A 144,179-nucleotide genomic window follows, 5' to 3' on the forward strand; every position below is an offset into this window, starting at 1 on the left:
TCTACAAAGTCCTTTATTATTTTATTAAGGAAATCTTTCAAGCTCAATTTACCGGTCACCTTACCTGCAAGTATTATTCAGCCTGTGAAAACAGTTCTGTTATGTGTCCTTTGGTGGGAAGAAATTGGTCTAATGAGAGATTCTGTCGAGATGCATCAAAAAATGTAGTGTTTGTGGAGAGTGACCCATGCTACAGAGTAAAAGTCTGTGCTGCTTCACAGTGTCAGAGCGGCTCTTTAAAATCTGCAGTAGCAATTAATATGTGGAATTAACTTTGAATTAAGTAGCTTTCAGCCAAATAGGGATAAAATTAAAATGATTGGAAATCAGAAGCAAAAAGAAAAGCTGGAGCAGGGAGGTAAGTCTGCTCTTGGAAAAGGGAATAAATGGATTCCAGTATCATATTGACACGACAAATTCAGACAACAAAGATGCAGAGAGAGAGATTGCAAACAAAACTGATGTCAAGCTTTAGTCTTAGAATTTGCGCGCCTGAGAAATGCCTCCCAAATCCCACATTCTCATTGAGCTATAATACTAATCTTCTAAGCCATCGAGTCCCAAAAGACTGACAGATGAAGTCCTAACAGCTGCTGAGCCTGCATGTCAACAGATCCATCTCCATGACAACAGCATATGAAGAACATGAGATATAGCAGAAATATCCAGGAAAAGCTAATACACTAAGAAACCTGTGAATTTAGATCGTTTTTCCAACTTTTATTTCTAAGGGTTGTAACTTTATTTTTACTATTAACCAATCATAAATATTTTTTTCCTTCAGCAGAGTAAAAGTAAAGTATTTTTTAGTACAAAATTTCACTTTTAGGTATTTGATAAATTTGGCCTGTAATGAAAACATTAAGAGGAATATGGTGTTAGTTTCAGCTCCACAGTCCTCCAGAATGATTTACCATCAATGCTGTGTCTACTTCACGGCAGGAAAAACAGAAAGTGTAACCTGCCGTACATTTAACAGATCATTTAAGTTAATTAAATCACACAGAGAGTTCCTTATGAAACATAATGATGTAATAATCACCTGATAATTCAATACTTTCTGGCATTATTGTGTGTATCACTCAAGATAACATTAATTAGTTTTATTAGATTCTCAGTCCATGCAGATTGAAACTGTAGCTTATGAGTAATTACACCATACGGCAGTTAATGCACAATTAGCGTAGTTGTTCTCCAGACTTAAAGATGGATGAGGTGTAGTTTGGAAAGTGATTGACCGAGCTGTCGCAGCATTGCAGGGGGATCAGAGGAATTTAACACATGTCCCTCATGTATCAGCTGTCAGCACACGATGTACTGGTGTGCACCACGGTAAAGTGCTCATAGACATGACCTGGACTCCCGACTTCAGAGGAGACACACGAACTGAACGACAGACCAGGTTAAAGATGAACTCCTTTCGTCTTCCTTGAATGCAGTCCTGCATTGGTGTATGGTTGCCACGGTAACAAGCCTATAGGGGACGGCTCCTTGAGCGTGTAATTAACCAGTGTGTGGCTCAATACACCGTTCATTAGACAGGTGTGTTAAACAGCCAGCAGAAAGCCACGTCTTGTGCTGTCATGCTTCATTTGCCATTACAGAGAAACGTGGGACGTACACGGGCCGGCGCTGGTCCGGCGAGCTTTTCTCCAGCTATGACTGTGAACTATGACTGTGCTCATTAGTAGTGATCCAAGCAAATCTGGCAGGAAGGAGCAACACTTCCCACTGACTTAATGAAGCTTCGCACAGCGGCGCTAACAAAGTCAGACCTGGGTGAGACCTGCTACGCCTGACACCCCGCGTTTCACATCAGTCAGACTCTTTTATAGAAGGATCAGCTCAGGCAGTGGGTGTCATTATATTTCAAATGGAGACATCACATGTACTTTGAGGAGAGTGTGTGTGGGGTTTTGGAACAGTTACAAATGCAGTGATGGAAAATACTCATTATCTAATTTTTATGACCAAATAAATCTAAAAATATATTGAATAAAATATCATTATTTCTTTTTTCACTGTTCCCAGTTTTTGTATTAATCTAACCTAACTAGTTTTCAGCTGTAGTCTTGTAGTTATCGGACTATTACAGAGTGGGATCCAGTCTCTTGTCTAACACTTGATAAGAAAGCAAATAAGGATATTTGATAAGAATATTTCCCAAAATGTCAAACTATTCCCATAAGAAGAAGCAGCAGAAGAGGTAGTTTATCAAAGATTTATCTGAGCTTTTGTTGATTAAAAGTGAGAGGGAACCAAAATAATAAAGTTGTGGGTGAGAAAACCAAAACAATGAGCTGAAAAAGGCTAAAATTCTCCATTGCAATGATGTAGAGTTGAGTGATAATTCTCTGTGGGTTTTCCACTACAAGCAACATTTTTCATATTAGACACTGACATTTGTTCCATTGTTAATATAAAAATGTTGATTAAAGCAGCCGTAATTAAAAATTTGGACTTTCTTGCAGTAGGAGGAGCTTATTGATCGAAATCTACAGTTAAAGGCTTTATTTCCACTTCAAATTATAATCAGCGTAAGGATGAAATGAGCCACGAGTCCTTCTGCAGCCTCATTTACTTTATCTAAGCAACTGATTTTTGTTTTCACTGTATTCAGTATTTTGAAGACTCCCCTCTTTCTTGACCTGCAGCGGTGATCCCTCCAGTCCAGCAGCGCAGATGTAAATTAGCCTTTATCTTACGTTTCTATAGTAACAATCATTAGCAAAAGGTTGACTCTTCACTGCTGTTTGTGCACAGGAAAGCAAGACGCTCTGAAAGAAGCCTGATTGCTTTGTCTTTTGTTGGTGTTGACAGATGTGTGAGTGCATTTCTGGATAAGGGGCCTTTCACAAGAAGAGCACGAGGTTCAGCACACAGCCCAATAATCACTGTGCTCTGGGCTCCAAGGGAAAAGCTGAACACCTCTCGCTTTAAGCCAGAATCTCATTAATTTGTCAAGGTTAAGTGTCTGAGCAAATTGTGTGAGAACTTCATTGTGATCTGCCGCTCTCTGAGATTAGGCTCTGATGGTCTCTGACGTGAAGAGGGCCAGAGCTCTTATGCAAACTCCAGAGAAAGTGGCCATTCTTATAATAAGCTCATCAGCTGTATCTTTGAGTATGTTTCCATCACTGTGGTGCTTCTGCTTCAAAAGGCCACGTTATTACTTTGCAAAGAGGCCGGAAGCTACTGGATGCTCGACATCCCAATCAGGTGAGAAAGGAAGGTGAGTCAAAAATGCAAGACCCTTTTTGAGCATGAAGAGAAGGCAGTGACAGATTAGTTTTCCAAAAATAGCAAAATGAGATAATTAAAATGATTTAAGGCCTTAAAATATGAATTTAAGGCATATTATCCCACTCAAACATAATTATAGCATCATTAAGCTATCGGTAATCTTGAGTCTGTCAGGCAGGCTGGCTGTGGCCTGAACAAATGAAGTTATTCCTTACACAGATTTTCAGATTGTTCCCTAATAATAACTGTGAGCCCTGGGAAGAGTCTGAGTGACGCAGGCCTGCTGCATCGCTGTAATTGCTGTGACTTTGTGTCATTATTTGCTCAACCAGCATGACCCAGAAAAGGTCTGGTAATGCAGGCTCTGGTATCAGCTGAAAATCACCTGCCTTTTATCAGGTGGACTGATTCTGACAACCAGCTCCACACTGGTAAAGGATGGTGGAGAATATTTAGCAACATTTTTTTTTTTTAGGTTGATCTTGATACCAGAAGCTGCAGGTATTTAAAGCGATAGTCCAACATTTTGCTTTAAGTACATCAAGACTGCTTCACCACTAAAGAGTTTTAAGTGGGAAGAAAGAAAAGATCAAAAAATGAGCTGGTTTTAAAGCTGCATTAATAGATTTTGTGGCCATGAGGGGGCAGCAGGTTTTTATGGTGAATGTTTTCACACATCCAGCAGACACAGCACCGTGGAGATGTGCACCGGACACCTGATGAGCCTCAGTCCGTTTTTGGTCTCTACCAACTCCTGATTCTTTGACTGATCATTGTTCCACTTTCATCACTTACAAGTTGCCAACTTTGTCTATGTGCAATGATGTGCTAATATGCTAAGAGGCCGGGGTCAGGTGCTGATTTTCTGTGGGTGTAACAGATAGTCGTTTGATTATTTGGTGCAGCTTTAAAGCTGCATTGTTTCTTTTTGGCCACCTGGGGGCAGAGCTCCACAACAAGCTGTTAAGGCCTTGTAAAGTTGACACAGAGGAACATTAGCATTATTCAGAGTTACGTCTCTGGAGGCCGGACAAAGTTAAGTGTTATATTCACTCCATCTTTATCTGCTCTTTACCTTTTATCTGGTCGTCACCGTGCTAGTTGCTAACTGGTTGGTTCTGGGCAGGTTGTGCACAGTGGGTTTGTTAGATCAGAGAGTTGCATGCCAGAAAACCACACTGAGCTAAAGCAGCCTCTGCAGAGCTGAGGAGAGCTGCAGAGTTGGATAATGATTTTCTGTGCATTCATCACTGTGTGACCCCTTTCACACTCCCCCCAAATATTTATTAACGGCAATGTGAAAAGGTTTCTTCAAATACCTGATGGAAAAAGATTCCCATTGAAAACCAGTGCAGTGTATATAGATCAATTAGATACACTCACATTACCACCGCCCCCTCCCTTTCTGATGAAATCTTCACTTAATGAAAAGAAGTTTAATGAGGAGACAGCACTGAGGAAGAAAGGAGGGGGTAAGAATGGAAGCAGGGAGAGAGATGGTGGGTTTTGAAATGACTCATTTCCAGACTCATTAATGATGTGTGCATGTGTGTGTGTGTGTGTGTGTGCGAGGCCTGAGGCAGGACACAGGCCCCACTATTGACTCCCACAGGAGGACACTAATGACAAACATCCTGCTTCACGGTGCAGTAGACGCTCCATGCATCACATCTGCTTCTTATTCTCACCCTGCTTACTCGCTCTTTCTCCTGAGAAAAACTCACTTTGCTTTCTGTCCCACCATCACACACACACACACACACACACACACAAATATACACACACACATATCTGCTGTTGCACCAAAACTGAGGACAAGGCAGCTTTCCGCATTTTTCCTGCTCATTGCTGGAGACACAGCAGTGCATGCCCCTCAACTTCCTGGTTGATAATAAATGAACGGTTCACTGTGCCGCTCTGTGTGTTTGTTGTACATAAATTATTCAGTCGGGTGTTTATGTTATGTAGGAAATAAGAATTACAATGCTTCAGCATGTCTGTATCTGTGTCAAGATGTCAGAGGACAGGAAGACGGATACAGAAATCCTTCTGTCTCTCTCTTTTATCTTTTCACAGCAATTTCCACTAATTTGATCCTTAGGTACAGGAATACTGCAGATTCTCTCCCTCCACTTACAGTAGTGGATTTCATCAGAAAAAAGATCCTTTAAAGACAAACTATTATGCTTTTCAGAGTTTTTCCTTTACCATAATGTGATATATATGTGTACATATATATATATATATATATATATATATATATATATATATATGATTTTTGTGCATGTAAAGGGTCAAAAGGATCTGTCCACTGACCATAGTCCAGACCACAAGGACCATATGGATTCACTGGTTCATATTTATCAACAGTTAAATAAAACTGCAATATACAGTGCATAAGAATAGTTAGCAATAAAAGAAGAAGATAATACAGTATATTTAATAAACAAAGCATTATGATCACTGACATATCCAGAGAAGGGAGGGGATGGATGGGGGATGGATCTGGGTCACTGTCTCCAGCGCCCCTAGTGGTAGTAACCAGTGGTCTGTTTTAGTGACCATGGTCAGTGGGCAGACCGCTGATCTGGCTACAACCAGGGTCTACGTACAAGGTCTACGAAGTCGCAAGGCTTGAAGTACATAGGGTACATCTGTCAGCGCAAAATCGACTTTTCTCATTTGCATGAAGCATCTTGTTGGAAGTCCAGGCCTAACTTCCTAGACCTGTTGGTGTCTATATGTCTCTCAGTGCCAGCCTGCAAGCTGGACACTCCCTGCAAGTTTGGTACGCAACACAGCATACAACTACTTATAATGAACGCCAGGAAAAGTTTGGTTTTTTTTTTTTGTTTTGAGGCCATGCTGAAAACACACTGTTCTCAATCACCTGGTGAAATCTGCTTTTTCACAGTTCCCTCCTCTTTAAAAACCGCATCAGTTCCCTGCTAGATTTTCTCAACGTTATTCCTAAAGGACGGGGCAGTTCCCATTGTATGAGCTCAGCCTCACAACCTGTAAGTCTGCATTATTTTTTTGAATTTGTAATGTTTAACAGGATCGTTAATGACCTGATTGCATAAGTGCAAAGCAGAGTAGCAACATGTACAAAGATATAAATGCTTAAACGGTTGTCCACATTGGCATGCTAAACCTCGTTAGCTTGGATAAATCATCCACATTTTAAACATTTGGTTATTTTTCAATAGCTATGAGCAGAAAAGCATAATTCAATCCGATTTACCAGCATCATAAACCAGCAAGACAGCAAAGCAGTGGTGACCCTACCTTTGAAGCGGTAGTGAAGTCCGACTGTCTGTCCATTCCTCGATTATTAATATCCCTTTAATCCGTAACTGTCCACAGATTAAAAAATAAAAATAAAAAAAGGCAAGGGTTTTTAATAAAAGTATTCCAGTCCAGTTCTTGAAGGTGGATCGGGTCTGTGATCTTCTTGTTCAGGATTGGACTCTGGCTCAAACCGGTAAAACAGAACCGATGCCATTGTTGCTGCCACAACCGTTTGTTTACAGCCGCGCAAAAAAAAGCTAGACAGGAATTCGTAATTTCCGGCAGTGAGTCCAGTGTGCTCTGATTGGTCAGCTTCAGAGTGGGGTGGGGCCTTAAAGAGACCAGGGCTCTATTAAAGTCTTTCAGACAGAGGTTGAATAGAGTAAGGTATAAGGTGCACAGTATAAAAAAAAAAATCATGTTTTTTTTTGGAACATTGAAGCATGTTAATCTATTTTAGTAGACATCAAGAATAGAATGATAAACATTAAAAATGGCCACAAGATGTTCTCTGTAATTTCAAAGTGAAAACAAATCTCTACAAATTGATGCTAAAAAAACTAAGTGACATTGCAGGAAGACTAAGGAGACCTTGGTTAGCTTAGCTCCTGAGGCTTGAGTTTGGAAAAACTGTGTTGGGTACTTCACCAACCACAAAAGACAATTCCAGTTAAAATAAAAACTAAACAAAAAAAAATAACCCATGACATCTCAAGAGACTCTCTGATGGAAGAAGATTCTATTCTGACGAGACCATCAGACTAAACACCATGTTTAGACCCCGAAAAAGCTCCACAGGAATAGCTTCGAATCAACAATTTCAATGATCCGGAGAGGCCAAGTCAGAGTCCAGATCTACTGAGAATTTGTGGCTGGACTCTTCACTCACAATCCCTATGAATTTGTAGAAATTCTTTTCTTTTTATGTTGATCATTGTAAAAAAAAAAAAAAAAGCTACTTTAATTCCTTTTAAGACAATAAAACATGAGAGCCTTTAAGTATGGTGAAAACTGGATATTAAGCTTCCTCAACAGGAGCTAAATGTCTCTTGAATTCACCTTTAAAACGTGATATTCTGTTGGAAAGTGGGTTCACACTGAGATAAGCCAATTAAGGAAAAAGTCTTCTGAGGTACAACAATATATTTAGTGACCATGTAGCTGATTTCCTGCTACCTGTTCGAGTCCTTTCAATGCACAAAGATTTGTTTACAAAGCTGCAAAGTGAGAATGAAATCCCTTCACACACACAAGCAACCTCGACCCCTGCCGACACCTTTGAGCCAATCAGAGCCGTTACTCTGTTGATACATGTGCGTCATAAAATCTATGTGTGTATTTCCTCTTGCTTATGCTGGTGTGGCGAGCTGTCACTGCAGTGGCTCGTGGACCTGAGAGCCTGCGGCTGCTGATGTTTGTGTGTGAATGTGTGTGTGTGTGTGTGTGTGTGTGTGTGTGTGTGTGTGTGGTAGAGGCAGGGTTAAGTCACACAGCAGAGAGAAAACACATCGGAGCTTTGTCTTAGAGGAACAGAAAACCTGAAGCTGCCAGGTGTTTTTCCTTTTCTTTTTGTTTTTGATTTTTTCTTTTTAATCTTAAAGAGAAGAGAAAAGCCTCAGTGGCTCTTTGCTGTCTGCTGGTCTTCTATCAACATGTGATAATCAAGTCTAATATCACCGGTGACTGAAAAATATTACCTGCTTTAGGCTTTTTAATCACCACAAAAAGTTTAGGCATTGTCAGTTTGAAACATGGGGACATAATTGGGATAACTGGGACATAGCCTGCTCCAAAAAGAGACAGGTTTAGCTGAAGATATGCATAAGAAAGCAGAGCTATGTTGGACTGGTGGTACTCTTTAGTTATTATCTGCTATATTCTGCATTATTCTAATAATCTAATGTAGGATATCTCTAAACATAACAATAATAATAATAATAAATAATAACAATAGACTTACCCTTTCCCTCATTTCATCTTTCTTTCATCTTCCATATTAGTAGCAACCACCCAGTAACCACTACAAGACTGCCCCCCACTGGTGGTTTATCATAGTGCAACACAAAAAAAGAGGAAATCAAAGCTGGTCTCAGGTCAGAAATATTCATTTTTTTATACAAAGATTCCATCTTAAATTAAGCCTTACAGGGTGACAAATACAAACCATATGTACAGTGCATAGCTTTCTTCAAGTAAACCTACTACATCATCATCGTCATCATCATCATCATCATCATCATCATCTGTGTCTGAACACAGTGTCCATTATCAAGCTACAACAAATACATTTTAGTTTCTTTCAAGTGGGTTCCAGGTACATTTCAATACTCAAGACCGTGTTGGCAAGAGCGAGTCAAGTTCAGTCCAAACAGCCAAACAGCCAGTCCCTCACTCAGTCCACTGCAGGGTGAGTCATCAGCCCAAACCAGAGAGAGGTGGTCCTCAGTGTGGCAGGGAGGGGTCACCACCAAAATGAGCCAAAGTCATAGTTGTACAATAAAATACTGAAGTACTATAGTTATAATATGTTTCATTTTACTGGGTAGCACAGAGCCTTTTATTGTTTTCGCTATAGTGTGTGTGTGTTGACCTGGTTGGTGAGCTGCAGCATACAGTTGTCCCTGCAGGGATAAATAAAGTTGTACTGAATTGAGCTGAACTATTACATTCACTACGTATGGATTGATATATAAGTTATAAGTTATAAATTATCCCAACATATAACATATAAAAAAGCCCAGTGTGGTCAGAAGCTTCAGTCTCACCACTGTTATTTTATCATTTAATCTGAAGACTGTAAAGTAACTAAAAAGTTCCAAAAGGCCACATGTGGTCAAGACTAAGATCGAAAACATTTCGCCTTGACCACAAAGTCCTGTGACTGTGTCCAGGAGATCATATCATGATATTCTTGATTTCGGAGGGGGGGTTGTGGTAAATAGAGGATTGATGGTTGGGCAGTTTGGGCCTCAGTGACCTCCTGGTCTTCTCTCCAGGTGATGTGACACCGTCTCTCCGGGCGGAGCTCAGCCTGAGTCGTCTCCGCTGTTCTCGGACCCGGCCTTCGTGCTCTCCTCCGGCCCCTCCGCCGTGCCGCTGTCCGACTCCTCCTCTATGGCCAAGCGTGTGTCCGCGGAGGAGCACAGGGAGCTGATGCTGCTCAGCTCCGTGCACAGCGCGCACGCCAGCGGGGAGGGGAGGTGTCCCGGGTGGGTGCCGTGGTTCCCGCAGAAAGGCAGGGACACCTCCACCGAGCGCAGGCCGGTGACGGCGGCGGGGAAGGTGAGGCTGTGCTTCTTGGGCAGCGCGCCCCACTCCCGCTGCTCCTCCTCATGCACCAGGCGTGTGAAGACGTTGATCCTCCTCTTCTCCCTCCTCTTGGAGCGGAAGTAGCCGAGCATTATACCGCAGAGGAAGACTCCGTAGAAAGACATGACTATCAGGATGTACAGGTACGCGTTCCCGTCGCTTTTGTCCGCCTGGGAGTTCACGCTGCTCGGTGTGTGTTTGTGTGATGCTGTGGAGTTTTCCAGATGCTCCATGTTTTCTTGACGGGGCGCTGAAAATGAAGCAGAAGTACATCCAGAGTTATGGGGTTTCTTTCACTTTTACGCACGCTTTACGCACAGGGATGGGAGTTGTTGTACAAGTTAACACAGAGTGATGAAACACTATGAAAACACATGTAGACTCATTTTACACCCTCAGCTGTGAGGTTACTGACAAAATAATGTTTCCAGCCTCTCCATGTGTAACTGATGATGAGGTTTCATCACCATAAGCAAAACTTTAAAAAGCTATAAAACATGGCCATCGCAAAGGAAAGCGAATATAATACAAGCTGGTGTTAATCAGTGCTACTAGAATATTCTGAAAATGACAGCTAATGCAAACAGTGAATGGCTTGTTGCACATTTTTAAAATGCAGCTTTAAATGACAGTTTATTCTGAAATTTCCATGTTTACTTAAATGTTGTTTTACACATTTAAGAAGATTTTATTGAGTTTATTTTGAAGTTTTATCTTATCTCTTAATTTGGTATTTTGTACTTTTTTGTTGAAGAAAAACACTTTCAGTAGTTTAGAAAAATTAAAAAAGTTTATACAAAAGGAACTAGTTCATATAAACCAGTGATAACAGTCTGTAAACAGTGTGCTGATCTGTCAACTTACCAAACTGAAGAGTTAAGTCTCATGTGAACCTTTTTGGCTTGTATCTTCTTGCAGCTCTTGTGGAGTTTGGCCGCACTAAGACGTGGATGAAGATATTTATACAGGGACCCTGGATGGTCATCATGAGTCATGTGATGGGGACTGATTGTAAGATGAGTCCTGTGGCTATGGAAGCCCTGAAGGGACCTTATGTTAGTAAAATAAATAAATAAAATAACTAATTTAGAAAAAAAACTACTACTATCTGTTAAGATTATTGAAACCTCTTGGGGGTTCTTAGGAAAGCATCAAATACCCAGGAGTATATTAGACTTACTGATTTTCTGAAGAATTACATCATCTCTAGAGTCCAACACAGAGTCCTGAGGGGTTGTGATGGAAAAATACATTTAAGAAGAAGCTGGTGAGTGTATTGGTCCTAAAGTCAATTTCTATGCATGTGAACCTAACGCCCATGAATAAAGTCATACAAAGGAAGGATGGAAATGACACACTACCATCAAAAAGTAATTAGATCTTACAGTAAACTCACCACTGCACATACCACCCGCGTAGGACCGACGCAGAGAGACACACAATGATTCCACGAGGGAAACTGTGTCTGTACCAAGAAATATTCTGATTACAAGTCTGAAGGGAAATGTATTTTAGTTTCCAGCAGAAGTAGAGTCAGATCTTTTACTTATGTCAAAATAAAAGTCCTGCATCCAAAATGATAATTAAAGAAAAGTTAATTAGGCAAATTGAAACTGCTCATTCCTCTGTAACTGAAATATTAATATCCATTAAATAATTAGACTGTTTATACTTGTGTAGGCAGAATTTTAGCTGCTACCACTGAGCAAACAGGTGTTTACACATCCAGCAGCTGTAAAGAAACATTGTCATTCAGCTGGAGTTGTGTTTGTGGCACCTGGCAAATGTACTTTAAATATTCATTGTCTGTTTTTGTTCTGTGTCAGCTCCTCAGGCAAATATTCATATTACGATCAATTTGGCAGAATTTCACTGAGAATGATCATTTTTCTACATTAAATTTTCACTGGGAAAAAATAAATAAATATATATATATATATATATATATATATATATATATATATATATATATATATATATATATATATATATTTTTTTTTTTTCCCAGTGAAAATAAAAAAAAAAAAAAAAATATATATATATATATATATATTTTTTTTCAGAACAGAAATCACATTATCATCATTTATATATATATATATATATAAATGATGATATATATATATATATATATATATATATATATAAATATATAAATGATGATAATGTGATTTCTGTTCGAAAAAAAAAATAAAAATAAATATATATATATATATATATATATATATATATATATATATATATATAAATGATGATAATGTGATTTCTGTTGGGTCTCTACCAAATAAGCATGTTTTTTTTAATATATCTGGATGAATTGTTTTTAGCTTTCAGCACAGCAGAATCCTGTTCGTTAAAGCTAGGATTTTGGAAGCAGCATAGGTTTATTATCCAGCCAATTAGCACAAGCAGCACTAACTGTGTGTTGTCTTTTCTTCTTGGTACTACAGAAAACAAAGCTATTAAAGAAGTAAAGATGGTTTACAGTCATTTAAGTTAGCATTTGATTCATGTTCATGAGTTTTTGCGATGATATGGGAGGCACTTTCTCTTCCTTATAAAAATATTATTTCCAAATGACTGATTTAATTCAATAGTCTGACTGAACTGCACCCTGGAGAGGCCTGACAGCACTGAGAATTCACACCTCCACACTAATGACTGGTGAGCATCAGTGGTTAAATTGGATTAGGTTCCTGTCAGTCGTTACCATTATCGAATCAGTGAAGGCTGATTTCACTCTTTAACTGGTGAGCAGACGTAAATAAACGTCATCATCTGTCTGCTTTCTCGTCACATCAGGTTCACATCTCGTGAAGCTGATATGCCGAAGACAAAAGAATTAATGTGCTCAGTTTGATTCATTTGACTTGGTAATTGAGGCACAAATATTAAACAATGAAACACTCCTGCATGTAGACCAAACACAATCTTTATTTACTTCATTTGAGTATCTTCAAAAGGCAAATCACAAATAAATAGCTGGATGCACTTATGTTACAAGGCAGGCTCTCGGTGCAGAGAGGGAGTGGAGCTCCTAGGCTGGTCTACGATGATACAGTTTAAGTTAAAATAGAGAAGCTAGACATGTGCTTCCTCTGCTGATCACAGCTCCACCTGCAGAGATTATATACACTTCAGGAGAAACATGGAATTAAAAATCAGTCAGGAATTAGAAAGGCGTGACTCAGAATCACAAGAAAAGGCAACAAGTGCCGCACAGTGAGGGGATGCCGGGTCCGTGCTTGTGCCGTGTATGGACATAATCAGTCACACACTCTGTCACACTCGTGCAGATGACTAAAAGATATGCCACAAAGCTGCAGCAAACTGGTAAAGAAAGTCCTGCAAAATAAATGTTGGCTACACACACAGAAGTTGCACTTGTAGGAATGTGCTCATTTTTCCAACTGGTGGTTTTATTTAAATCCTATCTGTAATCAACTGCCTTACTTGGACTGAAATGATATATTTTCAGATTGCACTATGATTCATCAAACACGACAATGATTACACAGTAATTTCATCTGTAATACAAGCAAGTCAATGTGCATTCTTGTGCGCACTGCGGTCTGTACAGCACGTAGAAAAGTATAATCTATCTTTGTAGGAAAATTCAATAGACTAAACAACAGTGCATCTTTGTTTCTTTTCTTGTTAGGAGCATTTTTTCTTCCTAAAAAAGGAGCAACAGTGTCATTGTTAATAATGAAAAAATAAAAATCATTAGACCAGATATGGTCTCAGTATTTTTCACCAACCTGCTCTCATTTGCCCTCAAATGACTTTGTGCTTTTTGCTCAAGATGTGCTGATGAGAGAGACGTCCCGCGAGCGGGGGCGTCAAAGTCTGACTGTGGGTGGCAGAAAAAATAAACCTTTGACAGAACTCAAAACATGTTATATTAAAAAATGAAAAAATAAAAGAAACAAAAGAATTAACCATCTCCTGACCTGCAGGAGAGGCCATGTTTTAAAAGAGGCGTTGTTGAGACTGGGAGAAGAGACATGACAACTTGAAGTAAAAGGAAAAAAAAAATGGAAAGGGAAGTGTTAGAGACCATCACAACCAAATCGACTCATTGGTGAGCACAAAGCAACAAGGCCGACCTGAGCTTCTGCTGTGGGAGTCAAGAGTTCAACAGACGACATCAGCTAACACACACATCTGTTTCATAACTCACATCTGGAACTATAAGATCTCCACAGAGAGGTCACACACCTGGATGAAAAAAAGGGGAGAAGGCAGCAGTGGACAGGGATTTTTTTTTTTTCAGCCTGACTTTAGTTACAAATTCAAGCAAAAGCATCTTCCACAGTGGAACAGGTTCAAATGTGCACAGTAAAGGGGAAAACTGCAGCATCTTTGTTTAAGATCTTATGAACATTAATATTTGACCACAGATTCGTGTCACTGTGGCTTTTTCAACGATGGAGTAGAAAAGAGAGGGAGGGGGTGAGAGAGGATGTTTCTGAGTCAAGTGTTGGTCTGTGCTTTGAGAATGAACAATGAGGTGCTGGTCCTCGCTGTTATTTTCCACCGTACATTCTCTCAATGTCATCCTGGTAATGTGTTTTCAGCTCCTTGCGCTTGAGCTTGAATGCATCAGTCACTAATCCTGTCTCAGGGGTCCAGGGGTCTGGGCTCAGGCGGATTTTGCGAGGAATCTCAAAGCGCTCTAGCTGGGCTGCAACAGAGGTGAAATGATGGAGGGATGTTCAGAGCCTCAAGCTGTTTCTGTCCGACATGTCACTCAACCACTGATCATTTCTGTGAGCCCGTCTTACCTGAGAGTGCAGCTTCAGTGATGACCTTGAGGACCAGCTCCTCAATGGCCTTGCTGTTGCACAGCTCCTCCCATGAGCCTCGGATGCTGTACTGGTCGGCCAGAGCCTGCAGCTGCTTCTGATTGGGCACCACAAAGCCAATCACATATGTCTCATCACTGCAGAGAGAGCAGGGGAGGGGAGGCGGGATGTCGAAGTGAATTAAAAAGTAGTTAGAGGTACCCTGGTTGGCACAAACATGAGCAACTATCAATTCTTCACCGAGTGAGATATTTAGTCTTATAAGGAAATGCAGAACGTCTGAACAGAGAGCGAACAGATCGCAACAGTATCTGCTGCACTATGACACAGAACCAAACAAATATCTGAGGCAGATAAGTCAGTGAAGCCAAACAAGTTGCTTTCCAATGCTTTCAAATGGAGCAGGAGGCACCAGCACCTTCAGAACCAGTACCTTTAGCATTCAGCTGAAGCTGTGTTTCCTGCCAGCAGTCAGCATTGCTGCCACCTGTTGATCAGTAAAAGGCTGTAGTGTGAAACCACAGGAGGAAAAGAACCTTTACTCTATTTAGTTCTTGTCACACAAAAGGCTGGTGTTATTCATCAAGTTGCCTGATAAAAGTATTTCCTTTTATTTTACTGTTTCCGGGGTGTACTCCAAACCTCTGTTCCCTAATCTCACATCTGTCAAATGTTTTAACTTGCTGACAACAGAAAACATTTCAAGGCTGCTTCATTGCTTCTGCAGTGTATCCTCTTTCACTGACACTTCTCTAGAAGCACCGCAGTTATGTAATAGTTATTGTCAAGCAGCAGCTTGACACTAAGCTTTTCCCTGAAGATGTCACAGAGGATAAAAGACCTTGCTGTGGAAGGTCGGTTCCATGGTTTCCGCTGTAAATGGCCACAGGCTGTTGATACACACAGGGTTGTGGTTTGATGAGCAGTGAGACTGAATAATTAAGTACATTTAGCAATTTGCTAAAAGAGGCTAAAAAGCTTGGCAATTTGGTGTGAGAAGAAGCTACTTCAGCTGGTTTTCTCGCATCCAAGTGAAGACATAAACAAGCGTCAGCAGCATCGCAGCTGGATTTCATGATGCAGATGTTGACACATGCAGTGAAATACACACCTGTTGGCATAGGCACAGATGTTGTCGACCAGCGAGCAGTTCTTCAACATGGCCTCCACCTTTCCTAGGGAGACGTACTCTCCCGCCTGCAGCTTCACCAAGTCTTTTTTACGATCTGGAAACACACCAGAGACAGCTGCTTGAAACAACATGTGTGTCCATCTTTAAGTGTGGATGTGTGTGTGTATATATCTTTAAGGGAGGAAGCTGGGGGAAGAACCCATTTTCCAGTGGACTGCTTAGATCTGTCTGGTTCCATCTAGATAAGACAGAGAAGTTGGGGGTTCTGGTTGACTGAAGTAAACAGGAATGTGGAGTGTTTTCGAGAAATGAGGTAAAATGTGATTTGTGAAATAGTTTCCTGCCAGACTGATGGATGGAAGTGGAGCAGAGAGGTTGTCTGGATAAAATCCAGGAATTTGGGGCAGTGTTTATTATTTTTACTTTTCTGATGCATCTGAAGCAGGATTATTATCTGCACCCACCAAACCATATACGTTCACTCTAACTCAAACACCCACTTATTTAATTTATCCATCCAACTTTCCTCACCGATTATCTTGAGGCAGCCATCTTCGTGAAACTCTCCGATGTCTCCTGTGCAGAACCACCGCTGGCCGTTCTCACCCACGAAGAAGTCCTCTTGGTTTTTGGCCTCGTTCTTGTAGTATCCCATGGTTACGTTCGGTCCACCAATCAGAATCTCTCCTCTGGGATGTGGCTTGTCTGTGCTCCGATAACCACCTGAAAGCAGGGTTCAACATCAGCGGATGCGAAGTCAAATGAAAAGCGCAATAAAACGAACATTCAACTCTCCTGATACTGCATCATAATATTTTTTATTTTTGCAGATAAAAACCTGACAGCATGTTTACTCTAGACTCTATTTCTGCTCTACAAGCCAAGCAGGCAATAAAGTCAACTTGATAAGGATCAAGATTAAACAGAGCGCAATAAAAATGAGTTATGATGCCTTTCGTAAAAAGATGGAAGTTGTACAGGAGAGAAAAGTGGCGTGTTTTCCTTACAAGGTTATGGAGCAGCTACAGTGATCTCTCTTCATCTATCTGGCCTGGAAAATGTGGGAATGAATGGTGGACGGATGAATAAACTCAGGAAAGTGTTTATGTGTGTGTGCACTTAAATAGCACTTTTCTAGTCTTATCGACCACTCAAAGTGCTTTAGACCACATGCCATATTCACCCATTCACACATGCATTAATATATTGATCTCGGAAATCAATCCACCGCTTGCAGTTCCAGCTGAACGGATCCTGACTCAGTCTAAAAAAATGTGTTCACATCACCCCGGTCTTAGCATCTCCACACTGGCAGCCCGTTTATTTTAGGATTGGTTTTTAAATTCTTTGAATTACTTGTAAGGATGTAAAGTTGAAAACCAGAGGAGACGGGGCCTTTGCTGTCAGGGCCCCTGAACTCTGGGACAACCTGCAAAGAGGAGACCAGACTCTCAGGGTCTTTTATTTCACTTCTTAAGACACATTTTCAAGTTTTATGTTTGACTCATGTGAAGCACTTTATTACTTGTATTGAAAGGTGCTATATAAATAAAGTATTGTTATTATTATTATTATGATTATTATTTTACACCTATATACATTCATACACTGATAGAAGACAGGAGGACCCGGGGATCGAACCACCGACCTTCTGATTACTGCCCCAGAATGAGATGACTCACAAGATAGAAAAGCAAAGGACAGATGCATGTCCCTGTGAATCCATCGGACATTGTGTATTTCATCATGAATTTTCCGTGTGTGTGTGTGTGTGTGTGTGTGTGTGTGTGTGTGTGTGTGTGTGTGTGTGTGTGTGTGTGTGTGTGTGTGTGTGTGTGTGTGTGTGTGTGTCACTCACCCTCCACCCAGTCTTTGAGCTTTATCTCACAGCAGACCAGCGGCCCTCCCACTCTCCCAGTGCTGTAATCCCACACTAGAACAGACAACACATGCACACACAAACACATGATCAGGAAGCACGCTAGCATCAAGGCATGACATTTATTACCATAGCAACATGACCTCACTTGTTCCCTCGCCATGGAAACCCCATCCCAAAGGAATATCCACAAAACAGCATTTTCCTGGCTCAAATGGCCACAGCGGAGAGCCGGGCAGTGGGCCACTCCGTTGGTTTTTGTCTGCCTGGGAAAGGCCGCAAGGATTTCCATTGTTTGACAAATGTGTTGGCAATGAAACGCAACTGATCAGCTGCACAGTTCAAAACAGATGATCGGGACAGAAACCACCACCAGAGATATGAGCATCACTCTTCTATCCACATTCTTAAGAGATACAGAAATGATTTCCCAGTTTACCACAAGCTGTGAGGAATGTCTGCATTTGTATTTATTTATTTATTGTATTCCTTCATTTTGGGAGTTTCACAACAGGCTGAAAACCTGATGCTAACTGGGTTCTCAGAGAACAATGACTTATTGCCAGTGTTGATTTTTCCACTGCATCCTCTTTATCAAAACAGATAACCGACTCCCCTCTTTGTTGACTACAACCCACGCACAATATATCTCCTTATTATTTCTCTCCCATCAAATTTCCCATCCCTGCCGTAAATACCCGCCCTCCCCTCTTCAAGTCCTCCCCCTGTTTTTATCTCTGCTCACAGGTTGTGGAAACTCCATCGTTTTCTTACAGGTTGTGGAAACTTCCCACAATTACTCAACATTTTGCATCTTTTCCAGTTAATTAATCTTTATTGTGGGAAATGTACAATTTTAATTCAACCGTATCAGTTGTTACTATTGATATATTACTGTCCCACTGAGTTATTGCACAGAAACATGACTCCAGCCATGCTGGCAGCTGTGACATTGGCAAACCAGTGCTAAAGCTAAATGCTAATATCAGCATGCTAACATGCTCCAAATATAAATGATAACATGATGATGTTTAGCAGATATAATGTTTATCATGGTCACATCATCTTTGTTTAGCATGTTAGCATGCTAACACTTTCTAATATGCACTAAACACAAAGAACAGCTGAAGATGGTGGTGATGTCAAATATAATTTTCAGATATTTGGTTAAAGCCCAGAGCTGTTAAAGTTCATCCTGAGGGGAACATGAACGGTTGGAACAGATTTCATGACCATCTGTTCAATAGTTGTCGAGACATTTCACTAAAAGTCACAAATGTCACAAATGTGGTCGAAAGGAAAAGTCAGAGAATCCCTTTGTTTGGATTCATCCTCTGGGGATCATGAATATCAACAAAGTTTAATCAAAGTCCATGTTTCAGTCTGGACCAAAGTTGTCTGACCAACATTGAGCCCGTCGCCTGCATGACTTATCTTCAGTCTTTAATTCTAACATTATTTGGTTTATTTTATGCTTTTTTTGAACAACAAAACAGTATATGTACACTCACTCTCTCACTTCCTAGTCCCATTTTTTTTTTTTTTTTGCCTTTTTCCAGGGAGAATCAAATCATTCTGTTCATATCTGGGCAAAACCAGTGACACTGTCTCATAGTCCAGTGATCTTTAATGTCCCGCTCTGTCTGCATACAAAAACAAAAGTCAAGCCTTAAAGATGCAGAGAGCTCTGTGTTGTTCTTACTATCAGAGATGGTGGAGATTCAGGTATTTCATATTGTCTCTAACCGTCATCTAGAATTCACACAACCATTGTTATAAACTGGAAGCTGCAGCATTTGAAGCTCAGAGTCAGTTTTGAATGTCATTATATGTATTATTTTATTTCTACATATATACAGTATGTTTCCAGTCACTCCTGCTTACGTTCGCTGATGGTTCCAGCTCCACAAGTCTCCGTCAGGCCGTATCCCTGACCCACTGGGCAGCAGAAACACACATTCATGAAACGCTGTGTGGCCGCGGAGAGCGGCGCTCCTCCAGACAACAAGACTCGCGTCCGACCTCCCAGCAGAGATCGAACTTTCCTGAACACCAGCCTGGATGGACGGATGGAGGATGGAGGATATATGAGAATGGATTTGAAAAGAAACATGCTTTTCTACTGGTTTAGGAAATTCTCTAACTTTAAAAAACTCTTGAAGACTCTCTCTGATAAAAATGCACCTGTATCAACTCTACATACCTGTCACATAGAGGTGTGCTGTATCCTTTGGTGAACTGCTCCAGCTTGTAGTTGTAAGCCAGAATGAAGAGAGTACGCTGGACGTAACTCATCTCCTCAACTTTGGTCATCACGTTCTTATAGATGCGATCCATGATCTCCTGGAGTCGGGAAGGGGGACAGGGACGGATGTGAGACAGAGAGAAGGAGAGAAATGAATAAATAAGAGAAAACTGTAAAAACAGCAGAGGCAAAAGTTAAGATGCAGGGGAAGACAAAGAGTGAGAGATAAGATAAAGAAGAGGGATGACTCAGAGATAAACTGCCAGACTCGGGTGAGATACGGTGAGAAATTTGGTCTGTAAATGTGAAAAGATACAAGTTTAAAAGATGTGAGGTATTGCCACTACAGCTCCCAACATGTGGCCCAACCAGAGCTCTGACACCTTGAAGTGTCTGAACCTAAGTCATTTGGTTCTTTTATATTCAGGGATTTTTTGTTGTTTGCATATTTTTTATGGGGATGGTAAAAAAATTTGAAAGGGAAACTACAAGAAACTGAAATTAGATCTGTCGTCACAGTTCTGGCACTATTAATTATGATCCCATCTCACTGCACTTAAAGATTTTTTAAATTCACTGTTGTATATGCCTGTTATTATATTATTATAATTCAAATTTCAGTGAGCCAGGGCTCAGAAAAAAACAGAACATTTACACAACAGCTGTCTCCTGATACAACAAGTCCACACAACAAGTCCAGCACAATGTGGAACACATATGTGTTCTTAAGTTTTGGTTGCATAACAGCAAGGCTTCCCCAATGGATTACACAGAATGAGTGACCTACAAAACCAGAGGGAAACGAGTGTGTTCCACAAGAGTTAAAGAAAAAAGTGAAAAACAGAACGGAGGTCAGCTTCTTCGACCTGTAGGAGTAAAAACAATAGAGTCAGGAAAAGGACAATTAATGGAAAAAGACTGTAAAAGAATAAGCGAGTGGGAAAATTCAGTGAGAAAAACAAGAAGCTCCGTTAAGTACAGAAAAATGACTGGATCATTAAAGTTGCGTTAATCAATCATTAATCAGAAAGAAGACACAGAGCCACTGTTCAGTCATAAGTTTAACACCCTGCCTCACCTGAAATCACCTGGCATCCTATTAACCACACCCAGGAAGTTAGATAACCCCACCCTTTTGGCCTCCAAAGCCCTTTCCCTCCAAACCACCAAGGACAGAGAGAACCACTGTGAGCTGAAGAACTTTTATTTTATTTAGTTAATATTATAACAGTTATTTTGTCAGCATTTTATTCTTGAATAGCTTTCGAAAGTTTTTTTTTTTTGTATAACATTACGTTAGACTCTGTTTAATATAATGAAGACGAAGGAAATACAGAGATGGTGGAGGCATAAATGAAGTAAGTAGAAGTAATGTCAGCTTGATTTATTTCATTATTGTTAGTGCTAACATTTTAAGTTGAAATATAATTGTACTTATTTTGTCTTTATGTATTTTGATATCTCTCATGTACAGAGAAAATCATCCATCCATCCATCAGAGCATCTTTAATTGTGACATAAATTGTTGGAAAAGCTTTTGGATCCTGTGTCTAAATGTGCTCTCAGTATCAGATGTTCAGTGAGCCAACACCTCCACCTTCACTGTAGTTTTACAGCCACTGTATATCGTTAGATTCTGGTTGTAATGAAACTACAGCCTACTCCTTATCAAGATCAAGCAGACACACAGTAACATCAGCATTCGTTGAAGTTCAACATTCACTCTCATTTAAACTCTGTTCTGGTTTCTCTTTTGTAGCTGGATGCTTGAAATTTGTCACAAGACACTTAATAACTCTGGTTAATGCTGGGGGTGTAAAACAGGGGGTTTAACTGAGCTTTTATTTGCTTGAAATGGCTGTTGAATGTGAATGACGGTGAGTTGCAGAGTAATTGACAATATATATACAGCAGTTATGAAGGTTTGAGTGGATTTTTTTTTTTTTTTGGCTCAGTTTTCTTAGTCTGGAATAAAGTGGAAGAAATGAACTGGTGCTGGGAACAGGAACATAAATCAAAGCGGTTCGTATTATTTTGAGCCCTGGCTACATCCCAGTTGCATTCATGACAGTGAAGATGACCGAAACGCACATATCAAGAACTCTTCATCATCCAAAGCAGAGTGTCGTCAAAAGTTGGACTCATAGTTAAGTGGGGAAAAGGGCACAAAGAACAAAAAACAATAAAAACCAGCTGCTCCCTGTGGGTGTACATGTGTGTGTGTGTGTGTGTGTGTGTGTGTGTGTGTGTGAAGCTAATGCAGTGAGAGAGGAAGTGGACACAGGATTCATGCAGCAGCCAGTTGTCATATCACAGCAAACAATTTGTATGCGTGTTAGTGTGCGTGTGTGCGTGTGTGCGTGTGTCGTGGGGAGAACCACATGGGGCTTTCTCACGTTCTGTTTACAGCTGTGAATGGTTCCAGACACTGGGGCCCTCTGACCTTTACACTACGACCACTGGGAGATGAGGGGGGTGGAGGGAGGGGGTGGGGTGGGGTGGGGTGGGGTGGGGCTCTGCTCATGGTGTGAGAGACGGAGAGAATACAGCAGTCGAGGCGTATTGTCTGGCTAACATGAGCAATGGTCATATAATGTCCTCTTGTCAGGGGCTTAGTCATTTCAAATTTCCTCATGGAAATGATTCACTTTTTTTTCTTTACAATGCAATTTAACATATTTCTAATGCAAAACACGACAGTGATGTGTTGCACAGAGAGTTTATAGCTGTTGCTAATTTTCAACTCTTGTGCCTAGTTTAGGGCTTTACATGCACAGTGTAATTAGTCAGTTTTCATCAACATAAAACCACAATATAGACTAGAATAGGATAGAATAGAATAAATAGTCCTTTAATAGTCCCACACTCAGGAAATATGCAGTGACACTACAAGAAAGAAAAACTGCAAGACATCAGTAAGAATACTTAAATAGATGTTAATTTAATATGTACAATTTGATATTTACAAAACTTTATAAAACAGCAGAATATGAGGTATATTGCGCAGATGGTGTGTGTTGCTTATTGCACATTATTGCACATAGTGAGTCTGTGAGCTCCCGGTGTGTGTGTGTGTGATCTACTGAGTGCAGTGATTGTTGTACAGCAGCAGGAAGGAAAGAGCTGCGGTATCTCTCCTTCGTACACTGTGGGTGCAGCAGCCTGTCACTGAAGGAGCTGCTCAGTGCTCTCAGAGTGTCCCGCGTGGGGTGGGAGATGTTTTCCAACAGGGATGATAGCTTAGCCACCAATCGCCTGTCGCCCACTACCTCCAGCAGAACAGAGCTGACCTCTGGCCGATCACTATCACTTCATTACAGCGTCATCACAGGAGCAGTTTGTACGAGCTTCGACTTTGAGCTAATAAAAAGTGGAAAAGTGACTTTACCTGAACTTTAACTCATGTGTCACAAAGTGTAGAAAACCAGCTAGCTAAATGGGGCTAACAGACTAGCTAGAATAGATCACAATAATCACTCTCCTTTTACCCCTGTTTTGGTCTCTTTGCTTTAAACTGCTCCACTATGTTCACAAGCTAGTTGCTAACTTTGTCCATTTACTGTTTGGTGCTGGGCGTTTTGGTGTTCATTCGGTCTTTAGAGCTTTTTTTTGCAGAAAGCAGTTGCATGATGCTGGAAATGATCCGAGCATTAAGACTGAGTCAAATGCTGTGTGGTGTAAATCTAAAACAATGAGCTGAAAGATGCTAACATGCACTGTAGAGTTCAAAGAAACTGCAGTTGTGTGGTCACTCTGTTGGTTTGTGACTACAAGCACAACCTTTCACACACACATAGTTTATTTTATGGATTATTCATATTAATTCTAGTAATTTTTATCCTTATATGTTTGAGAGCAATGATCCAGGCTGTGCAGAGACCCTATTAGATTAAATTCTTGGTAACACCCCGACTGCAAACGATCACTTGTCAGCTCACACTGTGTGCCCTACTTTTTGTTTCCTCAAACTGTAAACTCCCTCTAAAACTAATAAAGCATTTAAGCAGGGTGGAACGCCCGCTCAGCTCTTTCATTGACTAAATAAACACTGCCATGCTAGGTTAAGCCCATTCTGGCGTCATCGCTGCTGAGATGGATTAATATTTAAAATATACCTCAAAAACAAGAAGGACCAGCCAACCTCAAATATCCCATTTTAATTCCAGAGAGTCTAATAAAGAGCACCATCAGCCAGCAGCAGGAGGTAGAGGGTATTTACATCACAGTCAGTCCAGAGTCAGCAGATCCGGCAGATCCAGGCCTGCTGGACTCTGTCACTGCCACTCCACGGCTGGACTATGAACAAAGACAGAGTGGCCAGAGATGGAGGCCAAACCCAAGCCAACAGCAATGCTTGAAACACATACTTAAGAAACGATGACTCAATGAGAGATGCTGCAAACGTTAAGGCTTCTCAGACATGATACTGTATAGTGCATAGTGGTGTGTTGAGTGTACTGTCGTGACGTACCGGAACGGCCGCCATCAGGGTGGGCTGCAGGATGCTGGTATCTCCCTTACTTCCTTTCTTGATCTTGGTTGACTGTGGGTGGGAAAAAGAGCCAACATCAGAGCAATGATTATTTGAATGTGAAATCTACTGATTCTTTCTCAATCTTTTGAATCATGTGCAATAAAAACAATGTACGTATTTATCATTTAATTTGCTGGTGTTCACCATAAGGACAGACACCAGTTTCATACTGTGTAGGATTTGACATGGTGCAGTGCAACAGTGGTATTAGGTGTATAACACATGAATGGAGGCTGTGTCTTCAATGCTCTCTATAAATAATATTTCATCCACAGTATTTTACTTTGCAACCACTGCTCACATTTTGATGAAGCCTGACCTCAGTGAGAATCACATGGCTGGTGCTGACTGTTGTCATGTTCATTTCGAGCTACAGTTCACATAAGCAGCTGAGTATCATCTGAGATTTTTCAATATTGGTGCCAATGCAATACCTCACTTTTGTTACCAGTCCCAAAATGTTTCTGTAGTTCTATAAAACTCCTTATTTTATTCATACATGTAACAAACACACCTCTAAAACACATCGGTATTAAAGGAATAGTTTGACATCTTAGGAAATACACTTACTTCCTAGTTAGCTAGTTGCATAATACTTAGGTTAGCTTAGCATAGAGACTGCAAACAGGGGTAACAGCTAGCCTTACTCTAGCCTGATTTATGCAATGAAAAGCAACCAGAAACAGTCTGGCACATAAAGCAAACGAGTTGTAACCTGCTAATTACTGAGCTTTAGAGCCACTGGCAGGTGGAATTTATACCTTTTGGACAGAAACCCCGGTTTTAAGCTTTATGCTAAGCTAAGCTAACCGATAGCTGACTTCAGCTACATATGTAGTGTACAGACATGAGAGTGAATAATTGTATTTCCCAAAATTTCAAGCTATTCCTTTAAAACAAGCAACCACAAGAACAAAATGAGCAAAGTCACGGTTTGATACAACTTTGCGTCCTCCACGGTTTTCCATACTCAGCTCTAGCTATACAACATATGTTAAGCACGATGTAATTTGCCAAATCAGAAAGAAGAAAAGAAGAAGAAGAAAGTTAAAGTTTGACATGAGATGATCAGTGCTGTTTGAGTGTTACTTTACCTGGTCAGCGAGGGTCTGAGGTGAGGAGTAGCCGATTCTACAGCCATGGGAAATACATACGAGCTCTGCACTGAGCTCCAGTACGTGGGCGAGAGGCAGGTAGCCGATGTAGGTGTCCTCCTCACTGCGAACACAAAGACACTCTTAAAAACACTCTGTGCATACAGGCTGAGATTTACACAGTTGTATTAAGTAGGAAAGTCATAAGCCTTAGGAAAGCTTTAGGGAGCCCTCTGACCTCCATCCTTCACTCTGCCTCCCTTCCTTGAAGTTTTTCTCCTCCGCTCTTACTCAGCAAACTCCCTCTCTTCTGCATTTCCTCTCATTCCCCAGAGAGACGAGTCTCTTTTTAATGTAAATACTTGTGTTGTATGATGGCGCTGGCTGACTATGACTTGTGCACGTGCTCAGCTGACATGGAAGCCCCGACCAAGACGTTAGCACAAATGTGCATTAGGCATTTTTTTATTTAAACCCAGTCCTATCGCACAATCTTAAAGCCGACAACATAAAACCAGTGACGGCGGAGATTAGTCTAGGAGGAGAGTTGGAAACAGCAGATATGAGGAAATTAATGTCCTCACTGTGCTGATATAATGCAATTTAAACAGCTTGTCTCCTCTTGAGATACACTGGGGAGCCATAAACAGATTTAGGTGCATACGGCATCCTGCTCTGTCTTTATAGAAATAAATGTCAGTGGAGTATGACCGTTGGATGGGAGGTTGGTTTAGACTAGCAGTTCAACATTTTGGGAAACACTTATTCGCTGTCTCTCTGAGAGCTGAATGAAAAGATACCGCTGTCACATCTGTATGCTACTGAGAAGCTACAGCCAGCAGCTGGTTAGTTTAGCTCTGCCTTTCTCAAAGCTCTTGTGGGCTGAGAGTAGATTTGTTAAAATATCACGTTTTAAATTTTGTGTTTTGCAAACTGTCTGCAAGTGACCAAAAATCCTAGAGGTAGCAAGTAGCATTTATGTGTTGTTTTCAATATTAAGTCCCTTTGCATGTAAATTTAAGGTTGTTTTGCAGTGTATTTGGACTTATGGCAATGCTTAAGTACAAACATTTCGCAACACTACCTACTCAATTATGTTTTTTGTTTATGTCAAAAATGACGAGCTAACTGTTAGCTTGCCCTGGGATCCAGTTCTCAGCAGCCCATTAACTATCAAACATGCAGGCTTAAGACCAGGTCAATTAAAAGGAAATCAAATGAAACCTCCAACATAACGGACGCAACAGGCAAAGTGCAACGTCTTGATGCGGGTCGGTGATATTTAAAAGTCTGTAAGTGAACTAGATCACAAACACAAGACATTGCTGGAAATGTGCTGCATGTTTTCAGCCTTCCTATACAAACAGGAAAAAGTACTCAAATGTTCCTCATTACACATTTCCCAGGTTGGAATATACAGAATGGTTCATCTGTTTCCTCGTGGGCTTGTGGTACGTACCACAGGTTAGGTATCCGCTCAGCCATCCCTGTGATGCCGGCGATGATGTTGCTATGGGAGATCATGACTCCCTTTGGTATGCCCGTGGATCCGCTGGTGTACATGATGACTGCAATGTCTGAAGGCAGCGGCTGCTTGCGCTCACGTGCGGCTGTAACGTGAACAGAGGAAACACACATACATGCACAATCACACATGTGAGCTGAACATGACAGGACTGTATAAGAGTAATTGGCTTTTAACACGACTCTGTGATTTGTGTAAGTTGCATTTATATACTAACTGACCACACACACACACACACACACACACACACACACTAAATTGTAACAGCCGTGCCTAAAATTGCCTCCATGTTTACACGCTGCTCACACAGACTCATTCTTGGAATAAAAGCCTCTGCTGCATTCGCTCCATGTGAGCAGGACAAACGTGCCCAGTGCTGTGGGAGTCAGAGGCCATGGAAATATTTAAAAGTATCTATAATTTTTGTTATAAGTTTGTAAAAGTTCAAACACACGGATAAAAAATAGTCAACTGTCATATTAAACAATCAGGCCCCTCTTTGCACAATGAAGCGTTTGTATAAAAACATTATCTCTACTCCTTTACTCCTCTCATCTGTCTCTCACAATTTTTCTTTCTTCTTCTTTATCTCTTGCTCTTCTCAGTCTTTCCTCTTTAATCTTGGTCTTTATTTTCTCTTATCAGGACTTCAGTGGTGGCGCTGTTAATCCAGACCCGGCTGTCATCTCAGTGTGCGTGCATCAGTCACGGTGCTGAATTGGCCAATTACATATATGAAAGTGTAGTTACTTTATCTACCAGTTTATTTCTACTGTTTACCTCATGATCATTGTGACAAAAGATCCAATAATAACTGCTGTGATAACTTTCCAGAGTCTTAAAATCTATTGAGTGTTTATAAACTGTGCAGTGTGTAGTGATTTAACATTTTTTTATTGCATTCATCTATTTAATTCTGTTCTTCTTTGTCTTGTGTTTGTTGTTTGTTTTTTCTGTTTTCTTTTGTCTCACCTACAATTTTGTCACATTGAATTTATCTGTATGAATATTCAGTCAGTTAGGAAATCGACTGATTACAAACATGGAACAGTAACACTATCAGAAGGATGGGGCTCTGCTGGTGCAGAATAAAGGGGAGGGGATTCGTTGTCTTTGTTCAACTGTATCTGTGATTTATTACATCCTGTATGATTTTAAATGCCAATAAAAAGACCTTCGATAAATGCATTAATCTGTGACTTCGTGTATTTTACTTGTACATTCTCCACCGTTGCAGCCCTGTGCACTGTTTTAACGCATGGCAGTTTTTAGTGCCAATTCCTGCTTATTTTAAAACTGACCTGAAATGAAGTAGTTTCATGAGTGGGAGTGACAGAATTATCAGTATTAGACAGTTACAAAAATCATTACAGGTTCAACTTTCTTGCCAGACAATGCTGCCTTGTTTAGCTGGAGCCCGCTGTGCCACTGGCCTGGCTCTGCAGAGCGCTGCAGGGATGACATATTTTTCTAGGCCAACCCGGAAGTTAGCGTCACTCTGGTTCCCTCGAGAAAAAGCCAATAGGATTTTTCCATTGTCTTTTGTTTTACTGCAGAAAATAAACTCTGTGACAAACAACAGATTATGATGCTGACATGTTTTGTTCAGCAGGATAATCTTCACAAATTACAACACTTTATGATTTTTCAAGCCTAAATACAATCACCGGAAGTAAAAAGCTAATTTTAAACGACTAAACTTCCAACTTGTAGTTTGATTTAGCTCTGACCTCTTCTACAAAAGCCTTTCCTCTTAGAAAGTTAGTAGTAATTTGCAAAAGCATGAGTATAAACTGTGAAGGTGGACTGGTGAGTTGACCGGTTTTTGTGTTGGGACTGATGACGTTTAACGTCCCCGACAACATCTGTAGTCTCCTTTAACCACTTGTCAGCAAGCAGTCTTTTTTAACAGACATAACTTAAAGAAAAAACTTAAAGAAATTATAACTGGGGTTTTTACTCATGCATTTTATGTTGCAGAATAGAAGGTGAAAATGTCTTTACTGCAGACCTCATTTCAGCCATCTATCCATAAACTCATTTAAAAAACCCAGAGATTTCAGTTGGTCGGGGTTATTTGCTAACTGATTTCCAGGTTTCAGGACTCATTCCTGCAGCACTATTCAAATGAACAAGCTTAAGTTGGATTTAACACAGCCTAAGGGAGAGCACTAAGATGGCTTCCCTTTTTCCCATAATTCCTGTAGATGCTATTGCATGAAGTATCTATTGAGGCTTACAATCTAGACCTAAACTTAAGACCAAGAAAGTATGTGGTGGATTTTTCTTGAAATCAAAGAATGCATAACTAGGAGACAGTTGAAAAGATACAAGACCAGAGAGCACAGGGGGATGAGTCCCGTGCCCTCTGGTCCAGGACTCCTACAGTCTGAATAAATAAGTAAAGTCCAAATCAGTTTAAAGGGGGAAACAAAACCAGTTGGTGGTTTGCTGGTCTAGCTGCAGTGAACTGTGGGAAATGAGAGACTGGTCTTGTTTTTTCACTCTGCAGAACTAGGACATCTGAGCACAGCGGGCCCCGAAAACCCAAACAGAGGATGAAGGGAGCCATGATGAAGAGGAAGGGAGTCTCAAGCACATTAGAGTCTCTCCTTTCGCTTCCCGCTTACTCGGATACGAGGCGTGTAGGAGTGTGTTCTCTGAGAGCTGATGTCATGCGAAGTTAACAGTATTATGTGTAAACATGACCCTCCCCGATATCCCAGTGCTCCATCCTCCCCTCCTAAACCTACTTCCTTCCCACTTTATCTGCACACGACACTGCCAGCTTCTCCTGTTTTGGGTCAGTCGGTTCATGGGGGCCACAATAAAACAGTGCGAGGGGGTAGAGTGGACCCATCCAATGCACTAACTGAATAAGCATTGTATCAACCTTTAATCTAACACAGATGTCAGCACTTCCTCATTCACATGACCTAATGGCTTTGATACCAATCTGCCCCCACCCTACCCCTGACCCCAAGAAAAACCCCATCCCATTTAGAGTGGGACTATCTGTCACCAAGTTTTAAACTATGCCACTAAAACAAGGGAGATGCACAAGATAGCTTTTGATGGAAAAGGTCTTCCAAGGCACAATCTAAATATCTTTAAGGTCACAATTAACTTGATTTCTATTGATTTCATTCTTCATCTTCCTTACAGTCATTCATCGCACAACTTGTTTTGCTACACTACTCCCTGCTGGAGATCACAGTACAGCATCAGGTTTTATATTGTAAGTATTTGGACTAAAAGTATACAATATGCGAGATGTGAGAATGATCCATTTCATTGTTTTTCCAATAAATAAATACTCATTTTACTACTATGTTGTTTATGAAAAAAAAAACCCACAGTACTTGTTCAAAGGATCAAAACATCAATAGAAAAATTTCTAAATACACTAACGCAGTATAATCTTTATTTTTTGGTAAAAGTTCAACACAAATCAGGGTCATTTTTCAAGATAAATGACCCAAAAGACCCCATGACCCCAGGTTCATCACAGGTTTGTCCAAGTGGCACCTAAAAGGTGTTTTTGGAAACGTGCTCTCCAACAATCTAGTATTGCAGCACTCGGTGGCTCACCTGGTACAGCACGTACCATTAAGGCTTAGTCCTAACCACGGCGGCCCGGGGTTCGAGTCCGACCCACTGCTCTTTGCCGCATGTCATCCCCTCTCTCTCTCCCCAACTTTCCTGTCTCTCTCACTGTACCTATAAATTAAAGGCCTAAAAAGCCAAAAAAAATCATTTAAAAAAGAGTGGTCAAAATCAGAACCAGCAGAGAGATGTCCTGACTTTTAGTCCCTAATGAGGACGACAGCACAGAAACGGGCCTCTCCTCAGACTCCGGTCATCTCAATATCCTCAACCTCCTCGGCCTCACTGCTGCTTTTCAAACCATCAACCACACCATTTTTTCTCTTCAACCTTAAATCCTACCTCCCAGTACTGCCCTCTCGTGGCTGAAGTCATAACCCACAGACAGGAAACAGTCCATCAGCATCAATAACTGCACCTTTTCCACATCTCTTCTGTCCCAGGGCGTCCCCCAGGGTTCACTGCTCGGTCCTCTCCTGTTCACTCTCTACATGCTCCCCTTTGGTAACACCCTCACTCATTATGGTCTCCTTTTATGTTACTATACCACTGATGTCCAGCTCTAAATATATACCAAATCCACTGTAATAGGAACTCATTCCAATGCCTAAATTAAATTATATCATGGATGCAAGCCAATAACACTGATGAGATCACCAAGGGTTATTTTCTCAGACTTTACAAAGTACATTCAAAGCCACAGAAAATATCATAAAACTATTTTATTACTCATGATGAACAAACTGAACTTGTGTCAACCCACTTTACAGATGTGTTTTAAATGGTAAAAGCAGCTTCGGTGTTTATTCACTTTAAGTCGGGTGCCTTGGTTTTACCTTCTGGATTTTGTGATGGACAGGTTGCATCGTTAAGGACATCACGAGACACTAAATGTTCTGCAATTAAACTGTTTGATGCAGGTAAGAGACGACATGTTAGTGAAGTTTTAAAACAACACCATGATAGAGTGGGAGCTCCTCAAGTCTCATGAACTACACAACCCATTATATGAAAATATAAATCAGTAAAAGTCATACACAGGCTTACCATTCTCAGACCTGGCCCCCAGTTTCTGAACAGCAGCCATGTTGTGGACGCTGATGCCACGTGGATACCCGGGCCATGAAGTTGGTGTGTTATCCACTACAATGATATGCTGCAGCCTTGGAACTTCTATTAGGATAGCCTGACTCACACACACACACACACACACACACACACGCACGCACACACACACACACACACGCACACACACACACACACACACACACACACACACACACACACACACACACACACACACACAGACACACATAGACAGACACACACATAAATGTAAGTGTTGTGTATACATTATAACAAGATGAAAACCAGATTTCTTCTTTGTCAACGAACCAGGAATCCCAGGCACATCATCTTCATCAGTATTTGGTCTGAGAGGGGATGTGTGAGAGTGAGCAGAGGAGCTGTGTTTATTCCACTTTGATAAAAGGGGAGATGAAATGCCAAAGCACCGTTTGTCTTCGGGGATTGAATCTGTCCAAAACAGCCCTTAACACACAGCACGTGCACTTCTCTTTATTTTTATATCTCTATGGTGACACACCGCTCCTCTCCTCGCTTTAATCAGCACGGCTCCAGTGTTTTGGATTCTCTCTGATGGATGACAGTGGCCTAAAAGCTGCCTTAATGTTGTTGTTCAAGACATGTGGAACCACTGCCAGACTTTGGAGCAGTGATCTATTAGAGGTAAACCCTCCTTAACTTAGTTTACTTTGCTTTTTATTTGCAGGGTAGAGTCTATCAACAATTATAGACTGAGTTGAAGGGAAATATCTCCTAATGTTTCTGTTTTCAGCTGTGATATATTATATTTTCTTTCAAACTTCAACTTGAAAAAGACTTGGCTGCATGAAGGTGGGATCCTTTAAAAACAGTTTCTGCTGTCGAGATAAACGGCCCACTGAGATATGAAATGTTATGGTAAATTTGCTTGATACTGCTTGATACCATTTGTCTGCTTTGCCTGTTGGCACAGAACAACTGGAACTACACATGCACAGTTGCACTTGGTAAATCCAAGCGGGAAACTCCAAACAAACAAGGAAGCTCCAAAAACTGCAGTTCCTCGATTTGCCACTTGAGGGTGACTGAGTCAATCCCATTAGACTCCCATGTTAAAATGCCCAACGTCACAGCAGAAATCACAGCCAAAAATCTAAATATAGCTAATTTGACAACTGTACAGGCGGTGATTTATTATTATTTTTTATATATAACTCACCTGTTTACAGGCTTAAAGTTCTGCATAATTGAGGGGGTGACAGGTGGGTGAGCGTGTGCTCACCACCAACCGGCATGCACCTAAGTCTCGGCTCCACCCACGCCCCACCGCTTTGCCCATTTTTGGATTAGCAGCCCACTCTGAGCTTCAAAATCTGGGTGACGTCACTGAGGCTACGTCCATCTATGTTTACAGTCTATGGGTAAATCAGAGGGAGGATTGGGAAATAACAAGAGTTTAACCAGATGAGCCAAAGACTCTTTAAAAAATACAGAAGTATTGATACAGGTTGGTCCTCATCATCCAGGTACCACACATACACATAACCACATACACCTGTTCACCTACCTGTGCCTCCTCTGCTCACTCATGGCTACTACACCAGTTTTCTGTGGATGCCTAAACACTGTTGCTTGTCTTTGGTTTTGTAATAAATTCTATACTTCCTATTTGTGGAGGATATTATTACATCTTCAGTGTAGGTTTGTGTGTGTTCTGACCTTGAGTCTGGTCTCCAGAAGCTCTCTGCTGGTGATGATGTGGGTGACCTGAGTCTCATTCAGCCCGTGAGCGATGGCTGGACCTCCCAGGGTGGAGTAAAGAGTGGCCACTGCAACACACACACAAAAAACACGACTGTGGAAAAATGACTGAATCATAAATATTCAGTCATGTAAACAAAGCTAATCATTTCTATACAAAATGTAATAGCTTCAGGTGATTGTATTAAACAGGGGGTACATATTGTAATGATCCAGAGTCCCAGTCAAAATTTAAAGTTTTTATCAAATCAGGCTGCTGAAACATTGAATATTTTTTATATTATTGTAATTCTGCTGTAATACTGCAACTTTATAAATTCACAAATACATATAAACAAAAGGCACTTGGTCACAGTAACTCAAACTTGACTAATAGACCCAAACCTTTCCTGCGAACACTTATCTGTGATTAAAAGCCAAATTTCTTGGAATAAACAGACACAAGTTTTTTGTTTTTTTTCCCCATGATTTGGCTGGTTTTTGCCTGTCTTTTCCCAAAAATATGAGCCAGATGTCTGTGCCAAATAAATCCTAACAAGGAGTTTTCTAATGAAAAATAGACCCTTGCGGTAAAGGCTTAAAGATATTGTCGGTAAATTGTCTGACTAAGAGTAAATCGGTGAATAGACAGTACAGTAAACAGCATCTGAGTAAAAATGTTCAGTTTTTTTGAGACTACTGCAATAGCTGTTTGTGTGTTGACTCTATCAATGGTACATTTTGTAATATATTATATCATATATATTATGTAAATAAAATGTGGGCTCTGTTGTGTTGAAAACCTTTAGTCTTGTTCTGCACTATGATTCATAGGAGTTGCTATAGATGATATAGATGATATATTGGAAAATACATGAACAGAAAGTGAAGGCTAGACCTCCACATTAGTGGATAAATAATGATATTATGGGTCATCATACTGAAAGTGACACACGTGTGAAGACAGACAATGTACGTGCGCTCTGTCTGCATTGCTCAGCATTTCTAGTTTGGCCCCTCCCACAACGATGACATCACCAGGCACCTCCAGAGGCCTGAGCTCAGCCTCCGAGCAGATGGGACACAAGCTCTCACTGCCTGATAAGCGCTCCTCTGGGGATATAAACAGTGCTGGTATGTGAGGGGGCGTGTGTGTTACGATTGAGTGCATATGTCTGAATGGCCGCTGGTATGTGAACTCACATACATGTGTCCAATCTGAGTGTCGGCCCTTAAAGCTATTATGGGTTATTTTTTTAAATTCAGATATTGACCTGTCAGTGTCCTCTTCATCTCGTATTACACTCCTCATCATCAATGTTTTCCATTTAAATAAATAAAAAATAAATCTCGATACAGAATGAGAAGCATGTTAACAGTATAGATACTGCTCCGTGTCAGCCTGATGTCTGACCTGCAGCACAGTGGGTACCTTCTCCTCATACATCCCCACTTGACTTTGACTGGACCCTGACATTTACTGTTTGCTGAAATTCAAAAGATTTTGATTTTTCCTTGACATGTCTGTTCTGATTGCGCAATTACTGCAAAGCAAATGCGTGATGAGATCTGCTGAGCTGAATCCTGATGTATCACATGTAATGATGGTCTGGACAGTCGGCTCATTACTTGACTCCAGGCATGAATAAAAATATATAAAAACACTCTGATTTGAATAACAAGTTGTGTCTGATATGTTTTTTATCCTTGTTCCTCATTAAAAAATCCACAATTTATTCAATATGTAAATATTACTCTTTTCTAGGGCTGGATGATATCCAAAACAAATCTAATTTGATTATTTTGGCAGATACTGTGATTGCGATGAGTCACAATTTCAGTTGGAAAGGTCATTTGTGTACAGGAGCGTAATGAATTCACTTGAGGAAAAAAAACAATATATTCTGCTCTGTTTTTCTGAATTAATTAATAATAATCTTGTTAATTCAGAGAAACTTCTTTTTTTTTATTGAAACTTTTTCTCAGAATTCTGAGACAATAATCTCTCATTCATTCATTTAATGTTTTTTTTTTCAAGTGAATGCATTATGCTTCCGTATTTTTGCATTTCATTTTCACTGAGAAAATATAAAAATGATGATGATGTGATTTCTGTTGGGTCATGTACATCTGGAGAAGATGATTTATAGGCCGGGGGCGTCTCTGTAGCGCCACAATGCTTTATTTAAGGTCTGTTGTGACACATTAAACCATTATCAAAAAAAACTGCAGCTCCTGACTCTTTTCAGAAGTTTAATTGCTGGACACAAGATGTCTCTGACTTCACTAAAAAGTCTTTTGTTATAGTGTGTCCATCCAGAGGCCTCAAGTTTCCACAGCACACACTTTCATACTTAAACATGGCTGCTGCAAAACGAGTTGTGATGTCACAAATCCTGCTTGTATATACAGTACATGTCCTCAACTCCGATTTGAGGTCAGCACAGAGGAACTTTCTCTGGTCGTGTGGACAGATTAAGGTTTGAAACCATCGTTGTGTTCTTGTCAGAGGCGGGTTAGGGTTAGGCATTTATTTGTGATGGTTAAGATTAGCGTAAGGGGCTAGGGAATGCATTAAGTCACATAATATTTGTGTGTGTGTGTGTGTGTGCACACGTTAATAGTTGCAGTGCACAAGTTGTAAAATGCAGGACCCAGCTGAGACAGAAGAAGGTCAATTTGTCCCTTCTGCTTTCTGATGTTACATAAGTGTCCCATTTCTCCTGATTCACTCATTTTTTCCCATCCCTTTCATTTTGTGGGGACGGAGCCACGCTAATATACACGGTACATTTTTATTTTATACATATGCAGCATCGCAATTTATACAGTGGTCTGGTTTCTGATGCTTTCAGCTTGTATGACAGTGGCCATCATTTATCTGTTTTAATGAACTAAGTGTAAAACGGTGTAACCTGTCAGACCCCAATAGTTTTTGCTATTTGAATAGATCCATATGAATCATTTAACTTTAGCACAAGGCTCATATGGCTGGTAAGTGTTACACGGGCCGCTATTAGAAATGTGGCATTAAAAAAATTGACTCAAAATATTCCTGAACATGTTTTTCATGTTTGTGAAGTTAACGTTGAAGGATCAATCAGCAGCAGTTTTCAACCCAGAGGGATTCTGTACTGATTTACTCTTTAATATGTTCTGTTCCACAGAGTACTGTCTCTAATATGAGCACCCACAGCGGTACTTTGAAGTTCATTAAATCTTTTTGATTGTCCTTGAAGGACCCTTCATTTTCTCTGTGTGCTTTAGTTTATGCTCCATTAAACTGTCAGCGCTTTGAAAATACGTAGCAAACACAAGCCAATAAACCATCTTCATAAAGCATCATTCTTCTCTTAAAGGCACTAACAGAGGCACAGTGGAGAGTCCTGGGCAGTGGATAACACATGGGGGGGCAGAGAGGAGTTAAAGGCTGGAAAGAGTGATGGAGGAAGAGACAGAGGGGAGGAGTGAGAGGGAGAGGAGTGAGGGGGTGATGGCGTCAAAGGAGGGGTGAGAGAGTCTACGTGAGCATCTGATGTTGACAGAAGCATCAAGGAGTCAGCCAAAGGCCCCCAGTGAACTCGGACACTCGGTGCGTGTGTGTGTGTATTTGTGTGTTTGTGTGTGGACACTGTATATTCACTGTATATTGGCTCGCTGACAAAAGGCAAAATTTGTTCATCATTTGTTGTCATCCAGAGTTCTCTGCACTTGTCACCATATGCGAGTTAAATAAACAGCAGCACATACACAGCATACATCCTCTCAATAATTCTGTTGTCATGTAAAAACCTCATAACTCCAGAGTCAATGTGAGAAACGCGTCCGGGCATCTCACAAATTCTTCATCTGTTGCTGCTGAGTGCAGCCTGGATGTTTGTGAAGTTTCTGTATTAAAATGACTTGCGTGTGTGTGTGTAAAGCTGGAGTCCAATCTGTGTTTAGATCTCACGGCTGGAGGTGTCATGGCCCTCGTTCACACACACTCACTCAGCAGCAGAACAGGAAGTATTGAGGGGCCGTGACGCAGAAAGGAGATGTCGCTAAGCCCCGTCTCATAAACTCCAGTGTCTGTATCAGTGTAGGATGATTATTAGGACACACTGTGGACTGCTCCTCTGTGTTTCCTCTCCATCTCTCTTTGATGTTTCCTCTGTGCCACATTTCTTTTCTCTCCACTTTCTTCCCCTTTTTTTCTGTTTTTTCTGAAATGCAGGAGGTTGACCTGAAGCTAGTTTACTTCTGTTGCTATGATGTTTTAACATCACATTGCGTTGTGCATTTCAGCGCATTTATGTCATTGTTTCATCAGATGAAGGTTTGCTTTTGGCAGGAATTTGCAAATTTAGATCATGTGACAAGAAAATTTTATGATTAGTGGATGAACAGAAAATCTAAAACTGTTTTGATAGCAGATTAATTGTTTAAGATTTTTATCAAGTTACTTGTTGTCATTTCAAATGTGAGGATTTAGCTTTGCTCTTATTTTACTGTAATCTGAATCTCTGGGTTTTGAAACTTTTTAAAAACGACACCTTGGGCTGTGGGAAGGGGTCGTGCTTATTTTTTGATACATTTAGTCAACCCATCAAAAAAAATCAACAGACTAAACAATAATAAAAATAATAACTAGTTTCAACCTCATTTTCATTACAACCAGTTTAAGTAAAAAACTCATCATCAGAAAACCAGATGCACAGCGTCAACACAACACAGTGGGAGAAAAAAAACTATTGCATTTACAAGGAATTAATCTGTGAGGTAGTTCATCATAATTACAATCACTGCTGCAAAGGAAGAGGCTGCATATTAATGACATAATGCAAGTTACCAACATTTGTCAGCGATAGAAGAGAACAGACTATCAGCAGCTGCAGAAAACAGATGAACTAAGAGTGCAAAGAGGAAAGATCTGTCCTTAAACTGCAGTTTTATCAACCAAAAATGTTTGAAATGATTTGATATTTAATGGAGCAAAGCAGCAATAGCTATGCCAACATTTACCAAACACACAGTAACAATGGCAAAGGAAAAAAAGTGGTCAACACTTGACAAATGAACAGGGATATAACATGTATCTTAGTGTGACCTCCCTTCTCCACGGTCTTTGTCATGGTGACGTGGTAACTTCAGATTTTACTGAGGTGTTAACCTTATTGTTCACGCTGGACTTACATGGGAAGTTGTACATGAAGCAGGCCTGGGCAGCTATGATCCACTCGGCTCGCGTCTCACAGAAGATGGCGATGTTGTGCTTCGGCTGCTGACCCAGTGACGCCAGACCGCTGCCCAGCTGGGATGCCGCTGTGAGGACCTCCTCATAGGAGCGCCAGCGGTACTCACCCAGCACTACCTGCAGGGGGAGGGTGGGAAACGTGTGTGTGTGTGTGTGTGTGTGTGTGTGTGTGTGTGTGTGTGTGTGTTTGGGGTGGGGGGGGTGGGGGGGGTGGGGTGACAGAGATGTTCAATGACACTTTGTTAATGATGGGGCAAAGAGGGAATAAAGTTTCACAAGCTCCAAGTATAAATAAAATTAAAAGCCCAAGAAGAACTACTTCCTCTTCCCACCATCACCCTCATGTTTCCACATTTCATCATCATCATCATCATCGTCATGTGGAGAAGATAAACACACACTTCTGGATACACTCCGGACTCAGACACAGGAAGGCGCTCGCTGCAGCTGCATTAGTGAGGTTACACTGGCTCCTACTGGTTTAAAGTGGTAGTGAACACACAGTCATGATGACTGTACACTGCTGTTTTCCTCCTGCTGGAAACAATAGATAAGAGCTAAACGGCTAAGTCGCGTTCTCTTGCAGCAATCAGTGTTTCAACAGTGGGGTTTAAATGGATTAGAGGGGGATTAGTGGGGGGGGTCTGGGGTAATTTACACAGTTGGCTAACTCCTGACTGTGCAGGCACACAACACTACTCCCTTCAAGTGTTTCACTTGGGCAAAGTTTGCACTAGTGATAACACGGTGTGTGTATGGAACCGATCACAAGGTAGCGGAACATGCTAATTAGCATCAAATCTGTCAGAATTATTCTCTTTTTTTTTTACACCCACATTCCTTTCTGAACAAATCCTGGACGCACTTTTGAACAAATACCAATCCTCCTCCCTGTTTGTCTTTTCTGTTCCACATTCATACTTCACTCTCTTCTCTCTCCGTCCTCTCTTAACATTTGTAAGGTCAAAGGAATTCAGTGCATCCAGAGGACTAACAAGCTGTCAGCGTGAAGATCAACAATGACTATGACCATTTCATTTTAAAGAGAGGTTTCTGGATCAGACAGTGAGTGGAGAAAAGTCACAGGGAAATATTTGAAGGACGAGAAACTGCAATTATAAATCTTGTTAGATTTCTGGTTTAAAATGACAAATTCTGTCTGGTGCGGAAAAAAATCTGTCCTTGATACTTTTTTCCTTCTCTATTGGTTTCTTCTTACATATTGTTTTGGTTTTCATTCACCTCACTTTACATTTAAAACAAAACATGCACAGCAATCCATTTTTACCAAAGACGACAACAGTGTCCAAACATTTTTAGATCATTTATTGGCCTTTTTTAAAATGAAAGTATATATTTTGTTTTTAAAGATGTATGCCTTCAGTAGGAATGAACAGGCTTGGGTTTAAGAAGACAGAAAGCATTGATAATATTACATACTTGAGTCCGGTCTTTTGATGGGATTTATTGGCAATAATAAAAATATATATTTAAGATTAATAGAGCCACATGGGAATATCTGTATTGGTAGAAATTTAGTATCATCTGTATGTGGGAAATACTGATGGTATACTCAAGGACCCACTCAGAGAAACATTTCCTCTTATCCAATCCTATCCTGCTCCCCTGTACATGTTCAGAAGTCTGGCTTCATACATTATAGTCAGTGACACAGTTTAACCTCCAGTCTAATGAACATGTCTGCACACTGAGAGATAGTCCACCTTGTAAAGTAAATATCATCACATCTGGCGGTAGATTCATTCAAACCTTCAGACTGACTTCTGGACATAATTTCACTTTATGTTATGAGTTCATCACTAGTTTTATTTCTTTTTTAATCCTTAAAGGAATAGTTCAACATTCTGGGAAACTCATTCTTGATTTCTCGTTAAGAGTCATATGAAGAAATCGAAACCACTCTGATATCTGCTCTGGCTTCTGGCTGTAGCTTTATATTTAATGACCAGATGTGAGAGTGGTATCACTCTTCTTCACTCCTCAATCTAACCTTCAAATTAAATGTCGAACCTCCGATGTTGTGTTTAATGGCACTTTTTTCCTCTACATTTATTTCTATCTGATTCATTTATTTGCTGTTTGCTACAGACCTGTTGCACATTCCCCCAGTCATTTGCATATTTTATTATATTTTCTACAATATTTTTTCACATCTTTATTGTAAATATTTTATTTTATTGTTAATTATTTCTATTTCTATTTCAGTGATCTTACCTACAGTACCTGCTAGTTTTATTTTTTTATATGCATATTTTTTTTACTTCTTACTACATTTACTGTTTTGCACCAAAACACCAAAACAAATTACTCATATGTGAAAACCTACTTGGCAATAAACCAGATTCTGATTCTGATTCTGAACACACTTTCCTTGCTTACCTTCTTAAACACCTTCCCATTGCTCTGCTGCTCGTCCTCCTCACTGATCACCTCCCTCGTGCCGAGACAGTCTCTTTGCGGGAACCTCGTTGCTGCGTATTCGAACATTTTGTCCAGGGTGTCCACCCCCGGGTGCGTCGACGTCACCAGCCTCTTGGTGGCACTCACCGCTCTGTAGGGCCCCTCGGGACATCCCAGCACAGATCGGGCCTTGGCTCTCTTGGCTCGCTCCTCCTCTGAGCCGAAGACGCCCCCGACGGGCATCGACACCGAGCTGAAGAGGTGGTAAGGCAGGAAAGTAATGAGGGTGTAGATCCACACCACGAGGTGGAAGAGGAACAGCACCACAGGGTTCAGGTCCTCCTTCAGCTTCATCTTGGTGAAGAGCGGGGAGAAGAAGAGTGAAGAGGAGGATGAGCTGTGAGAGAAAGTTCTTCTCCTGCCGTTGCAGTCAGTCCCTCTTTCCTTCTGTCCACCTCTCTTTCTTCCTTCTTGCTTTTATAGAGGTTGTCTCATCCTCTGTGCCCTCTGGACCTCGGTACCCCTGGAAAATAAATGACATTAGCCTGGCATTAGAGTGACGGCTGACATGGCAACAATTTCTATGATTAAACTAGTTTCGAAATGAGATTATTACTGCACTTAATGATTATCCTGAGCTTTTACAGCCTTACAGCACAGGACTCTCAACTCATTCTGAAACCAAAACTAATCAATGAGTCACATGTGCTCTGCTGCTCACAAAAAGCAGAATTGAAATTTTTGTCATTGGAAAACCATAGTGTGACCAGCACACTGGCTCTTTGCTGTAAATGTTCCTTCCCCTCCCTGCATCTCCTGCATCAGAGCATAAAAAACTGCCAGTGTCGCTTATTGTTAGTGTCAAAGAAACAAAAAAAAGAGAGAGGATAAAAGACAGAGAAGAAGATAGAGGAGAAAATGAAAAGATGAAATGGAAAAACACGGTGTCTCACAGATGTAAATGACACTAAGTGGGAGAGGGTGTGTAAGAGGTTACCACATGAGTATATGTGGGTGTGTGTGTGTGTGCGTGTGTGTGACAGCCTACAAGCCACTAGACAGAGGGATACAGCCGAGAGAGGAACAGATAAGTACACAGAAGGAATAAACTGCAGCTCAAGTAGAGGATCCAGCAGCCAGTGTCCCCATTCAGCTCATTTCATAACGTTTTCATGTGTTTCATAATGTCAGTAATTCTAATAAAGGTGGTTTATTTCCAGCCTTCGAGGAGTGTGTCATCCCATTAGAGATACCACAAATTATTATTCCCGCATATTATTGTTTAGCTGAGCACAAGTGCATTAGTGCTTCTCTTAGAATTGAGATGTTACATGATTTCTGGGTAATAAGGTCCCTAAACTGCCATTTGAGGCCACCAGCGTCAGAAATTAGCCTAATGCACATTGACGTTTCTATTCAGTCCATTAACTGTCTTTGCAATTTTGCAGTTAAAACAAAGCTGGTGTGAGCCTGCACGCACACACACACTCCAAACAACCTATTTTAGCAGCTGTTATTCATTATTCACATGAGGGAGAGGCTCATCTCGCTCCCCTGAAGCACCACACCCCACCCCTCCCAAACCTGTCCAGCTGACACACACTGTACCCACCTCCCTCTCACATACACTCATCCCTCAAGTGTTCCTTTGAGACTCATAAATAAACCAAAGGTTTTACCAGCAGCGCTCTCCTAGACTAGCATCTGTTCCCTGTGGGATGTGGACGGCGCTGTCGCTCTGCCCGGTGTCTTGTTACCCAGCCAGGACGCCTCGGTTCATCACAGTTACCAAAACTGCACCCCGCTGGAACAGGGTGCTATCATCCGGGGTTTGCTTGTTGGTTTCACTGTCTCTTGTAATTCTTTTTTTTTTTTTTTGCAGAAGTCAAGGTCGATGAAATACAGGCCATGGAGGTTTAGTGGGTTCAACTCGGATAAACAAACCATCAGACCAGAGAAGGATCCACAGAGCAGGCTGCTGGCAGACGGCAACTTCTTCCACTGCTGTTTTCTCACAAGACTGAGGTCTGGTGTAAAATAGGAATTGGCTGGGACAGTTTTAAATATGCCAACCATTTTAATTTCCACCATCTTTTGCAAACCATAAAAAAAATGTCCTGACCTATTTAAAATAATACAATGGCAAAGTTTTCTTGACTGGGATTCTCCCTCTCTTACTGGTAAACACCCACATCTCTCTCCACACTCCCTGACATTTGTACCTTGGAATGACAAAATACAAACTATACGTTTGGTTGTATGTCAATACGATGACAATAAGTTGAACTGAATTGAACCTAGAAATGTTTTGATATCATTTTTTCCTTCTTAATACAAATTCCAATACCTGAACTGAGTACAACATTAACCCTGTATGGATCCGATGCCATAAAATCTTTATCTTATTATCAAATTTGACTGTAAATCATTAAAATAAATAAATAAATTTAGGAATAAATAACAATTCCTACACTAGTTGTGCTAAAACAAGTGCCATCCAGCAAGATTAAAGTGAAACTGGTGGGACATTTCGCTAACGGCTAACAGAAATTAATTCTTCTTCATTGCTCTAAAACACTAGTTGCCAGTGGTTGCACAGTGCAACCTTCCCAGGAAAACTGTGGTTTTATCTCGATGTGAAACTATAAAGTTTATTAATAAATCACATGGTATTGTATCAGTGCATAGACTCGCTGATACCTGACACTGTATTTTCTGCAGTATGTGGGTTATTTCCAGCTGTAATTGAATCTTCTTAATCATTAATGGGTTTTTTTGATCTGTAAAATTATAGAAAATACCAAATCACAATAAGCCATTGGACAGGTAGATGGCTTCAGATAGTTTGCCTTGACCGACCAACAGTCACAAAACAAAAGATAATACATTTTCGATGATTCAAAACCGAGAAAAGCAACTAATTCTCACATCTGAGAACCAGAGAATGTTTGGTGGATGTTGATTCATTCGCTGTTAAATATTGACCTTATCATTTCAGCACAACGCCAATATCACGCAACTGCGGGGAGTGCTATTGTGTGCAGTGCTAGGTACCACTAGTCAGATAACACAAAGGCAGAGCGATAAGGGGATGAGGTCACAGGAGGGAGGAACCTGTGACTTGTTAGAGTTGTGAGGGAATGTCTGCTGAGCTTTGCATAAAAGACATTCACGTATGCAGACACATATCTACCTGAAACCAAAAAAACAAATGCCATAAACAAGAATCTGTGTCGGTAGGTAGATGGATCATAACTTATATGCATTACTTCCTGCCCTGTTTAGCCGTGTAGCGACTAGAAGAAACAAGCCCAACGAAGACAAGCAGGCTGGGGAAACCACATACATCTTGATTATTCTCAACAAAAAGGTCAACAAAAGGTCACGACCCTAATTTTCACCGCAGCAGCACACAAGCAAGCTCAACTCTAATCTCTTACCTTAAACAATGAGAAACAGCCACAATGTGCAAACTAGTAGTTGCTTAATGGGCAGCTTTATGCAACAAGCAGGCGCTTTGCAGGCAGCCTCCGCTCACTGGATTAACTGAGTAATATTGTGGCATGGTCTACGTAGCAGTGGGGTGAGCAGGCATGAGTGTGTGCGTGTGTGTGTGTGTGTATGAGGGAATCATTGCTTCCTCAAGAGATTGTGTGAATGGGGTCTTTTGTGTGCCGACGTCATCGTGCCTTCACCCACTCAGCTAAGCAGGCAGGCTGAAGTCTTGCAGAAACTTCAACACGGCCATTGTGGCGAAGCGACGCACCAACACACGATCCGGGTCCCAAGGGGTCAGACGGCGTGTGCGTTTGTGCGTGAGAAGAAAGAGGAGGTGCATGTGTGGTGTGTTTGTGCGTGTGGGTTGGGGGTGTGTGGGTGCAGAACAATTTTGCACACATGAAGTGTATCTGCCCCGTTTCAAATAATGACACAATCAAGCTTGCAAAATAACTGAAGAGATTTCAGTGTGATTTCGCCAAGTGAAAGCATCAAACACAATTGGTCGGATTATGTGGATCAGACTGCAGCTTTTTCTCTGTGTTTGTGTGTTTGTGGTGACATGAACTACTGTCACCAACCTGTTCCTCTCTCTACTGTAAGCTCTCTTAATGCCTCTGACTTGGATCTAATATTGTTACTGTAGCAGCTATAAATCCTTCACTTGCATCTGATTTAGTCGTTAAGGGTGGAATGAGAAAAAACAAACCCCTTCCTTACGCAGCAGACTGAGCTGTTAAAAGTATTTACTTCTGTTTTATAACACATGATAATAAAGACTTGTGTGTTCTGAGAAATATGGCTTCCAGGGAGGACTGTGTGTTTTCTAAGCACATTATACCATCTCTGATGTATCTGCATCTTTTAATAACCACTGCCACAGGCCAGTTCACTTCAGCTGTGTAAATAGTCATGAGCAGCTTGAGGTTATATACGTTAGTGAGGATTGGACACAGATTTTATGTTCTGACCTTTGATTAAAAAGCAGGCTGTTATAAAATGTATCCCAATTCTTTGTATTTTATAACTATAAATGTGTCTAGCACAGGAAATACAATAAAAAGTCAGCAGATGTTTTATAAAACTTCACCCTCATGTAAAAGATAGTAGTTAAATGAAAGTGCAGAAATATTTAAACACTTATGAGTCATTCCTTGTTAAAGCTTATCAATCAGAAACAATACATACAACATATTATGGACTTTTTAGATGTGATTATAAGTAGGCCAACAGTGGTCCCAGCAGTGAGCCAGATGTCCAAACTGCAACATCCAAGTCCACTAACTCATCAAACAGGCCGCAATGGTAACACAACTTCCGGTTCAGAATTTCGGAATAAAACACTTAAATGGGTTTCCATCACTGCAAATAAAAAGTCATTAATACTGATTAAAAAAAAAGCCCATTGTTTAAGACACTTGGCAATGCAATGTAATTACCTGTTTTTGTCCAAAAACACCTTAAGTGTGTGCGTTACCTACAGAAAACAGCCTAATAACAGTGAAATTGTCACTTTAAACACAATCTCACTTGAACATTCACACCCAGCGTTTTCAGCTGAGGGTAAAAATATGAATTAAATTCCGCTTTCAATTTTTAATGCACATTTCCCATGCTTTAATGATAAGTTGAGAACATTACGTTAGCTAGCAAGTGCCCAGTTAATAGCATTAAGTCAGCTTCTAACTGACTGCGTCGTGTTGTATTAAAGAGAAAATGACATCGGTAACACAGGAGCTGAAAGAGTGTAATATTTGAACTTTTAGAGGAATAAACGGCGTCTCTTCTGGATCAGTCTGTGTCTGTGTCCCGCAGCTTGACGCGGCTGCAGCATCCCGCACATCTGGGTGTGAACGCGCATCGCACAGACGGCACCTGAACGAAAACTTACCGGGAAACGCTTCCGCTCCGGTCGGTCAGTTCGTCCCGGTCCCAGCGGCGGAGAGCCGACCTCCAGCCTCTCCGTGTTCAAGCTCCGCGACTGGCCGCCTCCTGCAGGAGTTCATCCATCGGCTCTTAATTTGTCCGTCGATAACACGCTCCCTCATCCCAGCCCGGAAGTGATTTGGGAAGGGAGGGGGGGGGGGGGGGGGGGGGGGGGGCTGTCATTCCCTGCGTTATGATTGGACTCATGGAGGTGGCGCGTGCTAGGGGCGGGGCCAGATGGAAGGAGGGCTCGAGGTGACAGCATGGGTTACTGACGGTCACACACACACACACACACACACGCACACACACACACACACACACACACACATACTTCCATCTTTGTGAGGACACTCATTGACATAATGCATTCCCTAGCCCCTTCCCTTAACCATCACACCTGAGAGCCTGACCCTGACCCTGACCCTGACCCTAACCTTAACCTAAGCCTAATTCTAACCATAACTCTAAAACCAAGTCTTAACCCTCAACATGTGATTTGAAGGCGTCTCAAAGTGAGGACCGGCCAAAGTGTCCTCACTTTCCCAAAATGTCCTCACTCTGTTAGTAAAATACTTTTTTTGGTCCTTACTATGTAGCAAGTACAAGTACACACACACACACACACACACACACATATACACACACACACACACACACACACACACACACACACACATATACACATACACATACACACACACACACACACACACACAACTACACACGCACACATGCGCACACACACATATACACACGCACACATGCACACACATATATACACACACACGCACGCATGTACACACACACACACACACACGCATGCACACAGACACACACACACACACACACACACACGCATGCACACAGACACACACACAGACACACACACACACACACACACACAGACTGTCACTTGTATCCAGGTAAAGAAAGAGGATGTTTTAAAAGGACGCTGATGTTAAAATGTAATAATGTGATGCTCCTCGTCCACAGGTCACAGCTCATGTAAAAGTTAAATTCACTTATAAATATTTATTTCAGTTATGAGTCTGTTTTCAGGTTCTGGTCCACAAACATGCACAAACATGGCTGGGATACAAAACTGTGCAAACTGCTAATGCAGACTTTTGGGAAATGCAGCGAGTGAACTTGGGCTATGCAAGGATTTGAAGTGGAAACTCAGTTATGCAGATTCTGGCTATACAACACTGATGCATGATGATAACTAGAAAGTGCAAGTGAAGAAACTGTGATGTGATCGCTTTCCTCTGCAAAACCGAAACTAAACTGCGCCGGTGGCTCGAAATTGAATGAAGAAGCAGTTGAAGTAGTATTATTAATATAAGTAGTAAGAGATGGAAAAAAAGGGAAGCGGGATTAAGATCGCAAACTTTAGTGGAAGCAGTGTTTAGATGTGAGTCATATTGTTTAAGTGGGTTGAAAAACACAGACAACCAATCACAATACAGGATCTCACCTATAAAATATCTAAACAGGATTTCAAAAATTATCCCTAAAATCATCTACAATGATTTTGAGCTTGTAAAGTTAAATAATTCAAAATTCAACCTTTGTAAACCCGTAAAACTAGTTGGATGTCATAATATTGTGCTTGTGGCGAAGAGATTTGTATTTGGTAAAAAAAAAAATAAAAATGTGAATCAAAACCGAAAAGTTGTGGAAAACTGGAGATTTTCAACATTTTTGAAGATTTTCTGATGATTCATCTTCATCATCAGAAATACATTTAGCATTTTGGAAAGTATGAAATATATCAATAAACTGAATTCATCTGAATATGTCCTAATTGAGCTGAAGCTTTTAAATTTTGAATGGTTCTATGTTGAGGCGTCTAGAAGGAGATACAAATCAAAAAACGGTGGAATAATAAAGAATTTTTGAAAATGAGAAGAATATATGGTGGGATTGTCGTGCATTATGAATATAATCTTAGTCTTTTTTATGTGGACTGCTGTGGAGCTATGAACGTGTGTGTACCAGGGGCAGCGTGATGACTCACTCTGCAGTGTCAAGCAGTGGCAGTGTGATAAATTACAGAAAGACTGGCAGATGGCAGATTCACAGACTAGTTACTGGAAAAATTAAACGGTGAAATGAGGCTTGCCGTCCACCGTCTCCTCGCTCCTCCATTTTAAACACTCCATCATTTAATTTGCAGTTGGAGATTATGGTCGATTCATAATTTCATGATTGGAATGTATCTGTAATCAGTTATAACCACTAATCAGTCAGATGATTCAAACACATTCGTTCAAATTGAAAGACATCTTTTAATTTGTTCATGCTGTGATAATTGAAATATTTTCAGTCATCTAAGCGTGACTGAAAATATTGAAAAGTTGTCTCTTACACACTGAGCTGCTCTCATTGAGATCTTTGCTGGTGTTCATAGAGGCTTGTTAATGTGAATAACTCAATTGATCCTGTTGTCTCTAGGCAACTTTTAGACATGCTGATAATAGTAATGCGTCTGATGATTCCCCATCTGGCTTTCACTAGAAACACAGACTGCTGTCCTTAAGCTCATAAATAGTATTTCAATGCATGTTGATTCTGATGAGAGCACTATGCCCCACTGTTATCCAGTATCAGTCCTGATCAATGCTGTTGTCCTTGCATTATACTTATGTATATCATGTCAATCATGACAATTGAACTGAACAGTTTAAGTGCTATGATGTCCTATTAATAGTCGTGACACCTGTTTGTAGGTTTTTTTTTAACTTTCAAGACAATGTGCTCCATATTGTTTGTATCTCTGTCTTTTCCATTTTTCAAATCCTAATTTTCAAGATTTGTTGCATCACGGGAGCGCATGTTGTAATTTATTGTTTTTAAATTGATTGTTTATATTAACTACGCTATTTGTGTGCTCTTTACAAAAAAAGCAATTATTAAAATTGTTTATTAAGGTATTTAGACCTTATTATTTATTATTAATTAATTACATTAGTCATAATGGATGACATTGTATCTACAAATGATGAATGGACGCTATTTGATTTTCATCAGGCACCGACTAGACAGCTACAACCGGCTAGCGGGGTCCTTTCGCGCCGGGCTGAGGAGGATTAGCTGCTAACATGCCGACTGTCGGAGTAAAACGGGATCTTCTCTTCAAAGCTTTGGGCAGAACATACAGTCAGTCATATTTACTATATTTTCAAGCAAAGCACAAAATCGTCCGTCTGTTTATCAAACGTCCCTTCGGCTCTTTAAAACACAGAAAGTCAAAAGACTGTTTGAACTCATTGCCTGATAGTTAGCACAGCAGCAGCTGCTCACCAACGGCTAGATTTACTGTATTTATATTGAATGAAAAAACAAAGTTTAATTGCAATTTGTCACAATTACTAACACAACATTTAATAACAAGTTATTTCTGCTTGGTTTTGTGGTGATAAGACAATAGTGACCATCTCTGAACTGGATGTCAACGTGATTGCATCATTTCCCCCGGTTCCTGTCATTTAAATCTGAACTGAGCGCTGTTCAGGATCAGCGGGTACTTCACAGTCTGTAAAGCTGTTTTTAATAATAGATATTTGCTTTTTGTTTCAGCCGATGAGGAGTTTGACGAGCTGTGCTTTGAATTTGGGTTGGAGCTGGATGAAATTGTGAGTAAATGAGATCATCTCACATTGATTCTCAATAAGTTATACGTGATTATGGTAGACCTTTCTCATGGTGTACATTTTGAATGGCAGTAAAAAAAAAAATGCTGCTACAGCTGTTAAGCTCTGTGTTTTTGTTTGTCAGAAAGGTCTCTCCTATCCTGTTATTCAATATTTGTGTTTGAACTGTGCCAGGTAGAAATAACACTGCTGTACTTCCATTACAGACCTCAGAGAAGGAGATAATCAGTCGAGAGCAGGGTGACTCCAAGGCATCGGGAGCATCCGACATCATCCTGTACAAGATCGATGTGCCGGCTAACCGTTATGACCTGCTGTGTCTGGAGGGGCTGGTCCGTGGACTGCAGGTCTTCAAGAATAAGTGAGTAGATGGTGTTCTCTGTTCTGTTCTCAGCTGCCTCTGGCTGTCACTAACATCAGGGAAAACCAAGATGTCAAATGTATAAGCATTTCGGCTAACATAGGTCTTCTATCTCTGGGCCACAATAATCATCAATTCGAACAATCTCGCCATGACCCTACATTTTGTGTTTGGTCTGAGAAAGGCATTTCCTCTAGTAATCTTACAATAATGAGGTTCTTTCATCCTTCTCAATTGTCACTGAAATTTGTTCTACCTAATAGCATCTTTTTTGTTTTAATCAGATCGAGCACTTTGTGCAGAAACATCCCCAGTCGCCCTCCTTACTCTAAAATTGACATCCTTTTGAATCTTGATCTCAATCAAGGACTCTCCCTTCAGTTATTTATAATTTTATATGTTCTTTAAAGAACATGGTGAAATTGACTGGGGGAACAGGACTATCTGATGACAAATGGAAACACATTTTAAAACTGGTTGATTCCTCTTATATTTGTGTGCAAGGCACTGCGTTATGCAACACAACATCCTCCACCAAGCTCATTTCACAAATGCTAGATCGACCAAAATATTCCCAGATGTAAGTGACGTCTTCTACAGATGTAAACAATCACTTGTCAATTTTATCCACATGGTCTGGTCCACAGGTTAACAGACTATTGGACGGGAATATTTGAAACCTATCAAACTGTATTTCACATTCCCTTAGTTCCTTATGCCCTTGTAATACCAGTGGAGGACAACCTTTCCATAGCAATGCAGAAGGCCATTTTCTTCACTACACTGTTAGCCAGACATTTATTCTCCTCTAATGGACACATGACTCTGGTCCCAGCCATAGCAGATGCATCACAGAGTTCTTGATCTGCATAAAACTTGAGAAGATTGGGTTTTTTTTAAAAGGCTTTCTGAAAAAGCCCCTGCAGATTCTTTTTAAGCTACACAGACACACTGTCTATTTCATGTCAGTCTCTTCTATGTCCGCCCCTTCAAAAAAATCATACTTTTATTACTTTATGTAATTCTATTCTTATATTGTATTTATCTTTTTATTTATTTCATGCCTTGATATCAACTTAAGCAATGATTGTTATATGTGTGAGGTGTGTATGTTTGCATGTGCTGTGTTTATGTTCATATGCTTTTTATTTTGCTCTTTTTATATAAAATATAAATAAATATACAGCCTGTCTATCTGTGACAATTACAGTATATCTCTGTTTGCAGAATTAAACAAGAATAAGTGAGTAGTGTTTGGATAGAATGGATTATGTTGCCTAATATGGACAAAACTCCCATTGTTTTTGTTACTATTTTAGAGTGTCAGGTGACTGTGAAGTGCATGCCAAGATAATTCAGACATAATTCAGTAGCACAGTAACATAATTCAAGGCGCTTTGCCAAATGAAGGAGGATGAGCATGTTTAGGAGTAAAATGTAGGACTATATTTGGTGGCAAACATTAAGAAAACATTCTTGTGGATGAAGGCATGTTTTGGCTGTGTCAGACTTCCTAGAATATGATGTGTTTTTCCACTGTGGGTGTAGCGCCTGCAGACTTGCTTCACTGTTGGTACAGAGATTGTATTTGTGTTACAGGCTGGAGGCGCCTCGCTACAGACGTGTCAGCCCAGTCAGCGGGGAGCCTCAGAAGCTGCTCATCACGAAGGAGGTGGGTGGAATCATTCAGAGTTTTCAATGGCACACACATCGCTTGTGGCCTGAGGCTATAAATCTGCTTTTTACTGTGGTGATGAGTCAGTTGTTTGTCTGTGCAGACGGCAGCGGTGCGACCCTACGCTGTGGCTGCAGTGTTGAGGAACATCACCTTCACACAGGAGCGGTATGACAGCTTCATCGAGCTGCAGGAGAAACTCCACCAAAACATCTGCAGGTCAGATCACATGCCACACTAAGTACAGCTGCATACCTGGAATACTTTCTGCCACCTACTGCCAAGCAACCTCATTCAAAAGTAACCACAGGACTTTCACTTGTGTAATGTTTTGGTTTAACCACTGTTAGATCCACTTCACTGCCACCTTCACACACCTGCCTTGTGCAGCCTGAACTGGTTTCCAGCACTTTGCTGAAATATTCATCACATAATGTTTTGGAGGCACCACACAGATGCAGCCACACCCTCTTTATTTTTCAGACACACAAATTAATGGTTTTGATAACTCCTCATCTCAGACGGGTTTCACTGGCACTTCACTAACAAGGTATTTAAACACACAGAGGTGCCTCTGACCACACGTCAGATAAAACCCAGACTCCAAAGTGCATAAAGTCAATCTGCAGACAATTTTTTTCAATAAATCAACCAAGCAATCAATCATTTGGTGGATAAAATGTTGGAAAACAGTGAAAAATGCCCATCACATTTTCCCAGAGTCCGTCTTTGCATTGTCAGGTGTCTTTTTTTTGTCTAATCAACCGTTCAAAACCCAAGGATCTTCAGTTTACAGTGATGTAAACCACAGAAAAATCCTCACAATGAAGGAGCTGCAGCCCCACAATTTGTACCCCTAGATCTATCGTTGATCACAATAGTTTCCATGGTTGGTTGCAGTGTAAAATTTGAAGTAATTTTGTGAGTAATTGACAGACGTTAGTATCTATTTACAAAATGTGTTCAGTAGGGCTGGGTGTTGATACTTCTATGAACTGATCAAATTGGTTTTAAGCTAATGAGGATCGAAACATGTCTTGGCATTGACACCAAATTAAGGAGTAAACCTCATCAGCGTCAGTGAGCCAATAAGCTTGCACGATGCTTGGACCAAGATCTGATAATGGTGGTGATTGGCTGTTTGAGTGTGTAAAGACACCAAGTTTAAAAATAAAACTAAAGTAAAACTAACATTTGTACCATAATGTGTATCATAAATTTCCTTTTGTCAGTGGATTTGGTAAAATCAGCATCAAAGTCAGGGTGTCAGGATCAGTCCTCATAAAGAAAAATTTGAAACGTTACTCGGCCCAAGTGTTTAGTGTCCCTGTTAAACTGTGAGAGCAAGTATTTTATTTCCTTGAACTATTGTGTTATTTTATCTCACTATTAAATGACATAAATTCACTGAGCTGACTGACAAGAGTTGGCTGTCTGTCAGAAGCTGATATTGCTCATGTGTTAATGCTATAGAACTCCATTGTTGCTCAAATATTGTAGTGTAGTGTAGACTGCTGACCGTGGATGGTCAATTTTAGGAAGCCACATCATCAGTTTGTGTTCACACTGGGGCAGAAACACAACATTTATTATTCTTTTGAAAGTATTAGTTAAAAGGAAAAAATCACTGTATTCAACCATTAACTCTGCTTTGTGAAGGAAGAGGAGCCTGGTGGCAATCGGGACCCATGACCTGGACACCATCTCCGGCCCCTTCACATACACAGCCAAACCTCCTGGAGACATCTGCTTCAAACCCCTCAACCAGACCAAAGAGTACACGGCCACCCAGCTGATGAGCCTCTACAAGGTACACAGCTGATTACCTGATCACACAAGCATCTGGTTTTAGAATCAGAATCACAATCAGTTTTATTGCCAAGTATGTTTCCACATGCAAGGAATTTGTGCTGGTGTTTGGTGCAAAACATTAACATAAATAAGAGTAAAATTTCAGTTTGGTGCTAACCCCAGTGTTGTTCTGGTGGTGTGTGCAGACAGACAGCCACTTGAGGCATTACCTTCACATCATTGAAGACAAGCCCGTGTACCCCGTCATCTACGACAGCAACGGCGTCGTCCTGTCCATGCCTCCCATCATCAACGGTGAGTGCTGCCTCTGTCCTCGTCTCTGGGCTAAAATAAAATACACAGAATGTCACCAGCAAAGTAAGATTCAGAGATCATGAATATATATATATATATATATATATATATATATATATATATATATATATATATATATATATATATATAGAGAGAGAGAGAGCTGAAGTTTTGAGAAAAAAAGAGGAAAAAATAAACTTCTAAGATACTTTTCAAGATAATGAAATGCTTTCTGTCTTGTGAGTGGTGCACATTGTTTTCTGTTTTGCAGGGGACCATTCAAAAATCAGCCTGAAGACAAAGAACGTCTTCATCGAGTGCACGGCCACAGATGTGACCAAGGTACAACTGAGGAGGAGGGTCGGGGGGTGGGAGAGGTGGGGGGGTTGGGCGGGGCAACAAATAAATCAGTTTGATCACTGTTGTCACGAGAATCTGACTTTAACTTGACCTCTTTCTCTCCAGGCAAAGATCGTCTTGGACATGATGGTGACCATGTTCAGCGAGTACTGTTCACAGCCTTTCACGTGAGTCACACATCTGTGTCAGATACTGGCTGCTCTGTCTGGAGGCTGACAATAACTGGGAGTCAGTGTCTGCAGTTAAAGATGGAAGATGATCAAATTGTGTGGTTATTGTGGAAAAAGCTCTCTCTGCCATCTGAAAATGTGAAGCTTTTACATTTAAGGTCACGTCCCACACAGTGATGTCACAGAATCTCCATCAGTTGTGACACACATCTGCTCAACTTCATTTGAACCTTTTTTGCTTCAGTCTAATACGTCGTCCAGATTCAAAGATTTGCTCATTTACTCTCAAACTTCCTGTTTGCTTTGTCAAGCTGAACACGACCCTGCTATGACGTCACTGATTTGGGTGTGGCCCCCCGACCGTTGCCCTGTCAATTACCTACCATAAAGTATCCAACTCTAAATAACAATAAAGACTTTACACATACTAATCTAAAACTTTCTGTTTCTCCTGTGGAGGATTTGTGTCGTTCGTCCCGTGTTCAAGATACTGATTCATTCTTTTATGCTTCAAATTAAATGATGGAAATATTCCTGCTCCTCTTTCAGGGTGGAGGAGGCTGAGGTGGTGTGTCCAGATGGCAAGACCTGCAAATACCCAGTACTGTATTCACTTCAGTCACATTGACCTGTGTCCTTTTTAATTTAAAGTTACATAAAATTCTTCTTCTGTCTCCTAAAGCTGCTGCTGTTGTTTCCTGTTTGTTTCTCTAGGAGCTGGCTTACAGGAAGGAGAAGCTGTCCAGTGAGTTCATCAACCGCAAAGTTGGCATCAAGTAAGTTATTTGGAACCACACAGTAAAATATTCAGAGCTGCTATATAAAAGTGAAAGACGTAAAAACTGCCTGCTGGTAAATGTTCAAGATGTTTTTCATTTTGCTTTGGTCACAAGTTTTGCATCATCACGTCTCAGCAAATCCACTGACTTACTGATGTTATTATCTGTGCAGCTGCTCTGCAAAACATCCAATCATTGTAAAACTTCTGCTCGGTTTTTATCCGAGGAGGGCAGAGTATTAGAATATAATGCACTCTAATATAACACCACTACTAAGCAGAGCTTAGAAATGACCATGGCGTTGAATCAGCACCTCTTTTAGACAGTGTTAATAAAAATAAGCTTCACAGATGAAAGTATTTGTGGTTGGGCTGTAGTGTTGGATTGCATTTTAACACTGGCCCTCATGCAGGAACATTTTTATATTCTCATCCTAAACTTCTGTTACTTTTTTTTCTGGGGGACTTGCTCATAGCATTGTTCCTCGTCAATTTTATTTTAGTTTTTATTCCACAAATTCTCCTCTATCACTTGTTGAGAACAAACCTGTTCCTATGAGTAGTTCTTCCATGAGGCTCGTTATTCAAATATTTTTAATTAGCTTAGTTAATGATTCATTTTCTACATTTTTCCTCTGCTGTAGTGAAGTTCACCCTGTTGCATTTTTATTTGTATTTGGTTTATATAGTTTGACAATTTCCAGGTAAATCTGGGCTCACAGAACAATTGACTCACTAGACAGTTTATTGGGGCTAAACAATTAATCAAAATATTATTTAAATCACAATATACAAACTACAGAAGCTGCAATTAATTCTCCAGATGTAAAGGAACATGTTTGTCTGGTACAAGACTCAACAAAAATCTAACTTATTTTTTTCTCTGAATATAAAATGCAAAGATTATCATTCCAACTGAAATCATGACTCATATCGCAGTATCTGCCAAAGTAAATGCAATATGATTTTTTTTTTTTTCCCCATACCATTCAGTCCTAGAGTTTATGTCTAGAACCTGTTTTCCTGTCAGTCTGTAGCTCTGGAGGCAGCAGGCTGGAGGTGTCTGTACTCTGTGCTGTAATTTAATTCTGTGGTTTTCACACCAGTAAATAGATCCAAAAAAACAAAACTGTTTTACTGCAGTTTTTGAGTTCCTACCTGTAATTAGAAAACAGTCTCACACTTCATCAAACTGTACTTGTGAAAACACGACCTGCTCATCAGCTGCTCGGCGTCAGTGTGTCAGTGTTTGTTCCTGTTTCTCTTCGACAGTGAGTCGACTGAGAAAATCGCGCAGCTGCTGACCAGGATGTGCCTGCGCTCCCAGGTGACAGGCGTTGGCGATGAGATCGAGGTCGAGATCCCGCCCACACGCTCGGACGTCATCCACGCCTGTGATATCATGGAGGACGCCGCCATCGCCTACGGATTCAACAACATCACCCGCACCACGCCGCGCACCTATACCATCGCCAACCAGGTACCTGAGTTTTCCTCTGCATGGTTTGACATGTGTGTGTCTGTGAAACCAAATGCATTTTTACCTCATCAAATATGTTGCGTGTTCTTATGTGTTTGCATCATATGTTCTCAGTTCCCGCTGAATAAACTGACGGAGCTGTTGAGGCAAGACCTGGCAGCTGCTGGCTTCACTGAGGCTCTCAACTTTGCTTTGGTAAGAAAGAGACACAAAGACTCAGAAATACAAACACTAAGCTTTTTCCTTTAAAAATGCTGAAAGGAATGAACCTCTGCTCTCTGCCTGCAGTGCTCCCAAGAAGATATTGCAGACAAGCTTGGGAAGAAGATCTCAGAAACCAAGGCTGCTCACATCTCCAACCCCAAGACGGCTGAGTTCCAGGTAAAGAAGAACACAACAGGGAAATAAAAGTAGAAAATACCTTAAGAAGTTAAATAAAGTTTAGCAGTTCTTTTACCCGTGGAGAATTGCTTGAAACAAGAAAATAGATTTTTAGTCGTCTTCCAGCCTTAAAAGAAAGTTTACCTGAAAGTGAACATTTCATTTTCTGTTGGTAAAAAAAAAAAAAAAAAAAACATGCAACCAAATCACATAGTCAGAAAACTTTCTGTAAGTCTGTCAGTCTCAGTTCAGCATCAGTGGAGTTTCAGTTGCCATTAAGTTAATCAGTTTTTTCTTTGAGGAGAACAATATGTCTAACAAAGGCTCATGTTAATCCAAAAGGTTTTTATTTTAAATTTAAATTTTCCTCAGAAAAGATAAAAGCTCATCATCTAAAGGCCTGTTCTGTCGCCTTGGCTCTAAAATGTATTTGCAGTTGTGCAGGAGAGGACAAATAACAGTAGTGTTCATGCTGCACATACTTGGGTAATGTTGTATTTAATGCTGTTTGCTAAGTGGACACCATGACGTAGTTTACACAAGTGAAACTAATCCCATAGCCACAGTGCAAACTCGTGATTCCAGAACAGTCTGCATTGCAAATAAAGTCCAGACAAATGTGAATGAAGAAAATTAACACAACTTTGTCTCTTAGGTCAGTTTTTACGCATTAAAACTGTGAACGATGTTGAAAGAGTAAAGGAAATGACTGCAAGACATTGATGTAGGAATGTTTTGAAAAGTCAGAAACCAGCCAGACACCAAACTGTAAGTTGTATTATTTGTCCAGAAGAGGGAGCTGTCCTCCTCTCTAACAGACCACAGTTGTTTCCTCCAACACAACCGCTGTGTTTCTCCACCAGGTGGCGCGCACCACCCTGCTGCCAGGGCTGCTGAAGACAATAGCTGCCAACAGGAAGATGCCTCTTCCCCTGAAACTGTTTGAGATATCTGATGTGGTGCTGAAGGATGAGACCAAAGGTGGGTAATCACACTGCAACCTGTCTAAAACTCCTGTGCAACTATGTTTAATGCTGTTTGAAGCCTGGAGCTGATATGAGCTGGTTGATATGCAAAACGACAGCTGCAGTGGAAAATATTTATTAAGTTTTCTCATTTATTATATTAAAATAATTCTTTGAAACATCATTTAGCTACCAGGCTACACAACTCTCTGTCGTGTCTTCTTGTAATCTAACCAATGAAGTTGTCATTAATTCTTCCATAAGTACAAGACATATAAAACCAAAAAGCGCTCATGATCATTCTGTCAGAAGTGAAATGATGTGTATTAGCAGATGTATATTTAATAAAATACCCTGGTATAGCCCTGTTCTCCCTGTCCCTCACACTCCCTCCCTCTTATCCCACCAATCAGATGTCGGGGCGAGGAACAGCCGGCGTTGCTGTGCTGTTTACTACAACAAGAGCCCGGGCTTCGAGGTGATCCACGGCCTGCTGGACCGAACCATGCAACTGCTGGAGGTGAAGTGTGTCCGCGGTGAGGGCTACCACATCCAGGCTGCAGACGGTAAGAATCCTGGGGGCTGGGAGGGGCGGGGATGGAAACCAACAATCAGGACTATAGGAGCGTACTTAAGAGCACTCACTTTGGTTTAAATGTCTTAAGACTGGATTTAATCCCAGCGACAGATTTTAACCCCTGTGATCTAGATCATGTTTACGTGCAAGCCAGCGAACAGATAAATAAATCTGGGTCACATGAGGTTAAAAGGCAGGTTTTCGCTGAGATTATGTAAATCCATTCTGACGTGCATGAGCAGCAGCTGGGTTGTTTGTTTCCAGGCGTCACGTATGCTGTTTTACTGAGGGGGCACAGTTTCCATGGCAGTGGCGTGCACAAAATGAAGCAACATTTAGGTTCATCTCAATGCTGCTGTGCGTAGTCAAGACAAATGGGCTCCACGTTTTTGTTTTTATAATTACATATCGGCTGAAAAATGAATGAATGGATTGATCTCATTAAAGACTCGGTGCAATTGCTAATAGGTACAAATATGTTTTGGTCTAAACATTGATGAATGAATGCTTAATTTGAAGTCAGGGGTACGGGCTGTTTTCCCAGGCTGCTCAGCGGAGCAGCTGTCTGCTCTGTTTGAAACGAAAGCATGTCCAGATCTTTCATTCAGAAATTCATGTCATCACTGGTCATAGTGTCTATGAATCAAAAGTACACCAAGACTTTTGCACATTATAAACAACCTGAATACACACAGGTGTAATTCCCAGAGCGTCTTTAAACAACATGTAACGTGTGCGTTCATCCTCCATCTGCTCTCATCTCTCACATCTGACATCACCTCTGCCGCTCTGACTCAAAGTCCAGACACAAGCCAACACTAACCAGTCAATTCTCAGTGTAAAGTAGGAGTTTCAGACTGAAACATGAACTATCATCATCATCATCTTCATCGGGTGAGGATGCATGGAGAAGAAAGCCATGAAACTTGAATCCTCTGACAAAGATTTATTCTCAACACGAAGTGGAAGAACACTCACGGGCGGCTGAACCTGAAAGGAATAAAAAAAAAAGAGATTTAAGATTAAACTTCAAACTATAAATCAAAGTAGTTTCATGTCTTTGTTAAAGAAATAAGGTTAAATAAAGTTATAACATGGGCCATAGTATAAGAACTAAAGAGTGACATAAAAACTAATTAAAACTAAACTGAAATTTAAAACAAAAAGTCAAAACAAGAATAAAAAGTAATATAAAATAACTTTGGTGTAAATGGGTTTTAGAGGCTGAAGAATCTCCAGAGCAGCGTCTGGGAGACCGTTACTAGTTGATGCTACAGAACCTAACATGATTTAAATAATTAACCACGGACTTAAACAGTTATAGTTATAACAGTGATGACTATCTGGCATTTTTACTGTGATTTAGCATGAAACCAGTAACTGTTTCATCTCTAACGGTGACTACTGAGCTGACATGTAAATTAAACGAAGCTTTGAGGAATTTGCCTCGATGACTTTTATTAATCGAGGAATCGTTTCAGCCCTGGTTCTGATGGAGCCTGCCAGTGCAGTTTTCCATGCCCCCGGCTGGCCCTGACAGCCAGCGAATGTTTCAGTCCAGACAGTCGCCGACAGAGAAATTGATGATTTCCAAAGGGGAAATCAGGCAAGTAAACAGTGAATCCATTTGATGGTTTTCCACCCTTTTAAAAATGGAAAGCACTGACATGAACAAACTGAGGAGAAACAAGTGTTATTTTACTAAAAGGAATTTAACATCTGCAGGGAAACTTGTTTTTTTCCCCTCCTTCTGAAAAGCACCTCACTCTTGTGTCTTGTGTTCTGCCGCCAGCTGAATCACCTCACCCTAATAAATCAGGATAACTCTGTTCTCTCTCTCTGTCACATGATGAGGGAAACCTAAGAGCTCTCACATAAAATGTTCCTGTCATCATTGGTCTCAGTAGAAATCAAAGGCGTCATATCAGCACTCGTGGCTCATATATTGTGGGAACACAACAACACAACTTGACTGTGTTTCTAATGATGAAACGCATCTGAGTCCAGGTTATTTCGTTTTCAAAGGTTTTCTCTCTGAGGTCATCGAGACTGAGATGATTAGGTCAGTCATGTCGCATCAGCAACGCCGAGACTTTTGATGAGCTTTATTCTGAAAGGCTGCTTTGCTCACTAATGGAGAGGAGCACAGGTTAATTTTATTTTTCACAGTACGTCTTCATTAGAAGTGGTGACATGTGACTGGCAGTGAAGTTGTGTCTAAATGTCAGATAAGGAGTTGGGTTTCGGCTTTCTGATGACGTCTTCCTGTGAGATCGGAAATCAGCAAGGTTTGATTTGAGGGTCTTTTCCCAAAGAGACTCTCATACATCGTCTGAGTTTTGGATTCCTTCCTCTTTCCATACTTTCTCTCTCAACTCCATCCTATCTACCTTCTTTTTTTCCTCCTCTTTGTCTCGCAAGGCTCCAAGGTCACACTGCAGGATGACTTCTCTGCCCCAGTCAGGCTGCAAATCAATGGGCTCAAGTATCAGTGAATGAGAGCGGAGAGAGGAGAGGGTGAAGGCAGACAGAGGAGCGGAAGAAGGGATGAGATGAGACTAGAGAGTGCAGAAAAAGAGAAGGGGAGGGGGGAGGAGGTGAGGGTGGTGGGAGAGCGACAGAGCGACGGCTGGAGGCATAGGCAAGGAAGGGTCTGAGAGCGTGTAGAGTCTGCAGAGTGGGAGAGCCACGGGAGTCACGTCACCCACTGCAGTGCTGACAGGCTGGCACATACAACACCCACCCATGGGTGCTCAGGCTGCCCCATCTGACAGGCGCACACACACTTACAAGGGAGCTGAAATGGACATGCTCTCAAAGTGTGCTCTAATGCACAACACACACACACACACACACACACTCTCAGTCTGTTTCCTCTGTTTTTTTTTCCACACACTCTCTGCACCATTAGCCTAATCTCCTCCACATATGTCAGCGTGTCCTTAACCCCATTACAAGGTCATGACCCAGTCTAAGAGCTCACCTGACACACACACACACACACACACACCCCGTCAGGATGTGTCCATCAGCAGCACCACGACTACCTCACCACCACTCCCGGCTCAGACAGGTCGAGGGGCTGAGGGAATACATGTCAGCTGAGTCTCCTCCACTCAGCGGGGGGAGGATGAAATAATGAGTCAGTGGATCAGAAGTGGAGGAAAAAACCACTTAAGAGGCAGATGCCTCTGTTTCACTTAACAACTGTGTCCAATATGAAGTCCAGGTCCATATAACCTTTGTTAGCAGAGACCATGTTCATGTGACTCTTTTCTTCTTCTGTTATTGACCTTTAGTGTTCGGCCTCTGTCATTAGTGTGTTTGAAGCTTTGATTTTGCCACTTGAAAAAAAGTCGACATATCAGGTTTTAAGCTGGTAGAGCAAAGTTGTTGTTGCTTATTCACACAGTTTCATGTGTGAATAAGCAGTTGGAGAGAAACATTATTAATAATTTGGAGTCGTGTTTCTGGCCTCCTGTCCCGTCCTGTCCTCTTCACCAGCTCGTCTGTGTCTGTCTGCAGGTCGCTGCTCAGCAGGTAGTGTGCAGTGGGTTATAGTGTTTGTTTGGTACAAGCAGCGAGTGAACTGAGACACTAAAGTTTTAGGCTGGACAGACAAACGATGAGCTAAAACTCCCTGTAAAGCTCCAAGAAGTTGGCGGGAGCTGCAGATTTAAGGGATCATTCTCTGTAGCTTCACTTCAGGCAACCTTTGATGTTGTCACAGTATTTTGTAACTTTGTAATTTGACATAAAAATGTGATTATAGCAGCTTTAAAAGATAATTCTGGTCGCATCCAGCTTGAGTCTTATTCTTGTAGTTTAGACCTTCTTTCCTATGAGGATGTAATAGTGACACATGTCAAGTTAATTACAGGATCAAGGAACAAGGTGATGTTACCAAAAGAAGTCAGACAGGTTTAAAACAAAGAGTCATATTATTACCCAAACAGTTGGTTTTCAGCATTAATCATAGTGTATAGACCGACTTCCTTGTTCATATTTCACCCACTGAACTCTGTGTAGTCATGTGCACAGTTTTTCCTGTGATACTGGGAATCATTACCTACATCTGTGCAGAGCTTTGTTTTAGTTAAATAGTTTTAATAGGCTGGTTGATCAGTTGTGGTTCAAGGATAGGTCTGGTGATGTAGTACTTATACCAACCATGAAATATCAGACAAACAAGTACTGTCTGTGTACTCGGCTTATTCCTCTGTGCCACATTAAAAATAAACATGGGCAGTGAAGCTTTTGAGTCACATTACACCACTACTTTAAATCTGCAACTTAAAATAGTCCCAATGAATGTCTGGTTTACTCACAGAGTAACCAGCTGTTTGAGGAAATAATTTGTCTTTGTTAGAAATGAAACAGCAGAGTCAAAAGGTCCAAGACCACCTTGGAAATCTCTAATATTTTCATGCAAATCTGGGAATAATTCAATAATAATAACAAATTTAGAAACAAGTTGTGTCCTGTAAAATGATGAGAAAACAGTTTAGATGTGCTTCTTCTCTGTACTATTTCTGAGTCAGAAATCAAATTTAAGTAAATTTGGGGCCTTGACCAACTTAACTCCTTTATACAAAGGTCAGATTTTCTTGAGTTGCCTCCACCTGTGTGTCATCTGAACACACGCTCCAGCCTGGTGGTGTTTTGCCTGCTCTTAAGTCAGACACTTGCACTGAACCGACTACACCTTGATCAAGGAGAAGCAGCACTCTGCTCTTCAGAGACAATGAGGTGGTGTAGCCCTCTGGTTTGCACCTTTCATGGAGAAGGACTCGAACTGCAGCGGGATGATGACCACGACGCACCTCAAAGCTTTGCAAGAACCACTTTAACACTGAAAAACACCAAGGAGTCCCGACTGTCAGACGTTCCTCCACAGTCACTTGAACTCAAACTGAACATTTATGAAAGCACTTGAAGGCTGAGAAAGCCGGAGCACTCAGTACCATCACAAGAGGCTGTTTGGTACATTGTCAGATCGCACTGGGAGAACATTGGTCATCAGGTTTTGCCCAAACTCGTTAAGTCCTTGTCAGCTCGAGTATCCTTTAGCTTCACATTGGAAACAAATGCAACATCGAAGGTCTCAGACCTGTCGACCCCCCCGTATGACTTCAGTAGATGTGGACAGGCCTGGGCTGAGAGATGAATAACACGTCAATGGTTTTGGCCTTTTGGTGATATTTGTTAACATTAACGAAAATATAGTTTATTGCTCGACTCAGTTTTTATTTTAAAAAGTAGGATCTCTTCACTGTTCTTTACTCCAACATCGTGAGTGGATTCTACTGTTTTGACATGATGGGATATACGTACTTCATTATCCGGACCTGATCTCAGTAATTATTTCATTTAATCATTGAAAATGCTAAAAAAAAACAAAACACAAGACTTAAGTTTTGAACTGGAATTATCATTTAATTAATAGTGATGAGTTTTGACCTACACAGAAAAAAATAAAACAGATATTCTTAAAATTAATGTGATGATTATTTTAAGTTGGTTTCTAGAATCAGCTTCTCAATAAACTCAATATCTTCAGGTTTGGTTGGTTTGACAAAACAAGAAATACTCTGACATCTCCTCGGGCTTTGGGGAGTTTTATGGTGATTCTTAGTAATTTTCTAACAATGAAGAAAATAATTGGCAGATTAATTGACCATGAAACAGCACAGAGACCATCTCAAATCCCTAAAGGTCAAGCGATCATCCATTAAAGTGTCAGCTGCCCCTTCACACAGGGTGAGGCGTTACTTTCACTTTATATTCTGGATCCAGTGAGAACCTGTGAAATGACGACAGAACCTACAGCGTAATAATGTCAGTATCAGCCGGTGATGTTGTTTCTCTGATGCAGCCGTCTAACTCTCACTTCCACTAAAAGTTGGAGGCGAGTGGGCGGAAAGTGGCCTGGCTCAAGTGTAGGATTTTCATTGACTGACTGGTTATTTAAGATGTACCAGAGCTATTTATATAGTTGCCATGGCATCGCGCTCATGGCACAAGTAGGTGACGTATGAACCGACGCAAGTAAATTCGTCTGATTTAATACACCTAACAGACACAGAACAGGCAGATGAAATAAACAGCAGAATTCCCCCCCCCCACACACACAAACACACACACGTTTTCAAAGTGCAGTCCATGTGTTTTGTACGCCTTCATCCATAGTGATGAGCAGTGGGCTCTGGAACCCATTAGCAAGGCAGCGTGGGAAGAAGCAGTGCACTATGGGAGAAAGCCACGTCTGTGTGTGTGTGTGTGGGGCTGTTGTCATAGCAACCCCTGTATCTTGTTAAATCTCTGACAAGTCCGTCTGTCTGTCTGTCTGTCTGTCTGCCAGCCATGTGTGTTTGAACTACGTGAGCAAACGCCTCTCACTGTTGATGGAGGCTTTTTTTTTTTTTTTTTTTTTTTTTTAAATTACATCTGGATTGAAGTGACCTTTACCACACAAACATACACACACACACAACAACCACCATCAGATTTTAATCAGAAGGAGAAATGTGTGAGAAAGTGACTGAGATGGAAAATCCAATTGTGGTCAAATGGCCTCCGGAGGCAGTTTTCTTGGAGTGGTGGCCTGTGACATTTTCACATAAACGCTGTACATTTTGCCGTTTCTATCAGTGATCGATATTAAACTGTTGTTACCGAGCTTATAACCGAGTTCATCTGAGCTTTTTATCTCTAGCTTTCCTGGGAGACACAGGAAGTGATGCCTTTTAGGTTGTTGGGGTTTGTTAGGAACAATTGTTCCAGAGCTGATCACTGACAACCAATGTGGGTGAACAAACCATTATCAAGAGAAAATCATGGAACAAGAAAGAAAGCACAGTAACACCCACACTGCACGACTGACTCATGATCTCTGCGATGTGCAAGAAACATGTAAACTGAGCCCTTTACACCAAGGATGTCATCATTTGAAAGACATGTGAATACTTAAGCAGTTAAGAGCAGAAAGAATATGGTAGACCTGCTCTATATGAAAAGAGCCCGGAGCTAACTTCTGTTATGATTTGGCGCTATATAAATAAATTTTAGCCCAAAGTGTAAATGTGAAGCAGCAGAAACATGATCCAAGAAACTCCCAGATCAAACAGATGGCTTGTTAGATAGTAACACCCTGGTCAGGATACACACAAGCCAGTGGAGGTGAGAATTGTTGTTTTGAAAGGGCACTAAAATTACACAAGGATGTGGAAGTGCCACACGTTTTAGCAAGAGAAGAAGTGGATGGTGTAGGTGCAAAACACTGAGGCATATTTGAACATAAGTCTAATATTAGTAGGTGAAAGTAAAAGTAAATATTATTCCTGTTTTTCTTCTAGATCCCACCTTTTTTCCCGGCCGCTGCGCAGAGATCTTCGTCCGTGGAAAGAGCGTGGGGCGCCTTGGAGTCCTCCACCCAGACGTGATCAACCGCTTCGAGCTGACCATGCCTTGCTCTGCCCTGGAGATGGACGTTGAGCCCTTCCTGTGAATTCACCTTCCTAAACCTAAACCCCATACTCATAGAAAATCCAGACCAGTTTATATTCTCAGATCAAAACCAAAAGCAAGGAAAATATGAGGCTTGAAATGTGTTAGTGTGATGCAGATCTGTGTAGCTGGTGCATGGGGAAAACTGAAGCATCAGTGAGTGCAGACATTGTTTTTATATATCAGTAACGAGGCTGTTTCTACTAAAGACAAGAAGAATTAAAAATTAACAAGACTCCTTTGTGTTTGTGACGTACATGGTGTGCATCTGTGTGTGGGCTTGTACATGCATGCCTGGTCTTAATTTAGGTTACTTGTGCCTTGGGGTTAGTGCACGGTAATTAAACTCAGTGACTCATTACCTGTTGCTTTGTTGCCTTGGTTCTTCCAGTGGCCACACTGCTGAAACCCTCCTCACGCACGACGTCCCCATGCAGGAAGTCATCGCGCACAGGTTCCCCACGCAAAGCGAATCCCGTCAGGCCCCGGCCTCCTGCCCGGCCTCTACACAAACTGTGTTTGGTGACATGAGCACGCCAGCCGGTCTCAAAGCTCTCAATGATTTTCTGGCAGACAAAAGCTACATGGAGGGCTTTGCAGCATCTCAAGCTGACATGGCAGTGTTCGACGCCATCCCTTCTGCTCCCTCGCTGACCTTCTGTCACCTCCTGCGCTGGTACAAGCACATCAAGTCCTTCCAGAGGGAAAGAGCTAGCCTGCCGTCAGCCAAGAGTCAGTTTGTTCTCCCAGCCGTTCCCGCCGCCTCTGCAGACAACGCCAGCGAAGACGGTGATGATATTGACCTATTTGGCTCGGACGACGAGGCAGAGAGCGCAGAGGCGGCCAGAATCAAGGAGCAGCGACTCGCCGAGTACGCCGCCAAGAAGTCCAAGAAGCCAGCTCTCATCGCCAAGTCCTCCATCCTGCTTGACGTCAAGCCCTGGGACGACGAGACGGACATGGCCAAGCTGGAGGAGTGCGTCCGCAGTGTCAGCATGGACGGGCTGCTGTGGGGGCAGTCCAAGCTGGTCCCAGTGGGATACGGCATCAAGAAGCTCCAGATAGGATGCGTAGTGGAGGACGACAAAGTGGGTACGGACCTGCTGGAGGAAGCCATCACTGCCTTTGAGGAGTATGTTCAGTCTGTGGATGTCGCTGCTTTCAACAAGATCTGAATCATAAACAGACAGAATAAATTCACAGAGTGGTACCATCTGATGTTTTCTGGTCTTACCTTGAGATGTAGGTGATGTAGTATGAAACACAATGTTCAACACTATTCCAACGTCCATGTAACAACCCAATAACCAAAACTCAGGTCCTTCATTTAAAAAGACTGTTGATCCTTTGATACAAGTACAAAAGAGTGTCGCCTTCAAACATCAAATAAAGCCATTCTAACTTTTGATTTCTGCTTTGAATCTTTTATCAGGTAACAAGTACAGATTTCCACTTGCTCATGCACTGTTGATGCTTTACTATCAATTCAAAGGGCAAATGTTGCAGCCAGTGACTCCCATACGTAAGTGAGCTGTGCAGATAACAAGCCGTCTTGCAAATGAAGTCTGACAGGTGCTCCGGCATTCCTTCAGACTATACTGTAGCAAAAGACAGGTTAACACTTTCATTCCTGCTCAGTCGGCCCTGAACGTACAGTAAACCAGGCCAATATGGTGCAACAGATGGCCTGTTGCGACCTGCCAAGTCGTATGCCTTGAGAGGACACAGACAAAGAGGTGTCCTCGACAAGACGTCGCCCAGTTTCAGTGATTAAACTGATTTTGATCTGACTTAGCTGACTGGTTTCGGCTCGTCTCGTCTCACAGTGAGCTCGGCTATGGAAATTTTTCTGGCACATGTACGCTCTGAAATACACAACGCTGCAGGGAAAGTGCTACAAGCTTTGACTGCACAATTCAAACACTGATCAAACCGAGAATTAAGTCATAAAAACTTTATTGCTACGTGAGCAAAACATTTTATTTGCGTTGGGCTCAGTTACAGGTCAGTCACAAGCACGCGCCTGTGAATCATTCCCGGGGAGAACTCCTTGTTTCTGAAATTGTTACAAGGTTAAAAAAATCTTTGTATCAAATCTTTTGATACACAGTGAAATAAATATGAGGTACATTTTTGTCTTTGCAAATTCAGATCATTATTCATCAGTCTTACATGAATAGGTCATAGCAGCCCCAGTAGAATGAAGCCTCTATTGACCAGGATAGAATTAACAAGTCCAACAGCTGTATATGTTGCAAACTTATACGGCACTTCAATTTCTCTCCTCCTCCTGGCACTGGTGTCACTTTTTGGCACTCTGTACCACGAATATAACATCCGCAGACTCACAGTTTTCACTATCTGTCTTGTTGCCACTAATGCTGCAACTCCCAGCAGGAAGCGGGTGACGCCTACTGCAAGTGCATTAGTCGTCAGCGTGGGTAGAGGTACAGGTAACGCGCCCTGGGGCTCAAAAGTCTGCCCCAGCTGCTCGTTCACCCAGTACCCCACTGAGCATCCGGCCCCCACTCCGAGAATGGTGGTGGTATCTCCCCGTGTGGGGCTGTAATGGTCCAGCTCTGGGTAGGTGTAGCTGAGGAAGAGGGGCAGCGCCAACGCCACGAGGGGGGAGATGTGGCTGGAGAGCTGAAAGTGGTCGAAGGTTTCCCAGTAAGGATAGGTGAGGAAGAGGAGGACGGCTGAGATTAAAGCGCCACTTATCACATCCTGAAAGCAGAACAAGGACAGTATTTTACCAAGAACATTTACAGCTAAAGCACAACATTTGTTTTCAGATGAGAAGACTGATGCTACTCTCATACTGGTCCATTAAATATAAGGCTACCGCCAGCAGACAATTTATCTAAACTAGCTTATCTTAGCTAAACTGGAAAAAAGGGTAACAACTAAGAAACTGAACAAGCTATATCTTGTTTGTTTAATCTGTAAAAACAAAAATAAAAGTGTATAAATGACAGGTTGTGGTTTTTGGGTGTGCGTTACTAGCCAAGTAGTGCACTAGCCAAGACATAATCTGGCATGCATCACCCTTTAAAACCACACCCTTTTGTTTTTCATGTATTTTTCCCACTGTTTTGTCGTGTTTATGGGTACACTTGTTGCTTAGTGAGTGCTACAGGTGCTAGTGGGTGGATTGTGTTACCTTTGGACAGAGCTGTTCCCCCTGTTTTCAGTTTTTATGCTAGGCTAAGCTAACCAGCTGCTGGCTGTTAACAGACTGTTTAACAGACTATTACCACTATTGCTTTAAATACATTTTTTATATATATTTAGCAAAAGGTATTACTCCTAAGCCAAATGTTAAGTTATGTTAAATGTGTACTTAAACATAACTGATTAAAATAACTGTAACTTAATATTATGGCGTCAAGATTTTTAAATGCTAAGAAGGCAACATAAAAAGTCTTGGATCAAAGCCTGAGCTAGACAGTTTAACCAGACACAGATATGAATAATGAATCCAGCGTTGAGCTTGAATGTTTTATGCCGAGGAATGTGTGTGTGTGTGTGTGTGTGTGTGTGTTCTAGCTCACCAAAACTGAGTGCATGCCAGTGTAGAGACGGCTCAGACACACCAAGGACGACAGCGTCACTGCGATCAGCAGACCCACCTCGAACTGGAACTGAGTGACAAACACACACTTGTCTCACTAATCATCACAGTGACAGATGTGTAGATGCCTAACACACATAACATAACCATCAAACGTAACTTCCTGGTTTTGATGATGAAAGATCAGATCTATGAAAGTAGAACATCTTGTGTCTTAAATTCTTCACATTCCTCAGAACAGGCACACAAACAGTTTTTTTTAACTTTTCCTCTCTCAGTTTGAGATCAAGTCATCCATTCGTCAGTCTCCTCAATGTTGACGTGTAACTCCTCTTTCTGCCCGTCATCAAGTCACTCGCTCCTTTATCCCTCCACTGTCTCCATCCTCTCTCCCCTCCCTCCTTTACCTATGGCGGCAGGTTTTGTTCCCCCCTCCATTTCAATAACAGTGAGAAGAGAGGCCTTGTGTATTCATTCACCTCCTCCGCCCTCCCCTCCTGTGCTCCCCTCCTCTCCTCCTCTCTCTGCCCTTTTTTCCTGTGTCTTTTCCTGTCCTTTGCAGCTGGAAGCCTATTCACTGGTAGTTCATGAAGAGAGGTTTTTTATGAATGGCCACAAAGGATGCCAGGGACAGGAGGGGGGTCACTCTGTGATTGACTGTCATGACCTCTGACCTGCTCTGGGAACAGGGCGAGTTGCCCCGAGGCCTTGTGGCTATTCAGGAGCCTCTGCAACAGCCTGCTGCTCATTTATAGCTATGCATGCTCTTTTCTTTCAGGGGAATCCTGGAGGAATTTCAGGCCACGGCTAAGTGCTCTACTGTACACGGGCGTCTCAGAGCTGCTGATCGCTTCTCTGACCTTGAGAACGTCGATGTAAGATAATGTGAGGGGGGAGCCAGCTGACAGGATCTGACCACACATCAGTCTGACAGCTGCAGAGACTGTAAACTACTGACTGACGGACTTCACAAGGTTCCTCATTAAAACACAGGGCTCAGTTAGGACAGCCTATGATTGAGCCACTGAGTGTTTTATTGACTTGGCGGTGGGGTGGGAGAGATAAAGGGGGGAGGTGGGGTGGGGGTAGTCAGGGGGAGGAGGGAGGCAGAGACGTGGACTGACAGTCATTGACTCAGTCGAGTCCATCAGGAGACCAAACAGCAGCTCGACGGGTGTGGCTGATGGTGACTGATGGTGACTGCTGGCCCCGCCCCTCCCTGCCCATTGTCCAACAGCTCAGTCAGGTCTCACTGATGGACAGCGGGGCCACTCCCTTCATCCCACTCAGTCGCCAGTGAGCAAGCTGCCGTCCTCAGGCTCCCAGTACCTCAAAGTTAACCTCATTCAACTCTTTGACTTGAGAGCGGCGGCAGCGGCGGCGGCTCGTTTAGAGCAAGTAATTTAACACTTACTGGTGCCTTTCTAATCTGAAAGGAATCCATAAACTTCACACTAATGAGACACCTACTGTCAGAATTACAGTTCAACACCCACTTAGCCTACGCTCCCGAGCTCTAATGAGGTGGAAGTGGATCATTTGCAGTCAGCTGTGGCGGTAACAGCATTTCTCATAGAACTGAGCAGTGTGACAAGGACAGTTTCAGTGAAAATATCAGGTACCAATCAAGACATTGTTCTACAGTAATTGTTATCACCACCTGTAACTATCAGACTGATGTTGAAGCTGTTACACGTCAGGTTTCTGTTCATTGAAATATCAGATCTTCAGTTGTTACTGATAAGAGCCAAGTAAAATCATGATAAATATCACGGGACAGTCGTGGTATTTTATTTTCCTCATCATTCACAGGAGAGATAATGTACTGAGAAAATATAACTAATAATGTAACAGTGGCTGCGTTTCCATTGCAGTTTTGCACAAAATGGACGAAAATGGAATGAATTTTATTTTCTAGAAAAGTCAACAAAACACAACAACACAACAGCGAATGGTCTGTGTTTCCATTGAGTGAATAAAGCTGGGTTTCCTCCTCCTGTGATATCACTGCTATTAAACATGGCCACGGATTTCCAGCATCTGCTAAGTGGTTTGATTGCATCCACTGCAATAGCTGTTATAGTATTTAATCTGAGGCAATGAGGTCATCTGGTGCATGTAATGACAGAAAGGCAAACCCCTCATATCTGGTGGAGATGATAGTCTGCCATGTTTTTGGATGTCATGTGACTTAAAAGCGGAAAAAGTGTTCCCATTTCACTTTTGCAAAATACTGCTTGGTTGAATAGTTGAAAACCACCTCATGCACGCGTTTACATTTTTTTTGCGATATTTGAGAGTTTTTCAAAATTCCCATTACTGGTTTTTTAGTTTGCAATTTCAAATTGCGTATTAAGCTGGTTAATGGGAACACAACTAGTGTGAGCAGGGAGGTTCATTTTTGACTTCCTGGATGGGTCTACAGCCGTGCTAGCATCTCTGTGAAGCTATGAGCTATAAGCACTGCAATGCTTTGAGCTAAATACTATTATCAGCTAATATATGCTAACGTGCTGATGTTGAGAAAGGTAAAATATTTACCATCTTAATTTTATGTGTTAGCATGCTAATATTTGCTAATTAGCGCTAAATCCAAGTAATAATAATAACTATTTATATAGCACAAAATGACAAATGCTTTACGAGAAAAAAGTAAAACCAGATAAAAGAATCTAAGTGCAGCTGAGGATGATGGGAATGCCATTGGTTGTCGTAAACCAAAATTTTGGAGACAGTAATATTTTGCCCAGATTCATTAACTACATGAAAAGTCAGGAACTTAAATGTCCTTTCATGACAATCTATTCAATATTTCACTAAAAAACATTAATGTCAGAGTCACGGTTGAGACGAGAATAAAAATTCTTCGAGCTATGAGGTATCACAGCTCTCAGCGATGCTCACCTGTATCCTCGAGGGGGCGCTTAGCAAAAAGGTGAAGGAGATGGCAGTGGCGGCCATGGCGTGGGTGGAGGGCAGCCCGTATTCTGCGTCGACACGCGTCTCCAGCTTAACCACAGGGGGTGAGAGAGGGCGAGGCAGCTTCAGCACATCCTTCATCACCTGGCCGACATACATCACCACCTCAGAGAGAAGATAGAGTAAAAGTCTCTTAGAAACAGGGTCCCACCAAATATCTATCATATTCAGGTGCCATTTTTATTCTATTACTTTTAGTTTTTTCAAGTTTTATCATTGCTATCTACATATTGAGCACATTTGCGTGAATTCAGTTGAAAGGAAAACTATTTAAAACACTCTTGTGTTTAAAAGGAGCCATTATGGCATCTTTCTGGTGCAGGAGAACCTTATTCAACAGTGTAATTACGATCAAATACCAGAACAGGCGACAGAAAAGTGCTGCAGTGTGTTGGCTACAAAAGCAGAAATTAGAGATGGAGGAAGATGATAATAAAATAATGAGAAGAGGAAGTAAAATCCCGATAAGGCTATGCTCTAAAACTAACCACGCTCTCATAAATAAGTAATCACCCTCCCAACTCAAAAAAAAAAAAAAAAAAAAAGAAAGAGAGGAAGAAAAACTGTACAGGGGCTGGAGACTGGATTAAAGTGCAGATGCTGCAGTCGTTACAGTAACAAAATCTATTGTAAGAAACTGAGACTTGAAGATGTCAGGGTTTGCTGACACAGTGTCTTCAGCAGGAGGGGGGGGGGGGGGGGGGGGGGGGGGGGGTGAGACAGAGGGCTTTTGACACAATGACACAGTCAGTGCAAGGTGTGTGTGGAGGTGTGTAGGTATTCGTGTGTGTGTGTGTGTGTGTGTGTGTCCTGCCAAATGTGCTGCCTATTCTCTTTCATGAGGTCCCCAGCGGCCCTCGGAGGGGCAGCCTGCTCCAGCTCCAGGTTTATTTAAAGCTCTGCCTTGTATATTTAATGAATGGCTGTCTTAGCAAGGAGCAGGGAGGCAGCGCACACAGAGGGAGCACGACACTAATGTGTGTGTTTAAGAGAGAGAATAGAGAGGTTGTTATTACCGTCTCTACTGACACTGTAATCACAAAATGCTTGTTACCATGGCAAATGAGATCTAAAAGTACGTCTGCTGACCTGCTGTTAGTTCAGCAAACTTGTAGAGACAGAGAAAAGCAGGTAGAGAGCGAAATTAAAATACTCAAAAGAGCTGAAAATATGTGGACACCAGACCATTTCTCTCATTCCCATTTCATATCTTTGGGAATTAACAGGCTGCAATAACCTCTAAAAGATTTTTCCAGGAGAGTGGAAACAGAGATTGGACAAGAAAATGGAAAGTGCTGCACTGATTTGCTGCCACAGGAGCATTAGTGAGGTCCAGCATCGATGCTGGGCGATGAGGCCTGACTCACAGTTCATTACAAAGGTGTTTGATAGAGTTGAGGTTTGCACAGTTCTTACGCACCACAGTGGGATTTCTTTATGGGCCTGGCTTTGTGCACAGAGCCCTCGTCACGTTGCAAAAATGTTTTCCAAAATGTTGCATGTTGTAGCATTAAGGTTTCCCTCAAAAGGAAGAGACATTTTGATAAATGCAGTTAATTGCTTGCTTCTTATGAGTTAGATGAGAAAATCAACTGGCCTCCCACTCTTGTGCAAGGTGTGGTGCTGGAGTCACGACTTGTTTATCTTACAGATCATACAAACAACAGAGCAGTGCTTTGAGCTAAATGCTAATGTTTGCATGCTAACACGCTCGCAGTGACAATGCAAACATGCTGATGTTTAGAGGGAAAATTTACCATCTTAGTGTTGGCATGCTAATATTTGATAATTAGTACTTAACACAAAGTAGGGCTTAGACTGATGGGAATGTCAACTGCTCATAAATCAAAGAACTGGTTAAGTTTTAGTTTTGCTGTGATCAAAGTTTGGCTAGAAATGTCCATTTATGTCTTAATGTGTAATTAAGTACTGTGACTACGTCTTGAAGGAAAGCAGGTTATCTGTCCATCATTTTTTAAATATGATAACCTTCAGGAACTAGTTGCAGCCCTTAACTCTTGCACAAATCCACAAAGTCACAAATTGACATTGTCAGGTATGATTTTCTTTACCTGCTAAACATCACGTTAGCACTACCACTGTGAGCCTGTTAGCATGCTGATGTTAGCATTTAGCTGAAGGATGCAGGATTGCGAGGATTACAGTCTCGTTCCAAAAGCTAAATCCTTCTTTTCATTCTCTCCTTGTCCTCTGGTTATGTCTGAATGTAAATTTTATTATTCCAGCGTTAGCATCTACCTACACTGTACACACACACACACACACACACACACACACACACACACATGCCCAGACACAATAACTGGTACCATGAAGTGGGCAAAAAACAAAGGACTGACAATGGTAAACCCATTTAGCATGTCTGATCCCATTCATTCACCATGACGGTGTATTCACACAACAAGCCATACAGTGCACACATGATCCACTGTGTCCCCCTCCCCTCTGCCTTCACACAATGAATCTGCCTACCAGCTTGAATGATATGATGCAAAACCCCCCCCCACCCCCCCCACCCCACGCCTGCACGCACCATCAACACAAACATCACATTCATCTGCCTCCATCACGCCAGTGTTTCATTGGTGTCTTTGTGCGAACCATCAAAGGACTGACCCAGGGACAGTCCGGTCACATTAAGGGAAGAGTTAAAGACAGGTCAAGACACACAGACATGAAGACAGTGACACTGGAGTGTGCGTGTTTTCTCATGAATGAGTGTATTGATTGAGGCCAGGGCAGCTTTGGACCTTGATCTGTCAACATGTGGACCAGAGTGAGTGAAGTGTGTGAGACTGTGTGTTTGTGTATGTGTGGTTGAAGAGGGGCTCTTGCACAGGCCACTGCTTGAATGGAAAAAAAACACAAAGATGTTTGTTTTGTTCTACGGTGACATGATTAATAGCAGGTTTGTTTTCTCGGTCATATATTCGTGTTGCATCACAACAGCCAAGTGACAATCAGCACACTGCAAAAATAAGGTTTGGAAAGCTACTCTCCGACACTGGTGACAGTAAAATGCACACTTAGGGTAAATGCTCAGTGGTAGAAAAATTACCTGTGCACACAAAATTAGCAGAGCTGAGAAAAACACATTTTAGTGTAATAAAGATTTTAACAGTAAAGCCATTACAAGCGTAACTGCAGAACTCCTCAGCAGCAAATGTAATAGAGCTTTATTTGATCGATAGCTATTCCGGGAGTAATGCCGCTACGCACTCTCTTAAAGCGAGAACAATTTTCTGCAGATATGTAAGAGTTCCTCCGTAATACAACTGCAGAGTCAATATGCCAAATCCCCACAGCATGGTTACTGCAAATTACAGAGACAGTCTTAATGAGGCGGCAGAATCTGTTGCTCTTCTGGGTACAGTTTTAAAGCTGAGCTGAGTCGTTGCTGCTCACTGACTTACTGTTCTCAGGTGTTTCTTTTATAAACTTGTATTTTATCCAGAATGCTGCTGTTTTGTACATTTTTTAATGAATACTCCTCCATTTTCCCATTATTCATACAGACAATTAGTATGTGTTATTGTATATGGAACTGCGGGTATTTGGTTGTAAACAAAGGTACTGCACAAATTAAAATTTTGACCTGGTGATGATGTTAGATTAATTAAAGATTCAGAGATTAATGCTATTTTCAATTTATCCTGAGGGGGACATGAATGTCTGCACCAAATTTAGTGGTGAAATGTCTAATAGATGTTGAGACATTTCAGTCAAAAACCCAAAATATCAGTTTGCTGGTTGTGCTACAGGTAAAGTCAGGACATCACCAAAGTCCCCTGGATCCTTCCTCTGGGGAACATGAATGTCTGTGCAAACCATCCGATAGATGTTGATCTACTTTAGACAGAAGTGGTGGAGCAACTGAGCAGCATTTTTAGAGCTGGTGGCTAAAGTCAGTTATAGTTTTATTGTAGTTTTTTTTTTATTTATAGGTCTTGATTTGTTAATAAGATCTTTTTGGTTCTTGTTATCTTCAAAGACTTCTGAAGCATAAAACACGCAGTCATTATGCCAGTAAAAACTCCACTGATCACAGTTTCTTTGTGATGATGACAGGACAGGGTTACACTCAATGAACAGAAGTCTTTTTATTCCTACACAGAAATGTTCTGATGTCCAGCCTTCATCAGTGACGGCAGATCCCGACTGACGGAGGCTGCACAGCTGAAAAACTGTAGTCTTATAAGAATGAAGTGACTTGTTGTCATTGAACGTGACCCTCCTCTCTCTTCATTACTGCGTACAAATTAGAATAATACACCAACGTTCCTGAAAGAGGCAGACGGTCTACATGCCTCCTGCTAAACACACTTTATATCTTAGTGTGCCCTTTGTGTCATTATGGAGAAGTGCAACTTGAGATTTTTAAATATTCCACACAGCACAGTAGGTGTATGATTTGCATAATACAACGCTATAATAATACCATACAACACTGCTATGTAATTCATGACCATATGGTTAATGACAGTCATTGTTTTCTAAGTCAACCAAAGTCACCCTGCAATAAACACAACAAAGAGTAGTGAAGGACACAAGGGTGCATGTGTGTATAATGTGTGTGTGTCATTCATGGGCCTGTAATGTGTTTGCTTGTGCATCCAAGTCTGAATTTGCATGGATGCACTTCAGTCGTTGGCGCTGGCAAGGAGTGGCGGGTTTTGCATGTGTGTGTGTGTGAGAGAGAGAGAGAGAGAGTGACAGAGAGGAGGAGAGAGGGAGTGCACAGGCCTCTGTGAACCTTAGATAACTCCACCAGCACAATGGCAGGGTGCTGTTAGAAGTTGGAAGTGCGGGGTGATGCGCCCTGAGGGCTGACAGACCAAATGGTCGGTCCAGAGAGAGAAAGCTCAGAGCGCTGATGAGGCCAATAAAACACTCTGCTGGTAGACGAGGGGGAGGAGAACACAGAGTAAAGCTGGTAATGTCTAACTAGAGGGAGGGTGACGAGTGTGTTTAGCGGGGCGAGGTGGGGAGCGCGAGCATGTGTGTGTTGGTGTTTATGTGTGTCTGACAGGAGTTCACACAGGGGCCTGGTGCAGCCAGGATGCCAGAAGAATGGGATCCCTTTCCCTGGGGGGCCAAACAAGGGGTTCAGACACAGGGCATCCACCAAGCGCTCGGGGCAGGGACACAAAGGGCACAAAAACACACTTCCCATCACACACTCTGCAGGAGTGAGGGTGCACGGCTGTCTGCGTGTCACAAACGCTCCCTCTGCGATCACAGTTGACATGTTTTTAGGGGTCTCTTGTCGTAATGTGCTGGATTGTGTCAGAATAAACGTCTAAAGGGGAGATCCCAGTCGTCTTTTTGCACTGACGTCTCCTCATGTGTGGCCTCAAACCATGTCAGGGGCCGCGGTCAGTCAGTGGCCTCCTAAAGCCTGGGGATATATGGACATGATGGTGTCAGAGACAGGCCACTGGAGGGGGAGAAGGATGAAAGGGAGGTTGAAAGGCGAAGAGAGAGAGAGAGAGAGAGAGAGAGAGAGAGAGAGAGAGAGAGAGAGAGAGAGAGAGAGAGAGAGAGCAGCAGAGAGAAGAGAGGTGGCATTGTGACAGTCATCAGACTATTTTTGCAGACGAAGGTGGTCTGACACACACACACACACACACACACACAGTTTCTCTCTAGCTTACGGTCCACATGTTGACGAGGCGTCGGCACAGGAACGGGTCCAGGTTCCAGTGTATGCAGGGCAGGCAGGTGATGTAGGAGACTTCATGGCCCAGGCCTGACGAGAACAGGAAGAGGAAGTGCAGCAGCCAGTTCCTCACCTCGTACTGAGGCCGGCTGCAGCCCTGCAGATAATACACACCTGTCACTGAACAACATATGATGGATCGAGGCGCCTAAAGACGGCTCCTGGAACCAAATCAGATTTAGATCACAGATTAGATCTCCCACCCTAACATGCAACCACACCCTTTGTTGGCTCCATTTTTTTTTTTGCAGCTTTTTTACATTGAATATCATCAGTTTTAACAGGCAGCAAATGAACAGGATTTCATCAGCCAGGTAATTAAGAAAACACACACAAATACATGGACCAGTGCTACAGTGGCCACTGTCTGGTGATCCTGCTTTAAGGAGCACTGAGGCAGTTCAGTGCTGCCCTTCAATAAAGTTAGTCGACTCACGAGAGACAGAGACGGACTGATTTAATCTCAAATTTAATTTTGAGATTAAAGCCTCTGCAGCAGAGACAGAGATATGCTGCCTGTTATTCTCTATATAGGTCAAGCTCCAAAACAAAGAAACAAAAAAGAACCACTACATTTCCCATAATCCAGCTGGTTGGGATCTTTCATTAGACCCCTGTGCCTCCTAAATGCCCACTTCTTTCAAAACCCACACCTCAAAAAAAAAAAGTCAGTTTCTACGCAAACTTAGATCATTTGTTCCCAACGTACAGGGATGTATTACAGCTCATAACATTTAAAATTAAAACAATATTTACTTTGAACAGATTAATAAATGTAAAATAACATCCATCCTCAACACCGCCCTAAAGCTGCTCCACTGACATTATCAAACCAGAAGTTACTTGATCACATTTTTACTTTAACAGCCTAAAAATATCGTCTGTCCATGAAAAGAGAGACAGAAGAATGTAAACACCCCACTCAGCTCGTCTCTGTGCAGACGAGGACCTGGAGGCTGACAGGGACGCCCAGACAAACGAGAAAAGCCAGTCACCGTTTGGTTTGTCTCTGAATAAAACTCCAAATGTCTGTTTTAGTAAACTGTTTTATAGGAGGCCTGTTGTGTGTGTGTGTGTGTGTGTGTGTGTGTGTGTGTCCTCTTTTTAAAGAAATCAATGGTAGTGATTTATAATGAAAGCTAACTAGAGCTCCAGGGCTAAAACACTGTCCATTTCTTCATTCTAAATTAATCTTTAATGTTGTGAGAATCAAATACAAACAGGTTTCATCACTCCTGTGGTCTCTATCTCTAAAAAATACGTTTTTCACTCTCCCCTTCGACTTACACCAGCGGCACATCCATCCTCCTTGTATTTGTAGTTGGAGTTGCTGTCCTGGTGGTCCCAGCTTCCCTCCAGCTTCCCCTCAACACGTGGTTTGTCGGCGCTGTGAGGCGCGGCTGCGACCAGGAAGAGTCCGCATCGCCTCTGGAACCGGGCCACAAGCTCCGGGCCGTGGAGGTAAACCAGAAGCTCCAGCATGTCAGGCCACACGGACGCACGGACGCACGCTGATGCGGATTGTCTTTAGCAGAGAGGAGGGGGGGAGGTAATGAACGAGAGCGGAAGGTCACATCTGCCCAGGTAGAGCGCATCCCAGGTGGAGCAGGGGGCAGAGCTGCGCACAGGTGAGCGCACAGGGCGGGGCTAGAAGGGGGGGCGGACCCGGTAGTCCGACCTTTATTCTGGGACGGTACAGGTGTTATCACACACTGTGTGTAGTAGGCGGAAAGGAGGATTTATTGCATTTCCGTGCTAGCAGGTCTCTGTGGACCTTGTCTCCTTACATTGCTGAGAACCGTAAACAATAGGGTCATAAAATAAGGAAGTTCCTTAAGCTAATAAAAAATAATAAAAAATAAGGTAAAACAATAAAATAACATGACGTAGGTCTAGAAAGTAAATAGACAGTTCAGTGGTCCAACACCTAATCAGCTGGGTCATTCATGAGATATGACATAGACATGATGATACCTGACAGCATGGAGCCAATTCACACAGTTCATCATTGTGTGTGTGTGTGTGTGTGTGTGTGTGTGTGTGTGTTTTGTTTAACATTTGGGGCACAAAGCACAAGCCTCCAGTTTCATTAATCATTCCCATCTTTATCTCTCAGCCCTCTGACCCCGGGCCAGGCTGGCCAACACCCAGCTGACGACTGTAATCACACTTTATCCTTGTTGGAAAGATGAATAACTTAAAAAAAACCTGTAGCTTTTTTTTTTTTCAGTGGACCTTCACTCATTTATCAGAAGGTGCACATGTAGCATTCACCTCAGCCTGGTTTAATTATCTTAACGCTGCTCTTCAGAGCAGAAACAAGCAGAAACGACCTAATTACCCAGGACCAATTATCAAAGAATAAATCAGTAGTAATGTGTTCATTCTAGACAGTTTGTAATAAAGTGATTCCAGAGAAAGTGACTTCAATTATTAACTTCATATGAACAGATGGTGACTTTCAGCTAAAACCAGTCGTGATCGTCTTCAGAACTCGATGACTTTAAATGTTATGACCTGAAATCATGAGTTAATGCTAGAGTTTACTTTACCAACACATGAAATTAAGTTTAACTCTAATGACTGAAATCACATGACTCAGTTCATGCTTTTAGAAACTTATCCTGTGACGACAGTTAACATACATGATGGTTCATGTGGGCCCCTTCGGTGTGGTGGTTTTGGGTCAGTTTAACCCCACCCACACACAGCCATGAACTATCCATGTTTTATATGAATTTATACCTTAATTGTGACTCAGTGTCTGACTTCTGTCTCTTTCTCATGTATTTTATTAGTTCTAACCTCTGAGAGCATCTTCATTATTACAACCAGAGGTCAAGTCAATTAAGTCACAAGTTTGAGGATTTGAGACTTGTTTGACCAACAAAACTGGACTTGACTTGATATTCATGACTTGAGACAAATGACTCAAATTGACTTGACTTTTTTAAAAATTAAATATTTGTTTTTGTTTTTGGAACATGACGGGGTGATTTCTACTGGCATGGCTGCAGACTCGGCAACCTACTGCTACTGTTTCGTTAATGTTGAGACTCAAACTTTTCATGACCACTGTCTTTGAACTGATTTAAATTTCACATAACTTGACTTGTGTCTTGCTTGACTCACAGCTGGGGCTGGACTTGACATCTGGCCACAGTGACGTGGGACTTCAGTATTGACTGACAGCTGGAAGATTTTCTGTGTGTGCAGCAGAATTGGTCCTGATGTGAAAGTAGCATCCAACAATCATGCTGTGTTTGGGCCAGATGTGGAACTGGATGTATACTGGGCCAGAAGAAAACAAACATGTGGCCCAAGTATGGGCCGGATTATATGATGTGCTCATGAAGCTGACTGTCATTTAGTGAGTTTTACTGAATTTGAACAAGATTTTAGAAAACCAAAAGGCAGCAATGAGACAATTAATAGTTTTTTTAAGGTGGACCACCTCAGTGCTCCTGAACATCTGCATCAGGACCCCAGACTCCCCTATAGGCAATGAATGCAGAACCTGGATTAAATGATGTTACAGTCAGCTGTCACTGCTCCTCTCTGGTCCTTTCAATGTAAAACAACGTAGGTGTGTGTCTGTAATTTTTTTCCTGGTACATTGTGTGAGTTTTGCTGCTTCTTGCTACAGGAAACCGTGAATTGACGCCCCCGGTTGACCAAATTAGCGCATCCTATTGTCTCTGGCATGATCTGCGTAACTGCGACCGAGCCTGGCTGTCATCGCCGCTTCCTGCTCAGCCACAGCTCAGAGAACAACAACTCTCTCTCTCTTTAACGGGACTTCGAGGCGACACATCGCCGCCTCTCTCTCCCTCCCTCTCTCTCTCTGTGTTTTGTGGGATGCTCTGGTTGGATGAGCCCTCGCATCGGAGTCACCACCATTACATCATCTATTCCCACACAGCCTGACACCAAATGCGAGCTTTTTAATATTTCCACGGGATCCCGATCGTGCGCACCGAGCAGCAGACGGCTCCTCTCCGCGAAGGACGCCGAGGGGACTGCGAGGACACATCAACAGTCTCTGCGGGAATGATGGCGTTTCAATGAGCGGGGAGGAGAGGAGGGGGAGAGGAGGAGAGACGTGCACCGTCATCAGCATCTGTCCGCCAGCTCCCTTTGTGTTCACCGGAGAATGTGAATGGCGAAAGATGACATGGCAGAGGTAGATCTGGCACCAACCGGAGCGGAACCCCCCGGCGAGGCCTCCTCGGCGTTTCCCTACGAGGAGTATGAATGCAAAATCTGCTACAATTATTTCGACCTTGACCGCCGCGCTCCTAAGATCCTGGAGTGCCTCCACACGTTTTGCGAGGAGTGCCTGAACACGCTTCACCTCCGGGAGGAGCGGCCATGGCGCATCAGCTGCCCCGTCTGTCGCCACCGGACTCCGGTGCCGGATTACCGGATACAAAACCTGCCCAACAACACCAAGGTGACGGAGGATTTTCCGCTCTACATCGACTCCGACCCCCTGCCTCAGGACGCTTTGCCGCCGTACCCACCCCCGCTGCACCCAGCCCTTGTCGCCCTCCGCCGGGAGGAGGCGTCGGGGACGTCCAGCACCAGCCAGGCGACCCCGTCCACCACGGTGTCCACGGCCACGACCCTCTCCCAGGACTCGGTGCGCTACGACAGCTGTCAGAGCTGCAAGAGGGTCGCCCTGACCACCGGCTGCGTCTGCGTGATCTTCTCCTTCCTGTCCATGCTGGTGTTGCTCTTCATGGGCCTGATCTTTGTGCACAGTCACAGCATTCCTCCCTCGCCGGCGGGACCCATTTGCTTGTCCGTGGCCAGCATCCTGGCCATGTTCTCGGTGGTCGTCACATGGCTCATCTGCTGGCTCAAGTACAGACCGGACCATGAGACAGGCCGCTCCTCCGCCACCAGTAACTCCCGGAGAAACGCCTGACAGGCTGCGGGCTCTGCCTGCTGATGGAGATGTTGTGCTGTGGGTGTGTGGTTATGTACATAATACTGACAACTGATCCTCCTGCTCCCTTTACTTTTCTAGGAATAAATCTCGTCCAGAATGGCCTTTTATCAGTATAGCAAACACCCAAAGGCCTTCATGTTGCTTGGAGCAACATGATCCTTGATAATCTTTTCCTTGAGTTAAGCACTTGAATTTGCAGCAGGCCCATGCAGTTGACTGGGCATCTTGAGGAGTGAACTTCAGACTTGGACCCGCCTGGCGTCGGTCTGAGAGGAGGCTGGTTTGATGACAGAATGTGAAGTGCTCATTTGCAGGGTTTGACACCCTCCCCTCCCTGTCCTGCTAAATGATATGCATATCCCACTATGCCACTCACTGTATGATAACTGTCCATGATGATTCACTCTTATATCTCAACAAAGCACTATTGTATTGTACAGATATCAGGCAATGTTCACTTCAGAGTTTCCAGGTGATGGATTTTGGTTTTTAACGGAGGCTCGTATGTTCAATGTGGAAAAGCCTCTGAAATGTTGTTCTGTTACAAAAGAATCCACAATCCAAACTGTAAATAGTCCACAGAGGCGGTGAGGGGGCCCGGATAGGTGTGACCAGCCTCTCGTGAAGACCCTCCTAATCCTCGTGCTTTAACTTATCTTGCAGGATGGCACTGTTTCCATTGTCACGATGAAAACTGCACCTCTCTCCAGGCAAAGGGATACAAAAGGCTGGCTTGTGATTTTGAACTTGTGTTTGGCTACTTTTGTGCATGTTAGGCTACTGAAAGGTTAAGACTTTTGGTTTTTTTTAACGGAAGGGACGATGTGTCTCCTGACTCCTGTGCCTCACCTCATTGCTGAATGAAGCAAGACTTCACTGTAATCATGATCAAAATCATGCACAGGCCTCCCACCACTGACAGCACCCAGCTGGGGTGTCGGCAGGGATTTCCTCCTCCTGTCACATTATTTACACATCTGTAGTGAAAAACAGGGTTTCCAACGTGGAACACTTTTATACTTATTAAAAAAATCTGTTTTTCTTTCTTTTTTTTTTTGCACCTGGCTTTGAAGAAAGGCTAGAGACATATGTGTCTGTAAGTGTTTAAACAAGTCCACTTTCAGCTAGTTCAAGCTCACTCCTGTGCTTCTTTCAGAGCCACATGTGAGATCAGACAGTGAGCAACCGGATTCTGGTTCCTCAGAAATCATCAGGAGTCATAATTACCTCTGGAAACTTTAAGAGCCCCATCTCTGCTGCTGCAGGGATTAGAAAGCGGGACCTTACACAGTCAAGTCCGTTATTAACACAATGCAACTATTGGATTGTACTGAACTAAAACTCAATATAATTCACTTTATATGGGCTTTTTTTTCCCTCAGAAAGGTTGGGTCAAATCAAATCCACTTAATTAACTTTTCAGTGGAATCAGCTTCAGACCAAGAAATGCAATCAAAAAAAAGCTAAAACTCAAGGGCCTACAGTGGGTAGACTTCTTATTATGAATATAACTGTGAACCGCTGGTGAATCCTGTGTGTGTACAATCTATACAATTATTTATTTATAATTCTTGAATATGGCCAAAAAAAAAAAAAAAGCGACACCTTATCTGCGACGCGGTGTAAAACCCTCCTATTGACAGATGTGCTGTGGTCCTTGGAGCCAATTTTACTCCCAGACCTTCCTGACAACATTTAGTATAAAATTCGGAGATGATTGGAACACCAGGGTGGTTTAAGACGAGCACTTGTCCTTGCACACTCATGGTTATCCCTACCTCATTGCACAGGGGGAAAAAAGCAAAAAAATAAAAAATACAAAAGTACAACATGTTTAACCTCCCATCCCCAACCTCCAACCTGACCCCCATGCTTGCTTCAATCATCCTGCTCAACCTCCCCCCACCCCCCCAACTTCTAGATGATGCACTTTCCCCCCTTATTTGACACAAGTAACGGGGTATACCTTTGACAAATGTAAGCATATTGTATTTATTTCAGAGGACCTAGAAAATGTCGTTGGTTTTTATGAGAATCTGTGGTTGTTGTTGAAGTACCAAATGTATTTGCACAGAGAACTGTTCTTTATGTGCTGTTTTACATACATAAACACATTTCAGTAATAAAGAAAACATGAATATCCATCGCTTTCATTCTCTCTCATGGCGCAGCGAAGCATTATAGCATCACAGCTGGTAGAAGTGTCTGTTACCAAGGCTGTGTGTTTTTGATCATGCTCGCTCTTACATAATGACTGGTAATAAATTGAATATGGTCCAGCTTGACACATTTAGCATCCTGCTGTGCATCAAATATGCCCCCTACTGGAAGACAAAGGATGCTACATGCTATTAAAAAAAAAAAAAAAGGGAAATCCCACCCCACACTGTCAGCCTGGTTGCATTTCTCATGTAGGTCTACTTATGTAAACTTCTGGTGGCTAAGGCTTGATTAAAAGTAAATACATTTTTCAATATGGGCTGGTTGCTGATGTGCTGTTAATATTACCGGCTGAGATTTGTCATATGTGTTTATGTGGCCTTACAGAGCTCCCTTTTACTTCATATCAATTAAGCCATTCAGGAACAAGGTTTTCCCCTCATAAGCAGATTAGATAAAAACCAGTGTGGACCATTCACTGTCTAATCACTGGTAACTATTGAGGACTTACATACTTTACATCACGTATTAACCCAAATGTTCCATGCTGCATAAATGAATCCTGACACAGCCTCTCTTTCACATTCCCAGCCGTGTAAATAAGTCTCTGTTCACTGATTGGTCAGTTCAGTGAAGCAGCACAACACTAAAGTCTATTGTATGGAAGCCTGGCTGTATTTCTCAATTAGCCACAGTTATACTGATTAGGTTGCTGGAAAACAGTTGGAGGAAAATATGTGTTTACCAATTAGCCATGACAACAAACAAACTCAGATGACATGTTGTTGCAGAGGGTGCTAACCCGGAGGATGTAATGCCTCTCATCACACATTTAGCTCCCTGTACAACCACACATTGTCAGTCAGCAGTGGGTTTGACAGCAGCTCGCAGTGCTTAGAAATACACATATGGCCCAGCATTTAGTCGTTTTACAGGAGCTGCACTTCTTCCTTCTCTTTCATTCCCATCTTACACTCAACCAAACTTTATCTGCTGCTTGTTCTGTCTTTAGCAAACTATTAAAATGATTAACTTATGAAAAAACTCAACTTTCAACATTTAAACTGCGTCACAAGACAGTAGATATAAGCATAGGCCACATCTGAGCATTTCAAGATATAAACGATATGAACATAGAAGAATATAAAGTGGGCTAAATTAACCATGAGGAATGTTAGGTTTTTAACACTAATAAAAATGTAGAATAATTAAATAAATATTAAGTAGAACAACGTCTCTACTGACAAGTACTATATTAGCCTAAAGAATATTAAAGTGATATCATAAAAATACAATGAAATAGCCTATTTAAGATCACTGTAAGTCATAATATGAATTCTCTCTCTTTTCTTAATGACATTAGTCAAAAGGACTATATCCGGCGGGGAACTAAGTATTGAGACTTTTTATTTAATGATAATAGCCTAATAAGACGGTATAAGAGTAGCCTACTCCAATACAAGTGCTTTTCAGTGCAAGTAAACAGAAAAATGAAAAGTAACTAGTTTCTATAGCCTGTAGCTGTCAAACCCCCGAAAGCAGAGGAGTAAAAAAAGTTGAATATGTCTGTGGCCCTCTGTCATGCACTGCAATTAACTACCACTTATTTTAAAGCCCTATTTTTGTATCAGTTATTACCCAACATTGGAAACTAATGGATGTGACAAATAAGTGTCTGTGAGTGGCCTCCACGCAGAGCATGTGATGCAACTCATTTATTTCTCATCAAGCGAGATTTCTGACTTTGAATTTCATCCCCCGGTAATGGATTGGACACGGAGATTCAGTGGCGCTTTTAAAGAAAGGGCCGCGGTATGCATCATGCCTCTCTCTGTTTTCCATTTGCCCCCCAACCCAGTTTTTTTTTTTTTTTTTGGGGGGGGGGGGGGGGGCTCTAATATCCAATTTCAGTAAAATCACCGACACTCCCCAATCATCACGTTCGTCTGCTTAAAGACTTGTGTTTTGTTTTTTCCCTTTCAGGAATAAGTCGGTACAAATGTGAGAAATAACTCACCGCTTTATAGGCTAATAACTCACATTTACTCAAACTGCCGAAAACACATGGTTCACATGTTTATTTGGTTATTTGCCTGTAAAAGCCTGTAAAAGCCTGTAGCCCGCCGCTCATTTCACAATTTCGTGTGATTTAGGGCTCAAATAATCATCTAAGAATATTTAAGCCATTTCTAAAAGCTTATCTGAGCTGGTTTATTACATATGTCAAAAACAAACTGGCATTTCCCCTGCCTTTGGAGCCGTGTTATGGCAACTTGCAGGGTTCATTCATCTCTGGGCTTGATAACAATCTTCTGGCAGAGGATAATGACATCCTCTTTAGCAGGTGAAAGACCCCCCGGTCCCCCTGCTTATTTTAAACCCAGCGTCCACCCATTGTCCGCACACGTTTTCTTTTTGACAGCAAAGACAACATCTGAAGTGCGTTTTTCCAAAAGAGGTGAATGTGAATTGAAACCTGCTTAGCCTGTGGGACATCTCTTCAGCTGCGTAAATGAAGGTGAATGACAGTGACCCCCGTGGGGCCACCGTTATTGCTCCGGAGCCCATAGGTGAGCAGGTTGAGAGATAAAAGGGCTGATCAGGTGCTGGGTTGGGGGTTAGTTTTGCATGAGTCACAGAAGGTTTTCCCTGCAGGCACAGGGCAGAAACATATTTTACGACAGCACCTCCATCCACTGGATCTTTTCCTGCTTAGGCCAAGGTCTCCAGACATTTAGCCGTTTGCAGCACCTTACCTTGATATATAGTCACATCAGGTCAAATCCCACTTGATTGACATGGGAACTGGCTGACCCAGATGCTTTTCAGCCATGTGTCCAAAATCAAGAATGAAATTTAATTAATGACAACTAAATTTGAATCAGGAGATTCTTCAGCAAAGCAGGCTCCAAATTTAATTCAACCATCTTTTTAAACATGTCCCTGCTCCCTGCGTCGGTCCGAGGATCGACTTTGATACAAATGGTGAGGACGGAATTGTCTTCCTCCGGCTGATGGACAGCTTTTGTCTGATTTCAAAGCCCAGGAGCGGAACCTTTGCTTCAGTGATTGATTAGGGACTAAAGGATGCTGTGACCCTCGATACGCGACGCCTAAAAGGAGAGAGGGCTTGCTGGACTTTAAAAGAAACAACTCTTTGCACTCATATTCTCCTCATTGGGTGGTGACATTGTTGATTATTGGAGATTTGGAGATGAGAATACACCCTCTTCTCTACAGTGGCACGGAGCTAGACTGGCTTTACGGCCGCCCTGGCGTCGTATCCTGCTGTGGCGCACGTCCCCCTTCAGACTGTGCTCGGCTGGCTGGACCTCAGTCTGAAAAACCACAATAAATTCCTCGAGGTGAACACACTTTAGCACCATTTGTGTCATATACGAGGTCATGGGGTGGAAACAAATTAGGGGTCGTGCGCGATAGTGTGCATTTAACAGTTTGGAGATGATATTACGCACAGACCGGCAGTAAATGAATCTCAGTGATGGATGTATTTTTGTTTTATCAGTTAAATGTAAAGGAATAATTCACAAAGTTTGCTTTCTGCCCTATATGAGAATATAGCCTACACACTACTGTACCATATAGCTGAAAAAGGTCAAAGTCTAGCCCTTCTTTTTGCTTTCTCTTTCTCTTTTCTTCTGGTGTTTTGTTATGCACAAAAAACCAAAAACAAATTCCCGCCTATGTGAAAACCTACTTGGCAGGAAACCTGATTCTGATTCTGATTTATTTTTATCTTGGTTGAATTTGTATTATGGAAAACTGAGGCAAGTCATCACATGAAAAAAACGTGGCTGGAAGTTTTGGTGTAACATGTCAGTGAATTAAAATATAATACAACAAAAGAAAGCAAAGCAATAATCAGCCTGTAGTTTACTGTAAATTATACTTTATTATTATTGGAACTGAGACTCCGTTGTTTTTCTTACGGGCTCATTATTATGGTAGTGGTGACTATAAAGTGTGTCTAATATTTTGTCCAACTTATTCACACATATGTAAAGGGCTTTTTAAAATAAATAAATAAAAAAATAATAAATAGTTTTACAGAGTTTCTGTTTGCAGTCCAAACTAAACTACTCTACATAGTCTATATATTAATTCTACATTTCAATTTTATTATTTATTTTTTTTTTAAAGGAAAAAGATGATTAATCCACAGAAATGTACGTGAAAAAGCTCACACCTGGACCATTATGTGCTTCTGTGCAAAATAGTTTGGTAACCTACTATTAATTTATCACATTAACCAAATAATTGCGCCTCCCCATTCATCATTTCTTGCACTTTTCCGTCAGTAATTCATCCAACACATCACTTTCTGAGCCTCCTTGGTGCTTCAGCAGCGCTCGCAGTGACTCTGGGTCCTGTCCGACCAGAACTGTGACAGCGTCCCTGATTGGACGAAAGTTTTCAGCCTCGGCCAATCGCCGCGCCCCGCTGCGCGCCGGGTGTACCCGCTGGACCAATCACAGCCGGGAGCGCTGACCGGGAGCGAGACGAGCTCCGCTGCTTTTGACGGTCTCCCCTCACTTTGAACCGGTGTCAACAAACAACAACAACACTGTTTTCGACCGTACTACAACCGCCTTGGCAGCCGCGCTTCCAAGAGCCCAGATTCTGGCGTATAAAACCGAGGAGAGAGAGAAACTGGCTCCTCTGAACGTCCAGAAATCTGATTTTCTTCCTTTTTGTCGTCAAATTTGACTGCTCGGAGGGTTGTGGCCACCCCGGGACGCTGGCTCTCGGCTGTAGCCCGGGTGCGGCTAACCGCAGCTAACCCTCCGGGAAACTTCTCACCGCCGACAAGGCTGCAAACTCGGTGCCGGAGCAGCAGCCTCCCCGGCAGGAGGAGATACCCGCGGTCTCTGGGGTGGTGGTGGAGGTATGACTGCGTTGGCGGGGTCAGTACCCAGGATGATGCGACCCACGCTGGCTCAGAACTACCCCCGCAGTGGCTTCCCGCTGGAAGGTAAAGCCCAGAGGGCCCGTCTACTGCCCTGGATGGTGACTGAAGAGTTTAGGCTTTCACTGGTGCTTTTATTTAGTCTTGTCCCAAACCTCAGCTTAGAAATGCAAACTTTAGAGATACGCTCACTCTTTGCAAACAATTACATCTTACTTCACTGTAATTTACTCATTATATATATATATTTTTTTTTTCCCACTACAATTTTGGTATAATTTTAGAAACTTTTAGTAAACTTTTTAGTAAAGTTTGTATTTTCATAAATAATTTAAATAACACAATGGGCTGATTTCATAACAGTGTTTTTCATAAAGTTTTGGTGAGCAGATTATGTGTTGTCAGACATATTTGGAGCAGTAGAATGAAACATGTTTTTATTATAAGCTATATTCACTTCCATTTAAAACGTGATTTCTCCTCATGGTGTTGTAGTTTGGAGCAGAAAGCGCTGGATCACTCTGGTGACAGGTCCCTCTCATATTTTGATTCAATGTAGTGTCCACCCCGTTGGGTCAAGGCCGAGTGAACCAGCTCGGAGGGGTTTTCATAAACGGCAGACCTTTGCCCAACCACATCCGACATAAGATCGTGGAGATGGCCCACCACGGCATCAGGCCGTGTGTCATCTCCCGGCAGCTCCGGGTCTCCCACGGCTGCGTTTCCAAAATCTTGTGCCGGTACCAGGAGACGGGCTCCATCAGACCCGGGGCCATCGGAGGCAGCAAACCCAAGGTATGGACCCGGAAAACAGAGCAGCAGAGGGACACTGAAGGCTTAACCCTAAAACCATCATAGGCAATATTTTTACTTTCAGCTTTTAGGATTAATCCTTTGACATAAATTCGCGTATTGATACAAACACGATAGTAACCTGTTGGTTTTCAAGTTATAACAGGATCTGTATGCACTGTGCCCCAGGGGCCACAGCGAAGTGAATAAACACTGTAACTTCTCTGACCTTTGAAGCAGGGGACGACGCCGGACGTAGAGAAGAGAATCGAAGAATACAAGCGGGAAAACCCGGGTATGTTTAGCTGGGAGATTCGGGATAAATTACTGAAGGATGGGATATGTGACCGCAACAACGTGCCTTCAGGTAAAAAAGGGCAGAAATGAATCAACTTTCACATTATTATTATTATTATTATTATTATTATTATTATTATTATTATTGTTAATATTATTATTATTAATAGGCTAATAATAATAAACTTCGACCACAACAGGTTATCATATAGCCTAGACATTAATATGGTAAAGTAGCCTAATAAAAACTTTCCTAATAAATATAACAATTATATATATATTTTTTTACATTTTTTTAATTTTTATTTTAATGGCCTATATTTTGTCCTATTTTAATGTAGCGTCAATTAATATACCAGTTATATATTGTGTATATATATTATTATTTTTATTATTATTATTTTTTATAGGCCTAACTATAGGTTTTTGACTTACCTTTCACAGTGAGCTCCATCAGTCGCATTATGCGGAGTAAGTTCGGGGGAAAAGGCGACGAAGAGGAGGATGAAGATGAAATCGAGAAGAAAGAGCTGGAGGACAACGACCGCAGGGCCAAACACAGCATCGAAGGCATCTTGGGAGACAGATGTGAGTGAACTCTCCACGTTTTTGTTGCTGCAGAAAATAAGTTGGCTGTTCACTTTAGCTGGAGTTATCTTTTTGTCAAATCAGTGGCCCTGAGTGGACACACATTAGAGGCCAGTGGAGTCCTGTTTGATCAGGTATTTTTATTTAGTGTCCAGCTGCTAAACTGTCTATTTGAGCTGGACAGTGGGATGTATTATTTCAGAGAGAGTGAAGACTAAACAGGCCGTTTATCTGCTTATAATCTGCAGTTTGTATCATTTCCAGTGAATTCAATTATGGAGGAAAAGCTGTGAAACGCTAGCAGGTCTCCACTCCTGCAACCTGTTGATTGTTTTTGAGCAGAGTTAAAAGCAGGATGGTTTTATTCAGACGTGTAACCAGCCAGCACTTGAAGTTTTAGCATGCTGTAAAGTTGTTGGATGGTGCTGCTGGGAGTGTGTGTGTGTGTGTGTGTGTGTGTGTGTGTCTACCTTTGTGAGGAATTCTTTATCGACCATATCTCTCCTGCTAATGCTTTTCCCATGAGGCCATACCGTAAATCAAGCAGCAGGTGATGGCTCTGTGCGGGAAAGGGTGTGTGTGTGTGTGTGTGTGTGTGTGTGTGTGTGTGTGTGTTCAGCAGTGGTTTAAAAGCAGTTTGGATGGATAGCCATGTTACAGCAAGTCTGCATTAGTGTGCGCGTATTTCAAAAACCATATTAAAAGTACAAGCCGTCCATAGCATTATAAAGTCATATGGGACTATCATATTTAAGTGTAATGCCTTAATAAACGAGGCCTTGGAAGGTTCGCGTCGCTGTTATCCATTTGGTTGTTTATAGTTTGATCATTATTTTATCCAACAAATCCATTTTTATTAGGCTAGTGTTTCAAACGGTGATGTCCACTGTAAAAAGTGACCACCTGCACAAGCTGGTCGCGTTTATTTATGAAACAAGTGGAAATAAGTAAAATTACTGAGGTAAGGTGTTTTTTTTAGTGTATTTAAACAAGGTCGATTAGACTGATCTACCTGAAACAAGTTTTCTGAAGTGGTTTGAAATAAATGTTTGTTTTTTTTTTTAAATACTTCTTGCTGACAAAGACGAGAGTAAGTAATAAAGATGGACATTTTACAGTGTAGGCCCAGGCCAAACTTTCTGGTGAAAACTGAAACTGAAGTGTCGCAGGCCAGAGAATAAAACATATTTTCTCCATTTCCCGTGATGAACAGTTTCACAAACAGAAACCTAATTGGAGATTTGTGAGCGGTTTCGGGCCCATCGCTCTGCAGCTGCATTAGACCCAATTAGACCCAATTTGAACGTCAGTCACGCTTAAATACTCCTTTCATTCTGTAGCTGAACTTTCCAAATAATCGGAATAACAACCGGTGGCTTCCATAATGTGCATGTCATCCTTTTTTTTTTTTTTTTTTTTTTTTTTAACTCGATGACATTAATTTAAATGTTTTTCCTTCTCCTTTTTTTCCGTAGAAAAGTTAATTATACATTAAAGTGAGGTTCAGCTAAACTGAAATGGGGCAAAGCTAATTCCCGGGAGATGATGGCGGTTAATGACAGTTCACCACCAGAGTAACTTTAGAGTGATAATTAAATTTTAGGAATGTAAATATTTGATTCCCACTTAATCTGGTCAATTAATAAGATAGTACACTCTGCCCAGCTTCAGCACCAACGGATCCCTTCTCCTCCATTTTTTTTTTCTTAAAGACACTTTTAAACTCAGCAGATGTCAACATGTGTCCCATCATGTCCCCGCAATAGTGGGAGGGGGGTGGGGGGGGGGGGGGTCCCTCAGATGAGTTGATCAAACATTTGTTCAACGGTCCCGCGCACAAAGACACGCCTCGCGCGCTCAACGGGACGCTCGAGGATGAACTTGGGAGACAAAAGGCGCGAGGAGTCTATTTGGGGCTCACGCGGACAAAAGGGCGCAGCTTGGAAACAGCTTTTAGGGCCGAAGAAGAAGAAGAAGAAGAAGAAGGAGGAGGAGGAGGAAGAGGAGGAGGAGGAGGCCTGTTTAGAATACAGCCGGAGAGAGAGAGAGAGAGAAAGGAGGGGAGAGGTGTGAGCTCCTCCACAGAGGAGCCCGACAAAAACACATCATGAGACCGCAATGAAGATGAATTATTCAGGGAGCCCCCGGCGCCGCGCACCGGCAGAAAAATGGCCGTTTTCACCTACAAAATGTTTCCTTTCGGGGGTTCGGCCAAAGACCGCGACCGCCATTCACCAGGACAATGGCCGCCTCTGAAATCAGCTCACGTAGAGAGCTCAGGGATGCGTGCCCCCCCCCTCTCAAATTAAGGAAAAAAAAAAAAAACCTGTGCGACGTGAACGCGCAGAAACACTGCGTCAACAGTGTTAAAAACGCTCCCCCTCCATTAAAGATGCGCCATTCCTGAAGTTACACACAGGCGCAGAAAGTGCGCACACAAGAGAGAGTACAGAAAACACACAAATGACAAGTCGATTATAAACATTTCAGGTCGCCAACATAAGCTGGAATTCATGGGCTATAATAATATGTGGCCCTAATATGAAAAGAGCTGGAGATACAGTGATTCGGTTTTTCTGACGTCAGTAAACTGGGTAATTTTCTTGCCGTCTTTTTTATTCCAGTGCTTTAAAATTGAAAAATCAACATTGTCTGATTCAGCAGCATTTGATGAAGTTTAATGGCTGTGTTTGTCATAATATCAAGACTGTAATTAGTCGACAAAACTAAAAGTGGCCCTCTCTGGCCTGAAGGATGACGCTAATAACCCTGCGCCACGTCCAGCCTGTAACTCACTCTCTATTATTGATTCTTTGATGAGCGCCGGCCTTGCCCCCTCGAACATTAATAATGTCTTCTAAATGATGTCGATATTGTGCTATGTCACATTTAATGACGGAGGGAGTGTATTAAAGAGTGTTTCTGGTGAATGGGGACCAATGTTCTCCCCGGAGAGCCGCGGTCTGGCCCGGAGCGCAGCTTCACAATGGGGGCCCCGGCCACCCGTCCTGCGCTGCGCACAACTCCGAAAACTCACCCCCTCCACACTCCCCCGCTCCTCCTCCACCACTTGCTCCCCAAATCTCTTCAAGCAGATTAAATCGACTCTTTTATTTCATCTCACTTTCATCTGGGGAGCAACACCGCCCCTCTCCCTCTGTTTCCTATTCTCTCCCTCTGTTTCTCTCAGCCTGCGGCGCACAGCTCGTTTAATATCTGGGCCGCATCCTCCGGAGCGCACAAAGGAAAGTCAGTCCAATTCCACAAAGTTTCTAATTAAGTCCATTATTAACCTTTTACAAGTTGATTAGAAATATATTTTGTAACATTTTCAACATGTCCTGCCTTTACAATAATGCAGCGCAAATAATATTTTACATCTTTATTTTTATACTTGTGACAGTGTCTGCTCTGGAATGAGGCATACTTGAAACTTTTAGACACAAGATATCTTGAGTTGACTGATCCTGTCAGCAAATGAATTAACACCAAACTATCAAAACAACGCCAGCACATTTGATACCTTATCAGATGAATAATACAATATGCAGTGCCCTATTTTTTGTACTTTTCTCATGGGTATGAATGGTGTCTTTAGAGAATCTAAGTTTGCAGTTATATGATCTAAAAGTCATGTGAACAGATGTTGTCCAGTTAATCAAATATTGAATGACTTTGGTAATAATACAAGGCTTATTTTTTGACATTTAAATTAAACCATGTTTTCTTCCAAATCCCCATTCAAATAAGTAAATATAAGTTAAAACAGAAAGAAATCCACACTCAAAAAAACCCCCACCGCTCTCCACTTTCTGTGAAATATTTATGTATTTGGCAGTAAAGTCGGCCCTCCAGGCCTGTTGCTGGGCCGTCCCAAACTCCCAGCGTCATAGTAATTAACCCTGGAGACAAAGTTAATGATTAAAACAGTCATGGTGTCCCTGCTGCCCCCCTCCCCTCCCCTCCCCTCCTTCCCTCCCTCCTGCTTCACATTTTCACAGTGTATCTTTTAGAGTCCATACTTCGTTAGGTGAAATTAACCAGATAATACAGAGGAGCCTTGTTGAGGGCCGATACATTTCCATTTAGGCCAGCCACGTGTGTGCGCGCCGACACACACACACACATTCCACTCTGCAATGCAAACAGTCAAAGGGATAACTTTATTTGGTGAAAGGGGATCCTGGAAAGGGCTAATTGAATAAGCCCGGGATCTTTGAAAAACCCCTACCATGGTGAGCGCAGTCATCATGTCATAATTAGGTTTATTGAGGTGCATTCCTTCAATCTGCCTCCATTCTCCCGGGCTCATTGTATCCGGGGCCCGGGCCAATGGCCGGGGGACAAAAGGGAACCGTGAGCAGACAATACATGAAAGAGCCATAAAGATTTAGTTGGCTTTGTCACAGAAACGGAGCAGGACTTTGTTTGTGTAAATAATGCGAGTGAATGAAGAACTTGGGGCTTCTCTGCCACTCGGGGTGAAGGATGGCGTGCTGCAAATGTAATATGTGGGCACAGACTGGATCAGTGCCAGGAGGAGAGGAGGAGTGATAGGAAGAAGTGAGGGAGGCAGAGAATGGGTGGAGAGCACAGGAGGAGCAGTGTGTTTAGTGGGATGATGGTGTTTGCAGCTCAGACTGACTTTTCACTTTAACTTTTCTACTTCAGCTGTTTGCAGTTATTATCTGTGAAACTTCACTGTTCAACATTTTTCCCCAGATAAAAATATCTGGAAGTGACATTTCACATATTTTCCAGTTGTCCATCATTAGATGTTTTTGTGTAGTGAATGAAGCTCAATTGTTTTGCCTTGTTTTCTCACTAATGGAGGCATTTCATCGATTAGTCGATCGACAGAGAGATAATATTTTACCAATGGATAAAATCATGTAGGTAATTTTCTCTGGTTTTAGGATTTGATGCTTTTATCTGTCTAAATCTTTGGCTTTTGCATATTATAGGCCGAACAATGAAGCGGATAATCAAGAAAATAATCAGCAGATGGACTGATAATGAAAATAACTGTTAGCTGCAGCTCCAATAATCTGCCAGTTGCCGTTTCTGTCTCATCAAATGCGACAAAGACGGAACCAATAAGCTCTGGATGGATCCTATAATAGCTATTGGCTATTACTGGCCTAAGCAAGAGGGCTCTGTCTGTCCGCTGAAAGAATGAATGTATCACTCAGTGAGTCCCTGGGCACAAGGGCAAAGGGGGACACGAGGGCCAAGTGGTGAGCACCAAATCACTCTCCTCTACCCTGGGGCTCTCTCTGTCTCTCTGTCCCTCGCTCCTCGTCCCGCACTCCTCCCTCTCTCGTGAGTTTTTTCTAATAAGCCCATGCATGATGACTATTCAAGCATGAAAACATAGTTATCTGCAAATGAATGGCTGCTCTATGCTTCATTAAAGCCTCTTTTTCCTTTCACACTCTTATTGTGACCCTCTGATATCAATTCAAAGGGCAATTAATGAATGCACACCAACTTTGAAGTCAGGGTGATTTCTGAGAGGGAGGGGGATTCAGTGTGTGTGTGTGTGTGTGTGTGTGTGTGTATGGCGGAGGGGGCAGGGGGTATTTGGGGTATTCCCCCTTCAAGACCCGCGGTAGCGCCCCAGCCTTCACCCGTGATGGACTAGTCACATTGAGCTGAGAGTGAGCGAGCCCCAAAGACGGTTTGAAGGGAGTGAAAGAGTGAAAAGGCCCGGCGAAGGTCAAGTAGAATGGCTTGCCTTAGAATAAGGCCCCTCTTTATCTGCTGCAACTATGCACTATAGGCACAACAGCTGGGGGGGACAGGGGGCTTAGAGGTTGTTTTTTAATGTGCATGAGTGTGTTTGTGTGCGTTTCTGAGAAAGTAAGGAAGAATGTGAGTGTGAGTGTGAGTGTGATTTCCTCTCATATATTTGTCCGTGTGTTTGGGAGCATGATAGGTTTTAATGTCTGTGTACGTCATTGTGTGCGAACCGGGGTTAAGGTCGAGTGTCAAAGTTTGCGGAGGCCAGGCAGAGGCCAGTAAATGCAGCATCTATGCTGCTGATGGGCGACAGGCAGCTGTCAATCAGCTGACTGATGAAGCCTGACTTTGCTTTAGAGCTTTGTTAACTAATTAGACCAGAAGCCTTTGTGTCGCATCAGGAAAGAGGCTTAAAATGTGTGTTTATGCTGTCGTCATGTGGGAATCTCTTTTGTAATGTGCACACTCTCTAACCTTGAGGTATCAATTGTGTGGTTCCCACTCAATTGTATTGGTCTTCAAGCTTTACAACGTGAGCGACACAATGCAGGTTGCGATGAGGATAATTTTGCTCAGGTTTTTTTTTGAATGAATGTACGGCTCTGTAGAACCTGATTACAGGTATTTCCTTGTTCAAACAGGGATTCACTGCCAAACCAGGAGTTCCTCATTCATATTTACCATCTGAAAGCTGAGGTAGGAAGTTGGAAACTCAGATCTGCCCTCACCCATGTAACATGAATGCAGCATTATACATTACATGACTGCTCTTCTCAAAGTCTCATTAGATCTTGTTATACTTGCATTTTTTAATGGAAGGAAAAATTACATTGGATCAAATTCATTACTGTTCAATTACTTGCTTTGTTTGAGAATGACTGCAATATTAAATATTAAATGAAGACAAAACAGAAGTTTTTTTATAATTGGAGCAGATGCACAGAGAGAAGTACATTTAATCAGGTTTGGAAATCTGGCTAGATGGATAAAATCCTGGGTGTTACCCTGATTTTTATCATTTAAGAAACACTGCAAGAGTCAGACTCTGCCTTTCTTTAGAAGATACTCAGAAACTGACTCATGCTTTTGTATTTTCATGCGTAGATTACTGTAATGTGATCTGTAGTGGTTTACCAAAAAAATAATTAATTGTTTGCAACTCAAAATTCTGCAGCAAGAGTCTTAAAAAAACTAGGAAAAGAGAGCAAGATACATCAGTGTTATTATTCTAACTACCTGTAACACTGAGGATAGATTTTTAAATTAAAATTCACTTGTTTTTAAAGCTAGAAAATAGTTTAGCACCTTAATATCTTTCAGAGTTCGCTTAACATTGGCAAAAAGTACCGTGCAGATACTTCCTGTGGCTATGCACTGAAGATTTGGATCAAACTCCACCACATATTATATTAGATGAGCAACTGCTGGTAATATGTTCAAGAAGCAGCTCAGATCTTGTTTTTATGGCCCCGCCTTTAATGAATTCAACCTTTACTTAAGATTTATTTTATATTGCTTTATGGTTTTTATTATAATCAGTTGTTTTTACTACCAGTTATCTGCTGTTTTATCCCTCTATGATCCTATTGTTTTTATTATTGCAGGTTGTCATTACTTTAACAGCCTGGTATTACTATATCTAACTATTATTTCCTGTTACTATTATGTCCTGTTTTAAAGCACTTGGAGTTTATTATTATTATTATTATTATTATTATTATTATTATTATTATTATCATTATTAAGAGGAAAGTACTTCACCATCAGCTTCTGCAGTTTGTGCTTCTTAAAAAAAATCACATTACTTCATGTGGTAGAGAAACAGCTGCTGTCGTCAGTAGCAGCAGCCTGACAGTGGGATGAGGAAGATGAAGCTGTCTGACTTCCTCCTTGTCAATTAAAAAAAAAACTGAGAGTGACAGTGAACTTGCTCACAGCTCACCTTGTTGGTTCTCAACCAGCTCCCCACTGACTGGAGCTGAGTCATTTTCACAGTTAAAAGACAGAAGAAGAAGAGCAGGGTCACAGAGCTGCAGAGGCTCACTCTCCCTCAGCGCTACACAGGAAACAGGATTAGAAACACATTCAGCCACAAATGACAGGTAATCATTTCCTGCCTCCCCACGCACCCACCCACCCACTCACTCACCTCCGACATCCCTGACAACTCTCACAAGTCGTTGCTAACTGTGTCGGACCCCCTTCATACTTTTTGTCAGGTCATTTTTTTGCTCCGTAACAAGGCCGTGATTAATGACAGTTTGTTCTTGTGTGGTGACGCACATCATTTTTTTGTATTCTCACACACTCACACACACAGACACACACACACAGCTCTGGCACACTCATATACAGGGCAGCTGTGAAGGTTGAAACTCCTCCTTAGCAAGTCAAGAGGGTTCACTCTCCGTTCCCTCCCTCCCTCACACACACACACACACAAATCCACATACACTCACACACACACACACACCATCTTTTTCTTAACCCACCAGAAAGAGTCGCAGATGGGTCCATAAGCTGTCAGTAAAGCCATTATTCGGCCCAGCATCTGCCTGCCTTGACTTCTATATACTGTTTAATGCAGTCGGCCAGTCACTTAGTCCCCTGGCTCCTGAATAGGAGCAGCATGGTCGGCCCGCCCAAATAAATGCTGCGTTTGTCTCCTCTGCCTTTTGTTTTGTGTTTTTTGAGAGGGGTAGGTGGAGAAAAGGAGGAGGAGGGGGGCAATGTGTCAGAGCCTCAATTTACCCTCACTATTAACCAAAGCCTCAGAAGAGTTACTGTGATGTCCGAGGAGGGGTGTAAACAGTCCACATATGGTCCGTCAATTCCCCCAAGTCCCAAAATCCAAGTTTTGTCACATCCCCTTTCTCTCACTCTCTCACGCACACATGCATACATGCTCAGTGCGTACTGTCTCATGTCTCAGTGGACATATTTAAGCCTTTGTGTCCCCATCCAATGCCCCCCTCCCCACCCACCCACCCACCCTCTCAAAAAGTCTTTCCAACAGTCTGTTTCGGCTGAATCCTTCTCCTCGTTTTTTCTCTTTCCTGGGATGGCGTTGCACGGCGGGAGCCATTTTGGGCTTTCTTGGCTCCACAGAGGTTGTTTTGGCTTGCAGTCCCGTGCACTGTGTGCCTCTCAGGGCTTCAGTTTGGTTAAATTAAACAGTTTTCCTTTCTCCTCTAACCCCCCTCCACCCACCCCCTCCAACTGCTCGTCTCTTATTTTGCAGCTTAATGCTCCTCGGCTCCCGGGCGATCTCGTGGAGGCTGCTTTTCCAGGCCTTCTCCTGCCTGCACAGATAATTTTACCCTTTTAAGGCTCATATTTTCTCATATTTCGATGAACTGACAAGAGCCAGGACCCTGTCTGCAGCCCCCCGTTCCTTTAAGTTGAGGTGGAGCAAACGTATACAAAGAGAAGTCAAGTGTTTACAGGGGCTATAAATACAGCATTTTAAGATATAGCATATGTATACAGGCAGGGAATGATATGAGAGTTAGAGTGGATAATTTGATTGGCTAAGGCTATTTGACGGTGCCAAATCGATGTGATCAGATCTTAGGGATAGCGAGGCGATGACGGCAAACAGGGCACTCTGAAACCACAGGTTTACAGGGCTGGAAAAAATCCGGGAAGCAGGGGAAAAGGTTTCACCCTCATCTCTCCATCTTCTCTTTCCTCTCCTCCTCTTTGTCAGTAATACATCCTGATGCTGATTTGGCATTATACTTCACTATACTTCACTATATTTCACTATATTTCATCATGTGTTTGTGCTTGGCCACACTAAGTGGCATGTGAGCAGGTTAATAGAAGTTGAAGTGGAGACACCTCAGGGCTTTAAAATGCAGAATCGGGGAAACCCAGTGCTGTGTGCATGTGTGTAGAAAGTCATGTGCTTGGAAGACTCTGGTCTTTGGGAGTGTGTGTGTGTGTGTTTTTTAGCTCCTGAGTGCAGCTGTGGGGAGCAGTGAGCTTCAGGGGTGACTGGGTGGACGCCCTCTCTCTTGGCACAACATTGAACCTTCATCACCTGCCACTTTAATTTGAATGACATTATATTGTAGAATCTAAGGCACATGGTTGATGCTTTTTTCTTTTAGGTTCTTGTTCTGAGAGAAATGCGAGCAATCCAAGCTTTGCAGTGCAGTTGGTGACTTAAGGACGTCAGAAAAACTGTTCTCCATCAGGAGCGGCGTTTACTACCTGAAAGTCACAGTGAAAGTTTATTTGAATATGGAGCTCACTTGTAGCACGTTGCCATTTCATGCACAATATATGCTCATATATTGCTATAAATTAGCCGTATACAGTATATAGCAGCAGATTTCATATGCTAGAAAGTTAATTTGCATTGGAACAGGACACTGATCATTATTTGTCGTCCTGTAATGAGGACAGCCGAGAATTTTGTGTCCACTTTCTAGTAAAAGTGATTAATGTGTTGCTTCTCAAACAAACTGAGAAAAGAAATGATTATCTCTGCAGTGTAAAAGGTATTTTAAATTCCAGTTTGAACTGATTTTTGTTTTTAAATCTTTATAAAATTTATTTTAACCCTTTCCCTATTTACAGATAAACGGATACATTTATGTATTTTCTCAAACACCTGATGGAGAGGCTCCATATAATGATTGTTACGGAATATTACATACGAATACGTGGAGCTGAAACTTAAACATTAAACAGCTAAAACATGAAGTAAACAAACAGACGGGATTATAATCTTTCAGAGGAAGTCAGGAGGGAAGACGGTGAAGTCATCAGGATGCACGAACATCCTTTCACCTCAACTAGTGTCCGTGCATAAAGGGAGCACAAACCGTGGATGTACTACGTCTCCACCAACAACAACAACAACAACGAAAACCAACACAGATGCCCAGACAGACTATCCCCACGGGTACATTTACATCCACAACAACAGCCCCTGTTGCCCCTCTCCACCGCCTTTCCCACCCCCTCAGGTGCTCTTACAGTTCCCTCTTGAGGAAGGGGGTGGGTAGAATGCCCCCCGGCTGTGCCCCCATCTATTCCACCCCCCCAAGCCCTCTGCGGAGCCTCTTTATGCCCCCCTCCCTCCCTCCTAGCTCCCCCATGGGGCAGGTGACAGCCCTCCACTGTGAAGGGCCAAGGGAGCCATGACGGATTCCACAGATGGAGCGTGGAAATCGCCGGCAAAGACCTCAGCTCTGTGGAGCAACAAAGAGCCGAGAGTCAGAGAGAGAGAAATATGGGTGGAAAGGAGAGAGATGGGGAGAAGGGAGACAAAGGGAGGGTGAGGAGGGGGGAGAATAGAGGGAGGAGAAGGTGGTGCTTGTTTAAGGAGGGTGGTGTGCCGAAGTGCAAAAAAAGTGTGTTTGTTGGGCGAAGCGGGAGTTTGTTTTACAGGCGCTGGTAGCCATTTCTATCACCTCATGCTTCACACGTCGGCTGTACGATGTTCATTTACCGAGCTTCCCCACAGACGTCGTTATCGTCAAATTCCATCGTCTAATCTTCTTGTATCTTAACATGAACATGAAGCGATGTAGCAATCCACCGGAGTGGACTGAAACAAATGAGCCCGATCGAGTCCTCTGCGGAGGATCTAAATCAGGATTTTATCACGACCAGACTCCTGAGACTTCAGAGGTGCCACTCTGTCGCTCCTTTTGAAAAGTTTTCGAGACCCTGGTAGCAGTCATAACCGATAGGTAATTCCAAAGTGATTAAGGATTTTCCCGGCTGCCTCGGCTTTCCCAGGACCCAAATCCCTGTGAAATGCTGAGGAACGTTCATGCTGCTAAAGTCGCAGGGGGAGCGGGAAAGCATTCCTCGCAGCCCTCCTCCATGCAGGAACTGGAGGGGGAGGCTACAAAAGGCCTCATCTCTTGTTTTTCAGCCATCCTGTCCAAAACTCCAAAGCCCCACTCTCCACACCCCGAATTCCTTCCCCACAGTCTAAAACGCAGCCCCTGCAATCCAACGAGTCATAGAAAACACTGTGTGTTTGTTATGTGGTTGAGGCCGACAGAGCCAGGGAGGTTTTGTCACCGCAGGTTTTGTCATCTGTGATGAAGAAATAGTTTGCACAAAGCTCCAGAAACAGCTGAAGAAATCATTTCTCTGCATCTGTTTGCTGTACAGCCTTTTATTTTTTTGTGTGGTTAAAACTCTGAGCTCCCACACAGGTTGATTAAGAGCTAACAATCTACAAGTGCAAAATTGCAGCAGAGAGCTTAGGGCAATGTCTCCATTTCTCTCACTCCCCCTTTGAAAATATTTTACTTATTGCCTACCTCATGCTTGAATGTTTCTTTACCAATTTGCTCCTAATGCATGTTAAGTTGACTCCCACTGCTATTGGTGTTGTGAGGAGAAAATCGCCGAAGGGGGAGAGAGGATCAGTTTCACATGAGGGGCCCTGAGCTATTTGGATTCTCTTGTATTTTATTGTTGCTTGCGAGGGGGGAACTAATACAGTGTTGCACACAAAACTTGCCCCTATGCTGAGGGGGAATTAATTAAGTGTAACACAAAAAGTGGGTGCTTTGGCCTTGGTGAACTTAGTAGGAGCCAATGGGGTGTTTGAAGTGCTGAGTTAAAAACTGAGCTCCTGGTTTATAGAACGTGGAGCACAATGGTGTTAATACTGATCTGAGAGCGAGATGAAAAGTAAAAACACAATAGATGTCGGAGCTCATGATGTCATCGAGGCTCAGTCAGGCTGAAGATCGCATAAAGCAAAAATAAAAGTTATATATTTTTTAAATTTAGCGTATTGATTCAATTACTATTGAAAGATTAGCTGCTAAATCAAGTAGTCAATCAACAGAAAATTAATCTACAATAGTTTCAATAAAAGTGAGAAAGAAAAAAATCAATAAAACCTCTCAAATGGGAGAATTTGGAGTTTCTCCATTTATTATAATTGGAAATTTCGTAACTTTGGAGGATTTAATGGGAAAACCGTTAAATAAAAATGAATCAGTAATGGAAATAGTTGATTATCGAAGACTTTGATTCAATATCACTTTTTGCCCTTAGTTTTGTGTATGCGTGTCACACATGAAGGTAGAGGTGTCATGACTCCATCACTGGTCAGAGGTGAGATTTCATAGACAAACAAATACTGGACCTTCAGATAAAAGTGGAGCCTGGTCACAGTATAGGATTAATTTGCGGGAAACAAAAAAGTTGATAAACATTTGTACTCATACATATCTTGGCTATAAAGTTCCCATATTTTACACTTTACTTGTTGGTGTTTTTATTTGAAGTTGTGATGTCCATAATTAGATATATTTGTGGTTATAAAAACCAAAAACCATCTCAGTGTAGTTTTACATCTCCTCTCTCAGGCTTCTCTCTGGAGCTCTAGTAACAACAGGTCAATGAGCCAATCAGAAGAGAGGATCTGAGCCTCTTCTCATTGGCTGACTGTTTTCTGAGTGATCTAATAAAAATATAGCAGATTTCAGATAAACACTAAGAGAAACCTGAAAGGATGGATGGTGGGTCCAGCTGGGCGGGGCTTGGGGCATGACTGAGAGCGGTGACTGCTTTATTGTGACATCACAAAGTTCCAGAAGTCCCAACGGCTCGTTTTAAGGCTCAGTTTCTGAATATAGGCTGTGTGCATTTCTCTGTGGACTGAGGTTTTGATACTTTTACAATATTAATACAGAACCTAGACCTGCTTTATAATGAAAATACATGTGAATATCTGCCTTTGTACAATATGGGACCCTTAAATAAGTAGACCATCACTGACCTGACTGAACAGTTTGTTCTTCACCCGGCCAACTGCTCCTGGCCATCTACCGTATTATCCACACAATCACTCAAGCACACACCACAAAAGTAGTCACACTTGTATCTGCACGCACACACACACACACACACACACTCAAAGAATGGCCCTTGGATCCAAATTAGCCTTTTGTGTGGCTTTTAGTCCACCAGTCCCCCTGTGGTGCCCTGGAATCTTGTCCAGTGGGATTATTCCTTAGGCTCAGAATATTCCCTCTGAATGGAAGTCTGTTTGGCCACAAGACCATGAGGAAGACTGATGCCTGATGGTGCCTGTGTGTGTGTGTGTGTGTGTGTGTGTGTGTGTGTGTGTAAAGAAAAGAAAGTACCACCCTTCTATAAGAGGGTTAATTTGAAACAGAACAAATTAGTTGACATATGACAAGTCTGCTGATTAGTCAGAGCCACTTCCTGCTCACAAAAACCACACTTAAAGCACCATCAGGTTTCAGTCTGAAGCATCAGCCTGTTTGCTCTTCAGTTGGATTTTAAAGGTTAAGTGTGTATACAGTGTTGGAAGCAACCTCCATCATTTGAGGGGAGAGCAACATCAAGTTCTGCCCTTTTAAAACCCGATATCAGAAGAAAACCTCATCTGTCCTTTTCTCTCTCTCGTGTTTGAACAGCGAGTCACTCAGACGAGGGTTCGGACGTGGAGTCGGAGCCCGACCTGCCACTGAAGAGGAAGCAGCGGCGCAGTCGGACCACCTTCACGGCAGAGCAGCTGGAGGAGCTGGAGAGGGCCTTTGAGAGAACACACTACCCCGACATCTACACCAGGGAGGAGCTCGCCCAGAGGGCCAAACTCACAGAGGCGAGGGTGCAGGTACGAGAGGACACACACGTGTTGACTGTCAGCGTGTACAAAATGTCAAGTTAAATCATAAAAACATGTACAAGACGACAGCTTCACAAATTTACCTTAATCTGAAATAACACACTTTTAAACATAAACCAAGTGATTTTATACACTGTCTGACCATTTCAAGGCAACCTGCTGATCTCTGTTTAGTACATACAATAGCACAAACCCACAGACACACACACACACACACACATATACACACACACATCTTATCCTCTGCTCTCAGGGGCCCAATCTGGACTTTCCTTTTTCTGATCTGGAGTCCAGTCAATTTTTGCTCCACAGGCTCCATATGGGAAATGTAAGCAAGCACAGCAGGAGCTGTGACCATATGGACACTGCATGTCACTCAACCAGCCATGACACACACACACACACACACACACACACACACACACACACACACACACACACACACACACACACACACATAAACTGTCTCTGACCGTCATTTTCAGCTTCACACCCTGGTAGTTATTGGTCAATCCTCCCCTGTGTGTGTGTGTGTGTGTGTGAGAGAGAGAGAACAATGAAAAGCAAACACACACTGATCGATCACCATCACTGTCATGTTTTCTAGGTGTGGTTCAGCAACAGGCGGGCGAGATGGAGGAAGCAAGCAGGAGCCAATCAACTGATGGCATTTAATCACCTGATCCCAGGGGGTTTCCCTCCTTCAGCCATGTCCAGCATCCCTCCCTACCAGCTCTCTGACACCACCTACCCCCCCTCATCTATAGCACAAGGTAGGGGCACAGGCTCAGGTGATGAAAGTAGCTGTTGACGGTTCACATGCAGAGAAGTTTGAGCACAAAGTTTCTTGTCTGCAAATGATAAACAATAATTTTTGGTGGTGAAAATGAAAGAAGGCTTTGTTCATAGTTTGGTGATAATTTATCATTTTATCCAGGTTCCAAAACTAATTTGTGGTTGAAATAATTCACCACAGACAGACAGACATTTATTAGAAGTTTAAATGGTTACAGAAGTTTTACAGGACATCAGAGATCTAACGAGGGTTTGTGTTTCAGACTTTTATCAGTTTCACTTAATCATGTTAAAACTGTATGTGTGCAGACACACACACTGGGTTTCTATCTTTACTGTAAATAATAAGCAGTTTTGTGCATTTGCATTTTCTCAGTTTCTTTTTGAAAATCAATAGTTATGTGTGTTTTGACAGAAGTCTTGCTTTTTATTACATCTCCATTCTGTCTTTATTTAAGTGGTTAATTATGAAATAGTTTTTTTAAATACAGAAACATCATGAAATAATATTGACATTTTTATTGTACTGGATATTTACCTTGTATATGTTTTGTTTCCAAACTCAGATTTATATTGACTCCAGCAGTTTTGCTTCTGTTTAAGTGATAATTCAACACAGTAACACCATGTCCACTAGTGGGATCTTTCAGTTTTATCTCAGGCTGCACGATATGCAAAAAACTCATATTGCGCTATGAGACGATTTCAGTTTAGTTTTTGCACTTCACATAATGATGTGATTTTTAGCACCACAACAATTAAGGTTCTAACAAAGCACAACAACGTTTTGACACATTTTACCTTTATCAAAAAAAATTCATGATAAAGATTTGGATATTGCACTTGGCCATATTGTAATTTCAATTATATTTCCATTTAATGAGGGGCCTTTAGTTTTAGCAGTTATTAAAGTCTTCTAACTTTACCCATCATACCTTTGCTAGTGTCGGAGCCTCACAGCACAGTGCACCGGCCCCAGCCTCTGCCTCCCTCCTCTGGCCACCAGGCCTCCGGCGCTGGAGGACAGGGTGAAGGAGGCTCCGCCTACTGCCTCGCCTCCGGACGCCATTCCTTCTCAGGCTATTCTGACAGCTTTGTGGGCCCTGGAGGACCGGCTAATCCCATGAACCCCACCATCGGAAACGGGCTCTCTCCACAGGTGAGACCACAGCCTGAAATATGTGTGTTTCACCTCCTGTCACATATGAATAGGGGATACAGCTCCTATTCTCCTTAGCCAGATTTAAGAGGAAATCTGTATACTACTATATGATTTAATTCAACAAAATACTAATATTCTTAAAATTATTATGATATTTCAATCAAAAACTGATATTGGACTGAATAGAAAAACACAAAGTTAATTTGAATCAGAAGTTTGACCTTTTTTTCAGTGCACTAATTGGGCAGGAGAAAGGGTGTTCATATCTCTGGAGACTAGAATAGTTTCACTTGCCACATCAGAGTTGGGCAGAATTAGATTTGGACGCGATTTCAAAGACGAAAGCCGGTTGAGGTTGAAGTGATTTATCCCGTCAGACGCACAGCTTCACAATAAATCAAGGGCTCAATAAGCTCATAATAAATCAACATGCTCTCTCTTTTAAATCTTTTCAAATACTGTTTCACCCAGGTGTGGAGAACATAAGTACACACACTTACTGCGAACTGATTCATCACCTCACCGGCTTTACTCCATAAACTGCACATGTGCAAACGACGCACACCGCAACAGAACCGGAGTTGGAGGAGAAAAGTGAGATGACTCTAGAAGGACAGAGGACAATTGAGCGTGTGACAAATGAGAAGTGAAAAGACAATTACAGCCAATTATCCAGGCATGAAGTCCCAAGGTCTCCGCACCTAGACGGAGGGTACCGCAGAGGAGACAGACGAGTTAGAGACCCTAACAGGCAGAAAATGAGATTTCAGCCTGGCGCAGGCCTGACTCCTCAGAGAGAAGGCCACAGCAGCGCGAATACAGAGTCACACACTTACACGGACACACACACGCTCACACGTTCACATAATTACAGCGACACACACACACACTCAGTGTAGATAATTGATCAACTCCATGACATTTTGAGGATCAGTTAAGGATTTTGCAACATCTTTTACACAAATATTACATGACATGGTTGAGCAGCATGGCTAAGTCAACTTTTCACCCCTCTGTTTAGACTGGAAGATTGATTATTGCATTCTAATTATTTGAAACACTACTTTTTTAAAAAATGTTTGGCTATTTTGTTGTGTGAGTTTGTGACGTGAGAGGATCTGAAACTAGATGACCATCATGCTTGATTTCAAACACAGAGATACACTGCTTCATGCATAAAACACAAACTGTATTATGCATTGAACACACAGCTGGATACAGCATTGTCATGGTCATGTGTAAGTGCACAAACACTCCACGCCAGGCTGCAGCCCCGAGGGAAGCCCTGCGATTGCATTCTTAAAATGTTTGCCTCGACATTCCTACATGTGAAAGCAGAGGTTTAATTTATTTGTATATATTTCATACGGCGGAGAAGGAATGTCCCGTCTCAGAAGTTTCCCCTGTGTGCCCCCTCACTCCCCCTCCCTCCCGACATTCCCTGCTAACTCCTGGACGCACCGACTGAAGCCGCTGGCAACGGCAGCGCTCCAGTATGAAACACCCTGGATGGGGCAGCCAGCAGCCATCTCACAAGACAGAGGGAGATGTAGAGGTAGAGAGAGAGAGAGAGAGAGAGAGAGAGAGAGAGAGAGAGAGAGAGAGAGAAGGAGGGATGATGGGTAGAGACGGGTAAAAGACAGAAAGAGTTAAGGAGCTGGCAGGTTTCAGCCTCGTCGTATCCCCTGCTCTCTCGCTCTGTTTTGACAAAACCTTCCAAACGCAGGTTAATTTTTTAGGAAAATGTTACTGGGCAGGGGAGGAAACACAGCTCCCTCTTCCAAATCAACATAGACTCCTCCATTCACCTCCCCTACTTGGGAAATGATTTAAGCAGGACCATGTGTGTGTGTGGATGTAGAATAATATGTCACTTAGAGGGCCAAGAGGACCCAAAGAGCAACGTACCTGCTTCTTATTAGGACAACTGGAGGAGCCTTGAGGCCTTTGCTGTGTCGAGGACGTGGGATTTAATAGATATATATGGAGGTAACAGGTTCAGTTAGAGTCACTTTCATAAGTGATGAAGTCCATCTCAATCACCTATTAACGCTTTACTGAACACTTAGATGACAGACAGGTAAATTCAACATGAGCTGAAGGAGGAGAGGGAGGGAAGGAGGGGGGGTTGGCGGTATCACGTCTGTTTTGAAACCAGTTGAAACGCTTTGCCCCACGGCTCTTTTCCGTTCTTTTCTGGCCAAGGAATATTCCCCCAAATTCGATTATCTGGTCGCTAATAAAGACCAGGTCAAGAGCTAACGGATTTCTCAAACTGCAAATCTACGCTGAGGCCGAACACAGCGCAGCTCACACAAACCTTTCTTTTGTGTTATCTTTGTCGGCATATCTCGTTCAGAGATAAGTTTTTATCTTGTGCCGTGGGTTTTTGGAGCAGCGTCAAAAAGGAATTTTAGAATAAGCGGAGCTGTGGATCTGAGACAAATTGCTTAATTCTTCCTCTCTGGTGCTATCTCTGTCTGGGACGGGGCTCGCTGGCAGCCTTTTGATGTCCGCGACAGGGGGATTTCCTGTGCACGTCTGAGTGTGTGTTTGTCTTGCTGTCTGTGCTGATACATATCACACACACACTCCTGTGCTTGTGTGATAAAAATGACAGGTTTAATGTGTGATAAACGCTTGTCAGAAACTGAAAACACAACAGAGAAAATAAAAATGAGACTCTTTTTTTAGAGGCTGGGGTTTGGTTTGAGTTGGGGCTCAGCTTCATCCTGGTTCTTATCAACGTCAGAGCCCTCCTCATTTCTCTGCTCTTCTTTCCTTCCTTCACGTCAGGTGATGGGTCTGCTGAACCCGGGCGGCGTGCCACACCAGCCCCAGAGCGACTACGCCATCTCCCCTCTGACGGGCGGCCTCGAGCCCCCTGCTGGCATGGCCGCCAGCTGCAGCCAGCGCATGGATCACATCAAGGGCCTGGAGGGTCTGACCAGTGTTCCCTCCATGTCGGCTCTGCCCTCCCTGCCCAGCTCCCAGTCCTACTGCCCCCCCTCCTACAGCTCACCAGGCTACACTGTCGACCACGTGGCGTCCTACCAGTACGGCCAGTACGGACAAAGTAAGGTCAATAGACTTTTTTACTTCTACACCCAGTTCAAAATCAATACATGATGTGTGTGAGAAAATGATTGTCTCAGTGTTTAGAGATCATGTGACCATAAAACAACAAAGCCACAGGATTGTTTTTTTTAATCTCTGACCTTAAGCAATTTAAAAAACCTGTCCAGCTTTCTGGTGCAAACCGGTGACGTGTTTTGTTGCAGCCTTTTACTTATTTTCAGTAAAAGAATTAAAATGAAAACATCTGAACCGTATCAGCCAATACAGTTTATGATTATTCGGTATTCTGCAAGTCCAAGGGCCAGATGCACAAAACTCTGAGTGGATTCATGACTGAAACTACGTGTCCGCACAAAACCTGAAATATGCATACAAATTCTTTTCATCAGAATTATGACAACACTGTTTCATGAATCTCACTCTCATTTCCACTCCTGCAATTAGCCATAAATAGATGAAGACACTCCCTCAATCAAAAACACTGTTTGTGCCACAAGTTACCAGACACGGCTCAGAAAAGAACAACAAAACAGAAACACAACTGCACTGATTGTTGGTCGGATTACAAACAGGAGCTCGTCAGTCTACTTTAGTACAGTAACTCCAACTGTAAAGTCCTGTTTTACCCTGATCTTCATTTGTTTAGATGAGAGACGTCTTCACTAGGCTGCAGTCAGGTGTCCCAAACTGTGTAAATTAAAATACTACGGAAACAGTTTACAGAATGCTTCACAATAAATAATGAGGATATAATATTAAACAATGCTAAAGGAAACAGGATTATTTGTTTTGCTGTGGAAACAGCTGTAAACAGCTCCGTGAAGTTGTCTATTTTGTTTTATGTTTAACTCTGTCTCCACTTTATTTTGCATTTTCACTTCAGTGTATCTAACTTGGCTCGCTCTGAAAAACTATGTGGACACATGGTCAAAAGGATGCGTGAAGCGTGCACAGTCTCGCTGCACATTCTGTGTTCAAAGCAATCCATGTGTATGTCTATGGATCATTTATGTATCTGGCCCCAGGGGTCCTTGCTTTAAATCCAGGGGACTAGACTAAAAAAAGGCAGTTGTACTTGCAGCTGACAGCACATACAGCAGGTAGCTGCTGCTGCTTGTTAAGGAGAGCTAACATTTCTCTGGGTCCAATCACGGCGTCTCAAGTGTTGGGGTTAATTGTGCAGATCTGATTCCATCTGTGAAGCGATGGGCCCGGCGCTGAGCCTGAGCTCTGCGGTCAGGTATAGAGCGGAGTCAGCTCCCATCAGGGTAAAGTGTAGCTGCTCCTCAGACCGCGAGCACCTACCTGTCCCGCAGTGAAAGGGTCTTTTCACTTCACATTACCGTTACTTTAAGGGTTAAAATCAACTTCAAACAAATCTCCCTCCAACTTTGGAGGCAACAGCGTTCTGTGCTCCAGCGTGATTACAGCGGCCACCGTTTCCAATTTTGGTCCACAGGGGGTTGACCAATCAGGTTCATCCACTGACCTTGTGGCAACCTCGAGACGAGCGGCCCCTTCAAAGAGCGTGGCAGTGGTCCAATGAGTCTGACTGCGTGTAGCTCTGTGGGGCGGCAGGTATCGAATGAATATCTAACTTAATATCCGAGAGCAGCAAATGTCTAATGAAATATCTCGGTCAAATATCTCAAAGTGGACAGAATAAAGGATTAGTGCGACACACATGAAAAACCACGAGCATGTGGCACCGTACATGTACACACACAGGCTTGAAGGCAGCCACTGGGACAGCGCACGCACTCAGCATACACCTCCACAGCGTCACAGGCCCGAGCGGCCCATCTTGATGTGATTAATCAGTGCGACTGGATAGCTGGTGTGCGGTTGGGTCTGGAGCTGCAGAGGAAAGGTCCTTTCTGGGGGTGGACGGATCCTAATAGCCTCTGGCAGGGCAGCTATTAGAAACAGGTGCTTGGACTGAGGTCAGCTGGGGAGGCAGTGCTGAACAGCGCTGCTCCAGGTTCCAGCGCAGTGTAAGAACCTGGTCCATACAGCTGCCTCACAGAAACTACAGTGTTAATCTATGAAGCACTTGTTTGTTTTTATTTAGGTAATGTCTGTTGCTAAGCAGCCATTGCTGTGGTGTTTACTGAAGTCACCTGTAGCCAGTACTGTAGAGTCTTTCTCTTTGGGCTTTCTGTTGGTGGAGTCTCTCTAGGTGGTGCTCTTTTTTTTTTTTTTACCTGTACAGACATGGTGGAATTTGCAGCTCACACCAACGACTCAGGTCTTGAAGAAACCAGAAACATAAAACACACACTTACTGTGCATCAGAGCAAAGACCTGCAACATTATTTGGAGACAGAGAGAAACACAACATGGATTTTAATAACATTTAGCACTTAGCGTACTGGTCCTTAGCTAGAAGCCAAATTACATATGAATTCACTTCAGTTAAAAAAACAAAACTTTATGTATAAATGTGTATATTATAAAAACTGTTGTAACCTGTAATATGAAATATATAAAATTTTAGCTCTTCACTATGTTTCATCCTGTATACTGTTCAACAAGCCACAATAAAGCTTGTTTAACTGTTTGAGACATGATGAGTTAACAGGGCCGAGTGTATAAAGTGTGTCATATTTTAAAGAAATGCCACTACAGCTACAATATGAATTCTATTTTACCCATTCTTGCTTTCTAGAAAATATTCAGTAATTTTAAAATACTTACAAGTTGATTAACATTTACGGTAAGTTTCTCTTTAAGATAAAGTTATAACCACGTTACCTTTTGTCTTCTTTGCTTGTATTGACCAATTTGTGTGGCTACCTTCTAAGTATTTTACTGATATTACACTACACAGTGTTTAGTACTTTAATGAATTTACTAAAATTCCCATATACAATTATTCCATTCTTTGTAAGGATCAGGCTCCTTGAGGACTTTGAGGTTATGTTCTTTATATTTGTTTCTTGAGTTTGGGGGTTTTAGCAGCATTGAGTGAGTTAATTCTACAATTTTAAAATATTACATAATGACATTGTTTGGCCATTTCTTTCAATTTTAGTGCAAATAAATACTTGTATTGCTAGGAGTGTGGAGTGTTTAGACCATGTTGGGAAATTAAATGTACATATCGAACAGGTAATTGAGTAGATAAAACTTTTTTTTTTTTTTTTTTTGGTCTGAGACTTGAGTTCATGATCTCATTACATGTAAGATCTTTGCTACAGGCCTGGTTGGGATATGATGCAGGATCTGAAGAGCCTTGAGATAATGTATATTGTGATTTTGCACCTTATAAATAAAATTATGGATTTAATTGAATCTACTGATGCATACGCAGCATCTGGTGCATTTATTCAACATCATCAACAGGATCTAAGATTCTTCCAGTTTGTATTTTCCCTGTAATATCCCAGATTTTAACTTGCAGTTGCATTTGTTCACACTTCTCACATCTTCCTCCACTGACCTTACACCCCAAACAACTATTAGCACATGCTATGCTAACAACAGCCATATGTTAGTGGAATGGCACGCTAAAACATAGGCCCAAAATTTATGACAGCCATATATCTCTTATATCATCTTTCCACCTCATTTAAAAAAAACTGTTTTCACTGGCAATAATTCAACAACTCTTTCTTTATGTTTTTTTATAGGTGCCCTTCCTTATCTGAGGCCTGAGATCACCTGATCAGAACGGTCGGACTCCTCAGAGGGATTTAGTTTGTACAGCGATGGAAATCTTTTAATCTTTCTGGACCAAACTTTTGCTCCTATGTACCAGGACACATTCACTACTGCAGGACTTTGCATTATTAAATCTTGGTGGAGCAATGGACCAAAAAAAAAAAAAAAAAAAAAAAAAAAAAAGAAGGGACCACAAGAAGGAATATAAGACCAAAAACTGTCGATTGACTGTGAACATTGCTGCATCAGTATAGCAGATGAACAGCAGAAGTGTCAGCGCTTAACGTGGTTGGTTCGGTGGAGTTGTGACCAAACACCAAAAAAAAAACAAAACAAAACAAAACAAACAAAAAAAAAAAAAAGTGACCAAACTCCATCTTTGGACCGCGGCGGTCTCTGTAAGGACGGCAAACCCAGATCTGGCGTCACAGAGGACCAGCCTTTGAGCTGACGCTTGGAGGAACGTGTTTACATATCCTAGGGCCACACGAGTACATATGAAACTCCATGTATCTCCAACCTAATCCCCAAATTGTATCTGCAGAAGGGGGAAAAAGAAAAGGGCTTTGTTGATTTTATTGCATTTATTTGAGCTCTCTGCATCCCACACATGGAGAGAAATTCCAGAGAGAAAGAAAACAAACGTGAGCAAACGAATCTGTGGGTTTTATGGTATCAGAAACTCTAATGTACACCACAGCTGTACTGCAGAGAAAGTTCATTCAAACATTCCTCCCCCTCCCCTCCCCCTCTGCCTCCCTCTCCTCTGTCCCTCTGTCTCATTGATGTTTCGGACGGTGAGGCGAGGAGCTCGGCCTTTTGTACTTTTAGAGAGCGACTCGGAGGAGGTCAGGGGGTGACTTTAGGGAAAGTGACAGATGAGAGAGCGGGGTAGAGGGCGGCGGAGAAGTGGCTTTAAAGGCGAGGCGGGGGATAGGCAAGATCGATCACAGGGTTAAAAAAAAAAAAAAGAAACCCTTTAAATGATCCTCTCCTGGAGAGAAAAAGCCACCAGGTCACAAGTCACGACCGAGAGACACTTGAGAGACAGAGAGAGTTTAGACTAAAGACAGCCTCTCTCCCAGCTGACCAGAAGTGCAATATCATGTATCTCAGAGTCAACCTCACCATAAAAACAGTGAAAAAAAATCAAACATGCCTCCGAAAGTCTTACGAAACACGACTCAAACTCTGGATTTAGTTTGGATCTGTGGAACAACACATGTGCCTTTGAAGGCCTTTGGGTCCAAAACAAATAGGCAACATTGTTAATATTGCTGTAATAGCACACTGAGGCGACCACATGTGTGAGGACTTAAGTCAGTACAGTGTCACGAGCAAAAGAACGAATCAAGGGAATAACTATGTAAACAGAAAATGACCAGGAATGACAAAGCCAAAATATTGTATTTTGTATTGTTTTGTGTTGCTTGGGACCTTTTTTTTTTTTTTTTTTTTAAAACGGATTTAGGTTTCTGATGCATTCTGGACATATTTATTGTCACAAATATATCGTATGTCAAGCGTGTCATTGTAAAACATTTCCACATTGTACAAGTGAGTGACAAACAACAATACTTTATCCATCAGATTACAGCGTGACATCGTACGCACTCTTGTTTCGTCCATCTGTCTATGTTAGAATGAACCAGTCCTTTCATTCCTTTGATATATTTTTTGTATTATTGACAAAGCGATGTGACATAATGTCATGTGTACAAGCGCATTATCTCTACTATTTATAATAAAATAAAAACTCTGAAAATAGCTGCTGTTTTATTCACTTTTTGTTTGTCCACTGGTAATTACTAAATGGAGCCTTTGTATTTATTTTTATCACGACTTGAGAAAAAGAAAGCAAGTGACTGTGATTCACTCTATAGAAGAATCTCGGAGACAAATGTGTACTTTTGAAGGCGCTCATGTGAACCCTCCAACCAAAATAGGCCCGGACAAATGGGGATCACCAGACATTAGATTTGACACTGAACACAACAGGCTTTCTCACGGATGGCTGTAAATGCTCAGACATCTGCATTGGTGTGTATTAATACCCCGCTGACCCCCGCTACTGTAACAAACTGACTTTTGTTTAACAACCTCTCAGATGAAGAGAACAGGCCTTAAAGCGTTTTGGACAAACAGCACACCCAGCCCGTCCAAAAACCTCTGCAACCCATCCACCCTGCTCACACACACAGGGCCCCCTCTGTGTGTGTGTGTGTGTGTGTGTGTGTGTGTTTGTGCACCGCATGCATTCATACATTATGTTCATGTTCACATATAGTGTTGTTTCTGTGTGTGTGTGTGTGTGTTCATGCAGCCTGAGGGTATTAAGCCTAATTATAACATTCTTCTGATTAATCGTGTCTGCTCGCGGGGGCTCAAAGAGGAGGAGGAGGCGGGTGGGGGGGTGCTGTGTGCAGCTTGCGCAGCCGGACCACACACTCTATAAATAAAGTCTAAGTCAATAACAACGTTAAGGATCACTCATAGTCTTGTCAGCTCTGTTTGCTAACCCTGAATAATTCAGCCAATGAGAGGACACTGAGACGCACACGCCAACAAACCTCTGGAAAAGTACAAGCGGCGGCGCTCTAATCACCTGCGGTGCGCACAAACACTCCTGCGGATACACACACTGCACGTAGGTTCATTTGCACACACACTCTGTTTGCTTTCTTAATCAGTCCGTACCATTAAAGATGAAGACAAATCACACCTGCAGAATTCTTACATTACTTTTATTAATGAAGCCTCCCCTGCACTGAAAAGCCTATTATTTCTTTAATACACCCCAGAGTGTAGTTAAATGGAACTATTTTAATGGCATTTCATACTGCCAGATAATGACAAATTTTTGGATGGTTGGATCTAAGCCTGGCTGCTGCACTGCCAACAGGTCTTTTTCCTCCACACACAGCTGTATTCAAATAAATCCAAATTAAATAAGCAGATTTTTTCTAAATGTGTGTTTTTTTTTTTTTCCATTTCACAAAAGAAAAATGTTCCAAAAACACACAACTGTAAACCTCTCACACTGGTCAGATGCTTGTTAACCTTTGCAAATGTATTAAATTTGCATTTTTTTTAATGTTAAAAATGTAGTTTTAAAGCAGTTCACAACTTCCCTTGCAGCTCCCATGGCTCAAACCTCACACCTGTGGGCCTCAGCGTAATTATTTATCGAGGTGGTCATTATTTTTTGACGTCCTGTGTAGTGCGAGCTGATGTTTTCAGTGACTCTCCTGCTGAGACGAACACGCTCCCGCTGTGCTTGTTCCACCTCTGAGTGAAATAAACAGAAGAAGTAAAACATTTCTGATCTAAAACCTCATCGCACACATACACAGCAGCTCGTCCTCTGTTTTTACTTTTTTCCTAACGCGCACACACACACACACACACACACACACACACACACACATTGAAGGAAACACTCACAGCCTTGTACAACCATGTGATCCAGTAACTCACATCTTAGACAACCCCCTGGGTTTAAGAATTTGTTTTTTTCCTCAGTGTTGTGATCCAACATGACCTCCGGATCATGCCAGCAGCTGCTTCTGTCATTCTCACCATGTTTAATGTGTGTGTGAGAGAGAGAGTGTGTGAACCCTCTCTGATAATCTGTCTCTACCATGTGTGCTGTGGCTCTTTGTTTAAATGATTAACTTAAAAAACGCTGATGATCGTGTAGTTGGCACTGACTGAGTGGATCGCACACAGGCGTGAATCTGATGCTCTTTCCCTGTGTCTGTGTGGATTTACCCCAGATGTCCCAGTCTCCTCCTCAGTCCGAAGACACACCGGGTGTAGCAGGTAAAATGGAAACTAAAAATTCCATCTACATGTGAATATTTGTCCTGAACAGAGTGAGCTCTTTGGAAAACTATGGGATGAGTGTAATAACTTCTGAAAAGACCCATTATCTATCATAAGCATTATCAAATTTGCTGAGGCAAAAAATTGGTTTACTCTCACTCATCTGTGCAAACTGTTGTGCTGGATGGAATTTGCTTTTTTCTTTTTTTTTTGCTTGAAATTCGGTTAAATTTGTTCTACATTTGGCTGGAACCAAATGATTCTAAATTGTAAGTTTAATTTTTTCAAGCATTAACTGATCTTTAGGTTCTTTAAGGCTACATCCACACTACGCTTTCATTTTGAAATAAAAAACGATCTCCACCCAGATCTCCATCCCTACTAACACACCTAAAAACGCATACATACGTGATCATTCACTGCCACTGGGCGTGCACGGTGTAAACAGGAAGCTGAATGACTTCTCTGCAGTTGGTTAGTTGCAGAAAATGCTACGAATGAGGAATGAGGACAGACAGTTGTGGCGTTAAAATGCAGAATTTTTACTTTACCTTACTTAAACAGCTGCTAGCAAAGACAATCAGTAATGCTTGTATTTCATAATTAATGTAGCTTTCACCGCTGGTAGATGGGGCTGATAAGACCCAATCAGGGAGCAGCTGTGGGTGTCTGAGTCATCGCTTTTACCCGTTCAGATCACAGCGCAACCCTGGAGTTTTCAAACTAAAACGAGGCCTTCAGTGTTTCCTAAACTCGCTGTTTTATGCGCTTAAAAACTCCAGAGTAGTGTGGACTTAGCCTCATTTTTGAGACTGAACTTTGCCTTTTTTAAAAAAATATATATTTGCCCACCACTGCTTCACTACATGTCACTCCACAAAACATCATATCAGCCTGTTCTGTCTGCACAGGAGGAGGCCAGGTGGAAGGAAGTGTTTCGGGGTGTCTCTCCTTTATGCCCCGGCTCGCCACACAACCCCTGTGCACACATTTAACCCCTGACACTCCCCAGTGTTCACACACTCTGTCATCACAGGTCCTGGCTGCTGCTGACCTGAGCACTAACACATGCTGGGGACAACTTAACCTCTGGACCTATGGACGGAAAAACACATCGACAGGGGAGAGGGAGGGCATCTAAAGGAGGGAGGGGGGCAGACAGAGGAGGATGTGGGATTAATGTGTGTGTGTGTGAGAGAGAGAGAGAGAGAGAGAGATTGGCAGTCACAGCAAACAGATGATACACAACTGTAAACCGATACACTCCCACATCATCACTCTCATTTGTTAAATATTCGATCTCGGCTCCGTCCACTCGGCACTTTTTTTGTCGAGTGAAAACCTTGTGCCTTACTACATTTGGTGGGTAACATGTTTCTACTTCAGCTTACTCGGCTTCCTTTGAGTTTACAATGCCACTCTGGGGCTTTGGAGAACCTTTCAAAACCCATTAGCCGAAGAGAAAAAAGGATGTTGGTTATTTTAAGAAGAACTCAGGTTTACTCCGGTGACACTGGGAGTCTGACATTTAGGGGAGACAGCGTTTCCTCCCTGCGACAGAAATGTGCTTCATGTTTTGATCATTTTATGTCTCAGTCTAAGTTGTAAATTTTGTCCTTCTTTATTTACATTGCTTGTTGGTTCTTCCTTTCCTTCTTGTAAAGATGGCGATGTTGGTTTGTTGAATGAACCAGACTGATTTATCTCGGATGGATGGATGTGAAATTTTGCACAAACAATCTTGGTCCACAGAGGATGAAGCCTGTTAACTTTGATGATCCCCTGATGTTTCCTTTAGCACCCCCAACAGGTCAAATTTGTATTTAGCCAGTGAAATACCTGTATATGAAATAAATTGGATTGGAGAGGATGAATGCTAACAACTTTGGTTATTTCCTTGAATGTCATCATGAGATTTTAATTTGTCAAATACTCTGAATTAAGACCAAATACTTAAAAACTACTGACAGCCATAGTTGTGTTTCTTTAGTGCCAATTAGCAAAAGTTAGCATGCTAATCTAAGTGCTTAAGCATGCGTTAACATGGTGTATCTGCTCAACATCAGCATGGTCGCATTGTCATTGTGAGCATGTTAGCATGCAGATAGCATTTAGCTGAAAAAAAAGCACAGCTGTGTCTGAGTACAGTCTCACAGACACTAGACTGTGTTGGTCTTATTTTCTGTACTTCTGTGTCCTGTGGGAATGATTAATACCTTTCGATCCCAATATATTTACTGCTTTGCAGCTGCTGTTGTCTCGTGGGAATCAACAAAGTTTCATCATGATTTACTTTGGTTGAACTAAAAGAGGAACAAAGAGAAATACTGTGGCCACCAAAAGGCAGAGTTGCGATCATCTTAACAAATGAACCAATATAAAAGAAAACTCTCACTTGATTCATCTTTCTTTGGGCCACTGGGAGAAATGGGACCAGTACAATCTCTAATGATACCCTTCTCCACTGTTTACTCATATACTTAATATGATCCAGCACTCTACCGTTAAATCTGGAGGAACAGACTTATGGGTCACTTGGGGACTGTAGGAACCAGCTGTAAACACACTGTTCAGCCTTGGCGTTGATACGGGGACCGTGTTAACAAGCAGCTGACTATTTATCACATCCAGCAGAAGCTGACATGGAGCAACACTGTCATTCATTTAGCCATGTTTCCAACATTTTTTTTTGGCTCAGATTTTTGTCTTCATCAACTCCTGAGAGAAACACCTGGCTCATTAGTGTGCATGGTAGCATGCCAATATGCTTCCTAGCGACCTGCTTACCTCGTCTATGAGGCAACATCAGTGATTTCAGCAAATGCCTCAAACCGACTCGGTTATGTTCGAATGACAAATCCCTCTGGTGGCCATAGTAATTATAACAGGAGCAAAAGAGGAAGTGTCTTTCAACCATAACTGTCATATAATCTTGACCATGAGTTTATTATTGTCACCATGACCATGAAGGTCCTCTAACCGTAACAAAGAGCTTATTTCTACCCAAGTCTTTCATTCCAAATGCCATCAGCATTCTTAACTTAAAAAAGTGACCAATCCACAGACACGATCTGAACTGCTATTTATTTATCTACTTTAACTTATGCATTTTTAACTTACTTGTTTTTATTGTACCTTTTTTTTTTTTTAAATGTCATGTGTTTGTATGGAGCCGTATGTATCTCCAGTGGTCGGGTGTGTTGGTGAGCCAAAGACAATTTTCCACTCTGGTGAACAATTATTCTATTCTATTCTATTCTATTCTAAACCATCTTTCCCTAAACCTTATCTAGATGTTTTTGTGCACAAACATAACCAAGCTTTTACCATAGCATGGCTGCATTAAAATAGAGTAAGTTATTTATTTTTCAGCAGTTATTCTTAGGTGTTTATCTTCTGGTAATTCAGGAAATGTTCGTACGGGTGGTGTGACGTTGTAGGGATGAACAAATCCTTATGGCGGTATCCTCATGGAATACTATTTTTTAGATTTTTTTAGATTTAGAATTTTTAAAGCCTTGTCACAATAAACTGTTACATACTATAAACCTCAGTCAAACAATCTATCGATCTATCAATCTATCTATCGCATGCTGTGCATGAAAACACCACTGAGAGCTGTGCTAGTGAACCAATGCGGTAAAGCTGCATTTAAAACAAAACAACGAGCTGAAAGATGCTAAAGCAGAGCTGACAAGAGCAGATGAGCTCAGAGATGACTGTGGATTCACCGCTGCTAAACAGTCGTGTGATTCAGCGGTAAAAGAATGGTTTGGGGAAAACAGTCAGTTTATTTTAGCATACACGCTGGAAACATGAAGACACAGATGGTCTGGCCAAGACATAGTCCAGCACACAACCCCATGGACCCCATATGGACAGAGCCAGTGTTTCCAGTGTTTATGCTAAGATAAATTAAGTATCTTCAGGCTTTGGCTTCATAATGAGCAGACAGACACGTGGGTGGTATCAATCTTCTCCTCTAACTGTTGGCAAGACAGCAAGTAAGTTCATTTTCCAAAATCAAACCATTCCTTTACTATTAGAATATTTATTATAGCTCCTTACAAGTTCTGGACAGGCAGACAGTTCAGAGGCAGTCCATAATGTTGGAATATCTTGACGAAGATATTTTGATACCTCGTTTTCCATCATGAAACCCTTGCCACTGCTGGACTTGATTGCCATGACCTGAGTCCAAGCGGACCACAGCTGCCATTCAGCGCGAAGGAGGGAACTCCAAACCTTTGACAGCTACTTTTGAAACGACAGATTTTGTGTAGGAGTATCACTTTAAGGGTAAACCACAGCCAAGAGACTGTTTTGACAGCAGTGGAGCCGAGCAAAAATACCCAACAGAAAAGCAGGACCGGCTTGATTCAGTTTTTTTATGGAATCACATGATGAGAGAGAAATGATGTGAGGAGAGAGAGAGTGCAGAGGATTACAGACAACAATATGTACAGTGTTTTTTTTTTTTTTTTTTTTTTTTTTTTTTATGTGTGTCAGCGGAAGCCAAAGTATGTGTGTTGCGGCTTGCATGTGTTTCTGTGCACGGGCAAAAGTAACTGGCAGACAGTGACGCAGATCACAGATAAAGGGGCTGGAGGAACGAAGTCAGACAGGAATTTCTAGGAAATGAAGGCTGGCAAAACAAGAGCGGAGGGACTGCATCAATCCGAGCGCAGCGCCGCTCTGCAGACTCTCATGGCACTGCTCTTCGGGCCTTCCTTTGCCCAGAGTTAATCACATGTCCTGTGTGTTTGTGTGTGTCAGGGTTGTCGGCGAAGGGAAGAGTCGGAAGCCGGACAGTGACTTCAGGGCCTCCTGAAGTGTTAATATCACAGTCCAATAACATGCCACAAACCATTGCAACACAACCAGGTGATGCGATTGAGTGTTGATTGCGAGCACAAACAGGAAAGAACTTAAAAAACGTTGCAAGTTCAAACAGACTTCTTGGCAGGGGTTTATTTCTGTCTAATCTCTCCTGACAGTCATCTGGACCAACACAGAGACATGTGTCAGCAAACCCTGCTCATGTGGATTTACTTCTTTACCCATGGCTCAGTTTAAAGCAAAAGAGCAGCAACAATTCATATCTGTTTTTCTACTTCATCTCCCACTGATGAGAGCCATTCAATAGCCAGGTCCCCCGTCTGTCTTCGTCTGCTTGTTGGTATTTCCTGGGAAAAAGAGAAAAATCTGCTGGATAACAGGAAGTGATGGAGTTTACGATTTGGCTTTGTTGGGATTTACATGAGCATGAAACTCTTACTGCATCGGGTGCATCAAAAAAAGTGCACAACAAATGTAACTGTTGACGTATGTGACGTTATTGTGAGGGCATAGCTTGGCACTTTGCTGCTGAGGGCTAGGAAAGCGGTGAGAACGTCAAAATGATCAGAGGTTATTTTCTATGTGAGCCAGCGTCTCTGGGCGCCGAGCGGCGACGTGTGTCCTCGTCCTTTACGATGTACAAAGGTGTACAGTCAGCAGACAGTTAGCTTAGCTTAGCATAAAGACTGGAAACGGGGGGAAACGGAGCCTGGCTCTGTCCAAAGGTAACAAAAAGTGTCTCCCTGCACATAGCTAGCTTCTTCTTGTTTCCAGTCTTTTTGTTCATCTAAGCTAAGCGGCTAAAGGCTGTAGCTTCAAACTGAACTGACAGATGTGAGAACTTTATCTATCTCACTGCATAACTCTCTGCAAAAAAAGCAGATAAGTGTATTTTCCAAAAACATTGAAGTATTTCTTTAAAGACTATAGTTCATATGTAAACTGGCAGAGAGAATGGGAGGATGTTGCCTTCACTTCCCACAAATATAAACATCAATTATCACCTTTTAAGTTACGACTAATGTAGAGGAAAACATGCCAACTACAAATCACCCGAAACACCTGAAGTAAACACTGATGAAATGCTCAGGTGTGCACTGCTGCCGTGTTTAAGTGGCCTCCATCCTCTGTGACATGGTGACACTTCTGCACAGTGTGAACCTTGTATCCTACTGTTTTTAGACACTGTTCCAGCTTCAGTTCAGTGTCTCCCTAAACCTGTTGCCTCTGTGTGTGTGTGTGTGTGTGTGTGTGTGAGTGGAGACAGGTGTGCTGGAGTCGCAGCAGAACTCCAGCAGCTGCAAACAGTACCACAATCAAGACCACCTCCACTCTGCCACCCATCAGTGTTGCCAAGCTTTGAGCCAGATTTGTCACCAGTTTTTCTGTTCAGCATTCAGCTCTCGCTCCCTGTTTCCCCCGTCCCTACCCTGCTCTCCGACTCTAGCCCCCGTCTCCTACCTCTCTGCACTACCCCGGCCACTACCTGTCTCTGCCCGAGCCTCAGTTCCTGGTTCTCCGCTACCAGCCTGAGCTTTCCTGTACTTTGCAATCAGTATCTTCCACTTCATTCTGTCTAGACCTGGGTTCACCTGTTCTGTATCCCCTTTTAACAGCATTTTATCACTTGAAAGTTCTTAAGCCTCAAGTCAGATATTGGGACATTATGTCTCTGGTTTTGTTGAAATTGTCTGTAGATATTTGATTATGTATTCTCCGCATGAGTGCATCCAAATGCTCTTTGTCTCTCAACCCCAACCAAATTACATTCAAACATCAAGGAGTTGAGAAAACTCACATTTTAAGTCAGCAAACTTTAGTGAAAATTTAATATTTAAACTTGCTTTTGACTTTGTTTGTTAATTAAGTACTTAACATTTTAACCACTTTTCACCATTTTCAATTTATTTGTATTTTAATACTTTGATTCCCAGTTTCATTTGTGTTTGTTTGGTATCATTAAAGCAGTCTGATTGCACCACAGTACAGCGCTACAGTATGTAACTGTTACTGGTGCTGCTGGAAGCCACGTTCAGACCAGTCCACGTCTGTGTCAATATGACAATCCGTCTTTTATGCCCAGAGATTATGGGAGTGGTTACCGTGGACGCCAGTCTTCATCATGACTTCCACTGTTGTATTTTTATGAGAGAAACCATGTGACTCATCTGAGACATGTGTATATAAAGACACATAACAAACATCTATTATGTAACTGTCTTCAAAATAGAAAAACTGAGGCTTTCTGGGGAATTTCGACCAAACACAAAGAGAAAATAATAATACTCCAACAAGTGAAAGATCGTTTGGACATTTTGCCAACTCATCACATACGTTACAAGACTGAACACATGACTTGAGGCTCTGACAACAGAAGCAGATGAAACGGTTTATTTAAAATAACTGATCATGGGTTTTTACAGTGTAGAGGAATCTGTTTTTATAAAGTTCACTCCACAGATAAAGATAAGTTATCACGAATCACTTGAAGACTAGTTTTTTTGGCAAAACTTCAATTCCTACTTCACGTGCTGATCATTTCTATTTCTAGGATTTATAAATTATAAAAGTGTGGTCATTAAATCAGAAGAAAATTAAAGGGAAAAACATGTTTTCACTGACAAATTATTTTGCAGTGTTTTTAGTTCAGAACAGTCAAATACAATGCACACAGATGTAGGAACAGTGTGGCTCTTTGTACAGTGTGTTACAGGCCGTAGCATGCCACACTGTCGCATCAGCAGCAATTCATGCCATTTATCTGCCTTTGTCGTCTGTGGTGTTACTGTGTGATGACAGTTGAGCTCCTATGGGTGCATATCTGAGACTCTATAAGTGCCTCATGGCTCTGGGTTGTGCAACAGAATCGCCTTCGAGTTACACGGCCAACACAGTAAGGTTTGGCCGGGAGTCTGAGGCCGAACTGGCGGCCCTGCACTTGTGGTTACATCATGTTGAAGAGTGTGAAAGCTGAAAAGACAAGAGGAACAAAGTGAGTAATTAAGATGCAGAGTGATTTAAGAGGAAGAAAAAAAGCAAAATCAACACACAGAGGGGAAAGTTTGTTGTAATTTGGACACATGTCCTTCCATGAGGGCGGGGCACGCAGGGTGTGTGGCATCAGAGGTGAAACTGGTAATCCCTGAGAGGAAGAGACAATGATGGCTCTGCAGAGTGAACTCCAGATCCAAGAACAAGCAGGGATTTCGTCAAGCAAATGGACGGATGCAGATGTAAACGATGGCCAGCTCAGAGAAGCGTAGCGTCTCTGCAGAGCTTGTCTGTCGGTGGGGGAGCGGTTGGAGCTGGGAGGTATGCAGAGTCTCTTTTGGAGAAGTATGTGATGTAAAACGGTGGAAGTGGGATAGCAGCTGAGGCTGTCCAGCGCCCATGAATCAGGCTGAGGCACCGTGAAGGAGCGGCCCTCATAGGAGCCAGATGGGCCCTTGGCTCAACACTGGCAGGGATGAAGGAACACACACATACACATACACACACACAGGCTGGATGGGAACAAACAGGCTCTTATGTGTACTGCAGATACTAGAAAATGCAGGCGAAAGTAAAAATGCGCATGTATGCAACATTTCATATAAAACTGTTTATATTTATACACACACATGATGTGCACATGTACAGTCACACACACTTATGATTAAAGAAGATGTGTATGGAGCCCCAAACTGACAAAGGCCAGTAAAGTTTCAGACAAGTCACAAATATTACTGATTTACATCAATAGATCCTAATTTCAGGTACATTTTTAAAATCAAGCGTAATAACACATAAATCTTTGTACTTTTTCCTTTAATATCCAATCAGTTGGTAAAATAAATTAAAATTTTGTTTATTTAAATCTTGTATTTACTGTATTTTTCATTTTTCACATATTTATTTTTGTCTCGGTAGTTAGCTTTTAATCATAGTCTTGCAAAATTTCCCATGTTCCTCATTTGCACTGATTGCTCCACGGTGTGTTTTTCACATAAATTTTTTTGGTGTTTTATAACATCAGCATAATATCAATAGCATCACTGTGTGTTTCCATCTACCTGGTTTTTATACATATTTTCATTGTGCATTTAAAATGGAAATCATAGGAATTTGAAGAAAACTCAAAATATTAAAAAAAGGTTTTATGCTTAATTGGCTGAGGTAGAGAATCTGGAGTTTTGATGAAAGCAAAATGCAACATGTCAACAGACCTGGTTTAAAAAACAAACAAACAAAAAAACATGATTTACATGAATTGTGGAGAAATAAAACAAAAAGAAATGCAATGTTTCCACCATCTTTTCTACATAGTTTTCCATCATTTGAGGTTTGACTGTAATAGTTCTGTAATAGTTTAGTGGCACCCAACTAAGGATTAAGTTTTTTATCTCCATGAACAAACCAGTAGTGGACAGAAACATTTTCATTTGCTGATTTTCTGTAAATCTGGTTAAAATTTGTACAACATTTGGATGGAAACCTGGAACAGTCCAAAACACTGGTGGCTAAACACACTGGGTCATTGGCCCGAGTCTGGCCCATATACTTACACATCTGGGCAGGTTCTGGCTGGTATCCTCTTGTATTGGCTGACAGCCGGAAGATTTTCTGTGTGCGCACCAAAATTGGTCCAGATGTGGAAGCAGCATCGGACAGTTGTGCTGTATCTGGGCCAGATTCAGGCCGTGGAACCAGGCGTTCGCTGGGCCAGAAGACAACAAGCAGTTTAGATTTATTTTGTTATCTGCGCTGCAGCTAACATCTTTTCATTAAACTACACCAGCACCAGCCAGTCCATGTAATGTTATTCATCCATATACTTTACTGTTGTAGTAATACAATGGTAACAGTGGCTAAAGCATTTTAGCCAGCAAGCTGAGGCAAACATGAAGCTAGCTTCTAACAGCCAACGTCTAAGATAGCTTAGAAGATTTGAGCTTAGGCTGGTTGACATTATGAGAAAAGAGATTAAATAAAACCTCACATCTACAAAGTGTAAAGGATGACACAGATACTCTTTCCACTTTGGTCCTTAAAGAAGCCTGAAAGAGGCTGAAAATGAAGAAACACGCCTGATGTCTGTGAACTTCTAACTTCATTTTGTAACAAGTTCAAACATCATTTTTATTGCTTTTGAAAAAAAAAAAACAACTTAAAACTTTAAAAAAATCTGTTAGTTTGAACAGTAAGAACTTGATAAATTGGTTCACATGAAGTAAAAGCTTTCAGAAGAGGGGTAAAAAAAAAAAAAAACACGTGGGGGCAGTTAGCTATAGCTGCAACAGATCCTCTGCCCTCAGATCATTTCAGCAGGTCAGTTTTTCAATGGGGCCTGAAAAGTGTATGTTTGCCGCAATGAATGGTTTCCTAAAGCCCATCATCCCTGTCCGCTTGACTTAAGTTAGACAGACTGTGACTGATTTCAACCCATGGTGAACCCATATGATCCAGGTTTACGGGCCACAGAAGAGACGGGTCCAGGAAAAAGAGCCGCAGTTTATGGACGCGGATGATTATCAGGTTTGCTGACTCTTTCCAAAAAAAAAAAAAAATTATTTGATAAGATTTTACTGGCTGCTTATTTACAGGTTTTTATTAATTTATTTTTAATCAACACAAAAAACTTGAAAGTTTAAAAATTTTCTAAACACTCATTGCTTAAACATATTTAAAAATTCTTTGTATGGCTCTCATAATAAAATCAACCCCTTTCTCAAGTCAGTTCAAACAAATAGGCAATAACAGTAATGTATACTGAATATATATTTTACATAACAATATGATTTTGTTAATATTTGAAAGGTGTCTTTCCTGGGAGGTCTTCGACACACTTTCATTTTTCCTGAAAATACAACACAGAAACTGCACTGACAAGAGTTTGTATATAACTATAACAATAATCCATAAACATCTGTGGCTGCTCGGGATTAAATTCATAAACATTTCCATGATTTTATCCTGTGCCCTCTGTGGGCCTGTCCGGAGCAGTGTGCCACAGCCTCACTCTCTGTGATCGACTGCTCATTATGGTCTCCCCGAGGATACGCTGCTTTTGAAATAGGGCTTTATTGACATCTATCAAATTGCTGTGGCATGATTTGGTTTTTATGGTGTCACATATCCAATAAATCCAATCCTTGTGAAGGCAGAACAAAGGGCAATAATCATGAACAGATAGTAAATGAAAGCTTTCACATGGAAAAGGTTGAGTCACTCTGAACAGATGCTCAGCCACCAAAATATCCAGGATACATAAAACAGAATTAACGTCTGCAAACAAGTGTGATGATTCAAGAAGAGGGGGGATTTATTACCAGTAACAACATAACAGAAACAAAATATTAAAGTTACTTCAAGTTCAGCTCAAAGTAAAATGCCTTACAAACAAAACAAAACTGTTGAGACAATTCTCTGGCCGATGTTTATTCAGATTACATCCAAGTGTCAGTCTCTTTTCTGTAGTTTCGAAGGAACTTCTGTACTCTGCTGCCTTCAAGTACAGTTGGAGAAATTACAATTTAAAAGGTCACTGCACAAATAAAACCAAAAGAGTAATAAATTCAACCAGAGGGATGGAAATGTTCTGAACCAAACAACTAATGTAAAAGAGAAGTTGAGATGTTATTCACCTCAGCTCAGCAGAATTTCACTCACGATGGTATGATTAATTTAAATATATGGTTTAATATAAATTTTAGCAGTTTGTGTTGTGCACATTTGCATTTTCTCGCTTTCAGTCAGTGAGATATAAACTATAATGAGCTTCACTTTATAAAATAAGGTTTTTTTTGGTTTGCTTTTGTACAAACTTGTAACATGTACAGTTTCTAGTTCTTGTTTTTCATGAGAACTGTATAATCATCAGGGGTATCATGATTAACTAAGGAAGAATGAAGGTTTCCTGTCATTAATTGAAGAAAGGAGGTTACGTTTTCACTTTTTTTGTTCATTTGTCAGCAAGATTACACAAAAAGTACTAAACCGATTTTTGCCAAACCTGGAGGAGGGATGGGGCGTGGGCCAGAGAGGAACCCATTCAATTTTGGTGTGGATCCAGTGAAAGGGATGGAGCCAGGAATTTTTTTGTCATTTCATTTTTTAACATATTCCTCAATTTCTCAGGAAACAATGTTTTGGGTCTTGATGTAACAAATCAGAAATATTTATGGTGTTGATATCTATGACTTTGTACAACTTGGTGCAGATCCAGATGATAATAATCCAGATCAGGTGGAAGGAAACACTAAATACACACAGTTGTGCTCATAATTAATAGAAAGAATAAAAAAAAAAAAAATTACACAATAACAACAGCAGATGTGACATAGCAATGACACAATTGGTACAGCTGTATTGAGCTGTGAATTGAGACTAATTATGCAATATAGTGTGTTCCCTTAAATCCGTAGGAGTTTCACAATGATGCCTGAAGGCAACATTATCCACACAAGCTTGTTCTGCTCTGCAGGACATACACTGCTGAACACAGACCTCTGCTGGCCAAACACTGCCTATACACTGCCCCAGATCCCCACTGCACAGAAATCAGACCTGTGAGTCTGGAATGCCGTCTACAGCAGTTCTGGTTGTTGGTGGAGAAATGTGTGATTGTCTATAAGGTAACTGCAGTCAAATCCAGATCAAAGCTGAACTGACACACAAGTTATGACTCCAGTGATCTAGTGTTATATTTTCATAAAGTCCACAAGAGACAGATTAAAAACTGGTCAAAATCAAAGATGTGAAACAAGATAAGATGAAATACTCTGACTTTCAGTCTCTAAGGCTGAGTCAGGCTTTAAAAACACTGTAAAAAATCATCAAATCCATCATGTCTCATCTTTCAGCTAACTTTGTATTATACATGTTGAGATAACCCTGGTGACATCACCACCACCATATTTTGACAAAGCTCCTCAAGAGCCACAGAAAATATCCACCTGTCTTAACAGACTGAGCAGTAAACTGCTGTGCATGTGTAAAATAAGGACACTGCATGTTTCAGGTTACGGTGAAGCGGAGACACTTTTAGCCACTGAGGCCACTTTGTTAACAGCTTCGACCTCAGAGGACTTTTGTGAACGGCATGTTATATATTAAGGAAAGTAACAGTGAAATCTTTGAGGATCCTCTACAGCTTCTCCAGATGGAAAATCTGCACAGAATTAATCTCCTCAAAACAACTGCTGTTTTGTTTTATTGGCCGATGAACAGGCCTCTGGGAGGAGATATTTCTCACTCTCTCTTCTGGAAAGTTGAACCTTGTTTTAATCTCACTATCACTCATTTTAATGGCCTATTGTTCTGAGGTAAATACTGTTATTCCTTTATAGCTGTCTGACACTGGTGTATTAGAAAGTATGGAAAAAAATATGGAGAAAAGTTGACTTGAATTGATACTGATGCCTGACAAATTAAGAGGAAATAAACGGTGACATAATGTGTGTTAGTGAGGTGTTGGTCCACCATCACCACGAGCCTCCACAACAGCTTCAGCGGCCCTTGTCTTGGATTCTCAGACTGCGTGGGGCTCTGCTGGAGGGATGGACGCCATTTCTCCAAGAGATATTTACCCATAAGGCGTTTTGATGATGGTGCTGGTCCAAAATCTTGAGATCAGGTGACACCGAAGGCTCACCGAACTGTTTACTGAGCCTTTCTTTAAATCTCTCACCTGTCTGTAACCAGTTGTAATTCCCTAAATACTCCTCACATTAACACCAGATAGCGCAGGTTCCACTGTTCATACACTCTGTAGCTCTCAGAGCAGGGTGACGTTTTACCCATGAAGCCCACTAGGTGGCAGTGGCAGCCTGCTGTTGACTGGAGCTGATGAACCCATTAACCCCCACTTTCCACCCCAGAGTGAGAGAACCCCCCCCGCCCCCCAACAACCACTGTAACAGAGATATGAGCCTGTCTTATGCTGTTTTAACTCTGACATGCTGCACTGCCGGACTGGGCTATGGGCTGATTATGTATTTATGTGTATGTGTATGTGTGTGTGTGTGTGAATATGTCTGTAGGATGAAGTAAGTTGTCAAGAGTCCGTCTTGGTTTCCTTTTCCCCTGCTCACTCCTTAAAGCACATACACACACACACACACATCTCCTCTCTACTACATACTTGCTGCTTGGAGATGCATGTATATGTGTGTGTGTGTGTGTTGCTGTGGTCTCCTGGGCGCTGAACCCCTGCCCAGACTGCTAATGCCCTACCTGCTCCTCATTAGAATGTCCCGTTTGAGTGCGGCCATCTGCACCAGCTGGTTGGCGAACCCTCTGCCAACCGTTTGATGTCGACGAGGAGCACGTCGACGCGCTCACGACGGTGTCCCGACACCAGACTTAAAAAGACCTTTTTGCTTTGTAGTGTTTCTTTTTTTTTTTTTTTTTTTTCTGAAAAGCCTGAGAAGAGGACTGATGTTTTCATCCAGGCTGGCAGGCTCATAGAGAACCTAGGTGGGCCCGGATTGGATGTCATCAGGCAGAGGTGGTTCACCAAGGTCTGCACAGTGTGAGCAGCCGGGGATGTGCTGGATTTGTCTTGGCAGATGCTTAAACAGAGAGTGGAAGAGGTGATGTAGTGGTAAACACAGAGGAGGGGAAACTGGGCTGAATGCACAAACTGTCTCCCTGTCACCGGGCTGCAGCTGAAAAATCAACATCACAAAATCTTTCCATAACCTGTCAAATTCTCCCCCGAGAGCCAATGAGAAGCTTCAATAATGGCTTTGACCTGGAATTACCCCTTTATTGTATTTACAAGAGACACAGAAAGGTTCATTTGTGTTGATATTTGCGATTTCATACATTTGTAAATAACATTAAAAGGTCAGTTCAACCAATTTAAAAAAACAACACACACACTAACCCCTGCTTGAGTTTTATGTGCTGAGGTTTGCTATTACTGAGAAGACTGAGGTGTGTTCTGATTGTTTTCTGGGAATTTAATAATCTGGTGAGTGAAAAACCTACACACAGTGGGTTTTGACTCCAGTATGGTTGGACTCCATATACTTAAATTAGGCCAATAAAATATAAAAGAACAGGGCTGGTATCATGATATTATATCATTATGTGTATATTGGTGCCTTATCCTTTATTTCAGGAAATATAAACATGCTGGAAAAAAAGAAGAACCTGTTTAACACATCACCATCAGACCCTTCACACTCTTTGATACCTATTTAGAGTTATGCTGATGGACAGTGATCCCTGTGATCGATCATCAGATCCCTGATTCTTATTACGATATGATATTTGACTTTTTTTCCTCATTCATGTACTAACTTATAATCATCATCATGATTTGTAGTAATACATTTATATTAAGTTTTATTTGCCCTGCTTCTAGCTTCATGTATATGTGACAAAGGTTGATCAGATTCTAGATAGATTGCACAACCCTCGCATTTCTGCAGATAATCAACACAGTTTCGATACCAAGCCGAGTAATTCACCACCATTTGATTCCTGGTGGTGCAGAGACAGACACATTCGTGTTAAGAAACAATCTACAGAAAATGTAATCGAATAAATACAATATGGAAACACCATGAAAAGGTGCAGATCCACCGCAGTGCAATGGAGGTGAAGGGAATTTGGTTTGTGCTGCTCAGCACAGTGAAAAATTACATTTGAAAAATTCAACAGTTGGACTCAGAAACACAGCCCCTGATAGTCTGAATAATCCACAGAACACACCGTTCACAGTTTTCTTTGGGACTATTTCTTTGGCAAAAAGTAGTTCCAGTGAAAGATGCAGAGTAAAGTGAGTGGATTATTCAAAACAACCCACTTTTTGAGTGAACTCTTCCTTTAAAACATATATAATATATATATATACACACATCTTTTGAACTCTGCTGTGAACCACTACTCCTCTAGTATAAAGGCGAGTGAAGTGACTTATAATGGGTTTAGTGTTACTAAATCTCTGCCTACAAGATACCAAACCATGCCCTCATGTTTTTTATCACCTGTATTTGTGTCGGCGACACCTCCCCTCAGAATAGGAATCAGTCAGCGACTACTTTGAGCCGTGCTAATGTCGGCCTGTGGGGAAGGCAGATCTGTCTGAGGGAAATATGACAAGGTTGCCTTTAGATGTCTGCGAGGTGGGTAAACATGTGCTCAGAGATACTGGATACGGGTAAATACACCCACAGGCGCTGGCTGACACATGGCCGAGCTAATCCTGCTTTCAATCTCTTCATCTTTCTCCCTCTCTCTCTCTCCCTCTCTCTCCTCCTTCATCGCTTCATCATCTCCCGCACTTTGAAAGCAGAAGTGCACAAACCCGAGGATGTAAACGAGGATGGCTGGAGTGCAGGGAGGCGGTGTTTTAAACATGTGTAATGGCTGACTCTCCATCATGCGCAGCCTCTTAAGGCCTGCCGGTTGCCAGACCTGTGCAGCCAACGGCCCACCGAAACAGTACGATGAATTAATCATTGCCTTCCCTGCTCCTCTTCACTCCTCCTTCCTCCTCTGCTCTTTCTCAAGCCTCTGCCTCTCTCTGTTCTTTGTGTCAACATCACACTTTACCCTTCTCTCTTTGCACAGTCTCTTACTTTTTTGCACTCCCTCTTACCTCTTCCCGTCATCCCCATCCATCTCTCTCGCAGCTTAAATCCCCCTCTTCCTCCCCTGCAGCGCGTTGTACTGATGTGTAATGTTGACCCACTTTATCTGACGGGAAGCAGGAAAAAAAAAAAGTAAGCAACAACTGAGTGGAAGGAAAGATGGAGGGAAGGAAGGAAGGAAGGACTCTCCTCCTCTTCCTCGTCTCCCTCGCCCCCTCCCCCCTACTGCTCATGTCCCACTGTGCTGTGTTTAAGGTAAATATTTTTACAGCACCACTCATCACAAGGACTTCTGGGACGGCCCTCCCCACCTCGCCAACCCCCTCTCACCGCAAGATCAAATATTAATATGCCCTCCCATCATCTCTCTCCCTCCTCATCTCTCCATTACCCGGTGTGTTTAACCCCCCCACATCATGCCATCTCTAGCTCTCTCACTCCCACTCGTGCTTTTTTCGCCCCCGCATGTTTCACATCTCCATACTTCAACTCCCATCTCCCTCTGCCCATACATAGCGTCCTCTCTATACCGGTGTTAGTGTATGTATGTGTGTTGCGGATGGGGTCACACTTCACATGCAGCTCACACAACATGTGGGAGTGATACACAGAGTCTATTCTCTCATGTGTATTTCAGTGGGTTTAAAGGAGCTGTGCAACACAAACTCACGTGCACGTGATGACAGAGCTAAACTGATCCATCTTAATGGAAGCTGAGAGCAGAGGGGATGAGGACCGGAGTGAAGCCTGCTAAGTGGATGCATAACTTCCACTTGTCTACCACTCTCCTCCCTCCTCACACGACAACAACATCCCTCCATCACACCGACCACCTGTCACCTGTACACGCTGATGCTGCCCACAAAGACCACAGAAGAGTGGAAAACAGTGCATGGGAGCAGGCTACATACAAAATACACACAACACAGGTCCAACAGCAAGTTTTACCCTGACAGGTTAACACGGCCTCGCATAATGAATTAAATATAAAGCAAGATATGTCACAATGAACTCACTATAAGACCCTACAATGACGTTACAGGAATTATACATAGCACAATTATATATAAATATGTAAAGGACTGTATATAATTATATATAACAGTAGATAGGGATCCAAATAAATAAAAAAGATTCATGTTTTTAACAAAAGTTATGACACAGCACCACCATGAAACACCGATTAGCCCATCTCATGCTTTTCAAAGACCAACCAACACACTGTATATATACTGAACATCCCAGAGACATTTGCAGTAAAAGTCGGCATTAACCAGGTAACAATTCTCTCACTTAGCTATACGGTTCATTTCATTAACATCCATCAGCACAACAGTATAATTAATTCATATTTACCAGCATTGCAAACTAGCAAAACCAGCGAGGCAGTCGCGACTTCCTACCTTGAGAAGCGGCCTTGACGCGGAGTCTGATCATCTGTCCGCTCCTCGATTATCCCTTTAATCCGTAAGTGTCCTCGGATCAAAAAAATCAAAAGGGTTTTTCATAAAAGTATTCCAAGCTGTGGATATTGTCATATAAACTCCATTGCAGACTGTCCAGCGACTCCTCGCATCACTTGTCACAACATTTCCGCCATTTTTCCTACTTCCGGGTTCATGGCTGTGGGTACGTTAGTTTACTGTGTTCGGATTGGAGCTCTCTTAACAAGGTTCCGTTCAGATTTTACTCCAGGACACTCGGGTGTAAACAGCGAGCGCACCTAAGCGGAAAAGCCCGATGACGATTTTCCGGTAGTCGTAGAATGCACTGCTATTGGCTACTGCCTCTGTCAATCATTCCAGCTCAAGACAGACATTTGCCCTATCCAATGAGAAGAAGTATAACAAACTAAAAAGTCCATAGTTTCCATACGATTAGGCCCAGAGACCTGACACTTCACACAGATGTTTTTGATAAGATGTAGAAGGACTATGGTGACTTTTGTAGTTATTGCATAAAGTAGATCCTAGTTATTGTTATCAAATATGTCTTTATATGGGCCAGGACAACAATAAAAACTTTTTTCCAGCCACGTATGAACTGATGTAGTTTAGGTTGTGTTTTAGTCTCATGTTAAACAAGCACATTTGTTCAGAAACTAGAAGATGTTTAATAATGTCTCATACATAGGCTTTCTTGGATATGAAAAATAGACAAAAATTGCACTTAAAAACACAGTAGGCTTAGGTTAAAACAATATGCTTCATTATCTTTCCAAAAAGAGCTGCAGGCTGCATGAAGCTGATAACTTATGAAATCAGGAAGTGCTTTTACTTAACTTTCTGAGATAATTGTGTTGATGCCATCCTGGTCAGAATTATGGGCACATCTGAATTTCAAGTTTATATTTCAGAATATCTTCAGAGATAGATGCAAATCAACCAATTTAACCAGAATAATAATCATTTAATAAAATGTCCAAGGTTACTGAACAAAAGAACAAAACAATAATTTATACTAGTGAAATAATACAAACACCAAATGTACTCCAGACACAGTTATTGGCAGCTTTGACTAGTATTTGGTTACAGAGCCTTTGGCAACAATGCCAGCCTCTGAATGTTTCTTGTACAAGCTTCTTGCACCTGTCTGGTGGTGGTTTCTGCCACTCTTCCATTGCTATGTGTTCAAGATAGAGGTATTCTCAGGTCCACCCAAACCCGAGGACCCAACACCTGGATCCACGTTTCCTGGGGTCAATCAGATCATGGTTGGTTCCTGCTCTGTTGCTGTGGGTCCTGCCTCTGTTTAAAATGATGTGTAATACGAATGGAATCTGAGAGGACTCAGCCGTGATCAGACAGAGATCATCATGGAAGAATTAACCAATTACATGCATTTACCAGCTTCCCATATTTCTACTTTGTATTTAATTAGGTAAAATACAAAGTTTTGTTTTAACAACTTGTAAATTAATGTTAACTTTTTAAAAACCTGTTCATGTGCTCTCACCTACAGTAGACAGGAATACATGCACAGTGAGACAATGGTCTGATGAGTCTAATGAGTCTAATGGGAAAGACAAAAAAAGTACAAAAGGAAAAAAAATCAAATAATATGAACAATAGATAAATGAAAATTATTTGTTACACTATTTAAGGTTGTAATGATTTTATTTATATGGCTGGTTAGTTAGTTAAGTAACCTAAAAGGTGAGGTGAGAGAAGGTGAAAGCTTTTCCCAGTCTCAGACTCAGAGTGGGGGGGGGCATATTTCCTGGAGGCGGTAAGTACCAGTCTAAACTTGGTTTCTTTTGAACTTGCAAAAGTAAAAAAGATGCACTGCTGCATTCATCTGGTGAAGCAGTGTATTAGTGAAACATGTATGAAACAAGTCATTCTGCATCATCAGTGTTTTGAATTTTGTTGTTTAACTTAGAGTGGTACCATAGGTGTGAATAAATACCTAACTAAATATTTTGGTGGTGTTTCTCTTTAGCTTTCTCTCTCTCCATCCTTTCCATGTCTTTTCCTATAGGAGCGTGCTATTATTCAGATCTGGCTATGGACAACAATAAGTGACGACAAGGAGGAGAGAGAAAGACAGGGAGATTTGAGGGGCTTTTGAAGAGAGGGATGGAAGTCAGATGGGTGGAGGACAGAAGCTCACGTGGCAAACCTGCCTCTCCTGACTCTCCCTCTATGAATATTTAATGCAGGGGACTAAAACCAGCGCCGTGAACTCTGAAAAAGTGTGACAGCTGAAAATGCTCGGAGGAGAGCGGTTTACAACAGAAGCAAAACGCAGGGAGAGATGCTGCTGTGGGAGACGTCTGGGAGGAGAGGGGAGATGGCACGTGAGCGTGTAGAAGCATGGCAGGGTCGAGAGACTGGAAACTGTAAAGCATAGAAACCAACACACATCTTTATTATGAGGGATAATGTAGAATAGATTCAGCTGGATAAAAGGGAAATTAAACTGTAAGACTACATGTATCACTTCATGAAAATAAAATAGCATTTTTCTGTTTATTAGTAGTTTAACCCAGTGTCTGCCACATTATCCTTGCTGTGGAGGAATTTCATCCATCCCTGTGAAGACATGGGGTCATTATAAAACGTACAGGAACACACACACGGAGGATTGCGCACACTGACACACTGAGGGCAGGCAGGGCCATTGAAATATTGATGGAAGCTCTCTCCTTGCCTTAATGAAAAATCGTCCTCCGATAAATGTTTCATCCCTCCAGATGCGTCACCTCGCCATTTTTAACAGATGAGGCAATTCGCTGTAGAAACACAAACGCTGGGGGAAATGGGTCTCACCACAATTTGTTGCCATCAGCATACAACTGAGAGGGACAAAGCTGGAGGAGATTTTAAAACACAAAGGGAGGGGGGAAACAGAGGAGAAAGAACTAGTGTTTCACATTGCATTCTCTCCCAAACTGATTTCTCTCACATAAACAAGATGTGGGTTCACATAACTGTGGGTCCTAACCGTTACTGCACAGACGACCAATGGGCTCGTTTTGAATGTCAGCATGCTAACATGCTCAAAGTGACAAAGCTAACCTGTTGATGTTTATCAGGTATAATGTTTACCATTTTAACCATCATAGCCTGTTGCCATGCTAACATTTGCTGGTTAGGGCTAAACACAGCTGAGGCTGGAGCTGTAAAATCATTTTAAATATTGACTGTTTCAAAAGTACTTTTTTGATTAGGCCTACTTGTCATAAAAAAGTAAAACCAAAGATATTCAGTTTACTATCTTATAGCCTATGACAAAGAAAAGCTTAAAATCCTGACATTTGAGAAACTAGAAGCAGCACAATGTCGACATTGTTGCTAAATTAATGTTGATTAATTGATGCTTCAGCTAATTGATTAAATAAGTTAATTGTCGCAGCTCCAGCTGAGGCTGATGGGAATTCTGTTAGTTTTGTTATAAATCAAAGCAACTGACACAATTTGGACAACATGTTGGTGTTAGGTGGAAAGTTTAACTTTTGAACAATTACTCTTCAGGTGAACATTAATTTCATGGCAATCCACCCAGTTGTTGAGAAATTTCACTCAATATCACGAATTTGAACAACATGGTAGAAACTACATTAAGAGTCAGAGGATCACCAAGGTCAGTAGGAATCATTCTTTGAGCACCTTGGATATCAGGCTGCAGCAAATTTCATGGCAATCCATCCAAAATTTGTTGAGATATTTCAGTCTTGAACAAACTGACCAAAGTAACCATCTGTTAACCATGCCACAAGCATGATAAAAAACTAGCTATTAGCAGTGTGTTGTTTTCCTGGATCAACGTCCGATAATCCCTCTCAAATATTATCAGTGTATGTCAACATTTGTTATCAGTCACTCACAATAAAAAGGCATGTTTTTTTTCCCTTCACCACTTTGAGTGGATGCTAGGTCGTCCCACAGAGTGGAAATCCATTGCAGAGGCAGCAGACATATCAATTTTTCCCACAGCAGAACCTCTGTAAACCAGACTGCAGTGCAGCCAAACACATGTAGTGCTTTGAATGGGAGGTGTGGCTGCAGTCTGGGAACTGGGAATTCAGAAGGTGAAATACTGCTAGCAAAAAGTGGCCCGACAGAAAAAAGTGAATTGCATCATCTCATTATAGAATAACCCATAAAACTGCACTGAATACTTGAAGCTGATTCTAGATGAGTGAAAATATGGTGTTTAATAGCACAAATATAGATCTGACCTCCATGGGAGGGGGCACACAGGCGTTCTCTGGGTTGTCACAATTTGCTGATAGCTTCTCATTACCTCTCATGCGTTCACAGGCGGCTTCAGCTCACTGTTTGTCCTTGCTGATGACGCTTCCATACAGTGTGCTTGACAGATGGTGAACCTGTGTGAATGAGCCAGCAAGAACTTTCTCCCCTTAAAACCCTCAACAGCATCAAGTGAAGACCAACTTTTCTTTATTATTTCACAAGACAAAGACAAAGCAAGAGTAATAATTCATGTCTCTCTTTTGATTTTACTTTATTATACCTTTTTATATTTCCCAAATGAGAGCACAGAAACTCTTTTTTCAAGTCTGAATCCAGCTTGAAGACTTGAGCGTTCTCCCACCCGTGTGTGTGTATGTTTTATTACCTCTTGGGTGTTGTACGCTGACTCAACATCTAAAGGCTGAGGATAATAAATAAAAAACTATACAGGCAGCTTGTGTGTGTGTGTGTGTGTGTGTGTGTGTGTGTGTGTGCGCGTGAAAAAGTATATGTTTCCTATCAGTGTGAGCCTCCGACCCACTAACCCACTTTATGCCATGCCAGCAGCCCATGGTTTTTGCCATGCAATGCAGCATCTGTTGTTTAGCTCACACCACCTGCTTTCCTATATTTGTACACTCGTCATATACTATATATATATATGTATCCTGCATGCCACATGTCATAACTGCTGAAGTGCTTGCTAAAGTTTGCACACAAGCTGTTGCAACTGTCCAACTGCGGCTGGGGCATCAATAATTGAGTGCGCAATAAAGACAGAATGCATGAACAGTTTCACTTGAGTCACAACAGCAATAGGCTGCCTCCACTCTGTAAACACTGAGTTACATTGATGCATTGGGATGATTGATTGTCCAAGGCCTGATATGTCATCCAAAGCATGAAAAACAGCATGAACCTTTTGATTGTTCATGCATGGTGTAGCTGGGTGTGGCTGCTCTGGGTTCGATTACAGCAGAGGCTTGTTTGGGACATATTTTCCTCCTCAGCAGCTGTAATTAGAAAAGCCTTCATGCTCCCTTGCTCATACAGCGAACACGTACAGTAACAATAACTCCTCTGGGCTATTTTCCCAAATTCTTGCCAGACTGTAAATGACTGCAACTTGTTTGATTGGCAGTGCATGAGAGCTCGACTTGGAAAGCAAGCTTATGCACAGAACCAGTTGTATTAAAATGCATCTGTCCTTATTAAGATTCAGAAAGGATTGGCTGATGCTGTCTTTACGGTGCTCTCTGTCTCTTCATTGTTATTGAGCGAAAACCCATTAAAGCCGGGCTAAGACTTGGCAAGCTTGCAGGATGCTGCCAATACAACTCCGCTGACATTGCCGGTACCCTTGATGCCTCAGCCGTTCGCTGGTCTCATGCTGAATGATAGAAATATTGGAATTGAACTGATTTCCCCAGGCAAAGCCCAGACACTTTCCCAGCTGCAGTTAAACACAATACAAGAGGTGAAACAGCTAAATTGAAAAGATAAAATAGTTTCAGCAGGCGTTTTCTGAGACAATAGTGCCAATCAGGACGGGTCCTGAAGGCATGAATAAGGAAAGGGCAATGTCAGTGAATTCTCTCACAATAACCCACTATGCCAGGAGGCTCAGAAAAGCACGGAGGCAAAATGGCTGAGTGAAAACAGTGTTTGTCAGTGCTGTATTAACAACCGTATTGCTATTTTTGTCCTGAAGCTCCATTTTTTTAATGGCTAATTCAGTCACCTGCTCTTTGGCTGGTCTCTCTTCAGCGGCGTTCCAAACCAAATGATGTTGCAGTTCATTTAGGCCAATGCTTGGCTGGTCCCCAACATAAATACACTGCTCAATGGTGGCAATGGTCCACTATCAGCTAGGTTAATGGTCTGCTTATGCTACCCTGGTTGATTTTTGGCTTTCTGACATAGGAACCTGACTGTTCAAATACCAAGAGAGGTCTCTTGTTGCACCTGATAATGTGGAAAAATTCCACTGAATTAATCAAAGAGCAGCTGAATATTATAGCCTGTGTTTTTTTCAGATAATGTGGTAACATTTACATTTGAACTGGTGATTAAGACATAACACTGAGCCGTGAGTCATAGGCTGGGGTTTCTAGTGATGTCTGAAAAAATAAATGACTCACAAAACATAGAGAAACACTACCTCCACGCAGAGATCAGTGAATGATCTGAAGAGGAGGTATTTACGTATTTATGGGTATAGAATTATTTTTCATTTCATTGTTTGATTCGGATCAAAGAAACTTAATTGTCACATTCAGCTGGTACAACTACAGTGAAAACCAAATGTGCTGATAATAAAAAATTTAATTTTAATTATTTACATTGTGATGAATACACACACAAAGTCTGAACCTAAAGGTAGAATATAGAAGGTGTAAATAGAAAAGGTAGTAAAAGTACATAAGTAATGTAAGTGTAAGATTTGTTTTCTTATTCTATTAATATCTAGTTTTCTTGTTATATCAACCTGTTTTAAGCATTTTAATGTTTTCATGTGTGTTTTATTGCCGTGTGAAACACTTTGTGTATTTGATTTTTAAAAAATGTA

At 41.9% G+C, this 144,179-nt stretch overlaps 6 protein-coding genes and 2 long non-coding RNA genes across 13 annotated transcripts; 4 read left to right on the top strand and 4 right to left on the bottom strand.

The window, feature by feature from the left end:
- Positions 1-8,621: 8,621 nt before the first annotated feature.
- Positions 8,622-10,779, bottom strand: kcne4 (potassium voltage-gated channel, Isk-related family, member 4). The gene is made up of 2 exons (XM_071471910.1): positions 10,708-10,779; positions 8,622-10,093 (listed from the first exon to the last, which is right to left on the bottom strand). The coding sequence occupies exon 2, from the start codon at positions 10,074-10,076 to the stop codon at positions 9,561-9,563; it is 516 nt and encodes a 171-aa protein (XP_071328011.1). The 5' UTR covers positions 10,077-10,093; positions 10,708-10,779; the 3' UTR covers positions 8,622-9,560.
- On the top strand, positions 9,848-11,768 carry LOC139614559 (uncharacterized). Its single transcript, XR_011687077.1, has 2 exons — positions 9,848-9,986; positions 10,762-11,768. It is a non-coding gene; the product is annotated as an uncharacterized lncRNA (long non-coding RNA).
- Positions 11,769-12,759: 991 nt separating this feature from the next.
- On the bottom strand, positions 12,760-46,671 carry acsl3a (acyl-CoA synthetase long chain family member 3a). The gene is made up of 15 exons (XM_071471783.1): positions 46,518-46,671; positions 41,108-41,651; positions 38,647-38,824; positions 33,451-33,560; positions 31,714-31,852; positions 26,995-27,145; positions 25,536-25,659; positions 24,379-24,450; positions 19,866-20,005; positions 19,547-19,719; positions 17,642-17,716; positions 16,315-16,506; positions 15,763-15,877; positions 14,631-14,788; positions 12,760-14,530 (listed from the first exon to the last, which is right to left on the bottom strand). The coding sequence occupies exons 2-15, from the start codon at positions 41,480-41,482 to the stop codon at positions 14,373-14,375; spliced, it is 2,160 nt and encodes a 719-aa protein (XP_071327884.1). The 5' UTR covers positions 41,483-41,651; positions 46,518-46,671; the 3' UTR covers positions 12,760-14,372.
- A 2,912-nt stretch (positions 46,672-49,583) lies between these two features.
- farsb (phenylalanyl-tRNA synthetase subunit beta) lies at positions 49,584-67,978 on the top strand. Its single transcript, XM_071471572.1, has 18 exons — positions 49,584-49,717; positions 50,138-50,193; positions 50,418-50,572; positions 52,172-52,244; positions 52,351-52,466; positions 53,907-54,057; positions 54,245-54,353; positions 54,625-54,695; positions 54,819-54,880; positions 55,433-55,484; positions 55,598-55,659; positions 56,934-57,141; positions 57,256-57,336; positions 57,430-57,522; positions 58,386-58,503; positions 58,901-59,053; positions 66,420-66,567; positions 66,962-67,978. Exons 1-18 carry the CDS (start codon positions 49,660-49,662, stop codon positions 67,743-67,745), a joined length of 2,550 nt encoding a protein of 849 aa, XP_071327673.1. The 5' UTR covers positions 49,584-49,659; the 3' UTR covers positions 67,746-67,978.
- A 531-nt stretch (positions 67,979-68,509) lies between these two features.
- Positions 68,510-80,471, bottom strand: sgpp2 (sphingosine-1-phosphate phosphatase 2). The gene is made up of 5 exons (XM_071471574.1): positions 80,151-80,471; positions 78,799-78,960; positions 73,049-73,228; positions 70,125-70,214; positions 68,510-69,297 (listed from the first exon to the last, which is right to left on the bottom strand). Exons 1-5 carry the CDS (start codon positions 80,343-80,345, stop codon positions 68,752-68,754), a joined length of 1,173 nt encoding a protein of 390 aa, XP_071327675.1. The 5' UTR covers positions 80,346-80,471; the 3' UTR covers positions 68,510-68,751.
- A 2,251-nt stretch (positions 80,472-82,722) lies between these two features.
- LOC139614376 (RING finger protein 228) lies at positions 82,723-85,415 on the top strand. Its single transcript, XM_071471575.1, has one exon. The coding sequence runs from the start codon at positions 83,023-83,025 to the stop codon at positions 83,791-83,793; it is 771 nt and encodes a 256-aa protein (XP_071327676.1). The 5' UTR covers positions 82,723-83,022; the 3' UTR covers positions 83,794-85,415.
- A 5,052-nt stretch (positions 85,416-90,467) lies between these two features.
- On the top strand, positions 90,468-117,432 carry pax3b (paired box 3b). Of its 6 annotated transcripts, none has more exons than XM_071471759.1 (9): positions 90,468-90,970; positions 91,464-91,699; positions 91,937-92,063; positions 92,438-92,581; positions 106,756-106,955; positions 107,575-107,740; positions 108,707-108,921; positions 111,721-112,000; positions 115,635-117,432. In XM_071471759.1, the coding sequence occupies exons 1-9, from the start codon at positions 90,886-90,888 to the stop codon at positions 115,667-115,669; spliced, it is 1,488 nt and encodes a 495-aa protein (XP_071327860.1). In that variant the 5' UTR covers positions 90,468-90,885; the 3' UTR covers positions 115,670-117,432. The 6 variants fall into 6 exon arrangements, with proteins under 6 accessions (XP_071327860.1, XP_071327864.1, XP_071327859.1 ...); XM_071471763.1 differs by having other exon boundaries at positions 90,469-90,970; positions 91,937-91,991; XM_071471758.1 differs by having other exon boundaries at positions 90,471-90,970; positions 91,934-92,063.
- A 9,274-nt stretch (positions 117,433-126,706) lies between these two features.
- On the bottom strand, positions 126,707-137,612 carry LOC139614467 (uncharacterized). The gene is made up of 3 exons (XR_011687046.1): positions 137,315-137,612; positions 128,874-129,025; positions 126,707-127,299 (listed from the first exon to the last, which is right to left on the bottom strand). It is a non-coding gene; the product is annotated as an uncharacterized lncRNA (long non-coding RNA).
- Between the last annotated feature and the right edge of the window lie 6,567 nt (positions 137,613-144,179).

This window comes from Trachinotus anak, unplaced genomic scaffold (genome assembly GCF_046630095.1).
Source record: "Trachinotus anak isolate AG129_WGS33_773 ecotype Australia unplaced genomic scaffold, CSIRO_AGI_Tana_v1 ptg000034l, whole genome shotgun sequence".
Lineage (NCBI taxonomy): Eukaryota > Metazoa > Chordata > Actinopteri > Carangiformes > Carangidae > Trachinotus > Trachinotus anak.

Coding starts and splice junctions, on each gene's coding strand:
- pax3b (XM_071471758.1), top strand. CDS start 90,886: ATGACTGCGTTGGCGGGGTCAGTACCCAGGATGATGCGACCCACGCTG. Junction 92,582..106,755: donor AGGCATCTTGGGAGACAGAT/GTGAGTGAACTC, acceptor GTGTTTGAACAG/CGAGTCACTCAGACGAGGGT. Junction 106,956..107,574: donor TCACAGAGGCGAGGGTGCAG/GTACGAGAGGAC, acceptor CATGTTTTCTAG/GTGTGGTTCAGCAACAGGCG.
- kcne4 (XM_071471910.1), bottom strand. CDS start 10,076: ATGGAGCATCTGGAAAACTCCACAGCATCACACAAACACACACCGAGC.
- sgpp2 (XM_071471574.1), bottom strand. CDS start 80,345: ATGCTGGAGCTTCTGGTTTACCTCCACGGCCCGGAGCTTGTGGCCCGG. Junction 78,961..80,150: donor AGGATGGATGTGCCGCTGGT/GTAAGTCGAAGG, acceptor TATTATCTGCAG/GGCTGCAGCCGGCCTCAGTA. Junction 73,229..78,798: donor GCCTCGTCAACATGTGGACC/GTAAGCTAGAGA, acceptor CTTCTCTCTGAG/GTGGTGATGTATGTCGGCCA.
- LOC139614376 (XM_071471575.1), top strand. CDS start 83,023: ATGGCGAAAGATGACATGGCAGAGGTAGATCTGGCACCAACCGGAGCG.
- farsb (XM_071471572.1), top strand. CDS start 49,660: ATGCCGACTGTCGGAGTAAAACGGGATCTTCTCTTCAAAGCTTTGGGC. Junction 54,881..55,432: donor TACTGTTCACAGCCTTTCAC/GTGAGTCACACA, acceptor CTCCTCTTTCAG/GGTGGAGGAGGCTGAGGTGG. Junction 57,337..57,429: donor AGGCTCTCAACTTTGCTTTG/GTAAGAAAGAGA, acceptor CTCTGCCTGCAG/TGCTCCCAAGAAGATATTGC.
- acsl3a (XM_071471783.1), bottom strand. CDS start 41,482: ATGAAGCTGAAGGAGGACCTGAACCCTGTGGTGCTGTTCCTCTTCCAC. Junction 24,451..25,535: donor CTCAGACCCTCGCTGACCAG/GTAAAGTAACAC, acceptor TCCCACCCACAG/TCAACCAAGATCAAGAAAGG. Junction 14,531..14,630: donor CACTGAAGCTGCACTCTCAG/GTAAGACGGGCT, acceptor CCTCTGTTGCAG/CCCAGCTAGAGCGCTTTGAG.